The sequence below is a fragment of the Prunus avium genome, chromosome 1, assembly GCF_965620075.1.
Source record: "Prunus avium chromosome 1, drPruAviu1.hap1.1, whole genome shotgun sequence".
Taxonomy (NCBI): domain Eukaryota; kingdom Viridiplantae; phylum Streptophyta; class Magnoliopsida; order Rosales; family Rosaceae; genus Prunus; species Prunus avium.
Genome location: NC_142284.1, coordinates 60,572,752 through 60,679,935, shown reverse-complemented (window position 1 = coordinate 60,679,935; position 107,184 = coordinate 60,572,752). Strand labels below are relative to the sequence as shown.

The 107,184-nt window shown below is 38.4% G+C and overlaps 12 protein-coding genes, 1 non-coding gene and 2 pseudogenes across 17 annotated transcripts; 9 read left to right on the top strand and 6 right to left on the bottom strand.

The window, feature by feature from the left end:
• Positions 1-9,493: 9,493 nt before the first annotated feature.
• Positions 9,494-26,467, bottom strand: LOC110764838 (putative helicase MAGATAMA 3). 5 transcript variants are annotated; one of them, XM_021967875.2, is made up of 22 exons: positions 26,066-26,464; positions 24,943-25,427; positions 24,434-24,584; positions 24,173-24,344; positions 23,855-23,997; positions 23,250-23,456; positions 22,150-22,341; positions 21,837-21,872; positions 19,860-19,945; positions 19,610-19,657; positions 18,825-18,936; positions 18,646-18,751; positions 17,125-17,222; positions 16,034-16,126; positions 15,864-15,956; positions 14,288-14,341; positions 14,112-14,170; positions 13,916-14,000; positions 11,517-11,879; positions 11,011-11,133; positions 10,830-10,919; positions 9,494-9,962 (listed from the first exon to the last, which is right to left on the bottom strand). In XM_021967875.2, exons 3-22 carry the CDS (start codon positions 24,533-24,535, stop codon positions 9,750-9,752), a joined length of 2,475 nt encoding a protein of 824 aa, XP_021823567.2. In that variant the 5' UTR covers positions 24,536-24,584; positions 24,943-25,427; positions 26,066-26,464; the 3' UTR covers positions 9,494-9,749. The 5 variants fall into 5 exon arrangements, with proteins under 5 accessions (XP_021823567.2, XP_088100533.1, XP_021823565.2 ...); XM_021967873.2 differs by having other exon boundaries at positions 9,529-9,962; positions 19,610-19,660; XM_088244407.1 differs by lacking the exon at positions 11,517-11,879 and having other exon boundaries at positions 19,610-19,660; positions 26,066-26,465.
• Positions 26,468-29,210: 2,743 nt separating this feature from the next.
• LOC110764867 (Fasciclin-like arabinogalactan family protein) lies at positions 29,211-30,373 on the top strand. Its single transcript, XM_021967909.2, has one exon. It carries the CDS (start codon positions 29,288-29,290, stop codon positions 30,251-30,253), a length of 966 nt encoding a protein of 321 aa, XP_021823601.2. The 5' UTR covers positions 29,211-29,287; the 3' UTR covers positions 30,254-30,373.
• A 2,268-nt stretch (positions 30,374-32,641) lies between these two features.
• LOC110764825 (sm-like protein LSM8) lies at positions 32,642-34,452 on the top strand. Its single transcript, XM_021967859.2, has 6 exons — positions 32,642-32,823; positions 33,037-33,140; positions 33,370-33,410; positions 33,506-33,580; positions 33,919-33,971; positions 34,138-34,452. The coding sequence occupies exons 2-6, from the start codon at positions 33,104-33,106 to the stop codon at positions 34,226-34,228; spliced, it is 297 nt and encodes a 98-aa protein (XP_021823551.1). The 5' UTR covers positions 32,642-32,823; positions 33,037-33,103; the 3' UTR covers positions 34,229-34,452.
• Positions 34,453-34,561: 109 nt separating this feature from the next.
• On the top strand, positions 34,562-37,299 carry LOC110764871 (putative pectate lyase 4). The gene is made up of 4 exons (XM_021967914.2): positions 34,562-36,057; positions 36,243-36,598; positions 36,696-36,834; positions 36,922-37,299. The coding sequence occupies exons 1-4, from the start codon at positions 35,587-35,589 to the stop codon at positions 37,141-37,143; spliced, it is 1,188 nt and encodes a 395-aa protein (XP_021823606.2). The 5' UTR covers positions 34,562-35,586; the 3' UTR covers positions 37,144-37,299.
• Positions 37,300-42,192: 4,893 nt separating this feature from the next.
• Positions 42,193-48,903, bottom strand: LOC110764846 (putative exonuclease C637.09; annotated as a pseudogene).
• Positions 48,904-50,539: 1,636 nt separating this feature from the next.
• LOC110764877 (putative pectate lyase 2) lies at positions 50,540-52,371 on the top strand. Its single transcript, XM_021967921.2, has 4 exons — positions 50,540-50,845; positions 51,472-51,827; positions 51,925-52,063; positions 52,150-52,371. The coding sequence occupies exons 1-4, from the start codon at positions 50,597-50,599 to the stop codon at positions 52,369-52,371; spliced, it is 966 nt and encodes a 321-aa protein (XP_021823613.2). The 5' UTR covers positions 50,540-50,596.
• A 1,085-nt stretch (positions 52,372-53,456) lies between these two features.
• LOC110764824 (COP9 signalosome complex subunit 8) lies at positions 53,457-56,411 on the top strand. Its single transcript, XM_021967858.2, has 5 exons — positions 53,457-53,642; positions 53,739-53,818; positions 54,137-54,318; positions 55,028-55,135; positions 56,003-56,411. Exons 1-5 carry the CDS (start codon positions 53,559-53,561, stop codon positions 56,140-56,142), a joined length of 594 nt encoding a protein of 197 aa, XP_021823550.1. The 5' UTR covers positions 53,457-53,558; the 3' UTR covers positions 56,143-56,411.
• An 8,592-nt stretch (positions 56,412-65,003) lies between these two features.
• LOC110764881 (Late embryogenesis abundant (LEA) hydroxyproline-rich glycoprotein family) lies at positions 65,004-68,857 on the bottom strand. The gene is made up of 2 exons (XM_021967924.2): positions 67,965-68,857; positions 65,004-65,462 (listed from the first exon to the last, which is right to left on the bottom strand). Exons 1-2 carry the CDS (start codon positions 68,661-68,663, stop codon positions 65,376-65,378), a joined length of 786 nt encoding a protein of 261 aa, XP_021823616.2. The 5' UTR covers positions 68,664-68,857; the 3' UTR covers positions 65,004-65,375.
• Positions 66,799-66,870, top strand: TRNAQ-UUG (transfer RNA glutamine (anticodon UUG)). Its single transcript has one exon. It is a non-coding gene; the product is annotated as a tRNA-Gln (tRNA).
• A 1,960-nt stretch (positions 68,858-70,817) lies between the features above and the next one.
• Positions 70,818-76,551, bottom strand: LOC110764843 (protein-protein interaction regulator family protein). Its single transcript, XM_021967885.2, has 10 exons — positions 76,333-76,551; positions 76,122-76,232; positions 75,860-75,922; positions 75,531-75,692; positions 75,326-75,439; positions 73,721-73,792; positions 72,421-72,504; positions 72,211-72,311; positions 71,762-71,846; positions 70,818-71,499 (listed from the first exon to the last, which is right to left on the bottom strand). The coding sequence occupies exons 1-10, from the start codon at positions 76,408-76,410 to the stop codon at positions 71,110-71,112; spliced, it is 1,260 nt and encodes a 419-aa protein (XP_021823577.1). The 5' UTR covers positions 76,411-76,551; the 3' UTR covers positions 70,818-71,109.
• A 2,345-nt stretch (positions 76,552-78,896) lies between these two features.
• LOC110764860 (WRKY transcription factor 72A-like) lies at positions 78,897-81,377 on the bottom strand. Its single transcript, XM_021967899.2, has 5 exons — positions 81,028-81,377; positions 80,768-80,905; positions 80,268-80,633; positions 80,051-80,164; positions 78,897-79,794 (listed from the first exon to the last, which is right to left on the bottom strand). Exons 1-5 carry the CDS (start codon positions 81,325-81,327, stop codon positions 79,036-79,038), a joined length of 1,677 nt encoding a protein of 558 aa, XP_021823591.1. The 5' UTR covers positions 81,328-81,377; the 3' UTR covers positions 78,897-79,035.
• Positions 81,378-84,480: 3,103 nt separating this feature from the next.
• On the top strand, positions 84,481-85,231 carry LOC148298127 (uncharacterized). Its single transcript, XM_088249828.1, has one exon. It carries the CDS (start codon positions 84,500-84,502, stop codon positions 85,229-85,231), a length of 732 nt encoding a protein of 243 aa, XP_088105954.1. The 5' UTR covers positions 84,481-84,499.
• A 6,887-nt stretch (positions 85,232-92,118) lies between these two features.
• LOC110764847 (agamous-like MADS-box protein AGL80 pseudogene) lies at positions 92,119-92,825 on the top strand (annotated as a pseudogene).
• A 1,216-nt stretch (positions 92,826-94,041) lies between these two features.
• LOC110764842 (mitogen-activated protein kinase kinase kinase 1-like) lies at positions 94,042-100,456 on the top strand. Its single transcript, XM_021967884.2, has 7 exons — positions 94,042-95,150; positions 95,480-95,564; positions 96,195-96,257; positions 96,627-96,857; positions 97,000-97,059; positions 98,117-98,227; positions 99,001-100,456. Exons 1-7 carry the CDS (start codon positions 94,258-94,260, stop codon positions 99,238-99,240), a joined length of 1,683 nt encoding a protein of 560 aa, XP_021823576.2. The 5' UTR covers positions 94,042-94,257; the 3' UTR covers positions 99,241-100,456.
• Positions 100,457-100,815: 359 nt separating this feature from the next.
• On the bottom strand, positions 100,816-105,150 carry LOC110764874 (kinetochore protein). The gene is made up of 4 exons (XM_021967918.2): positions 103,839-105,150; positions 103,099-103,345; positions 101,475-101,621; positions 100,816-101,370 (listed from the first exon to the last, which is right to left on the bottom strand). Exons 1-4 carry the CDS (start codon positions 105,035-105,037, stop codon positions 101,137-101,139), a joined length of 1,827 nt encoding a protein of 608 aa, XP_021823610.2. The 5' UTR covers positions 105,038-105,150; the 3' UTR covers positions 100,816-101,136.
• Positions 105,151-107,184: the final 2,034 nt, after the last annotated feature.

The following is a 107,184-nucleotide window of genomic DNA, read 5'->3' as shown; positions in this document are numbered from 1 at the left end:
GTTGCTCAGGGAGCGACAGTCGTATGATATATGGGGTGAGTGAACGAACAACAGGGATGGTGCTCCGGCGCCTTGAAAATCAAGGGTCGTATGATATATTGATGAATGAATTTTCCTTACAGTCTAACACTACTCCTAGGAAAGCAAGTAAAGATATTGAAAGTGCATTACAAGAAAAAATAAGTTGCTCCGTGGGAGGCTTTGGTTTGGTGTTTGAACCCTTTGAATGTAGCTTGAGCCTTGTATTTATAGGAAGAGTTCCTGGAGGAGTAATCGAGGCTGAAAATCTGCATGGTGGAGCCTGATTAGAGCAAGTGGGTAGTCCAATCGACATTTGGGATCGTGAAGTATGGTGGTGTGACCCCATAAATCCTGGTGAATCTCGGCCGCCGCCCCGATCATGGACTCTGCGCTTCCGGCCGTGGAGACGCATTTATGGCCTTGATAGCTGGTGACCTAATATCTCAAGCTGTCAGAATTCTTGTGAGAATGTCTACGTCTAATCACTCTAATCCTCATCACCAAATCTTGACTTCAATCACTTCCCACCTTCTCTCGTGCATTAAATGCTTATTCGTGGTCAGTGGGTTTGCTGCAATAAACAGAGGCACTACTTCATTAAATGAAGCCTGGGACCCTGTTGTCACGTGATGATCCGCCTTTAATGCATTTGGCCGTGATTTTGCTCGGCCTCGGCCTCGGCCTGCACTCAAGGCTGAGATGATCATGCCTTAGCATTTTTCTTTTGTCTTCAGGAAGGGGCTCCTTCGGCCAGCTCATGGCCGTGATTTATTAGGCACAAACAATTAGCTGCTTTTCAATCCCTCATGCTTGACGAACTCCGCACCATCCATCCCCACACCTCTAACGTCCCAAACACCCAACCTACATCACCCTCCATTCCTTCGTCGTTCTCCCTTCCGGCAGCCCAACCTCCTCACTATGCCTCTACTTCCCATACACCTCGACCTTCCCCTTCATTCCGCTCTCTCTTTTTCCCAGCCACAACCACATACAGTGGTCTTGGCCTCTCCCACCCACCCTCCCCACTCCCCCCTTCAGTATACCCGGCTCTCAACCGTTCTATCGGTCAGCCCGCTCCTCGTATCCGTCCCACTTCTCATTTCACCCAACACTCACCGCCTATTTATACCACTCCTTCTTCTTCCTCCCTTCCCCACCTCCTTTCTCCTACATACTATCCCTACCTTCCACCTACCCCTCCTTTCCATACTACCCCTACCTCTCTTCCTGCTCTGGATCCTCTGCTCTACCATTCCCTTCCTTCTGTCAAAACCATCAAAATCGACCTGCCCCGCTTTACTGGCGAAGATGCTTATGGTTGGCTCACCATGGCAGAGCGTTACCTGGACATTTACTCGGTCCCCGCTTTCCAACGGGTCATGGTAGTAGCTTGTAATTTTGGGTCTAACACGTCCATCTAGATGCGCTGGTTTGAATAGCGATATCCCAAAGATGACTGGAATCTCTTTGCTGAACACATTCTCCACCGCTTTGGCAGCAATGACAAAGCCCATATCGAATCTCAGCTCTCTCATATCCAACAACTGGGAAGCGTTGAGGACTACATTGCAGTGTTTACGAAATTGTCATGCCATGCCTTGACTGGTCCGACAGCCAACTTAAACACGTCTACATCATAGACCTCCGGGATGACTTGAAACATGATGTTCTGGCTCTCGAACCCGACTCTCTCCACCAAGCCCAAAAGCTCTCCAAAAAATTTCAGACGAAAAATCAGTCTAAATGCACCTTCCAGCAGCCCTCCTACCCAAAATATTCATCCACCCTCATTCCCACCCCCCTCTTCCCCCTCAGCCACCTCAACCCTCTCTCCAGCCTTTTCCATCTGCCCCCTTCCGTCACCTCTCCCTAGTCGAGGCCCAAGACAGGCGGGCCAAAGGGCTCTGTTTCCATTGCGATGAGCTTTGTCAACCTGGTCATCGCTGCAAGAAACCTATCCTTGCCTTGCTTGACATTGAATCTCCTGTGGATGACCCAGCCGAGTTTCATGATTGCCTCATATTGATGACTCTGAGCCTGAAGCCCTACTACACATGATTGAGCTCTTCTCTCTTCCCGGTCTCTCTTTCGTCTGGCCGATGCATCTGCGGCTCCATCAACAACACACCCATCATTGTCTTTATCGACTCCGGCGCCACTGCCAATCTCCTTAACCCCTCCCTCGCCATAAAACTGGGTTTACCCTTGGCACCCACCACCCCCACTACATTTACCTCTGCTTTTGCCCAGCAACTCACCTCCACCACTATGGTCTCCAATGTCCAAGTGCAAATTCAATCCTACACCATGACCGGTTCCTTTCGGCTACTTGAAGTCCAAGGTTGTGATTTGGTCTTGGGTGCTGAATGGTTGAACTCTTTGGGGTTCATTGGCTGGCACTTTTGCCACAAAACTATGATCTTTACGGTGGATGGTCACACCCACAAATTACAAGGCCTTATTCCTTTCACAGTCCCTTCCGTTTCCTTACTCCCACACCACCCCTTTCTGACACCCTTATTCCTCTCACCTCACCTGCCCCTGAACTCCATTTCCCATCCACCCATCCTTCAATCCTCCACCTTCTCCATGGTTATCAGGATCTCTTCCTTTCACCCCATGGCCTTCCCATTTCCCGCTCCATTGATCACCGCATTCCCTTGCTTCCTAACACCACCCCCGTCAATGTCCGCCCCTATCGTTACCTATACTCCCAAAAATCAGAACTTGAAAAACAAGTTTAGGAGCTCTTGGACTCCGGCGTTATCTGCCACAACAGCATCTCATTCTCCTCCCCTGTCCTTCTCGTCAAAAAGAAGGATGAGACATGGCGGTTATGTATTGGCTACCGCTCCCTCAATGCTTACACCGTTAAGGATTGTTTTCCCATCCCCGTGGTAGACGAACTCCTTGATGAACTCCAAGGTGCCACTATCTTTTCCAAATTGGATCTTTGATCCGACTACCACCAAATCCGAATGCATGAGACAGACATTGAGAAAACCGCGTTCCGCATACATGATGGTCACTACGAATACTTGGTCATGCCGTTCGGGTAATCGAACGCACCTTCCACCTTTCAATCACTTATAAACTCTATTTTTTGCCCTCATTTACGAAAATATGTTTTGGTTTTTTTTGATGATATCCTTGTCTACAGTCCTTAATTGGACTCTCACCTCTTGCATCTAGCCTCTATTCTTGACATTCTCAGGGAGAATCACCTCAAGGTCAAGCTATCAAAATGTTCCTTTGGCCAGCCACAGGTGGATTACTTGGGTCATACCATTTCAACCAAGGGGGTCTCTGTTGACTCTAGCGAAATTCAGTCCATTGCCACTTGGCCGCTTCCAAAAACTCTTCGCGGCCTCCGTGAATTTGGGTCTTGCCGGATATTACCGAAAATTTGTTTGCAATTTCGGCCTGCTCTGACGACCCCTCACTGATATGCTCAAACAGGGCCATTTCACTTGGTCCCCTGAGTCTACCTCGGTTTCCTTCACCCTAAGAACGCGCTCGCCTCCACTTCGGTGCTCGCACTCCCGAATTTTGAAAAGCCTTTTGTGGTTGAAACAGACACTTCCGGCGATGGCATTAGGGCCATTCTCAGTCAAGATAAACACCTCATTACCTTTGTCAGCAAGGCTCTTTCGGGCCGTCATCTTGCCCTCTCCACATACGATAAAGAAATGATGGCCATCGTTTTTGCAGTCCAACATTGGCGACCATACTTGCTGGGCCAACACTTTACCATACTCACTGATCACCGCGCCATAAAATACTTTCTTGAGCAATGTATCTCTACTCCACAGTAGCAAAGTGGTTAGTCAAGCTCTTAGGGTACAATTATATAGTGGCTTACCGAGCCGGCCATTTGAACGTCATTCTCGTTGCTTTGTCCTGCAAACATGAATTATTACCCATCATAGGTCTTTCAACCCCGATATTCAATTGCATTCCCGCCATCCAGCAATCATATCACGCTGATACTGCGACATCCACTTTTCTCTCTCAGCTCAAAGCCTCTCCCCAGACTGCTCCCAAAGGATTTGACCTTCGGAATGACACAATCTACTACAAATATGGTTTATACATTCCCCTAACTTCTCCCTAGCGCCCTCGGATCCTCGCTGAATTTCATGTCTCGCATGATGGGGGCCACTCCGTCTTTCTTCCCACCTACAAACGCATCACTCGTAGCTTCCACTGGCCAGGCCTCCGTAAAGCTGTCAAGTCATTCGTTGCCACCGGCCATGAGTGTCAACGCCAAAATTACGCCACCCAGCACCCCCCAGGCTTACTCCAACCTCTCCCGATTCCTACCACCATTTGGCAGGACATTGCCCTTGATTTCATAGAGGGTTTGCCCAAATCCAGCGGGAAGGATGTCATCCTTATTGTGGTTGATCGCTTGACAAAATATGGACATTTTATTGCCCTTGCCCACCCTTATTCTGCTGCCACAGTAGCGGACCTATTTATTAAGGAAGTTTATCGCCTTCATGGCATGCCCAAAACGAAAATCTCCGATCGTGATCCTACCTTCCTCAGCAATTTCTGGTCTACCTTCTTCAAAGCCCAAGGAACCAAGCTCTGCCACAGCACCGCCTATCACCCCCAAACCGATGGCCAAACCAAGGTGCTCAATCGCACCCTCGAACACTATCTCCGTTGCTTCTCTGTTGATTAACCAAAGGCCTGGTCCACCCTCCTTCCTTGGGCTGAATGGTGGTATAACACTAGTTTTCACTCCGCCATTCGCGTGCCTCCCTTCCAAGCCCTCTACGGAATTCCCCCACCATAAATCCACTCTTACATTATGGGTACTACCGCAGTTCAAGCAGTTGACACCGCCCTTCGCAATCTTGACGTCACCCTTCGTCCTCTCCGTGATAACCTGCTCCTTACACATAACAGAATGAAGCAAACCATGATCGAAAACGCACGAAATGAACTTTTGCTAGTGGCGACTGGGTTTATCTTAAACTTCATCCATATCGCTAGCATTCCGTTGCCCCCCACCATAGCCACAAGCTTTCCCCCCGATACTCCTGAAGCTATTCTCGACAAGGGCATTTTTAAGTTCAAAAATGCAGCGGCCACTGTTGTGTAGATACAGCTGCACCAAAATGGATTCAGTTGCATCCTCAACTTGTGATACTCGCAAGTGCACGAGCCGTTGGTAGTTTAGCATATGTAAGTGCGAGGTCGATCCCACGAGGATTGGTGATTGAATGATCCAATTCATTTTCCCTACACAAAACAGAAATGAAAAAGAAATGAAATAAATAAAACAAGGAAGAAAGAAATAACTAACTCAAGCAGATAAGTTCCCAAGTTCAATTAGATTAATGGATTGATTCTAGCTAAAGTATGATTAAGCCATGGTGTGTGGTCATAACCTTGTGTTCCTAATTCCCTAATTTGATCATTTGTTGTCTAACCTAAAATTAAGCATTAGGAACCCATTAAGCATAGAAGAACAATTTAAACAACCAAGCATGTATCTAATCCCTGTTGTCGAATGTCCATACATACTCTTCCTATTCATAGTTCAATTCGAATTAAAGCATGGTGTCTACTCTTAATTCAAACCAAGATAGCTAACATGCAAGCCTAAATGGTGATCAATCATTCAAACTAGCATATTAACTTATAAGCATAATGAATAAGAACAAAAACCATAATTGAAACTTGGAAACTAATCAAACTTGAAACTAAAGAAAATAATTTACATAATGAAAAGTAAAGTGGAACTAAGAAAAACTTAAGGAAAATTTCAACACAAAAGATTTCATTACAACAATTGAAAACTAGAAAGAGAAACTAAGAGAATTTGAGGGAGAGAAGGGAAGGGAGCTCTAGAGAAGTGTTTGAGAGCTCCCCCCCTTGGGGTGTGTTTACAAGCTTGGGAAACCTCACTATATATAGGCCTAAGGAAGCTGAAAATCTGAATTAAGTATGGCTAATGCATACAACACTTGTTTTATAAAATCTGAAATGGTTGATGCACTTCACTAATGCATACAACACTTGCATTATAAAATCTGAATTGGTTGATGCACTTCACTAATAAATCCCACCAGCAGCCCTAGCTCATCTTCATGTCACCATGACCAAGCTTCCAACCAGAAATAATAGCTCATCCTGAGGTCAGCATGACCAGCAACTTCAAGGGCTTACGAATTGGGCTTCCCTTAAGCAAATTAAGACTTTAAGCACTCAAACTTGAAGTTCAGAATGTCTTCTTTCCAGCCATATATCATTTGGGCCAATCCAAGGTCGGAGGAGGAAGTTAAGGGCAAAACAAATTGCTAACTCATTTTGCGCGCTGATAAAATCCATCCTGAGCATGGCTCTGTGTTTGCTAGGTAACAGACTCCACAATTATCCAATGGGGCTGAATTTCGGATATGTTATAGTATACAACCATTGGAACAACTTTCATGAAGAATGTGGCCTCATCCGAGCTATGTAGGTTGCTGAAACAAAGCTTGCAATATGACCTACGAAACTGGGCTGGCAGGGGACTGTAGCCAAAATTGAGTTTGTCTTTAAGCTCTTCATCCATTCATCCAAATTAGGCCCTAACATGCATGGATTGCATCATTTACTATCCAAAGCCATCATTATTACCTAAAGCTCAATGAACTGAAAGATAAACACAAAAAGGATTAAAAGCACAAGTTTAACTCAAAAACATAACCAAATCATAAGCTAGAAGGGTACAAAATGATATACAATTATGAACCGATCAGCCACCAAATGGTTGATTAAATGGCAGGGCCTTCCTGTTGCAAATGCCACTTGGGAGGCTGCTACAGATATCATTACCCGTTTTCCTCACTTCCAGGCCCGAGGTAAGGCCTTTCTTAAGAAGGGGAGAATTGTTACAACCTCCCTTCTCAGACCCGCAAGCCCAGTATCACGAAGGCCCACTTGGTTATGGGACCAGTGTTCTTTGTTTTTCCTTAGCACTAAGAGAATAATACTGAGTAACATATCTACCTTGGGATTGTCGCCACTTGTCCCCAATCATCTAGGGTTCCCTTGTCTGTAACTATAAAGATGTAATGTGTCGTTTGTTTAGGCAGCTGAAATGACAATTGCAACTTTCTTTCCTTTCCTTACTCTTTCTTCAACGTCTTCCTTTACTATTTCTGCTCTTTCCATCTTTTTGTATGCCAGACCCTATCATACAAATATACGAACAAGCAAAAGGAGAAAGTAAAATGCTACATAAAGAGGAAAAGAAGCATCCCAAATGAAAACAAGTTGTACAAATCACATATCTGAATCGAAATTCAGAGATTCAAACCACAAACAAAGAGATCTACTAGGAGTCAGTGAGAGAGCCCATGTTCGCGTCTGGACAACATAATGGAAGACACACAGAGAGAGAGAGAGAGAGAGAGAGAGAGAGAGAGAGAGAGAGATGGGAGTCTGGTTTTACCTTGTGATATTCCTTGGAGGCCAACATGGAGGGAAGAAATCGGTGGGGGTGGGGGGTAGAGAAGAAATCTGGGGGGTGGGGAAGAAGAAGTCATGGGGGGAAGAAGAAATATGGGTGGGGGAAGAAATCACATGGGGAGGGAGAAGAAATCCCGGGGGAGGGAGGTTGGGGTTCTGGGCTGTGGTTCCGCCTCCGTCAAATCTCTCAGTTAGTTGCCTACGTGGCACTGTGGGTTATACATCACATTTTTTAATTTTAAATTGATTAAAATATGAATAAAATATTAAAAATTATCTCTCTCTCTCTCTGGGTTCTCCTGATCAAGCTCCAACACCCAACCCTCAAACCCATACCCATAGCCACCCTCCACCGTAGCGCAACCACCCAACAACCCCCCACCCCATAGAGCCCTCCCCCTCCTCCCACATTGTGTTTTTCACCAACAAACCCTCAAACCCACCCACAGATACAAACAATGTTTGAATTATTTTATTTTATTTTATTTTTCCAATTTGTTAGTTTTTGAATTTGCATAGAAAGAGAAAGAGAGAGAGAGAGAGAGAGAGAGAGAGAGAGAGAGAGAGAGAGAGATAAAGACTGGCAAATCTCGCCGGAAAGCACCGACTAATGACTGTAACAAGGTCTGTAGGATGGAGAGATAGTGGTCGGCGAGCTGGGTTCTGGGTTCGTTGTAGGCTGGGGTTCTAGGTTCTTTGTTCTTTTAGGTTGTGTTTCTCTTTTAAATGTTGGGATTGGACCTTGTTCTTTTGTACATATATGAAAAATTCCTCTAAGTCGATTAGATATGTGTTTGTCGAAGAAAATCACGATTTTCTTTTGGGGTTCTGGCTTCATTTGGAGGAAGGGGGCGATGGGGTGGAGGGTGGCTGCTATTGGCTATCCAATAGAAAAACCATGTTTGTGAAAACGTCTGGGATCGAACCTTGTAAATCATTTCCATCTAATTCAATACATACAAGGTTGCTGTTATTGGCTATCCAATAAAACACGAAAGAATTTAAAGGATTATCAAAAAGTTGAAGGACTTGAAGATTGGTAGAAGCTCTATGAGAGAGAGAGAGAGAGAGAGAGAATTTTAATATTTTATTGATATTTTAATCAATTTAAAATTTAAAAATGTGGAACCCACAATGTCACGTAGGCAACTAACAGAGAGATCTAACAGAAACTCTTAATAGCGGATCCACATTGTAAAAAATTTAAAAGACCGAGGTATGTAATTGTTAAAATTGAGAAATTATGGACTAACATGTCTTAAAGGTGTAACCATAGGGTACTAAATTGTAATTAACCCTTGTAACAAATTTAAAAGACCAAGATATGTTATTGTAAAAATTGAAAAGGTAGGGACTAACATGTTTTAAGACTGTAACTACATAGTACTAAACTGTAATTAATCCAATATGTAATCCAATAAAAAGGAAAAGACATATGAAGGGTTAATTACAGTTTAGTACCTTGTAGTTACACCCTTAATATATGTTAGTCCTGATTAATTTTTACAATAACTTAGCCCCAGTCTTTTAAATTTGTTACAATGTGATTCCACCATTAAGTTTCCGTCATATCTCTCTGTTAATTGCCTACGTGACTATGGATCCCACATTTATCTTTTTTAATTTTAAATTGATTAAAATATAAATAAAATATTAAAAAATAAATATATGCATATATACAGAAAGCTTCCATTGAGAGATCTCTCAAATAAGCTTATTTAAGGGACACCCTTGTAGGACACATTCCGTATTGTATTTCACTAATTCGAACCTCTATTTTGTATATACTCATTCAAAAATCATCTCTACAAAAAATCACTTGAATCCGATATCAGTTAACCATTCAATTAAATTATTGAAATTGTAATACTTTCTTGAAACACCGTATTCATTGATTTTGTAAAACACAATTGGATATTGAAACGGTTTCCGATTTGTCTAATTTTTTGCAAGAAATCATCCCTGCAAAAATTCATGCAAATTGAAAATTATTAAGGCATCTAAATGCGACCAACAAATCAATTAACACGGTGCTTTAAAAAAGTACTTAAATTTCAATAATTTAATTGAGTAGTCAAATGATATCGGATTCATGTATTAAATTAAATAGACCGACTCTAAATGTTGATAGTTTCTATTGATATACAAGAATTGTGAGTGGGGGTCTATGCATCTTAACAGCTGATGGTAGTGAAAACTACACAACAAGCTTCCCAAAATCATCGACGCCCCACTCTCCATAGTCATATTACAATTCAGTCATCGCCGCCATCACCCATGTCTGCCTCTCCGTCTCCATCTCCATAGTCATTGTCATCTCCCTGTGCTTGGTCAGCATCCCCAAAATTGTAGGAACCTGGATCGTTATCCAGCTCATCATTCTGAACTTCCTCCATGGAGGATTCTTTCTTGATTGCCATGGATTCCAGATTCTCATCTCTGAAAAATGAAGCATACGGCTTCGAAACCTGCATTAAAGATATACAAGTCACCACAAGACGTCATATGATTGAATCACAAATTTATGAATAACATTAAAAGATAAGTATTGGCTGGAAAGCAATTGTCCTAAAAGACGCCTTTGACATAACAAGATAAAAACAAAGTTGAAACAAGAAATTTTGTGCAGTAGACAAATTGGGAGAGAGATGTAGACTTGCGGTTAAATTCTTGACAGACCCATGTTGTAGTCGATAGTATACGATTATAGCCCCAATTTACTTCTCTTGCTTGGTTAAGAGTATAAAAGAAATCTGAAGATTGTAATAACAATGACTCAAGCTTAATATAAGTTGCCAACTCAAAAGAATTAGCAATAGGTCAAGGGAAACTAAAAAGAAAGTGGGGAGACCCAAAAGCTCATAAAAAATTGCATGGTTTAGAATTCTTGACCAACGATGAACCCTCCTATGCGGTTGGCCTAAATCAAACATATCGTCCCTTTGAATTCCATATTCGAAGTTGCGATTGGATCTATTCATTAAAAAGAATTGATTCAATACATTGGTGGAACAATGGCAGATTTCGGAACTGAGAGTAACTTAATAGAATGAATGCCGATTTTAGGAGCAGAGCCTACCCAAAGGTTCAGGCCGGATTGTAGGAAGCGGGCAATACGTTTTGGTATTAAAATGTGCACGAATTGTGTCTCTTGAAATCAAGTTAAAGTTCTCATGTTGAAGCATTGTTTTGTACTTTTCTTCTTTTATCATGTTAAGAGTATCCGACTCAAAACTGTCATTAATAATATTGAAGATGCCCAGGATTTTTCATATTGAGATGCGAAATTTAGAATGTTTGATGTGGGATTTTATACTCTTAAAAAGAATATTCACCTTAAATACAGAGTCTCTCTTTTCAGCACTTTCCACTAGGTTATTCCAATGCTCGTCACCCTTCCTTAATGTTGATGCAGATCCCACTACCTGATACAAAAAAAGCCAATGCGTAAAATGCATATTAGATGAAGTCAGTCAGTATATAAAACTTCATTCTTAACTTGAAATTATGACGAACCAAGATAGAAGATTTTGCTCTAGTGATCCCAACATTCATTCGCCGGAAATCAGCCAAAAACCCAATGGCTCCTTTCTCGCTTGCCCTGACACAAGAAAATATTGCAACATCCTTTTCACGTCCCTGAAAGAAACATTAAATATCTTCATATGCAAACTGCCAGAAGCTCAATAGTAGAGAGAGTTGTCAAAATGCTAAAATTCTTTATGTTTCACACCAGATCCCACTGATGGTTTTTACTCCCAAGGAGAAAAACTTCATATCACTAGTTTAATATAATGATGAGAATCATGAAATATCCTGCATGTCAACAACTCTATACAACAAACACCAAATGAGATATTCTATATTCCATTAAAGAAACGGATCTTGAAAACTTTGGAATCATAAAAAACCCTTGACAAGAAAAAGTTAAATCACCTTATAAACAGAAAACAAATGTCTAGTATTTCAACAATTAGAAGGCTGTATCCCAAAAAAACTATGAGAAGAAAAAGCCATCCTACCTGGCAACCATCAACAGTAGTAATATCCACTACTTTCTCAGACTGCACTCCAAAAGTACTTTTGAAACGTTCTTTCAAGAGGTTTACTTGTGCAGCATAGGGTGATATAATCGCGAACTGATGACTTGATTTAAGCTCTGGATATTTACTGACCAACTTATTGTACAAGAGCATGACAAATTCTACCTCGGCATCATTAGATTTACTTCCTGAGTCCTCCGATTCTTTTGCCTCATGTAAGTCAAAAAAGCAAAAGGGTCCAAAGCAGCGATAGTCATGCCAGGAACGCTTTGTCTGCTCTTTGACATTAGGACCATCCTCCAATGACTCTGAATAAAACTCTCGAGAAGGAAAGCTCCTAATCTGCTCAGGATTTTTTTTTTCCATACGTTAGGTTTTGAAATCTCAGTAGCAGAACCATATTTTAGTTTTAAAATGTGATAAAACAGAGATAGAAAGAGTCCAAACTCAAACAATACTACAGATAATATAATTAATATGGTTATTGCTTAGGGCCCAGGGGAAGCTCACTTACATATTTCTGTCGTATTTATTCAAGACTAGATTATTACTTACTGTCACATTCAGTTTCATATGTTGTAAGAAGTTTAACATCAATTCGGATATGACTGATGACTGCAACCATACGAGACTAAAGAGTAATTTATCTTTCTGCCTATATCGTGAGGTTGTACCATTTAATGAAATAAGGCATTAGGTATAATGTTTTCTTCTTGGTCAGAGCATAGGAGAAAAAATGATATGCTCTTCTCAAGGAGTCTTTTGACTCAAACTGTTCACCTTCTTACCCACACCAAACCCCGTTCAACCAAAACGGCACACAGAGTATAGTCTGATAAAAGAAACAGGCATGTCATCCCACTCCTGCCAACTAAGAACTCACTGTCACCCAAAACCTCCGATCCAGTTAAAGTTTTGTCTACATCAACATTTGGGGTGACTTTGGAAGCATTGATAGATACTTCCAAGTTACAGATGTTCTGAACTAATTAATGAAGTCAATTTTCCAAAGACATCATCAGAAAAAGTGTAGTTTTGTGAAACAACAGTGTGACCCAGATCGGGGTTGCAACTCTGGTTGAGATTTAGGGATTTTCTTTTCCTCCCTCTTTCTTCAGACAAATTTTCTCCTTTCGCTTTTTGTTTTTGAGTTATTTCTACGATTTATCTGGGAATCAGCAATAACAAGCCGTTATTCGCTGATATCGGCAATACAGTGGCAGGGGGAAAAAGCATTCCTCCTTTCCGATATGTCCACCGATGAATTGCCGATATCGGCGACATTTTCCTCCATGAATGTACCATGGCTTCTTCTCTCTATAGTTCCCCAAATAATCAATTTTTCTCATTACCTGCTGCATCACCTGGCCCAATATCTTTGGCATATTTGGTAATGTTTATTGAGAGATGTTTGTGCTTATACTATGGAAATCAGCCCAAGGGCATTTTCTGATGTATACTTGTGAAAATTAAAGCCAGGAAGAGAAACCAGATCAGGGTGCTTTTCAAAAGAAGCAGCAGCTGCAGTATCTATTTTAGACACTAAGCACAACTTATACAAATACTTTAGCACAAATTCAACAAAATAATATCAAGTAATTTTCAAGCTACAGATTGGCCACTTATGAACAGTAACTACGGAAATAGCAACAGAATCACCCAAACTGGTTCTTTGTTTGGGACTGGTTTTCCTAATTACTTGTACATATGTCAGTACCAGATAGTAGTTAGATATTTTTGTAATCTTCTAATTCTAAACATTCCAACATCAGTGAAAAAATAAAATGAACTTTAATTATTTACAGTTGCTTTGGCAATAACAAAAATCCCAAACTGTACCATTGTTCAAGACTTGTTTTCCTAATTTTACATGTGTCAATAACAGAGAGTTGTTAAATAATTTTCAGCCTTCTCCCAAAACATTTCAATATGAGTGAAAAATAAAATGAATCTTAATTCTAGTTTGTAAATCTAGTTATATATCAAATTTAGAAGTATATTATTCCATATCCGCTTCCTCGTAGTAACCATATCCTACTTCTTAGGATTGGCTTGCTTGTTCAAGCAGTGTCATGTTGTTGTTTGACAGGATATTGTTCCACATTCCAAAGTACCATTAACTTAATTTATATTTCTCGATTTTGTTGGTTTAAAACCATTTTTAAAAGCTTAAGAAATTAAGACATGGGCCCAACAACTATTTTATATGACAGTGATATTATTATGAACTGATCAATTTGTTCTAGTACCATAATGAATTCTATTGGTGTACCACAGACCAAAACCTTAAGTTATAAGAGAATATGGGGCATCAATTATTTTGTATTCTAACAATTTTCAGAAAAAGAAAAAAAACCAACAGAAGTTTCTGATCTAACCTCTGGATGCATTCGGTACTGCATCTTCAGCATGGTCACTGGATAACCAGCCCTTTGAAATCTCTCAAACAAACTCATTCCATACCTTCAACCAGAAAACACACAGAGAGAGAGAGAGAGAGAGAGAGAGAGAGTCAGATATTTAACCTACAAATCAATCAAATGACAGAAAAAAATCATAATCATCGTGGTTTACCCAAATTCAGCAGCAATGGGAGAAATTACAGTAGCTGGCAGTTGAACCGGGTCACCAATCTAAATGTTAAAAGATTCAAAATTAATCATGACTTGAAGCATAAATATTTTTAAAGTGCAAGACCTGGTGCACAGTAGAAATAGCGGTAACACAAACTACTTGCATCAGAAATTTACCAGAAATACTTGTTTGCACCCATTTGTCAATGGAACAAGAATAGCTGGTTCCACCTATATAAAGAATACATAACTAGAAGTCAACAAATTTTCATTCCAAATTACGAAACTCAACTACCTTCTATGCAAAACCAAACATGGATACGTGGAGAAATTAATTTCTAGTTTATATTTAGTATTGGAAAGGCACTTCATGGAGAAAAGAAAAACAAATAAGAAAACCAGCCATTCAACTATGGTAGTTAAATTTTTATTTTATGAGATACCAGAGTAGTTATATAATCGGTTAAAGTGAAAGATAGACATAAAATTTACGCACGAAATATTTCACTCACCATCCAAACAGTTTAAAGAAACACTTGCTGATTGAACTCTAAGATTGTCAACCTATTCTCCCATCAAGCACAGGTAACCTAATTCTGAACTAGAACGCCATCCAGCACAGCAACCTAACTTTCAACTACGGATGACCTCTATATTTTAATGGCGCAATTAGAACCTCATCCCCAATACAAATACATATATAAGTCCTGTTCTATTGAGAGATCCTCAAAGAACACAAATTTGGGGACACCTTCTGGGCCCACTCGTCATTGCATATGATCCGAAACCATCTATTTTTCATTTCTTCATTCATTCATAATCCTAAAAAATATTAGACAAATCGTAAACCATAAAGACAATTAATTGTGGTAAAACAAATAGATGAATACGGGTTCCCAGAAAACAAAAAAGGCTGAAATGAATTCATTTGATTAGATAGTTTATGGTTTGAGCTTTGAGCGAAGACCTAAAAACTTGACAGTTCGGATCATTACACTACAATACAGAGTGAGTCCTACAAAGGTGTCCCTCAAATAAGGTTATTTGAGGGATCTCTCAATTGAAGCTCCCTAGAAATATGGGGTCCTCCAAATTTAAGACTTGAGAATTCCAATGTCAAATCAATTAAAAATTAAACAGACAGCTAATTACTAAAATGCCACTCCGCTAGACTTTCAGAACAAAAAAGAAAAAGGAGGCTAGCTCTATGGTCACCATCACTAGCCACCATGGAGCAGCCATCCATAGGGTCTCCAATCCATGGGGAAGCAACTTCTTTTTCTTTTTCTTTTTTAACAATTGCCAGCTCCATTACTTTGAAAAAACAGCTCACCTTCATTTTTCTTCTTTATTTTATCTTTTAATTTGAAAGTTTTTTATTTGTCGGCACGACCATGTAAACACATTATAAATAAGAAATTTAAATACTTTCAAGTTCTAAGGTATGCTTCAGTATATACAATTTTTTTTCTTGGGTCAACAATATATACAAAGTTAGGAATTAAAGATTCCTAAAATACATTATTAAAAAAAAACCATAATCCAGACACCAACATATTTACAAATGGACGCATTGCTGCTAATGAGTCTTAATAATAAAAAATCCCTAAAATTCTAATACTCTCCATTATTGTTAACATGCTCTACATGGTCATCGACAGAAAGTCTAAATATAAGTAAGGAAATTGTTACAAACTAAAATTGTGAAAAAGCAAAAAAAACAAAAAAACAAATAAAGGATTGCACAACTTACAGCTTGTGCAGCTTCATCTATTATAACTACATCAAAACCGCGATTGTATTTACTGAAAAGAGGTGAACCACTAAAGCTAAGGGTAGAGAAGACCTGCCAATCATACATCCATTAAAAATTAAACTTAATGTGTAATCCTTCAGTTAAAACAAAATGCAAATGCAACATACAATAACTGCCTCCTCCAAAATTTCTGCTCGAAACCTATCAGCACCTCCATCTCTGTCTTTACTACCCCCCATGCTTCCTTTCTTTCGTTCTACCTGCAACAGGTTCCTTTTGATTAACTTCAAGTAACACATTTAAAAAAAACTGTCTGGTCATGTTCAAGTAACACAGATTTTACCACTAGGTGCATCATTTTTATAATCAGGCATCCATAACAGATAAGAGATAGAGATTCATCATTATTACCATATAGTAGATATCTAATAACTATCAAAACAGTATGATTTTCTACATGAAAAGTGAACATTCAGATGCAACAAACATTAAAGCTGTTCTCTGACTTTTAAATACGACAGAAAAGGCTTTATTCAGACCTTCCAGTCTGAATATTTTCCTCAGACTGAATCTTCAAGCACCCTTCTCTTTTGCATGTGTACACGTTAATTTTTGGCAGTGCTATTAGAAGAGCTAAAAGGGCTTCCAGATAACAAAAATTGCTTCTGGAAGCACTTAGTAGAAAAAAGGTAAAAGTGTTTTTGGGTTATAAAAGAACTTTTTAAGGAATCACCCAACAGGGACTTGATTCTACACTTTCAACAAATGGAAACCGTTATGGCACTTGATCTCATTCATATGGGTTTTGATTCTTTCAAGGTCATGTAGAGAATAATGTCAAATCCATAAAAACAGCAGTGACAAGAATCCATAAATTAGTCCATTGAAACCACCAATTAGGAAGAATAGGGGAAAAAAATATTGGAAAAGATAGCAGTGACAAGAATTGAGCAGTTTATTGGTCTTGACAGATCAGTCATCACCAATTGCATTTCGAAGAGGCAAAGAGTCTCTTGAGATTTCAGCACTAGTTAGAGAGAGAGGTCTCTTATCGAGTAGATTCTAGAATTATCTTCTAACAAAATTCAGTGGATAAACATTTGCAAGGCCTGTTGATGATCTAACTAACATTTTATCAACTTTTGATTTCGTTTAATTTGTACACATTCTATGGCACATTTATGTGTACTCTCAGTTAAAGGGTAACAATAATTATAAAGCGAAATTCAATGTTGTGTCATTTATGCCAGATACACACCATCTCATCCATGGACACTGCTTGGACTGAATGATGAGCCTTAAGACCAATCCGCACAATTTTGGGATTATATGAACGGTCACTTTCATCACGCACACCTGAGAACAGATTTAGAAAGAAAAAGAACTATTATATTTGGATGGAATCAATAGAACTATGTCCAAAGGAAAAGATCATATACAAATATGAGAAGAATCAAACACCAAGTACCTATAATCAGACATTCAAGTTCTCGAATTTGCAGGCCATGCTTCAAAAAATATCTGCTATGGTTTATGCGTCATGCCCTTAATATTTCCCATAATATTTTAACGGGTTGGGTCAGCCTCCATTTTGCACATTAGTGACAGTAACTAAAATCTTAAACAGCCTAAATTTTTTTATCTATAAATCTTTTTCTTATGACAATAAATCAATATGTTTATTATGTTTTGTTTGGTATATATATATACAGAAATTCTCCTAAGCGGACGTCCGGAAGTTATTATTGTTCGGCCGCCATGTATTTTCTATTGCCCCTCCCTACTTTCCTCACTATTTACAATGGCATCCACACGATAATAACATGCAAACATCCGGATGAGAGAATAACTGTATGTGTATGTACAGTCCCGATCTCTTGGACCACAGGAGTCCAAGAGATTGTGGTCACCCACCGTTGGATATTAATCCAATTGTTCAAAAAAGTTTCTTAAATGGAGTGCAAGAGTGAGTGAACCGTTGAATTTACATCCAACGGTGAGTGACCACAAATCTCTTGGACCCCTGTAGTCCAAGAGATCGGGATATTGTGTATGTATGTATGTGTATATATATATATATATATATATATATATATATATATATATATATATATATATATATATATATATATATCAGAAAGCTTCCATTGAGGGATCCCTCAAATAAGCTTATTTGATGGACACCTTTGTAGGGCCCACTCCGTATTGTATTTTACTAATCCAAACCGTCTATTTTGTAGATACTCATTTAAAGATCATCTCTACAAAAAATCACTTGAATCCAATATCATTTGACCACTCAATTGAATTATTGAAATTTTAGTACTTTCTTGAAGCACCGTGTTCATTGATTTTGTAGGACACAATTGGATATCGAAACGGTTTCCGATTTGTCTAATTTTTGGCAAGGATGATCTATGAATTTAGACTTAAAGGGTGTCCCTCTTATTTGAGGGATCCCTCAATAGAAGGGGATTGATTGAATCAGTTTGGATATATGTACTTGGACACGATAAGTTAACAAGTCCTGTTTAGGTTTAGAATATTTTCACATCTAAGCACGCATACACACACACACACACACACTACTATTGGATTATACTTTGTCTGGACAGAATAAAAATTATGCAACTTGGAATCAAGCTACAAGAGAATTTTTTATCAACATAGAACGTTTTACAAAGAAACTGAAAATGTACCCAGCAGTGTACCAAAGATCAGGAGCATGAATAATTTAGTGGAAAGAGCCTGGGAAGTGTAAGAGAGAAGAGAATTGTACCACTGTTCAGAACACGCAACACAATCTCATCGAGGGCAGAGTTTGAAGGAGCACACACAAGGACACGTACGCGGTATTTACGACTAGAATTGACTACTTCTGGTTTCTGAAAATTGCATATGGTTAGCAGACAGGGCTATCTCAGATTACAATAATTTAATGCAAAGACTTGCACTTACTAACTCATTTCCAGTGGTCGGAAAAAAACCATCATCACCATTAACAGGCATTATTTCCTCTCTAGGATTGCAACCACTAAGCCAGGGAGATGCTAATCGCCAATGATGGAATCTGAAAAAGTACAAAAGATTACTATAACCCATGGAACATTACATATTAATATAAGGGCTGCGCCTGCTATGATGTTGAATCAAAGTCCAAACACCTCAACATTTCTTCAGGAAAGATTGCAAGCACCTATGATTTGGATGTACGATTGTTACATAGGATATTTAAATCTCAAATAATGAGGACTAGCCTTCCCATTTTCTATGCCTCTGCTTACTATTTCAAAGTCAGTGAAGGTAACACCTCTATATGCAGCATGTAAGTTTGTTATTTGGAGGCAATGAACAATATTTCGAGATTATCCATTTCTTCTGAGTAATTCACAATTCTAAGGTTTGCGGCCTTATTTTTTTCAATAAGGAGCGATTCTTGTTCCTACCACAATGATTCTAGAAATCTAATTCATCAATATTTTCCTTTATCTTCGACCATTTCAGTTGTTTCAGTATCTGTATTGACTGCTTTCACTTACACATATCCCTCTTAATCCTCCCCTTACTGCTCTATATCATTGTACTTTTCTCTCAATCTCAATAAATTATTAATCTAACTTTTCTCACCAAAAAAGCAGCACGAAAAATATATATAAAGATAGTCATTCAAGATAATATATTATAAACGGACAACTCCAAATATCATCATCAAATATGCAAAGAAGAATTCAGTAAATACATACTTCTCCTGAACAGTTAACTTTTGCTGACGCTTTATGGTTTGTGACCCGCTGCTGCAAAAGAAGGAAGCTACATATAAGCTAAAGAGAATTGAGATTTAAAAAGTACAGATGGGTAATACCCAATTCTTCATGTCTCACAACCACAAAAAGAGTCTATTCCTAGGCATAATTTCTTTTCTCCAAGTTCCTAGGATTTTCTTAATGGTTGACAAGAATTATTACAAGCGTTGTAAAGAGGGATAGTTTTAACCTGGAGTGCACTCTTGCTGGTGTTGCATGCAAAATGGCACTAAGAAGCCCAAGGATAGTTTGTGTCTTCCCTGTCCCTGGAGGACCCTAAATGGAAGCTTGAAATCAGCATCCACATACTATAAGTACATGAGAACACAATCTTACACTTATTGAAAGAAAATGTAGATAGCTTATCCTCATAATAGCTCTATTCCTTATTCCTTTAGATACAATTAAATAATAAACAAAAGCATCAAGGAAGCCATGAAATTATGTAGATAAGCAACAAGCAAGCTAATTTAAGAGGAAAAAAAGGTTAAAAAAACAGACTAGTATGAATTAAAGAAACATTTTTGTCATCAACGTATATATCCAGCACAAGAAATTAACTTTAACTCAATAACAACATGCATAAAACCTTTAGAGGACAGGCTATACACTACATCCACAGACACAATGAAATACACAGAGGGGATACTTGGCCATACTACCCCATATTTCCTTCTTACAAACTGACCACGCTATTTTTAGGACAGAACGGCAATTTGAATTTCATAATAACCATAAACTTCAGATAATTAAATATGACTAACAGGACTATAACAGACAAATTCATACAATTTCTACAATTTCAGTCCTATGAACAGGAGGGAATTTAGACTTCGTTTGTTTAATTTTTCAGAATGATTTACTTTTATTGTTTGAACTGTAATTGGAGACTTTTTATTATTTTTGGACTTGCTACATAAATATGCCTTCCTTTTTTTTAAAAACGAAAAAATTGCCTTATTGTGGTTGGACATTAGTTTTGGCAGGTATATTGAGATTATAGGAATAAAATTGACCCTACTTTTCCCCCTCCCTTCCTCCCCATCCTTTTGCTTCACCCTTCTTCCACTTCTTCTACATCTTTTTCTTTACCTCTCAAAATTCTTCTACACTCTACATCAATGCACTTGCAGATCTAACTACAAGAAGACACGTGTAGTGTCCACAATATGTTTTGCTAGTTTTTACCTCTATTTTCTGTTGCAGGATTTGACAAGAGTTGTCAACTAAATCTTTATTTTAATTGATGCCTTCTTTGACTCTTTTTCTTTCTTTATCCAGGCAACAACGCAAATAGACAGATATAGAAGCTATAATTGTACACCATGATCTAATCTATGGAAGCATTGGTTTATACATTCCATTTAGTGTCAACTCTCACAATAAAAATTACGCTATATTTTATTGAGTACCACTTAAAATTTCAACTCAATCATGCCCTTAGGCCCTAGGCAATACACATGCTACAATGGTTGGGAAAGGGTCATGAGCCCACAGGGGATGAGCTAACTCCAAAAACCCATCCTCAGTTCAGATTGTAAGCTGCAATTTGCCTTTATGAAGCCCAAATTGCTAGCAATCTTCTGTCAGCCATACAGAAAATTAGTCCTCAGACCTTGGCAAAGGAGGGAAAGACTAAATAAAGCAATCTCACTAATATAGCTATCACACTAATGTAGTAGATAGTGCAAACTTCTCTTGAGTTGTTTTAGGACATTTGGGAATACTAGAACAAAATGCATAGGAAAACCATAAGTACTAATTTCGCCAACTAATGTATGTTACTCAAAAAGTCACATACTCAAGGAAACCGCACCATATAGTCAAGTTGCTATTAATAGGTTCCCTCAGGCTTTGCTCTTACCTTGCCATTAGCTTCAATTACAATCTTTATTAATTCCTTGGTTTGGGCAGAAGAGCAATGTCACTCGATCATTATCAAACTCACAGCATTATTCACTAAACTAGCAAACTGATACTCTATTTAATCTAAACAAGATTTCAAAATAGCCGTAAAATAATCGACCACAACTATGCCTAGGACGATGTTAGAGATATTGAATTGGAAAGCTGGAATCTTCATCAAGAAACAGTGAGATAGAAAGAAGTAACAAGCTTGTATTATTATATACATCTAAAATAATTGCCAAAAAGACATAAAGAGAACCTGTATCAGGATAAATGGTTTACGCGATAGACCGGCCTGCAGCAAACATTAATGCTCTTTCATTAATATAAGAAGCAAAATCCTTTTACAGAAATTCAACAGAGATAAAGCTCCAAACACAAACACACACGCAGAGTTGAAACATCTCGAGGGTTTTTACAAGACTACTATACACAAGCAACATCTTTAACAAGGTCAAAATAACCAAATTCCATACACAATGCCCAAAACATGCCAGGATCATATATGAGAAGTTTGCAAAAAAGAAAACTGCAAAACAACAAATACATGGAAAACTTTAGTAGCAACTCACTTGTATGGCGTTTTGTTGTGATTCATTAAGATTGTCTTTTATAAATTCCTCCAGAGGCCTAGAAATTTTCCAGGCTTGGCCTTCTGAATCGATATTTTTCTCAGCAGCTCCAAGAATTATATCCTTAAAGGGCAGAGAGCCAATTGACCATAGAGCTACATATTCACGAGCAATAGTTGATAAACTGCAAATCTGAAATATATATTACATTCACCAAAACCATGTGAGGACTAAACAAGAGAAATTTATGTCTTTAAATAAAAGAGAACATCAATGCCTGAAACAAATACACAGAACAAGAAAACAGACAGTTTCAATAGTTCCAAATAAAGTCTGTCTGTTTACCACTATTCCCAGGAACTTAAGCTGCTCGGATATGGACCAACAATTATTTGATGCTGTAACACTACCCCTTACATGTCGGTTTCTCTCCACTAGAGCTTGACATGTAAAATTCAACTTATAATGGAAGATTGCAATTGCATAGATTCAGTTGCAGGATTTATTAACTCTTATTGATAGAGCTTGACCTAATTTAAAATTATTCATCGACAAAATAGTGCAAGAATCGCAAATCAAATGACCAAAGAAATGAAGGCTACTTTGTTTAATAAGGAAAATGTGAATGTAGGAAAACTAAAAGGCATGAAATTTTCTGAACTTGTAAGATTCTTATTTAAATCCAATAGCTTAACTACTTACAAAAATAAGGATCTCCTAAAAGAACATTCAGGCACAGGATCACCTATATATATATATATTCAAGTGATTTTTTGCAGATATGATCTTTGAGGGAATAGCTAAAAATTAAAAGGTTCGGATCATTGAAAAACAATGTGTGGTGGGCCCTACAAGGGTGTCCCTCAATAGAAGCTCACTATATATATAGTGAGTTTCTATTGAGCTGTCATCCATACATACATACATATATATATATATATATATATATATATATATATCAATTTAAAAAACCATGTCATCCACATTACAAGAGCTGTACTCATATATTTTTCAATCTGTATAAGCAGAAAGAGATCTGTACAAAAAGAAAAAAAACATCATGCAGCAAAAGAAAAGTACATAGTTACTAAAAGCATTACCTTTCGAGTGACCAAAAACCTCTCTCCTTCAATACTAGAAGTAACTAATGACTTTACGTTTAACAACCTTGGACAAGTTTCAACTGCATCTGTCTTCAAGTTTTTGACTTCTCCGGCCAAATACATTCTAATCCTAAAAGAACTCGCCTGACGACTTTCTACCAATGCAAAAGCATAGACTGTTGGGAGTTCTTCCTTGTCTTGATGCTGTAATAACAAATTCCATGAAAAGAGTAAGGAACCCTAATATAAATTTATTAATTGTCTTACATGAAGAGTCTTTTTTCTGCTAAATGGAACCTACAGTGCAAAACTGAAACCTATCATTCCCACCATAAACCATGTCTTGTTATATAACCAAGCCTAACCACTCAATATTCCACCAACAATAAAAACAGTGTCCCAAGATTCATTTTCCAGAAATCAAATTTGAAAAACCGTACATAATCAAAATTATTCCAAATTTGTTATGCTAATAGATTACTGAGCCCATAACTATTTTCCTAATAATGGAACAAAAGAGTATGGTACAGCTTGGGGAACACTATGTGACAAATGCAAGAGAGACAACAGATAATTAAACACAATCAGTTGAATTTGATTACATTTGGTTTCAAAAGAAGCAAAAGATCATTCTGTGATATTGCTTCCTTGTCATCCATGTCGATCTTCTCATAGGTAAGAGTTGCTAAGTGAAACCCATCAACTTCAGTGCACGCCACAACCAAATTTCTCTTGGGGTTTAGTACTGCAGTGTTCCATACAGAAACAAATTAAGAGTGAGAGTAAATTCACAAAAATATACCTAATCCCAGGATAAATGTTTAAGACTGTTGAAACTCAAAACCAGCATAAATTGAGTGATGAACAGAATTCTCTCAGAAACCACACAGAAAAGGGAAAGACGAAAAGAAAATGAATACATTGATTCTCGTCTTTGCTCTGAATAATCTGAGCTTTGACTTCTTCAAAAAGAAGGGGTTCATAAGTAGAGATATAGTCATCCACATCTTTGTAGGTGTCTTTCACTTTTCCCATTCCTAAACCGTCATCTATCTGTCCCTTATTCTTCTTCTTATTCTTCTTCTCATTCTTCTTCTCGTTCCCAAAAAAAATTTCAAAAGCATCAATTTAATATAAAAAATCAATAATATATATATGACAGAGAGAGAAAGAGAATTTACAGTTAACTCTGTGAGGAGGCCGTAATAGTCCCAACCGAGAACAATCTTGTGGAAACGAGCAATGGGAGCGGCTTCCTGAAGCTTGTCTTTGTCCACCGCCATTGACAGAGAGAGAGGTCTTAGTAAAGGTGACGGCGAGAGAGCTGAGAGGCTGAGAGCAGATAGATCATAATTATTATCTCAATATCAGTATATAAATTTTAAGTACTAATACGAAACTTAAAAAGAAAGAACAGAGCATAAAATAACAGAGTCATGAGCCAGCTGCCACAGAAAATAGACTGGTATTGCAGCAAAACTAGGAGAAACACCAGATCACCCTACGAAACCCATCACTCTCTCCCTCTATCTCTCACTCACTCTCTCTTTCCCTTTCTCTACTCAACCTAAAAGCCGCAAGGAACACAAAGCCCCAATCTCATAGAACGACAGAGAAAAACCCTAATTTCAGAAAATTAGAGTACTTGGAAACCCGAAAATCAGAAATGCAATGAAACTAGTTAACTTACTGATGAGTGGCCGATACGTATACGGATACTATACGGCTCGATACGTGCCAATCAGTGGCGGAGCCACAGTGGGGTCAGTGGGGTCGCACGACCTCTTGGAAGCTATGGAAATAAGCTTAGAGGTCCCTTGGAGCTGCACACCAAGTGCTCGACTAAATGACTGAAGAAGAAAGAAGGGTGCTGTGCGACCTGAAAAAGAAGGCTGTGCGTGCAGGTCCTTTTTATTTATTTAAATGACCTAGCGACCTGAAGAAGAAGGCTGTGCACGCGGGTCCTTTTTATTTATTTAAATGACCTGGACCTCGTTTTGGGCCAGGTCTGAATTTTTTTTTTTCAAATTGAAAATGCCCAGCGTATCCTTCATTTCCAGCACCGATAAACTAACACACTCAAACATAAACATTGTTTCTCTAATTCTAACAGATGCAATTCTAATAGTGCTTAACACCCTGCAATTCAACCACCAGATTTGAACCATTCATCATCTGCAAAAGGGCAGTAATCAATTATTTCCACCTCTCCCAGGTGACCAATAACAGATAAGAAGAACCCATTTACTTTACTACTCTATCAAATGAAACCAAATAGAAATATTCCAACCACCCAAATAAAGAACTGTAAATGAGGTCAATTTACAGAATGATAATTGACAATTAAGAAGTGGTTTAAAAATCAAGTTTGTTGTATACAGTTTCCCAATTACAATTAATAATACATATCATTATAACAATGCTCCAAAAGAATATAGGAAACCAAATATATTACTGTGTTTCCAATCCTTCAAAATTCAGCAGTTGGTTATCTCAATAATTTACCAAACAAAATGAAAGGTGGGTTTTCGATTTCTGAAAGGCAAATAAAAAGTGATATTCAATGGATTCAATTTGATTCTCATTCCCACTTGTTTCTTCAGCAACCAAACAGATATGAGACTAGCATGTAAGAAAATACTCGAATCTGTTCGCCGCAAGAAGAGCAATTCCCGGAAAACAAATCCAAGAACTGACGGAGAATGCTTCAAGATCCAATCAAGTTGAATTATTTGATAATCCAAACCCATCAAAACATGCATGCATTATGGAATGGACATTAATTAATTGGATTTCAAGAACAGAGAACTAACCTCAAAGGAGTCTCCAAAGGCCAAGCTTGAGATACAAAATCAATTGAAAGAAAGAACCAAGCTCACTACTGAGAGTGTATTCTTATAAAATCTTTGTTGGGTACCATGAGGCGGTGGTGGGCCACTCAGTACTCAACCGAGCAAGCCGGTAAAGGCTTCCTTTGAAACGGTGGAGAAGAGAAGAGGGGAAGAGAGAACAGAGAAGCGAGAGAAGAGAGAGGAGAGAAGAGAGAGGAGAGAACAGAGAAGAAAGAGAAGAAAGAGAAGACGAGAAGAGCAGAGGGGAAGAGAGAGAGAAGAAGAAGAGAGATAGCTGGAGGCGTGCTCTCTGGCTTCGAAACTCATGTCTGGGGTTGGGTTTCTAAGCCCTAATTATTTGGGACTTGGATCCAATGCCCATATCCAGTCCTAGACACACTTTAAGCTCACCAAAAAATGACTAGGACTCATGTCCATTTTAATTGAAAATATCCAGTCCAGTCCAGCGTGAATATAATATAAACTGCCAATCTTTCATAATGCACAGAACGCCTTATTTGTCCTTAAAGAATAATAAAAGCCATGTAAGGTCTGCCTCATACAGTGTGTATTTATGCATGTTTTGTATGTGCGTTTATGAGACTAAATTCTAGTGTATAAAGATCTCAGTTGCTGGTACATTAGTGTGTAATTAAAGAGCTGAATAACTGGTGTCCTCTTGGCCAAAATTTTTATTGGGACTTTTACACTAAGACCCCTTGTGGTAAGATTCCTGGCTCCGTCACTGCTTATCGGGCTACAATCTTGTAAAAAAAATTCTTATTGGACTGAACGCTCCAAAATATTAGGACCCTAGGTCTTAGGGCCAGTTTGAAATTGCTGTTATTTTTAAAAAAAAAATTGTTTCTGTTGTACTTTGAAAATAATTAGCTATAAAGTAAAGCAGCTCCATATTTGGTAAACAATATTTTTAAAGTGTTGTTAGTACAAAAAGTAGTGTCAAAACTGTTTGGTAAATTTTAATATAAAATTGTTATAACTATGAATAATAACTAAAATAGACATGATGTTGAAAGTGTTATGCGTTAATCATGTGGTGGTAGTGGTGGTGATGGTTGAAGTGGTGGTGAAAGAGATGGAGGTGAAGGTGGTGATGGTGATAAAGGAGGAGGTGGTGGTTGTGGTAGTGATTGTGGTGGAGATGGCGATTGTGGAGGTGGGGGTGGAGGGGCAGTGGTGGTGATGGTGATGGTAGAGGTGGTGGAGGTTGAGGAGGAGGTGGGGGTGGCAATTACGGTGCGGTGGTAGTGGTGGTGGAGGATGTTGTAGTGGTGGGGGTGATGGTGGTGGTGGAGGTGGTGTCATTTTAAAAAATTAATGATGGTATTTTGGGAATTAAAAAAATTAATTAAAAGCTCATCTCTACTTCTTTTGAAAGCAACTTTGAAAAGCAACCCAGAGCAAACCCATCCACACACACCTTTCTCCTCTCATGCAAATACCCTTGGAAGAAACAAACCCATCCTACCCCCATCTCAGCCTCCCCAGCCATCGTCCCTTCTTATCCCTTGACCAGCCACACCCAACCTATCTCACAAACCCATCCCTATCCTCCGCATATCAACCCTACCCACCTAGCCTCATCTGCCTCCCCACCCACACAGCCCCACCTCGATCTCCCTAACATGCACACCTCCTCAACCCTCAAACCCAGTAGCCCCAACCCACCCTAGAGCACCTCTTTAATTGGGGTGTTGCGAAGAAATTGACAGTGGGAAATGGATTTGAAAGGGAGATAGGAGGAGGAAATGGAAATGAGTTTTAGGCCTCGTATGCGGTGTTTGACACATGAGGATTAGATGTTATGGTTAGCTGATAACTTAATAGGTTCTTATGGGATCTGATTATATGGCTATGAGGTTGGATTGTATACTATTTTGCGCATGTAATTGAATGTTGAATTTCAAAATTGTCTATCTGGATCTATTAATTTGCAAGAGATATATTAACAGATTGTGGATGGCTTTGAGGGTTGGGGAGGTGCTGAAAGAGGGTGGAGCTATTGAAATTTATACATAAAAATGTCAAGTTATGAGTGTGTGCTGTAGGTTGGGTGATTGGGTGGGGGGTTTGGATTGGATTTGTTGCAAGAGGTTGTGGCTAGACATATGCCGTATACGGGACTAGTTGGCGGATGTTTGGTGTTTTTGTTTTTGAGAAGATGGTCGGAGGATGAGGCGCGTCTAAAGACAGAGAGAGGGGGGGAAAGAGGAAGAGAATGAGAGAGTATGGATTTTTTTCTCTATATTTTAAAATTTTAAATTTTAAATTTTGTTTAAAGAATTGTTTAATATAGTTTATTATGTTTTTATTTTTAATTATTAAAATATTTAATTATATGTCACCAATTTAATTAGTGGATAATGATTAATGTGTACAAAATTACAAAAATAACTCTGTCATGTCATCAAAGTTAACAGACTTTTGGACAAAATTGGTGACAAAGGGCAAAGTGGGTCACCAAACCACGTTCAAACGGGGTAAGTAGGCCACTTTAAGTTTGAGGGGGCAATGGTGTAAATAAGCGTTTGAAATAATCAAGATATTTACTTTTACCAAACGGGGCCTTATTCAGCTCATCAAATCGCTTGTACTAGGGTTTAGGATTGGGCATTTCAACTCAAAAATTGGCCAAAACCGATCTGCTTGATTTGGTCCGGTGTTTTATTTTTATTTTTTGAAATTCGGTGGATAACCAAACCAAACCGGTCTATTCGGTTAGGTTTGCGGTTTGCAAATAACCAAACCACCGGTTTCTCTGAACCACGGTGTAAAAATGTTAATAATCGAGAATGGTGTAAAAATGTTAATAATTGAGAAATGTTGAAGGTAAGGATTTTCGAACACCCTCTACCTCCCACTTGCAGCGCCAGCTCCAAACCAATGCACCAAGCAACACGGTTGTGAAAGATGGCAAACCGTAACCAACCTAACGGCTCCGCTCTCCAGTGTGCGAGAAATATTAAAATGACATTTCTATCCTTCTAGTAAAAGTTGAACGGGCAATCAAGTGAGGGCTATGATCGTCATTGAAGAAGATGGCAAATTCGTAATATAAATATCTACCAGCAGGTACCACCAAGTTGTTACAACAAGAAATCAAAAGCCCGCCAAAACCATTTCGTCTTCATCATTCTCTGTTTCTTGAAAAACAGCAGCTCTCAGTTTCTTGATTTTGCTTCAATGGCGCTCAAATTCCGTACACTCTCACTCACCATCCTCCTCCTTGTGCTCATCGCCTTGATCATGCTCCCCGACGGCGTTGTCTCCCTCACACCCCGAGAGTACGATTCGATGCAGCGAGTGCTCCGAGGCCACGGCTACAACCTGATGTGCAACGCCATGGCGACGTCAGATCTCCAGTGGCTGCTCCTCACGCTCCCGGCGAACTCGTCCTTCACGATCTTCGCTCCCACCGACGCCTCCCTCTTCGCGCTCGACATGATCCAAACGGCGTCGTCCTACACCGACACCCTCCGCCTCCACGTCGTCCCTCTCCGCCTCTCGCTCTCCAACCTCCGCTCGCTCGCCGCTGGCTCCTTCCTCCCCACGCTCCTCCCCTCCAGCGCTCTCCGCCTCGTCTCCGCCCGCCCCCTCTCCGTCTCCGGAGTCGACGTCGTTTTGCCCGGCCTCTTCTACTCCCGCCACCTGGCTGTTCACGGCCTCGGCGGCATTCTCAGCCTCGCCTCTCTTGTTCCCTACGGTTCCTCCCACTCGCCGGTTCAAAAGGTCGAGCCCATGTCCACGTCTGACTTCAACGGTACAGATCTCTCTCCAGTGATCGCACCATCTTCGGTGAATACTGGATCTCCGTCTATCTCGCCGGCGTTTGTCTCGGAGGACGAAATTTCGCCGGCGCCGGCGGCACCTTCGCCTATGTGGGCAAATTCGGTGGCGGAGAGAGCTAGGGTTTTGTTGATGGAGATTAATGCAGATACAGATCATGAGAAATCGAAGTCGATCTCCGACGCCGGTGAGATCTTTGGCGGCGAATCTCCACCGTTGATGATGGAAGCGCGACCTGAGGAAGTTAACAAGCTGGAGAAATGTGGAGCGTTGGATGGGATGGCCATCGACTGCTTTGTGCCAGAAGGAGCTGCCGGATTGGACCACATCAGCGCTCATCATGTGGTTCGTGTTTCGACCTGATCGGCACGTGGTCAAATCTTGACGGTCCCTGGTCATGTTGTGCAGACTTTACGTACGTAAGGTTCGGAATTGTAATAAATGTTTTTGTGTCGATTATTGCTTTTGGAGAAAATGGATCAATTGTTTGCTATGCATTTGCGTTTTAATTGATCAATATTGTTGAATATGTTTTGATTCATCAAGGTATTAATTCTTTACAATAATTAGAGAAATTGCAATGGTAGTTAAAGTTTAATTAGCATTTTTTATAAAAATTACAAATAAATAAATAAAATTAATTAGAATGGCCATGGATAGAGTACAAATAGAGCACAGAAGTAATGCAATGGGAATATTGGACAAATGGTTTCTCTGCAAGAATGCAAATATTGATGGTTAATTTGATAATTTAGTTTTATTAATTGTAATGCTTGCTCTTTTTTTTTGGTCATTCACTATTATCAATAGGAAAAAGGAGAGGGGAGTATTACATTATATTGCCTCAACATTCCCGTTTTGCCATGTCTCCAAAATGAGCCTGCCATCTCGTGCTCATGTTGGGTCTTAAGTGAATTATCTTCATGTCCCCTTTTAATTTTCTTTTGTTTTTTTAAATATTTTTAATTAATAAAAGACATGTTATACTATTATTTTCCTAATAACCAGTAGTTTTACTTTATTTAGGATTTTATTGCACATTGCTTCTTCTTCAAATTGGTTAAAACAATTCATCTTAAGGTTAATATAGTAACAAGATAGTAACTAGAGGTTAATATAGTAACGAGATAGTAACTCGAAAAGTTTTGTCATAAATGAATTATCTTTTTGAAGAACTGAAATGAAAGTACAACTTTTTTGGGGGTCGTCAATGAATAATTACTTTATTGAAAATTGCAACTATTAAGCACCTCATCATTATGAACTTCCTCCATCGACGAGGGTTCTTTCTTGACAGCCATGGCTTCCAGATTCTCATCACTGAAAAATGAATCATAAGGCTTTGAAACCACCAGAATATGTCAATATATGATGAAATCATAAGGCTTTGAAATAAATAATTGCAACATCCATTACACGTCCCTGAAAGATACATTAAAGATCTTCAATTTATTCACAAATTCAAACTGTCTCTATGTGTTAATATATTTTATGTTTCCATGGGACTGGATTAGCAAAACAAATGACCATCACATCAGCTCCACCCGCTGCTTTTTCCTTCTCATTCTCAGTTTCCATGGGACTGGTTTAATGAATCATGAGATATCCTTGATCTCGAAAAAACTATCCAACAAATGACATATTCTTGATCTGGACAACTATCGACGGTAGTAATATCCACTACTCTCTGAGACTCCACTCCGAAAGTACTTTTAAAACGTTCTAATTATTTAGTATATTATGTTTTAATTATTATTTAGTATTAAAAAAAAGATCACAAAATAATTTAAAATAATTAATTACTATTTATTAAGTAATTCATAAAATCAATAAAATATTTAAATATTCAATAAAGATGACTAAGATATTACTTAATTAGATATATTAAATTGAAGAAGTTGGCCAAAAAATTAAAATAAAGAAACTAATTATATATATATATATATATATATATATATATTTTATTGAAAATAAATATAAACTTAGTATCTTTAGGTCAATAAATTTATAAAAAAAAATTACTTTTTAATAATTAAATAATATCTTAGCTTTATTTAATCACTTTCATTATTAATTATCTTTTAATTATTATTTCTATAGTTAATAATTAGTATTAAATATTTTAATTAACTTCATAAATTATCTTACTTAACAAAAAACATTTAATTTTTTTTATATATTTTTCTTTGATAAATATTTAAATACTAATTATGCACTAAGTAAATAATAATTAAAACATAACTACTAATTAAACTAATTAAAAAAGAGAAATAGAGATTACGCTATTTTATGGAGTCTAGCCGATTGGCTATACTTTTAAAATATTCTATTTATGGGGTATAGCCGCCCGGCTATACTATTACATATACTATTTATAGAGTATAGCCGTGCGGATAATCATTTAAAATATTTTACTATGGCGTATGGCCGCGCGGCTATACTACCTATTATACTATTTATGGAGAATAGCCGGTCGGCTATACTATCAAATTTACTATTTATACAGTAATTAAACTATTGGCTTAAAGATACTAAATTTGTATTATTTCAACAGTATAGCCGCTCGGCTATACCCTGTGAATAGAATATTTCAAAAGTATAGCCGCGCGGCTATACCCTACAAATAGAAAATATACAGCGCTGGGTCATTTTGAAAATATCCAGGAATATTTGTGGTCTTTTTGCAAATGGTATAAAAAGTGAGGTAAAAATCGTAAATATAAACCTTCAACCTGTAACATCCCTCTACTTCTCTCGAGAGCTAGGTTTTTACATTTGGGTTTCGGCGGCAGAAGTAAAAGAAAGAGAAAGAGAAAAAGAAGAAAGAAGAAGAACTCAACCTAACCTTCTCGACTGTATCTGCTCCAAGGAACATCGCGCGCAGCAACAGGTCCAGGTCCAGCGTTTCTTCTTCTTCTCTGCTGCTGCACGAGGTATTTTTATTTTTATTTTATTTTATTTAAAATTTGATCTGACTTGGTTGCTCCACGAGGTATATTGGATATAAATTCAATACTTTAGAAATATCCTAATAGAAGAAGAATTATTTTAGTGTTGTCATGTATTTTGTTTCCTTTTAGACTCTGAATCTCTCTCTCTCTCTCTCTCTCTCTCTCTCTCTCTGTCTCTCCCACTCTGTGTTGCAGAAAAGAGAAAAGTTTGTTGATTAACAGTATTGCTTGCAGAGAAGAGAAGATTGTTCAGAATTGAAATATGTCCAGTGGCCCTGGTCTTGAGTCACTTGTTGATCGTATGGAAATTCTACCCGACTATCCATTATTATTACTTGCTTGTATCAAATATCAATGTTGTTGTTGATTACTGTACTGTGCATGAATATAGTTTTTATATCTATCCTATGCCCAAATTTTATACCCCATTTAAGGCAGGGCATGAGCCAGCCTAGGCATTATATATGCTGTGAGCATTTCAAATCTCTCTCTCTCTAACTGTTTAAAGCATTTCTATGTTATGTGCAGAAACAATTTCAGTTATCACAAATGATGGACGGAATATTGTGGTATATTATACACTAACACTCTAATGCACCTTTTACTTGTTATTAACCGAATTAGTTTAGTTTTGTTAACAATTTTTTGTTTCCAATTAATTCAGGGAGTCTTGAAAGGCTTCGACCAGGCTACTAATATCATTCTCGATGAATCTCATGAACGTGTTTTCTCTACAAAGGTTTGCGTCATCTTCCCTGTAACAAGCATCATTGCACCTTTGTTTGTTTACTCTTTATGGCTTAAGTAATTGGACAAATAGAAAAGGATTTAGCTAGGAAACTATCTTATGGAAGTTAAGTCGATATTATTCTCAGTTTTCCAATTTTGGCTAATCCAAAGCAATGCTAAATGGCCGCGGCAGGCATTTGTTATTTTCCTCAGGACATTACCCTGCTCATGGGGGTTTATAATACATATGGTTGCCAAAGTAGTATATACAAAACATATACATATATACATATATACACATATGGCGCTAGCTGTGGTAACTTCTTGTTATTTCTGGCTGACTGGCAGGAGGGTGTTCAGCAACTCGTGTTGGGGTTGTATATAATCAGAGGTGACAACATGTAAGTGTCAACAACACTTTATTCTATTTACATTAGTTTAGTTTCCCATTGGAACCGTTGTGGGAAGAAGTGAATTGGACTGATATAATTAGACTTTTTACAAATTTCTTTCTACTTCCTATATATAAAGCTCTCTGTATGTATCCTCCAATTCCATTTGTTGCAGAAGCATCGTTGGGGAATTAGATGCCGATCTTGATTCTACTGTTGACTGGTCGAATATGAGAGCTTATCCCCTCAAGCCTGTCATCCACTGATTCAGCATGAAAGCAATGCCATAGAGCGGTTGGTTGTGGACTCGAGGGCATATAAGTGAGATTCAATGAAGCAAATAGGTATAGAATCTATGGAAATTCGAGTTTGCTTGCTATATTTATGCATAATAGGTGCTTTCAAAAGTGTTTCCTAATATCATTTTCTTAAACACTGATTCAATGAAGCAGAATTATCAGCACCAATCTAGTTATTTGCAACTTTTGAATTCCTTTGATAGCCAATATATATTTACAAGTAAATGATGTTTTTCCATTTTCTTATCAAGGAGCATATAAGTGAATGGGTTTAGAAAGTGAATGAATGAATAACTTACAATATTCATTTATTTTTCCGACAAAATCACTTTTTTTCTATTTAAAAATGAATGGATGAATATTTTTGTACTAAAGTCTTGATTATCTCTTGAAAGTTGACCGGGTTCGAATGGTATGTAGTAAAAATTTTCTTTCATTGTTCACCAAAAAAAAATCTTCATTCATTCATTGTTTTGGGCTTTTCATATATAGGTCCATTATAATGACATTTTATATATACAAAAAAATAAAACCCTTCAAGTCCAATACTTTCAAAAAACTCCATGCTGTATTTCAAGTGAATTATTTTTAGCACATTATGAATCAATTAGAAAATGATAAGTGGCTAGTTGAGGGTTTTTTTTCTTCAAATAGGCTCTCTGGAGATTTTCGTATAAATTATATAGTTATGTTGTCTTTTCTAATTTCTTTATTTTTTCTTGAAGAAACCGTATACGTTCATTATCAACTCTGAAATTTAAATCTAAAATTTAACTGGACAGGACTGAACTCGGTCCATGCTAAGCCAATGCACAAGTTAATGGACTTGCAAAACAGAAGCAAAAGGCCATAATATTTAGGAGAATTTCCACCATATATAATTATTTGACTATATAGGATGTATTATATATATGCGAGGGTCTAAATGTAGAGACTCGGGATCCCTAGGAAGGACATGTACGCATGCACATAGTTGTTGGAAATTATAGGACTCCATTGCCCCACAACTAAACACAGTTAAACAAAGCTAGCTAACAAAAAAAAGCATAAAGATAACGAACGAGCTAAACTTGAGGATGAGAAGTGAAACTGCAGAACCTTCATATTTTCCGTTCCGTCCATAGCGATTTCGTGACAGCTAGCTAACCATTACGACTGATCCCCAACAACGTTCTAAACAAACTTAGGAGCATTACGAATGTTAAATCTGGCTATAAATATCTCTCTCCATTCTCGTTCTTTCATATCTGTAAAGAGTTGAAGAGACAAACCTTGCTGTAGCTATTTCTGTGCATGAGCGAGTTGAAAAGTACATATAATATATAATGGCGTGTCATCAATGCCCCAATGGTAATGCCAATATCTGGTGCTTTGTTCTGGGCCTTTTGATCGCCATTGCCAGCTTCGCTCCAAACCCGAGTTTCGCCAAGAAAACAAAAGTTGATGGCTTGAAATTGAACGTGATCGATGGTTGCTGGAGATGGAACTCGGATTGGAGAAGTAACCGGCAGGAACTTGCATTATGTTCAGTGGGATTTTCAGGGAAGATGAGCAACAACGTAGGAAGAGATGTCATATACTATCAAGTCACGGACCCAAGTGACAATGCGTTGGACCCCAAACCGGGAACTTTGAGATATGGGGTTACCATGATCAAAGGGAAAAAGTGGATCACCTTCCAGAGGGACATGCGCATTAGGCTTGACAAACCACTTCTCATTAGTAGCTTCACTGCCATTGATGGAAGAGGTGCTAGTGTTCACATTGCTGGTAATGCATGCTTGCTGGTCTTTCAGGTACGTATACTAATTACATTTATATACACACATACATACATATTTAATTGGTATGGTCACACCGCCACGTGCTATTACTAATCTACTGTTATAACATGGGTGAACGACATGTTATAATAAAGATATCTTTTATGTACATTTTCATGCATGTAAACTAATTATATGATTATTTTAAACGTGATCAGGCAAGCAATATAATCATCCATGGCCTTCGAATCCATCATTGCCGACCCCAACCACCAAGCTCAGTTATGGGTCCAGAAGGAAAGATAATACCAATAGGGCAGGTTGATGGAGATGCAATCAGGTTGGTAACTGCATCAAAGGTTTGGATAGACCACAATACACTCTACGAGTGCCAGGACGGTCTTCTCGATGTTACTCGCGGATCTACCCATATCACCATCTCCAACAATTGGTTCAGAGACCAGGACAAGGTTATGCTTCTCGGCCATGATGATGGCTACTTTCGGGACAAGAACATGAGGGTGACCGTTGTGTACAACCATTTTGGACCCAACTGCAACCAAAGAATGCCAAGGTAAAGGCCTCTAGCTATTACTATTAGCAACGTATGTACGTAATATATGTACAGGAAGTTGAGGTTCCATCTCAAAACTACTGTTGCATGCATGCAGGATTCGCTATGGTTATGCACATGTTGTGAACAACCTTTACAGAGAATGGTCGCAGTATGCCATTGGGGGAAGCATGAACCCTAGTGTTAAGAGTGAAGCCAACCTCTTCATTGCACCAAAATCGGGAAACAAGAAAGAGGTAACTCAAATGTATATATATGTATATATTCAAGTTCAAATGCAATGCCCTTAATGAATGAATTAATGATTTTCCATGTACGCACAGATCACTTGGAGGAAGGACAGCATTGGAGATAAAGAATCCTGGAAGTTTTACTCTGTAGGAGATATCTTCGAAAATGGGGCTTCTTTCATCGAAACAGGTGCCGGCAGAGCAAAGCCAAACTACAACGGAGAACAAACTTTCCCAGTTGTTAATGCCAAATCTGTCCGCTCATTGACAAGGTCATCTGGTGCTTTGATATGCATCAAAAGATCCAGATGCTAATTAATTAAGGCTTTGGCTCATGCGATGCGATGTGGAGATATGATATAATTGCATGTCATATATATATATATATATATACATGCATAGGAAAATCAATTGTACGTCATTTAAAAATTTCCAGAACAATTGTATAGTGGATATAGATGCCATATTAAAGCTGGTCCTTTATGCAAAATTTCATCATGACTAAGGCCATAATCTTGACTGGCCTGAATGAAAAGAAGTACAGCCATAAATGCAAATGTCCAAGAAACAGTGACACCATCTATCTTACAAAAATATACAAAGCAGCCCAAACACTATGGCCTATATAATAAGAAGGGAGTGAAGAGAAGAATAAGAGTGCGTATGAGAAACCCCACCTTGAATCCAACCCTCAGATCTGTGAAAGCCTTTTCATTTTGTGGCTTCTTTTGTGAGCCCTCTGTGGCCTCGAGTGGACCCTTGTGGTCGGGGTGGTATCTGTGACTGGCCAGGTCTGGCTCACTCTGTGTTGGGCATACGGAATGCATGCCAAGTGTTCGACCATATGCCCCTTGAAGGTTTCACTTCCGCAAGCTCGGTACACAGAGGAGTTATGAAAACAAAAGGAACACTTGCAGGTGATTTCGACCTGACGGAATGCTCTGAACCTGAGATCTCCTTGGTACTGCCTCGGAAATGATTCACCTATCATGGAACTGTCAAGGTTTGGGGAATCCCTTGACAGTTCTATATCTCAAGGAACTCATTCGTTCAAAAAATCCCTCGGTGGTATTTCTAATGGAAACAAAGCAGAACTGCCACAGAAACAAAGTGCTGAGAAAGCAATGCGGTTTTCATAAGGGGCTAACGGTGGATCCTATTGGTACTGCCGGTGGCTTAAGCATTTGGTGGAAATCGAATGTGGACATCGTTTTTTTGGAAACTACTAAAAATTGGATTGATGCAGTGGTTACTATGCCTTCTGAATCTTTTTATGGCAGATGCACATGGCTTTATGGCACCCCTTATAGTCATGAGAAAAATGAGTTTTGGGAAGAGATGCTTAGTTGGGATCGCAGAGATGGCGAGCCATGGATGGTTATCGGGGACTTCAATGAAGTTTGCTGGCAGCACGAAAAGGATGGTGGTAACGGTTGGAACATCGCAAGGCGGAGATATCTTATTGAATTCATGCAGACTTGTAACCTAGTGGACCTGGGCTTTAAAGGACAAGGATTCACTTGGGAAAGGTTTTGTGGAGACGAATTGATCATAAGGGAACGACTTGACCGTGCTATTGTTAACCCGGACTGGCTGGAGAATTGGCAGAACACCTGTGTTATTCACTGTGCCAGGGTGGGATCTGATCATTGCCCAATCTTGCTTGATAGCAACCCAATCTGCCAAATCAAAAAAGGAAAGTTATTCCGCTTTGAATCACGATGGCTCAAAGAGGAGGAGTGTGGAAATATCGTGAAGCGCTCATGGAGGCCCAAAGAGAACAACACACATGTTAATCAATGGACTCAAAACCTGCATCTTAGCAAGACTGAACTTTTGAAGTGGAATAAGGTACATTTCCCGAACTGCAAAATCAGAATCAATGAGGTGATGGAGGAACTTGGTCTTCTGCAAAATGCTAACGCATCTGATGTTTCCATACCCAAGCAAAGATCTCTCAAAGCTGAATTGGATAAAATGTGGCGGTGGGAGGAGCAATTTTGGAGGCAAAGGTCAAGAGTTAATTGGTTGCAGTCTGGGGATTCAAATACAAAGTTCTTCCATCTAACCACCATTCAAAGGAGACAACGAAATCGTGTTCTCAAAATTCGAAATAATTCTGGAGATTGGTTGGTCGGTGAGCATGCAATTAGAAACGAATTCTTCGGTTTCTTTAGCAACCTGTTCAAAACTGCTGGCCCTCGCGATTGGTCAAGCACGTTAAACAATGTGGATAGGATTGTTACCCCCGAAATGAACTCTCTCCTGCTTGCGCCTTTCAATGAGGATGAAATTAAAACTGCTGCCCAACAACTTGGAGCTGACAAAGCCCCAGGCCCTGACGGTTTCCCTGGGATGTTCTACAACCAGTTTTGGAATATCGTGAAATCATCAATCGTTGGAGCCACGTGTGATTTTCAGAGGGGTTGGTGTCAATTAGAGGAGCTAAACAAGACCTTCATTGCTCTCATCCCAAAAATTCCTGATCCTGAGAACACTGACCAGTTTAGGCCTATTGGACTTTGTAATAACTCTTACAAGATTTTAGCAAAGGTGATGGCCAACAGGTTGAAAATGATTCTTCCGGATATTATCTCAGATAACCAAAATGCCTTCGTCCCGGGAAGGCAAATCCAAGATAATATCCTCGTAGCGCACGAGGCCTTTCATTATTTAAAGAGGAAAAAAACTGGTGGTGTTTTTGAAGCTGGCATAAAAGTTGACATGAACAAGGCTTATGATCGTATTGAGTGGGACTTCTTGTTTGTTCTTATGGAAAAAATGGGCTTTGCTAGTGACTGGATTCGCCTCGTCAAAGCTTGCCTCACTACGGTGTCTTTTTCTGTCATTGTTAACGGCAGACCCGGCCGTTCCTTTAAGCCCTCCCGGGGCTTGAGACAAGGGGACCCACTCTCACCATACCTTTTCTTACTGGTCAGTGAAGCCCTCTCTATGAACCTCACAAAGGCCGCCAGCAAGGGCGAGATCACTGGAATTAGGATTGCCCGGCGATGCCCCATTCTCTCGCATTTGTTCTTTGCTGATGACTCCCTTTTCTTTGTGAAGGCTGATGTGCTTAATTGCAGGAACCTAAAAGGTGTTCTGGATAGCTATTGTTTGGCGTCTGGACAATGCATAAATTATCAGAAATCCTGCTTCTACTTCTCTTTGAACACACCTGAGGAAACTAGAAGAAGCTTATGCTCCTTACTGAGTATTAATGGTGTGGACAACCCGGGGATTTATCTGGGGCTGCCAACTATTTGGGGAAGGTCCAAAATGGCTTCCCTGAATTATATTCTTGAGAGGATTCGTAGGAAAATTGAGGGATGGAAGCAAAACTCGTTATCACTGGCGGGTAAGGAAATACTAATAAAATCTGTTGCTACTGCGGTCCCTGCCTACCCGATGACTTGCTTTCGCTTTCCAGAAGGAACTTGCAAGAAAATAACTAGTGCACTAGCGAATTTCTGGTGGGGTAAATCTGAAAAGGGATCTGGCCTCCATTGGAGGTCCTGGTCGAGGCTTGGATTAGCAAAAGGTGATGGTGGGATGGGGTTTCGTGACCTCTCCAGCTTCAATCTTGCCTTGTTAGCTAAACAGTGCTGGAGAATACTACAAAACCCGAATGCTACGTGGGTTAAGATCTTAAAAGCTCGCTACTTTCCCAACTGTGATTTCGTAAAGGCTAAAAAAGGATCTCGTTCCTCTTGGGCTTGGGCAAGTCTATTGGATGGGAGAGATGCATTACTCAAGGATGCTAGGTATCAAGTGTTCAGTGGCGCCACTACATGTATTTGGACTGACAGGTGGGTCTCATCTACGCATTTTGGTGTCATTCAACCTATCAGACCCGTTCCCCCATCTGCCCCTCAACTTGTTAAAGATATAATGGACAAGCATAATCATACTTGGATTCTTGATGGCATCTCCACCCTGTTAAGCAGGGAAACTTTGGATCGTATTAGATGTACTCCGATTGGCCGTACAAATCGAGCAGATAAACTTGTATGGCCTTGGAATACTGTGGGCACATATACTGTGAAATCGGGTTATCACCGTTTTCATGCAAGGCTCCACACAATCATACCAACCCACAACTTTTCCTCCCACTCTATTCCAGAAACTGTCTGGAAGTCCATTTGGAAAATCAAAACACTCCCCAAAATCAAACACTTTCTCTGGAGAGCTATTTCTTGCTCCCTATCCACAAGACTGTCCTTGTTCAGAAGGAAAATTGTTAGTAATCCTCTTTGCCCAATTTGCGAGTGTTATGAGGAATCCATTGAGCACATCCTTTTTCTCTGCCCTTGGACCCTACTGGTATGGTTTGGCTCTGAGCTGTCTTACAGGATTGACCATCAGAGAATCACGTCCTTTGACAGGTGGCTTGAAGGAATTCTTTTGATTCCAGGCATTACCAAGGCGGAGCTTAATCACTGTTTGTCTCTTATTAGCTTCATTTGTTGGGAAATCTGGAAGTCCAGGTGTCGCTTTGTCTTTGATGGTACCACCCCGGACCCGCGCCGGGTTATTATAAGTGCTAGGGAGGCTTGCAATGAATTTGTGGGTGCCACTGCTGTTGGTGGAGTGATAATGATGGCTACACAAGCTTCGCCTCCCAGCTCTATCTCTCGAGGATCTCGGTGGTCTCCCCCGACTAGCAATATTTTGAAAGTTAATTTTGACGGTGCCTGGTGCCCTGGTTCCTGTGCTGGTGGTATTGGAGTGGTCATTCGGGATTTAAATGGAGTTTGGTGTGGGGGCCTCTCCTCCCCGGTCATCTGCGATTCAGCCCTTGTTGCAGAAGCTGCCGCTGGCCTTTGTGCAATTACCTTTGCAAAAGAAAGGGGAATGGGGAAGATTATTTTAGAATCTGATTGCAAGGTGGTAATTGATGCTTTGCGTGGAAGGTTTGGCAACAACTCTTGGGTCATCGCGCCAATGATTGATGAAATTCGTAATCTATCTTTGTGTTTGGATGATGTGGCCTGGAATTGGGTGCCTAGATGTGCAAATCGAGCAGCTCATGCAGCAGCTTCGATTGGTTTGAGAGCTATGGAACTGAAAAGTTGGGTCACCAGACCACCATTGTCTCTTGTTGGAGTTTTAAATTCTGATGGTCTGCCATGCCCACCACAGGATGGCAATACTAGTAGTTAATTTCAGTTTTTTATTTGGTGGGGGTTAAGACTATAATACTAGGCTCCGATGGAGCATTAGACTTGTCTGACTTCTCTGTTGTTGGTTTCCTCTCCTATCTGGCTTTTGCCTGCTTTTGTATCTTTTTACCCTTTTGGGTTTGAATACAACAAGCATTATGACCAAAAAAAAAAAAAAAAAACCAAAGCATACATGACATGATTAGCCAATCAGATCTAGAAAAACTATAGAAACACTGTGCTCATGATTCACATATCTCAAGAAGAGGATTACAGAAGAAAAAAAAAGAAAGAAACTCATATACCTAAGCAGGTAATCAGGATAGTTTATTCTCAAGCAATCCAAATCATCCTCTAAACTATGCCCCACATGGGCCTCTGATCATGATGCCCCATACAAAATTTGCAAAACTTTATCTTGCACATTTTGGACTGGCATGCCATCTCTGAGATGCTCTTCTGTTAACCCAGTAACTTCATATCTGGAATGGAAACATTGTCAACATGTGGGAATGATCAGAGGCCTATTCACAAAATTCTTGAAAGAAATCAAAGATGAGAAACATCACACACTAGTACCTGTAATTAATGACAGGATCTTGGGGCTGCATATAAGTGTGGAAGAGGATAGTCTCATCTTCATCAATCAGGCACACCCTTGCACACAGGTCCAGTGATCCATCACTTCCACCAGCAACCATTTCACAATCCAGAGCAATTGCTTCCGTACCATTTCCAACGTGATATTCGTTGCTGGAGTTTATATCATATTTAAATTCTTCACATGGCTCCATCGTTCTTCCCTGCAACCCTTCGACTTAAAATATAAGTAATGTCTGTGCATATCTATATAATATTGCAGCTAAGAGTATCTTTAATGGGTAAAAAGGGTAAGAGATTCAGAATACTGGAAGATGACAAGTTTCTCAATTCCATACAGGATGCTTGATGTTCAACTAATCAACTTACAGGAGGAACAGGTGCAGATAGGCGACACATATATTTATGCGAGCTCAGAGAAGGAGGGCTATCAAAAAGCTTCAAACATGGATCACAACCTTGTTCAGAGAAAGCCCTCTTGCAATTTTCTTTTGCCAGTGGCCCTAAATCATAGCAACCAGGGAAAGGAAATGAAACAACAAGCAATCTTATAGATGAATCAAAATGACTATGCAATGATCGAATCAATTACAATGCAAGACGGAATTACATCTCACCAGTGATATGCTCCCTCTGTGATTCAAAAGATTTGTTGACACCGTAACTGACCAAGCAACAAGAAGCAAAGCAAAGCAAGAGGAGTCCCACATCGGAAAACTGCAAGAAGTGGAGACTCCCCTTCACCTATAAAAGGAGACTTCTCTCCTCTTAGAAGGGGGATCCGAAACTGAGCTGGGCTCCCTCTTCAGGACTCTCCTGTTAGTCTGGCCTTCGAGTCCTGGGTCTCCAGACCCGGGGACTTGACTCCTGGGCTCCAGACTCCAAACTTTGTACCTTAGGCCCTAGGCCTTCTTCCATTTATCTTTGGGTCTAATCCCCTTGTACAAATGTAAACAATATCATAATGAGAACATCTTCTCTGTGGACGTAGCCCATTCATTAAGGGTGAACCACATATATCTTGTCTTTTGTATATTCATAAACTGGCTAAGTCCTCACATACACGCTGAAGGTCCAAACCTTCACCCATCATCCATCACACCTCATCACTAAGTTGGACTCAATCTTGGCCCAACCATTTTGAGCATCAACAGTTTGGCGCCATCTGTGGGAATTGACACAAAAGGCTTCTGTCGTTCTCCCCTTCTCCAGTGCTCTTCGGCACCCATACAATCAACATCACCTAGGCTGCCGTTAGGCAATGCCTTACTGGAGCCACCTTGAATGCCAGGTCAACAAATTGCAGAAGATGATATTTTAAGAAAAAGCCAATCAGTGTGGCTATACTTTGCATGGCTTGCAGGGCCAACCCAACATCTCAGTTCAAAGTACCGACCGACACTTCTTTGAAGAGTAAAAATATGGGGACTTGAGCTTGTCCCACAAGCTCCATCATTCGGCGTGCGCTGCCTTCGGCACCCCACCATACCCTTGCCATGGTCACGACACCCTTGCTTGGCTGACCCAGGTTCCTTACAACAGTACAAGAGACCCCAGCCTTAGCTCCGAAGGTCTATCAGTCGGAGCTTGCCGAACGAACTTGAGTCTTCTCCTTGCAAAAACCCTTGCAGCCATCTATCTATCTTTCAAAAGCTCTTGCCAAAGACACCCCAGCTCTGGCAAAAGCATTTGAAACCTCACGGCACCAATTGAAGCCAAGAGAAATCGCGAACGCCTTGAAGGACCAGCTAAAAACTTTGCCCACACTTCAGAAGGATCGAAAGGCTCCAATCACTTCCTTGCCGTCAGTCAAGGACCCAGACCCTAGACGGTCCTAGATTGGATGAACCCCCCTCCACGAACAAATGATGAACGACACCACGGACCCAGCTCCAACTCGATGCGAAAACTAGGCACTTAGACCCACTCCTCGCCGAAGACAGATCAGCCCCTCACCAAAATACCTTCGAATATCTCTTGCCGATCGGCACCTCCTCCGAGCTGAACTACGGACCCAGCTCCGAATATATTTTGGAGCCTAGCTTCCCTGCCGAACGGCAGGGAGCATGCAGAAGGTGAAGGAGTGACTTACCAATTTTTGGCTGACCCAGCCCCTCAAGCTAAAAGGTGACGACATGTCTTAAGCTAATAGGGGACTTGCACCTCCTCTCCCCAAACCCTGGCCCTTATCTCCAATCTTTGGACTCCCTTACCGAAGGTATAAAAACCCTAGCTATAAAAGCACAAGGGCCCAGCTACAAAAGGCCCCAGCTACGTTTCAAAAACGGAAGGACCCAGCCTCTAAAAATCCGAATCTACCCTCAAAACCCTAGCCACCACCTGGGTCAAGGAGGCTTGCCGAAGCCCAGCTTTGGAACCCGGCCCCAAGGCCATTGCTCAAGCCCAACATCGCATAAAACTCCATTGCTGAAGTTTCAAACACACCTTCGCGCCACCTTGGCCTTTCTACTAAACGAACACTTGGACCCCCATGGACCCAGCTCGTAAAGTGCTCCCCAAGACACCCTTGCCAAATCTGGAAGCCCCCAGCCCCCGCTGAAGCCAAGCTCCACAGAGCACAAACCCCAGGCCTTTGCCAAAGCCCAGCTCATGAGGCCCACCTACCAAGAACTTGGAAACTCGCGGGATCAAGCCCCTCATTCTTCCTGCCGAAGGACAAGCCCTTGCCGAAGCTTTGAAGGCCCAGCTCCAAGGACATGCCACAAGCTCAAATATCCACAAGGTACCCAAATTTCTTAAAATAATAATAAAATTTGCACATATGCATTCCTTCTCTTCGGCACCCACGTGCCTAGCCACATTGCCTTGCGACACGCAAGCTTTGTGCCATCTTCGGTACCCTCGTGCCCAGGCCACATTGCCTTGCGACACGCAAGCTTTGTGCCATCTTCGGTACCCTCGTGCCCAGGCCACATTGCCTTGCGACACGCAAGCTTTGTGCCACCTCCGGCACCCACGTGCCCAGGCCACATTGCCTTGCGACACGCAAGCTTTGTGCCACCTTCGGCACCCTCGTGCCCAGGCCACATTGCCTTGCGACACGCAAGCTTTGTGCCACCTTCGGCACCCACGTGCCCAGGCACATTTCCTTGCGACATACAAGCTTATGTATTTGGCAAACCCCTCTGCCTTCGGCACCCTTGTGCCCTTAGCATCCCTTTTCCCTTCGGCATCTCCCCCTTGCCGACCGACACCTTGCCTAGCTTAGCCTAGCACTCTAGGCTCAACCCAAGCCCACATGGCCCCTTGTTGAACAGCACGACACGTGCCTAGCCACTTCCTCTTGCGACATGCAAGCTTGGCACCTTCGGCACCCCATGCCCTCCGGCATTATTGCGACAAGCAAGTCTTATGCCTTCGGCACCCTCGTGCCTAGCCACTTCCTCTTGCGACATGCAAGCTTGGCACCTTCGGCACCCCATGCCCTCCGGCATTTTATATTGCGACAAGCAAGTCTCATGCCTTCGGCACCCTCGTGCCTAGCCACTTCCTCTTGCGACATGCAAGCTTGGCACCTTCGGCACCCCGTGCCCTTCGGCATTTTATATTGCGACAAGCAAGTCTCATGCCTTCGGCACCCTCGTGCCTAGCCACTTCCTCTTGCGACATGCAAGCTTGGCACCTTCGGCACCCCGTGCCCTTCGGCATTTTATATTGCGACATGCAAGTCTTGTGCCTTCGGCACCCTCGTACCTAGCTCTTCCCCTTGCCACATGCAAGCTTGTTTCGCCTTCGGCACCCCCGTGCCTAGGCCCACCTTTGGCACCTCCATGCTTTGCAACATCCAAGCTTTGGCATCCCTTTGCCTAAGGTCACCTTCGGCACCCCTTTGCCTAAGCCCACCTTTGGCACCCCTGTGCCTAAGCTCACCCTCGGCGCCCCCATGCCTAAGCTCACCTTCGGCACCCCCGTGCCTAGGCACATTGCCTTGCCACATGCAAGCTTTGTGTCACCTTTGGCATCTCATTTGCCTTCGGCACCCTCGTGCCTAGCTTCACCTTCGGCACCCCTTTGCCTAAGCCCACCTTTGGCACCCCCGTGCCTAAGCTCACCTTCGGCGCCCCCATGCCTAAGCTCACCTTCGGCACCCCCGTGCCTAGGCACAATGCCTTGTGACATGCGAGCTTGTGCGTTTGGCAAACCACTCTGCCTTCGGCACCCTTGTGCCTTTAGCATCCCCTTTGCCTAGGCACAATAACTAGACTCCTTGCCGAAGCCCTTGCGGCCCAGCCCTTGCTAAATGCCCAGGCTAAACCCACATGACCTGGCCCTTCCTAAAATGCCCAGCTCTCTTGTCGAAACATTAAAAGGCCAGCTCTTGATGATGGCTCCAATTCCATGTCGAAGCCTCAAAAGCCAACCCCGTGTAGGACTCTATTTTTCTCTCCACGCTCCCTACCGTTCGGCAAGGAAGCTAAACCCTCAAGCTTTGCTCCCTTACCGAAGCAAATGGCTGACCCAGCCACCAAAAAAAAAAAAAAAAAAAAAAAAAAAAAAATTTGCACCTGCCGAACGGTAGGCAACATGCAGAAGGAATTTGGGAAGTGAAAGTGCCCAATTGGCTAGCTACTTGGCTGACCTAGCCACCAAAAAAAAAAAAAAAAAAAAAAAAAAAAAAAAAATTTGCACCTGCCGAACGGTAGGCAACATGCAGAAGGAATTTGGGAAGTGAAAGTGCCCAATTGGCTAGCTACTTGGCTAACCTAGCCACCAAAAAAAAAAAAAAAAAAAAAAAAAAAAAATTTGCACCTGCCGAACGGTAGGCAACATGCAGAAGGAATTTGGGAAGTGAAAGTGCCCAATTGGCTAGCTACTTGGCTGACCTAGCCACCAAAAAAAAAAAAAAAAAAAAAAAAAAAAAAATTTGCACCTGCCGAACGGTAGGTGATATGCAGAAGGAAATTTGGGGGAGTTGCCAATTTTTGGCTGACCTAGCTCACAAAAAAAAAAAAAAAAAAAAAAAAAAAAAACCTTCTCTCCCTCCAAACCACTTTGGTTTTTGTTGCAACTTCTCTCCCTCCAAAGTTCTTCTTACCCGGGGACTTGGGGGACTGGGGATAGTGCACTATACGACTTGGAAGACAAACTACGGTGTTGCTCGGCCAGTGCACTTAAGATTACAAATCCCCAAGCAAGAAGTTCTTCTTACTCGCGAACTTGGGGGACTACTGTTGACACCGTAACTGACCAAGCAACAAGAAGCAAAGCAAAGCAAGAGGAGTCCCACATCGGAAAACTGCAAGAAGTGGAGACTCCCCTTCACCTATAAAAGGAGACTTCTCTCCTCTTAGAAGGGGGATCCGAAACTGAGCTGGGCTCCCTCTTCAGGACTCTCCTGTTAGTCTGGCCTTCGAGTCCTGGGTCTCCAGACCCGGGGACTTGACTCCTGGGCTCCAGACTCCAAACTTTGTACCTTAGGCCCTAGGCCTTCCTCCATTTATCTTTGGGTCTAATCCCCTTGTACAAATGTAAACAATATCATAATGAGAACATCTTCTCTGTGGACGTAGCCCATTCATTAAGGGTGAACCACATATATCTTGTCTTTTGTATATTCATAAACTGGCTAAGTCCTCACATACACGCTGAAGGTCCAAACCTTCACCCATCATCCATCACACCTCATCACTAAGTTGGACTCAATCTTGGCCCAACCATTTTGAGCATCAACAAGATTTGAAGTGCTTTTTACACACTCCACATCTAGGCTGATGAACTGAATGGAAAGAGACATTAATGTGCTCGACAAGATGTTCCTTTTTCTAATACTGCTTGTAGCATGCAGCACATTTGTACCTGCAAGCCCACAGGTCAAGAATCTTTTCAAAACATTTATAAAAAAACACATCACTTATCACATTGGAATTTGGGTATATACCTAATAGTACAGTTTGGCAACTAGTTTTGCATTTGTTCTTAAATATTCAAGTTCAGATACATTACTATAGCAGGAAAATTGGGATTAATTAATTAAATTGATCGCCAAGGAAAATTTATTTCCAAAATCAAAGGAAATTTATTTCCAAATCTAGAAACATACTTCAATAAAAATAGAATCAAACAATGCGTAATAAACCATGTCAAATTTTGCAAGGCACCTAATTAACTTAGCAGAAAAGTTCATAAATAAGCCACCCAAACAAAATCTTTATTCAATTTCTCAGCAAGTATGCAAGTCCTTGTGGAAATGTGGAAATAAAAGCCATAAACCTCACAAATTGCAGAAGATGTGAGAGACACAGAGAGGGATAGTTGTGTTTGTGGTTTTTGGAAATTCTGGTTCTAAGTCCATGGAGCCCAGAGCTGCTCTCAGCAACGCCGTTGACGAGGCTTCAAAATTGGCGGGAAAACAGCAGTACGAGAAACGTGCACAAAATGTAGGTGAGCCCAAATGGGTAGGGGTGGGCATCAATCCGGCCGAACCGATGAAATCGGCCGAACCAAACCGTAATTACCGGTTTGGTTTGGTTTTGACCAAGAAAAAGTCAAACGGTTTAAAAACCAAACTGGACCGTATATGGTTTGGTTTGGTTTGATTTTGAGCTTTTGTAAACCGGCTTAAACCAAACCGGACCGTTTATGTGTATATTTATTTATTTATATTTTATTTGATATGTGTAATACTCTAATTAGTTAATAACTATATATGAATATTTGAATTGAGCTATATTAGTTAGTGAAATATGAAATTTTATGACCTTTTGAGCTTTAGGTTGGTTTCGTACTCTAGAAAATGATTTATGTAAGAAGTAAGTTGTGAATTTGTTGGTTATAATTGAGCTAATAATGTTGAAAAAATGCAAAAAGAAAGAGAATTGGGCTTAGGCCCAAACCGGCCGAACCAAACCGAACCAAACCGTCTTAAATTGGTTTGGATTGGTTTGGTTTCCCTTATAACTTTTATCCAAACCGAACTAAACCAAACCGTTATATTTTAATTGGTTCGGCCGTGGTTTGGACGTGAAACCGATCTAATCCGGACCGTGCCCACCCCCTACAAATGGGGGATACTTTTTTTTCTCACAGAGACGGAGGGTTTATTAGGGGTTTTTAAGTTTTTTTTTTTCTTCAAGTAATTGTAACATTAATTTCTCTATACGACCGTCACACACACGCTAACATATTTTCCATGTCACTCATTACATGTTTGGCATGTCGCTTGTTACGTTTTATAATTTGGATGGATTAACATGGTGTTACGAATGACACATAAAATTTGTCATAATACAACTCTTTCTATTTTAATGATGATAAGTTACAACAACAGTCACCTCACAATTATATACCGTGTTCGATTTTACTTTCGCCCAATGTCGTTTGTAAAAAGAAAAACGGCACGAAGATATATGGTCTTCGAGACCACTTACCTTCAATATCAACTATATAAATATAAAGTACATGTAAATGAAGCACTCGGTTATAGGACTCCATTGCTCCACCAGTAAAGACGGTTAAACAAAGCTAGCCAACAAAAAAAGGCACAAAGATAGCGAACGAGCTAAACTTGAGGAGGAGAAGCGAAACTGCAGAAGCTTCATATTTTCCCTTCCGTCCGTCCATAGCGATTTCGTGATAGCTAGCTAACCATTACGACTGATCCCCAACAACGTTCTAAACAAACTTAGGAGCATTACGAATATTAGATTCGGCTATAAATATCTCTCTCCATTCTCGTTCTTTCATATCTGTAAACAGTTGAAGAGAAAAACCTTGCTGTAGCTATTTCTGTGCATGAGCGAGTTGAAAAGTACATAAAATATATAATGGCTTGTCATGGATGCCCCAATGGTAATGCCAATATCTGGTGCTTTGTTCTGGGCCTTTTGATCGCCATTGCCAGCTTCGCTCCAAACCCGAGTTCCGCTAAGAAAACAAAAGTTGATGGCTTGAAATTGAACGTGATCGATGGTTGCTGGAGATGGAACTCGGATTGGAGAAGTAACCGGCAGGAACTTGCATTATGCTCAGTGGGATTTTCAGGGAAGATGAGCAACAACATAGGAAGAGATGTCATATACTATCAAGTCACGGACCCAAGTGACAATGCGTTGGACCCCAAACCGGGAACTTTGAGATATGGGGTTACCATGATCAAAGGGAAAAAGTGGATCACCTTCCAGAAGGACATGCGCATTAGGCTTGACAAACCACTTATCATTAGTAGCTTCACTGCCATTGATGGAAGAGGTGCTAGTGTTCACATTGCTGGTAATGCATGCTTGCTGGTCTTTCAGGTACTTATACTAATTACATTTATATACACACACATACATATTTAATTGGCTATAGTGTTTGGACCTGAGATCACTGGTTTGTAAGTCAAGATTCGTTTTCATTAGGCTTGATCCTGTTGACATTCATAAGTATATTTAAGAAAATGTAGTAAGTACCAAATTTATATACTTATAATATATTCATAAGTATATTCAAATTTCAATCTACCACTCGCGAGTTTATTGAAAAAGTAATCTCTTGTTCTCCTTGTTTAAGGCTGAAAATCTAACTAGCCTATATTGTAATCAAAGAAGAATCTAATTAGCATGTATGGGTTAGTTAGATAACCTAAACCCTTGATTTTCTTATTCTAAGTGAGGGATCATATAGTCGAGACAGTTTTAGTGGTATAATCACACTACCACGTGCTATTATTAATCTACTGTTATAATATAGGTGAACGACATGTATTATATATATCTCATGGAACTAGTTAGGGAATAGTTTTAATAAATACATACATACATTATAAGTAAATTTGTAACAACACTCGCTAAGATTTTTTGGCAATTGAATATAATAAAGATATCTTGTGTACATTTTCATGCATGTAAACTAATTATATTATTATTTTAAACGTGATCAGGCAAGCAATATAATCATCCATGGCCTTCGAATCCATCATTGCCGACCCCAACCACCAAGCACAGTTATGGGTCCAGAAGGAAAGATAATACCAATAGGGCAGGTTGATGGAGATGCAATCAGGTTGGTAACTGCATCAAAGGTTTGGATAGACCATAATACACTCTACGAGTGCCAGGATGGTCTTCTTGATGTTACTCGCGGATCTACCCATATCACCATCTCCAACAATTGGTTCAGAGACCAGGACAAGGTTATGCTTCTCGGCCATGATGATGGCTACTTTCGGGACAAGAACATGAGGGTGACCGTTGTGTACAACCATTTTGGACCCAACTGCAACCAAAGAATGCCAAGGTAAAGGCCTCTAGCTATTACTATTAGCAAAGTATGTACGTAATATATGTACAGGAAGTTGAGGTTCCATCTCAAAATTACTGTTGCATGCATGCAGGATTCGCTACGGATATGCACATGTTGTGAACAACTTTTACAGAGAATGGTCGCAGTATGCCATTGGGGGAAGCATGAACCCTAGTGTTAAGAGTGAAGCCAACCTCTTCATTGCACCAAAATCGGGTAACAAGAAAGAGGTAATTATTAACTCAAATGTATATATATTCAAGTTCAAATGCAATGCCCTTAATGAATTAATTAATGATTTTCCATGTACGCACAGATCACTTGGAGGAAGGACAGCATTGGAGACAAAGAATCCTGGAAGTTTTACTCTGTAGGAGATATCTTCGAAAATGGGGCTTCCTTCGTTGAAACAGGTGCCGGCAGAGCAAAACCAAACTATAACGGAGAACAAACTTTCCCAGTTGTTAATGCCAAATCTGTCCGCTCATTGACAAGGTCATCTGGTGCTTTGATATGCATCAAAAGATCCAGATGCTAATTAATTAAGGCTTAAGCTCATGCGATCTGATGTGGAGATATGATATAATTGCATGTCATATATATACATTCATAGGAAAATCAATTGTATGTGAGCTGAAAAAATAAGAACAATTGTATAGTGGATACATAAATCTCATCTCCCTCCTTTGGCGTTGGTGTCTTCATAATTTAAGGATGGTTCCTTTGAGGCTATATTGTATGATTGGAATTCTGCTGTCAACTACTAGTTTTGTTTGTCTGGTGCCATGTATCTTTGTCGAGCTGTTTAGCTAGACCAATGGACAACTTGCCCCTTGTATTGTTATGTTCTGTTCTCTTCTTAATGAAATTACGTTTCTTATTAAAAAAAAAAAAAAAGACAATGAAATGACTGAGAGAGAAGTAGGAGCAATGCGGATGGATTATATTCAGAATCATTAGTCTTAGAATTTATTTAATTTAGAATGTTTTAATTTAATATATATTAGTTAAGACTTGAAGACGAATTGAACTTGTAGATCATATATTAATGGTATTAAAATGTGGATGTTAAAATATTATGTTTATGACCAGTTTGACATTGCTATGCTGTGAAAATAATCACTGTCAGATTTGCTGTGAGAGAAATCAACTGTAAGAAAAAGCAGTTTGACGTTTGGTAAACTTTTTGTTAAAAGTGTTATTGGTACTGATTTCAGCATAATGAGAAAATTATTCCCATATAATCATTAAACCCAATGACTCTTCGAAACTAATTCCTGCATAATCAGAAAATGAAAGCATCTCATTAGCTACTTTCCCTTATAGCTTTCTCTCACAGCAATTTTTAACAAGTAATTTTCTCATAGTTTACCAAACGGGATGGGCTTCCAAAAAATTTTAAAAAATCACTTATCACCCAAGTAAGCAATGCCAAATAGGCACTTAATATAATTTTGATAATATATATCAAAATATTTTAATTACAAAAAATCAAGGAAAAAAAAATATTTTCAAGAATTCAGCCAAACATTTAAAAATGGTTTTCACGTTGCACACCAAACAACTTTTTAAGTCTTAAAAAATGAATTAGACAACCCCTTGTTTTTAAGAAAAATCTTTGAGTTCCTACTTGAATAGGATACAAACAGAAACAGCCCTTAACATTTGATCCCAAAAAAAAAGACACTCTAACAAAATACAGAGAGCAAAGAAAAGAGAGCAGCCATGGATTTCTCTCTCCTGTCAGAGGCTTTGACCTCCAAATCGTATGAAAAGGTCGCCGATATCTGTGACGAACAGATGCTTCAGGTTTGATTTGGGTTTCAATCCATAAAAAGTTCAAAATTTTCTGTTTGTATTCTGATTCGCTGCTCTCTCTCTCTCTCTCTCTCTGTGATCGTACAGGTCGCAGCCAAGGGCGTTGCTTTTCAGGACGACTGGCCTTACGCCATTCATCTTCTCGGTCACATTTACGCTGGTGATATGTATGTTTTTTTTTGTTTAATTTTAAATATTAGGATTTACTCTTTTTTGGTTCTTCTTGCTCCCAAACCCTATACCTCTATTTTAGCTTAATCTGCTTTTCTTTTTTCTTTTTTTTTCTTTTTTTTCTGATGATGGTTTGAAGAGTAAAATATTGCTTTGCCATTCTGGGTTTTGATTGCGTGTTGTATTGCAATTTTGCATTTTATTGTTAATGTTGTTTGGCTATTTGGGGTATCCTGTGTTAAACTTAAATCTTATTTTGTTATTTTTGTTCTACATTTATTTAGAATTTGATTTGTCGGGTGGTGAATATGCAGTAATAGTATGCGGTTTCTTTGGAAATCAATGCCTGCCACAGTCAAAGAGGGCAATCCAGAAGTCATTGCTGCTTGGAAAATTGGCCAGAAGTTGTGGGTGCGAGACTATGGGGGTGTGTATGAAGCTATTCGTGGATATGACTGGAGTCAGGAAGCTCAAGGTCTTGTTGCAGCCTTTTCAGGCAAGTTTTTCTAGATCACAAAACAGTATTGTCTATGTTTTGTACATTTATGATAATATGGTTTTTAGATTTATGAAAAATTATATCCACTCAAGTCAAAAGAGTGATATTGTTCAACTCGCTAACATTATTTAGTTCCTTTTATCCATTATCTAACACTTCGTTAATTGAATTGTCATATGCCAAGCCTTTCATGTCATCAATGTTACTAGAATTAGTTAGTTGATATCATTGTTGCCTGTTCTAGTTCCTTCTGTAAGGTTCTTTCCAAAGCACAACATTGTTGATGCTTAATATAATGCTGTCTTCCAAGACGAAGACCTTCATGCTCTCTTCAGTATTTTTAATTATGTCTTTGGGATGATGATTTAGCTGTTCTAGCCATCTGAGCGACGATATTTACTCTTGTTTCAGTGGAGAAAGATGTCTAAGTACTTTCCAATCTGGCACAATTGTCCAGTTCAATATATCATGTTGTGCTTATAAGTTCTATGCGGATGACTTGCATAACATAATCTACACTTGAATATTTAGCTGAATTGAAAATATAAACATCTCTATAGTTTTGTGATAATTGTTGATGAGGGGATCAACACTCAAATAACTCTGTTTCATTATTTTTCTGGTGATTAAGGGAGCTTGTAGAGTACTAATTCTTATGTTTTATGCAATTCATGCCATAATTAATTGTCTTCTGAACTTCTTGCAGATCTTTACACAAAGAATATGTTTCAGCTCCTGCAGTCTGCCTATTCTACAATAAGCATTCAAGACACAGCTCTCTTCCTTGGAATGAGCGAGGATGATGCCACAACTTGTAAGCTTCTGTTTTCACAAATGTATATGTTCCAAATTGCTCCCGGGGTTAAGTTTATTTTCTGAAAAAATGAAAAACAAACATCTTAATGCTTTGTCTAGATAGTAACCCTATTTCGTTGCTGCACATTAAGAACATACGGAATTGCCAAAAAAATCAAAAACCAAAATCGTTTTTGTCTATGAGAAAAGATAGTAGATATGTCATTGGGAAATTAACCATGTAACAGTTGGAGGTATGACCTTTTTGAAGTATATTCGTCCTGAATAAGTAGATTCTCTGTAAAAAGGTTCCGCTGCTTTAGGAGGGGTTATTTTTGAGATTTACAAACATAGGAATATATATATCAAGAATGATAAACCAGTTGAAAAGTCACTAAGAAGCCTCATGGATGATTGGAAAAAGATTAAACGCAGTGGCAGAGTTGGCTTTGGTGTAATTGTGTTCATACCTAATCATATTGTCTTGAATGAGCCTGAGCTGTCATATTAGAGTGGCAAGTAAATGTCTATGTTATGGGGGATTTGGGTGTTCTGTACATACTGTTGATCAAATTAAAATATAAGAAGAAAGGCGTACCTGCCTACATTTTGGAGCATTTTGGATGTGAAATCTGGGTGAAGAACTTTAGGAACCTTGATTAACTACAGTTTTTCATTGCTTTTTCTTATATTCCCTTTAAAAACAGTTCTTTTTGCTTTAAAGCTTGCCAAGTCCTCGATGACACTGCTTATCATAAATAATGACTTATTTCCTTAATATAAAAGAGAATAATATTTTATGATTTTTCCATTAATTGCATACATATGCTTTTAGGCATGTTATCATTTATGTTGCAAATTCTTGAGATTTGGTTGTCATATGCAGTTGTACAACAGCAAGGTTGGGCTGTGGACCCTGCTTCTCAAATGCTTACTGTGAAGAAGCAGCCCATTGTTACAGAGCAGAAACTGGATGCCAGAAAATTGCAGAACTTGACAGAATATGTATTCCATCTAGAGCATTGAAGGAGCCTTCAAGAACCTGAAGCTGTGAATTGTCTTTTTAATCAGCTGCATACTTAGATCATGATTTAGAAGAGTAAACAGGATCTCAGATTTTGTATTTACGCAAGACACCTCGGTTCCTGAAAAAGTAAATTGTACAAACAATTTGAGAACATCGTCGTGTTATCTTTGTGTAGCCAAACCCTGATTGCATCATCTCTTACAAGTTCAAGTCTTATTGTCTAGAGGGGAGGAAACCTGTGTTAGCAAGTAAAGATATGTTCTTCTAATTGCCTTGTTTTCGTGTAGTATGCTTTCACCTGCCCTCAAATTTACTTCTTTTTAGACATGTTATCTTTGATTTTGCACGATGGAGACTGAGTTCACCAATTACTCGGATACCTGGGATTGGTACCGAATGGCTAACTTGCACGGTGTTATGCCATAAAAGAAGTTGTTGGAACTCTTTGAGGAGGAAATTGCGATGTGAGCATTACCATTATTATGTAAAATTTAACAAAATTGCAGCAATTGGCAGAATTCACAGCTTGGTAATAAAATGGATTGGTTCATCTTCTACGCTATTATAATGCCTTTTGATTCAACACGCCTGCCTGCTTGCTTGGGGAGATTTACAATTCTTTCTAAACACGGTTTGGTAATTACGAGCTTGCCACATGGCATGTTTTAACTGGATAAAATATCACTCAGGATGCCACGGGGCATGTTTTAACTGGATAACATATCACTAGAGCTTTAACTTAACAGCTGAGGTTAATTACAATAATAATTAATTAGTCTAACAACAACAGGAAGTTAAATTGATCAAATGCTCCTCTTCCTCTTTCTCTTATTTTCCTTTGCTGCAACAATAACAAGATTAACAGGCTCTGTCAACTTATACAGTTCTGAAATTGACCGAAACCCTTTCTTCCTCGGTCCGAAACTCACTTCATCTTCGTCTTCGTCTTCAGCGAATAATGTAGGAGAAGCTGCTCTGCTTTTGACATCGCTTTCTTCTTCAGTGCTGCAGCACGATGATCCGCTGAGTTGTACGAGAAGCTCTATTGCTTTCACTTCCAACTCTGAGAAGAAATTAATTGAATTTGGGATCATCAATGGCTTCTCTCTGCTCTTGCTGCGGCAGCTTGCGCATGCTCCTGCTGCTTCTGTTGCCATTTTTAACAATCAATACCCGATATTAATATTTGTTTTTATAATTTGTCTTCTTAATAATAATAATAAATTAGTTGATAATCAACGATCGATGAGCGATGAGAAGAAGTTTTGCAGGTGCCGTTTGCTTTATATAGACGCATGCACACACGTAGAGCCAGAGTCGGTTCGCGTTTATTTGTACCGTTTGAATCAGGATTTCCTACTTGCACAAGGAAAAATGTGAAATGACCATGTTGGCCCTGGGCTATTTCGGTCCACAACACTTATCGGAGGGATCATAATTTGGCCCATGGCCTAAGTGGGTAGTCCAAGGCTTGATGGGCCAAAGTCCGGCCTGATCCGATGGTTAGGCCCGCTCGACTCAGCCCGTTCTAAGGTTGGGTAGGACTTGAGCTTAGGATTTGAAACTTTCAGTCTGGTCCGGCACGCCCATTGCCTTATATTGCCTTATTTCCATTCCAAATATTTAAGTAAATGTCTTATCTTTTTACTTTAATTTATTTTTATATTTCTCCATTTACTTAAGTTTACAATGTAAATATGGCAATACCCCAATACGGATTCAATTAAAATATTAGAAATCAAATTCCGAACAAATCAAAATATGAAAATCTAGTTTTGGTATATGATACAATTTATACCAATATTGATACCTCAATAAGTCAATGTATACTTTATACTTAAATCTCATAACATCGTGTTTAATTATTCAAGATGTAAGAAATATAAACGCCAAAAATATCATTGAAAACATTAGTATTTCAAAAGTTCATTTTTCATACTTAGTTAAATTTTGAAACCTTTGAAACTTCGGCCCGACCGGGCACAAAAAATAAAAGAATTCATGAGGCCCAGCCCAAACCCAAACATTTTGGGCCGGCCGGATGACGATCCCTATATCAGACCAATAATGCCTTGTTCAATCAAAGGTGGTGGTTTGTCTCGAGGCCAAGTCCGTCAGTTAAGAGACGAGAAAATGTTTTTGAGGTAATGTTGGGTCAATCCTTACCAGCTGATGCGGGACAACAAAATGTTTTGTTTTTTGATAGACAACATAATGGGGAAATTTTCGAAAGTACCCGATTTAATGTTAAAAGAGTGTTTGTCCAATTTTTCAGATTTTTAACAACTTGAGGGGACTTCAAACCTTTTTTTTAAGACTTCGAGCAATCAAAAGCCCTCGAGAAGGTTCAAGGAAGCCTGCCTTGAATAACTATATTTCTAAATCTTGAAAAAAGTTGGTTAAAGGTCTTGAAGGTGTTATAGAGAAAAGGTTAGTTCTCCAAATTTCTCAACATATAAGAGAAACAAGAGAGAACTTTTTCCTTTTAGTCGCTGACTCGCCAAGAAACAAGAGAGAATCAAAAAAGCAAGACGACCGTAAAGGAGGGGGAATGAGGAGTGTTGAAGGAGTTATGGTGGTAGCCATGTATCAATAAAGAGCAACTCTACGTAACATATGTAAAGGGAATAGTGTTATCTAATATATTTATCAATTTAAAATAAATATCACTTATCGCGAAGACGGAAATAACAATACAATCTCTCTTTTATTGCCAATAATTAATTTTTAAAATTCAATGATCTCCGCATCCGTACCTGATTTTCCCTTGAAACCTCCTCGTTAGGGTTCGAGACCTGATAAGATTTTTACGATCCCTAATAGAATTCAAATCTATTGGCACACAACAACCTAGAGCTTAATGGAAATATAACGCGTTTTGTTTTTCTGGTAGTTCGTTGGAATCGTGGTGACCTCTATTAGGGCATTTTCAGTAAATATTGTTTAAAAAAAAGGTTTAATTGCTCCCCAAGAAAGGAAGTTGCCTGCTAAAATAGTGACCGTTGAGAGATGTTTGATATAAATAATAATAATAATAATAAATAGATATCATTCACTTAAGAGCTGAGGTTAATTAAATAATTAGTCTAATTACAAAAACAAAAACCAGTTGGAAGTTGAATTAGTTTGACATGATCTTCCTCCTCTTTCTTTTTGTTTCCTACGCAACAATAACAAGATTAAGAGGCTCTGTCAACTTGTTTGTACAGATCCGAAATTGACCGAAACTTTTTCTTCCTCTGTCCGAAACTCAATTCATCTTCCTCTTCGTCTCCATCTACAGATAATGTTTCGTATTTAAAGGACGACGACGAAGGCCGAGGCCGAGGAGGAGGAGGTGCTCTGCTTTTGCCATCGCTTTCTTCTTCAGTGCTGCCGCCGTTGTAGCGCGATGATCTGCTGAGTTGCACGAGAAGCTCTATTGCATTTACTTCCAACTCTGAGAAGAAATTAATTGAATTCGGGATCATCAATGGCTTCTCTCTGCTGAGTTGCACGAGAAGCTCTATTGCATTTACTTCCAACTCTGAGAAGAAATTAATTGAATTCGGGATCATCAATGGCTTCTCTCTGTTCTTGCTGCTGCAGCTTGCTCCTCCTGCTTCTCCTCTTGTTTTTGATTTCGTCATTTTTAACGATCAATGACAAATATTTGTGTTTTTATAATTTGTCATGTTGTTCGTGATAGTAACGAGCGACGAGCGATGAGAAGAAGTTGCAGCAGGTGCCCTTTGTTTTATAGAGACAGAGAAATACACAGTCGGTTTGAATTTGTTTTCCTGCTTGCTTGGATTAGGATTTATAGTTCTTTCCTTTTCTTTTCATTACTTTTCTTACTTGCGCAAAATGCTGGAAGGTGGACCCGGCTGGTCCTCAATGAGTAATGACCATGTTGACCCTTAGTTATTTCGGCAAGTTTTTGGAAAGTAGCCAAATTGTAACCTCTTGGAACCGTTCGCTCTTTCTTCTCCTCCTCCATTTCTCTGCAACGTCTGCCCCCAAAACTTCTTGCACCATCAATCCAAAAACTCTCTCATTGGTGGCAACGTTGTTTTGAATAATCTTGATGAGTAGTACATTCTTTATCTTTTATGTTTTCTATTGTAACTTTATTTTATTTCTGTGGGTTTGTGGCTTTGGATTGGACTCAATCTTTCTCTCTTATTGTCGCCCCCTCCCCCACTCTCTCTCTCACACGACTCCGGCCACCACACATGGCTAAGGCCACCCAACTCTCCCCATGAGAGAAAACCCCATCCATTATTGTCATATCTTTATCAAGATCCAATTGAACTAACTTAAGTATCGGAGGGCATTTGGCCAACACCCTCCAAGTGTGGTCTATTTACTCATATTTATTTCGTATGGATCGAGGAAGAGAGAGAAGGAAGATCGAAGGTTGAGGAATCAACCCACGAATATTCCCATGCGGAATTTTGCTTAAACAGGAATCTATAGTTGCAACACATTTAGGAAGAGAAGAGATCATGGAAAGAGGAGATATCACGAAGTGGGAAGATAGATGTTGTAGAGGGTTTGGGGGGAAGGAAAACGTTCAAAGATGTTAAAGGGGAGAAGAGCTTAACGCCATTAAGTTTCACGTTAGGTTAAGAGTACTGTTAAACGAACCCTAAAATTAACTGAATACACCATATTACTAAAGTATTTATTGTTTGGTGTCAACGACGAACAACGCAGTGAGTACTGGCGGAGGTACAAGGAAAGGCATCTCAATGCCCTCTGTTACTTCCTTGTCAAAATGCTCGAAAATGAATCTTGAAACCACGGTAAGATGATATGATATTTATCGGGTTTCTACAAAATCGCTCTCATCAGTCCTCTCCTCTCCTCTCCAGACCCAGAAAGGTTCATTTTAAAACTCTTTTAGAAGAGCTAGACAGATTTCGAATGTCGGGTTCTCATTAGAAGAAGAGAATCCATATATTGCATATATGCATCTTGTGTTGTCAATGTAACAACCAATCCTTTGGTGTTGCTCTTTGTATTATTTTCTTTTAGAACCTTTATTTTCTTAAGGCTTCTATTGTTTTCCAAGTTTCAAGAGGTTTCTATTTGTATTTTGTATTTTTGGTTGAATCCGGTTTTGAGTTTTCAATGTGTAAACTTTGGGATGGTTTCAAAAAAGAACAAAGCAAACCAAGTAGTTTCACTTATCTCTCGAATCCAGAAACCAGACCAACATTACCATATCCGGAGCTTAACGCGTTTTGTGTTTTTTTAGGAGATGTATGAAATAAATAAAATAATTAGTCTAATTACAAAAACAACCACTTGGAAGTGGAATTAATTTGACATGATCTTCCTCCTCTTCCCTTGTGTTTCCTTTGCAACAATAAAAAGATTAAGAGGCTCTGTCAACTCGTAAAGTTCCGAAATCGACCGAAATCTTTTCGTCCTCGGTTCGAAGCTCTCTTCATCTTCATCTTCTTCAGACACTAATGTTTCGTATTTGGAGAACGACGACGACACCTGATCATCATGATGATGAGGAGTAGCTGCTCTGGTTTTGCTTTTGCTTTCGCTTTCTTCTTCAGTGCTGCCGCCGTTGCAGCACGATGATCCGCTGAGTTGTACGAGAAGCTCTATTGCATTTACTTCCAACTCCGAGAAGAAATTAACTGAATTTGGGATCGTCATCAATGGCTTCTCTCTGCTCATGCTGCTGCAGCTTGCTCCTGCTGTTGTTTTTGATTTCGCCATTTTTAACAATCAATGACAAATGTTCGTGTTTTTATAATTTGTTATGGTGTTGGTAATAATAACTTAGTTGATACTCAACGAGCGACGAGCGATGAGAAGAAGTCGCAGGTCCGTTTGCTTTATATAGACGCTGGCAGGAAATAGGCAGAGTCGGTTTCTGATATTTATTATTTATTTATTTATGTGTTTGAATATGTTTTCCTGCTTGGATTAGGAGTTCTATACTTTTCAACGTTTTCATTACCTTTCCTACTTGCACAAGGAAATATGCTGGAAGGTGGGACCCGGCTGGTCCTCAGTGCGTAAGAGCTTACGGCCCATAAGAGCTTACTGGACCAATGCCTTGTTCTGTGGCCCACTTACCATCCCAATAACAAAATCTTAATATATATATATATATATATATATATATAGAACAAGTATAATTTCTTTAATATAGGGGCAAATATAAGAATGTACAAGAAGAATACACCTCAAATGGAGGTTCTTGCATACAATAAATATGGAAAACTAAATCCAGCAAGCTAGTGAGGGATAAATAGTACAAAATAAAGCCCAACTCACTCAACGGTAACACATAAGAGGATCAAGAAGAGTCCTTGCAGAACCAGTGAATTAGAGAGATCATGAGAAAACATATTTTGCGTGAATAGGGACCCAAAAGCATCAAAAGTAAAAGGGCCTTACTGCTCAACATTCAGCTGGCTAAAGAAGGCCACGGCACCTCCAGCATCCTACATGATCTCACGGCACCCAGTAATTAAAGATTTATTTAGATCTAGCAACTCCACCTCCACAACATAAAGGATCATGAAAAAACCAATTCAAAAGAATTGAGGAGAAACAAAACTCAGCATAAAACCAGGTTTATTAGCCGTAGGGGTTGGTTCCAAGGGTTGAGGGGTTGCAAGGACGGAAAACCAAGAAGGGAGAAATTTTGGCAAGCTAAAGACTTTCAACCCAATTTTTTGGATTTTTAGAATTTTAACCACTCAAGGGGAGCACAACTTCGGGGACTTGTAAAGGGCTTTAAGGGAGCCTTGAATGACTATGTTCTTAAATCTTGAAAAAAGTTGATTTAAAGTCCCAAAAAGTGCTAGAAAAAAAAAGTTAGCCCGTAAATATATTACATACTTGTAAGAAAAGATCATGCGTCGAACATTAAACTCTAAAGAGGAGCTCATTCATGGTTTTGATGAACGTTCTTCTCAAAACATAATTGAAGGAAACTTTAAACTTCTAATCGATTCACTCGTTGAGGTTAATTCAAGCAACTACTTGGTTTGATTTTTTATGTTTCTTCTGCACACTCCTGCTCGTCTTCCTCCTCCTCTTCCTTTTTGTTTCATTTGCTACAATAAGAGGCTCGGTCGACTCGTAGAGATCCGAAATTGACCGAAATCTTTTCTTCCTCCGCCACAAACGCATTCTACCTTCTTCATCTTCATCTTCGGACGGAGGAGGAGAAGCTGCTCTGCTTTTTCCATGGTTTTCTTCAGTGCTGTTGCTGCCGTTGCTTTCTCCATCGCTTAGTTGGACGAGAAGCTCCGTTGCGTTTATTTTATGATCCAACTCTGAGAAGAAACAAATTGAATTCGGGATATTCATCAACGGCTTCTCTCTGCTGCTGCCTGCTGCTGCTCTTCTTGTTTTTAATTTCTCCATTTAATTATAACCACAATCAATAACAAATATAAGTCTTTTGATAATCGACGACGAGCCACGAGAAGAGGTTGCAGGTGCCCTTTGCTTTATATAGACACACGGATATAAATTTTTTATTTCCTGTTTTAATTTGTTTTCCTGTTTGCAGTTGGATTAGGATTTGGTACTTACTCAGCAGGCAGGCAGCAGCAAAGAAACCCTACGCTTGCTGCACAAACAAGACAAAGAAACCCTACTTTCGAACGAAAACAAAAAGAGAAGAAAAGAAAAAAGGAAACCATGCTGGTCCTCAATCTGAAATTACTATTTTAACCCTCACCTATCTGGGCCCATAAGATCTTATTGGACCAATGCCTTTGTCAATGGCCGTTGTTCTGAGGGCCGAGTCCATGCATACTTGAAAGTATTTTTGGGGCTCATGTTATGTCAATTTGACAACAAAAATGTTTGTTGGAAAAGGTGTGCCGATGGGGTCTAACTCAGTGAACAAAGAGTCGAAGATTTTGACTGGCAGACTAAATGTTTTATGTTTGAATCCCCACGATATCATAGTTGTATCTATGTATGTGTCAATTTCCCCTTCCTATTACTTGTATTTCTAAAAAAAGATTCTGAAGGTGTGGGTCTAATTTTTTCGATTATGCTATGGTGGATTTGGGTCATTGTGACTGTTGATTTCAGATTTGGAACTGTCCGTTTTTCGTGCAGTATGATTTCTGCTTTTAACTTTGATGAGTTTAAAGGGGGATTCAAGGGCTTAATCAAGATTTGTCTCTCTCATGCCATCCATGGAGAGGAGTTTGTATTACGAATTTGTGCTATCATTCGGAATAGGTGACTAGCTCTCAAATTCACCATGTGATTGGTGAAACTGTGACAAATTTGCGTCATGTTGAACATTCCTCATGAATATGGAGTTACTTTTTTTTAATATTTATATTTTCGATGTACAACCTCCATTTTTTAAGTTTAGAATATAGGTGTTTGGAAGTTCTTTTATAAGCAGCGCTTCTTCTCATAATCGCTTTCAGAAAAAAAAAGAAAAAAAAAAGAAAAAAAAAAGAAGGCTTTATTATAAGCTCATTTTTCATTAATGATTGTACTTCTAGAAAGGACATTTGGAAGTGCAATATGCTTCTAGTATATTGCATATTGCACAATATTGCTAGGTCTAATTTTGATTATATCAAGGTGCAGGCATCCCATGCAAGCAAAGTAGTATAGCAAGAATGAGCCACACTTTTCCTTCCCAATTTTTCTTTATTTATTTAAAATTTAAGGAAGTTTCTATTTCTATAAGACAAACAATTTATGAAACCGCAACCACGGCCACGACCATGACCACCAAGAAGAGATTAGCCAAACCCTAGACTCAAATATTATTTGCATAAACCGAACAATAAAAAAGAAAAGAGAAAATAAAAAGTCAAGAAGAAGAATAAAAGCAAAGGAAACACTACGTGGGAAGAGAGGATTATAGCCAAATGGGGCGTGAAAATGCATTATAGAAAGAAAGCGGCAGTTTTTACACTTTACACGCAGTTAGCAGCTTTGCCCTCTCCAAGTCTCCTCCAAGTGAAGAAACCAAAACCAACATCATCATCTAAAACTTGTGCAAAATCTTGGAACCCAAAATTTATAAACTTTTCCTTCCCTCTTTGCTATTCAACTCTACTACTGCATTCACTTGGGGGCTTTTGTTTACCCCTCCTTTTTTTTTTTATAACCTTTTTACCTTTTCATTTTTCTCCCAATTTGAAGAGTGAAAATTACAAGAAGAATGAAAAAAACTGTAAAACTTGGGAGAGTGGGAATTTGTTACTGTTAAGTGAAGTGAGAGGGAGGGCTAGACACTCAATCCATCAAATCCACACTGCTTGTAAGTAAGAGACTGCTTCCTTGGACTTATAACAATTGCACAATCCACGGACACCTGCACATCAACTCAAAAACTTTTAGATCCACCGAAAATTTTATTAGCCCCAAAAACAAAACACAAGAAAAAAGATAAAGAAAAGGACAAGAAAACAAGCATAAAGAAAAAGGCTGTCTGCACAAGCAAATAATGCCAGCATTGTGACTGGACCAACATGCACCACCAAATCACATATAATGTAACCCAGCTTAAAAACATCCTTAAACATTCATGTTGTTTAGTTAAATATAAACCTTCTTTTCCTACACATTTATTCTATTTTATGATTTAAAACAAGAGTCCGTCACACAAAGTCGCACCGTGTGTTCTCGATCGTGTTCATTTCACCATAACCCCAATGCTTAATCACATACATAGGATCAACGTAAACGCACAATGCACAATGAACGCTTGTTATCGCGTTAAACTCACAATGCATAATGAACGCTTCACATCCCCAAACATGACTCCGACATCATTTGATTGAAATTTCACCAAACATGACTTTATACGAAATATAAAAAACCTAAATATCAACTCAGATTGGAGAAGCAGCATGTTAAGATTTCTTCTTGCTTAAGTTTGCTTAATGCATGCCACTGCCAAGCACAAATGGTGATATGTAAAGGCTCAATTCTACCTCAGGCTGAGCTGAGACCCCAAAAAAGACAAGGCTGGATCCTATCTGACCTGACCTGTCACGCAGCTAAAATTTCAAATGAAATTAAAAAGCCTAAAGACCACCACCGAACGAAAACCCGAAAAAGTTTAAAGATAATTCTAGATATCTAGATCAGCTTCCAATTGTCCTATTGTGCATCCATTATTATCCACACCGTTGAAAATGAGTTCACCATGTGGGCCCACCCATGAGGCTCCCACACAAGCAAAAGTCACATGGCGGGGCCGCAAAGCTTTCTTGCTCCCCAGAAAGGCCAATTAATCTTTGCCTTTTTCTTTGGGTCTGCAAAATTAACCATTTTCTTTCTTCTTTTCTGTTCCCCGTTTGGATTTTACTATTTGAAAGTTCCAATGTTCACACACAGTCAAGACAGAATAACAGAGTAAATGTAAAACAATTATGTAAAAATTCCTGCAAGCATATTTATATGTTCTGAATATTTGTCCCTAGTCAATTATGCACATATGCTGATAATAATAAACTATATCATACAGAAATTAAATATACAAGTCACTGAAATAAATACCCAGACATGGAACATGAAATAAATACCAAAAAACATACAAAAATGTCATGGAAAATGAGGGGTAAGAAAAAATTACTTTTGAAGCACAAAGATGACCATAAAAACACAAAACAAAAAGCTCAAAGCAAGGCTACAGAACAACAAAGGGTTCCATGGTGTAGTGGTTAGCACTCTGGACTTTGAATCCAGCGACCTGGGTTCGACTCCCGGTGGGACCTATTTTTTTAAAACTACAATTTATTCCTTTTTACTCTTAAAACATCTCTTTCTTCCCTATAAAAATCACAAATAAAATTCCCATAAAAAAAAATCGGAAATTAAATAAAAAGAAACCCACCAGAAAACAATGAAAACAAACTAATATAAAAAGGGCACCGACCCAAATATCCAGGAACATGCTTCACTCAAACCTAAACCAAATGGCACGCCTTAACCACGCCTTAAAGTCTTAATCACTTGGACACATTGCCAATTCTCACAAAATTTATACTAATTACTTATAATAATATAGGCAATGATATCCCCGGTATAGGTAAGTTTTTCCCGTGTTGATCCAAAGATGCATGTGACCATTCATAACTCTCAAACAAAACTTATGGTCAAATAAATCTACAAGAAGAAAAGGCTCATGGCATCATGTACTTCTCATATAATTGGCGCGTCCCAAAAAAACGGTGCTTAAAAATAACGCAATTACCACGGCCGTTATTATAGAAAGCCAAGCTTTCTTTCATGCCCATTTCTCTCCCTAGGCCCCCTTCTCAATATGCTTTTCCAAAAACAACCCACATCACGGAGTTACTATATTTTGCAGAAGAAGAAAGAAGAAAAAGACAGAAATTCTGGAAACTTCACGCGAAAACACAGAAACCCATCTAAGAAAATTACCAAAACTACAAAGCCAACAAAAATGACAGTGATGATTTGGAACAAAAAGAACAAAGCAGGTAGGAAGGAAACAGTTAAAAATACAGACAAGTGAAAGGGCATTGATGCAAAAAGGGAAAGAATATCCGCTTCACAAACAATATCAAATTGCATTTGCACGTTAGCCAAAACAAAAATTTAATAAAACCAACCCAATTTAGGGGGAAAAAAAAGGAAAAAGAAAAAGCAGAGTGAATGGGACAGGAGATAGTGGGCTTCTCAGTGATTTTTTTACTTACAGAGAGAGGAGTAAAAAACCCAAAGCCCCATATTTTCTTTCCAGCCAAACAGAATTTAGAGCGAAAATTGGGGCATTATGTATTAATCTAAGCACCGTAATTAGAAATTTCGGAGACGACAGATGGTGAGAGAGGGAGATACTGACCTGAACGCCAGGGGAATCGAAGTTCAAGACGCGGATCTTGGCGCCAACGTCACCCAAGACCCTGAGCTCGACGCGGTCGTTGAGCGAAGCGTCTCGGATCAAATCGGCGGCGTCGGCCTGAAGCAAATTGACTCGATCGACGGAGATGGTGGCGACGACTTGCCGTACAGTGTGCGCGTCCTGGAAGAACCCGGGCACGGTGGCCTTGCCCAATGGGATCCCGCGGTACATGACGGTGAACCTGGACTCGCCGTACCTAATCCCGACCTTGTTAGGGTTCACGGCGGAGAAGAGCATGCGGATGCTGAGGGAGAGGGAGGCGGAGGTAGGGTTTTGGTTGGGGTCGGCGGTTGCGGCGGCGGCGGGTGTGGGATTGGGTGAGTTGATGCCCATGTACTGGACACCGACTTGCTGGAGATCGAACTGCGGCTTCTTGGGCTTGACGGCGAGGATAATGACAAGTACGATGGCGAGGACCAGGAGGGCCAGGAATGAGAAGAGTAGGAAGAGGCAGCAACAGCAGCCTTTGAAGGAGGCTGAGGAGGAGGAGGAAGATGACGTCGTTGGGTAGTACGGGTGGTGGTTACTGTTATGGGGGTTTGACGACGACGGCGGTGGTCGTGGAGGTGGGCCCCGCGGTCTGTGCTCGCCGTTTGCGGTTCCATTCGGGGTCGGGTTCGGGTTGGCTCTTGATGTCATTTTGTTTGGTGGGTTTTTGGAGGGTTTTTTGCTTACTCGGTCACTCACTCACTCACTCTCCCCCCCTCCCACTCTGTGTGTGGCCTCTGTTTCTTCTTCTCTTCTTGTACAGTGTTTGTTTGCTTGATATTGAAGAGAGAGAGGAGTGAGAAGAGAGAGAGGGGCGCTTTTGGTGACTTTGCTTGAGAGAGAAATAAAAAGGCGGACATAATTTACTTTGTTGATGGGGATTACTGTTGCAGGAGGTACTGCACTTTTTGTTTTTTATTTTATTCTATTTATTTATTTTTGCATTGTTTGTCCGAAAAAATATTTGCAAAGAAAATCCTTTCCAGATTTAACTCTAAAAAAGAATATATTATTAAAAAAAACAAAAAAATAATTTACAATTCAGGGACGTCTCCAATTAAAAACCCGTGTTTTTATAATTAATATAAAATTTCAAAATTATAACTTTTGTTTTTGCCACATATAGTCCTGCACTAATGATAAGAAAAAGACTGAATTATAATTTTGGTAGTCAATGATTAAGTATGCATGTAACAACCAAGTACTTCATTAAATATTGTGGCTTAGTTGTTTCTCAGCTCACATTTAAGGATATTAAACTTCTGGAGGTTAGGAGTTATATAATTATTCAAAATTTGGGGAGATGTTTACAGTATGTTTGGGGCTCTTATGCAATTTGAAAAAGTATTTAACGATGAAATTGCAATATTAGACTTTAGTTGCAGCAACTTGAGCAGAAAAACTCTCTTGTAACGGGAATAGCAATAATGCAATTACGATTTAAAAAGTTATTCCGTGTGTCATTGCGCTTGGCCGGAATAGCAAAAGGTATTATTCCTGTTGTATGAAAGTCTCTCTCCAACTTGACACCTCGTGCTTGACTAGATTAGCACTTAATAAGTCGACACTTCATGCTTTTGTAGACTAAGTCTTTGTGCTTTTAATTAACACCTCATGCTGGAGTGAATTGCTTATCTCAACCTTCATAAATCAATTTGGATTTGATGTTTACTATTTGTGTGCCACCTCAGTGTCTGAATAAGAACAAGATGAGTTGTGCAACCTCCAAGTCATGCTTCTCTAAGCAAACTATATAACTTGGAGAAACCATAACTTTAAGCTTATTTTGAGAAAGAAAAACACAGTCAAAATTGTGGTTAATTTATGACCGTCTGAATTACGGTGTCTGTGCCTTCATACATTGAAGTAGTTAGGACCTAACTGGCAATAAGGCCCATGCGACCACCATGGCAGTAAAGCATCATTAGAAACTCTGGTGAGGATTATAAAAGCTATTGTGTTGTTGTTGCATAACTATTAATGGTAATTTGTTCTTCTATGATTTGTGTACTCTCTACGGTTTTTTTCAAATATTGTACAGTTGTGATCCTCGCTCTCACCTCTGACCATAAATAGTTGTTTGCTAAGCCTTGTAGCTCACCCTTTTCCATTTCATTTCATATTAGATCGGACTAGAAGTTGACTCACTTTTGACGTTTTGGTTGTGAAATAGAAAATATGGCTGCCATTAGAAGACCTAAAATGTGGTACTTTAGGAAACATTATGTGCAAACCAACTTCTGTAACGATGCACTAGACTAGGAACTATTATAGTTTTAACTTTTGGTGTAAATTAGAAGTAATGGAAAAGGAAGTGTTTTTATGCAGGCATGACCTTACCCTACCCAACCCTCCTCCCGGTTCAGCCTCCACCTCTTCTTGCACTGTCCAAAATGCCACCATTGTGGTGTCGGGGGGCGGCAAACTATAGTATGAAAAAAGTTTATTTCTTTACAAATTAGAGATAAAACGATAACTAATTACTCTGTTGTACAGATTGGTATGGAGAGCAAGTTTATTTTTTTTTAGGTGAGACCCAAGGGTATCCACCGCCGACAGCAGTGACTAATCCCTTTCGCCGCGGGAGCTCTCTCAATGGAGGTAAACGGCTGGCCACGAAATGCGCTCCATTCCCATGGGCGGGGATCGAACTCCCAACCTCATGGTTAAGGAATGAGGTGAGCTACCACCACACCACATCTCATGGTTGGAGAGCAAGTTTTTGAGTTCAAATAGAATGTTGAAAGAAGAAGAAAAAAAAAACTAATGTCAGATGTATAAACATTATACGAATTGAGCTTTAAATTGTGGCAAAATTCCTTGTGCACTTCATTCCCATGCAAAATATGCACTAACAAAACAAATAATCCATCCCCAGTCGCAAGCAACAACTATACTAAAATCTATAAGACCAAATTTTTCCCTTCCGAAATACACATGCATGCGAAAGGGAAGAATGGAATATAAGTTAACTCTAAAGCACAATACATAAAGACACACCAATAGAGAAACTGCCTGACAGGAGGCAAGTAAATGAACTACAGAAATAAAATAGTCCTACGAGAGTCGACTTACAAAAAGAGGTTCGATGGTTGGTCTACTCAACAGCATCCGCATTTGGACTGGTATTACCTGCATCTGGTTTAACTATTTCATCAATCCTCCGGCTGTTATCATCAACATCTAGCACATCATCAATCATGTAGTCCTCTGCTACATTGATATCTTCCACATCATCCTCATCTTCGTCGTTGTTGCTTCCATCAGGGATCTTTCTTTTCTTGGGGCCATGCTCAAGCCTATGTGTGTCCAATTCTTTGTCCATTGTTTCCTGTAAGTTCATCACATCATTGTTTGCTTTCCTTGGTTTCCTTGCATTTTGCCACCTCTCCAACTCCTTTTCAGCATTGGCAATACACTGCTCCCCAATCTGCTTCTGGTACTCAGTCAGTTCCTCCCTTCGTGCAGCTTTCCATTCCAGAAACTCCTGATATGCAGTTTTGAATGAGAATAATCAAGCGAAAACTCTAGCAAAACCATTTGTGCAGCTTTCCATTCTAGAAAGTCCCTATCAATGTAGAAAAAAATTCTGGCCAAAAATTTCCATTGTTATCTTATTGGACTGTAAATCAGGATCGCACTAGGGCCACCCTTCATGAACTTCTCATAACTCAAGCACAAAATTGAATTCACGTGCCCTAAAAATAGTAAAGAATGACCCGACATTATCTATGTCACAAGAAACTCACCTTTTCTTTTCGCTGCTCAGCTAACGTAGGATCCTCATCCAATGGTTTCTTGGGCAGATAATATATTGGAGGCTCTGCCTTAGTCCTGAAAAAGAACACATACCAATCAAAATTGAGTAACAAATTATTATAGAGGAAAGTTCTAATTAATTCTACCTAACAACCCACAACAATGGCAGGAAACACCACTCATCAGGTTGCTTCAACACTACTATTCACATGAATAGAAACTTATCTTTGTCCCAATAAAATGTGAATATGGACACTTTTTGGACCAAAATTAAAAATAACCTGCAAAAGAAAAGAAAATTGTGAGAGAATTACATTAGAATTTATATTCTTCTTTTTTATAAGAACATGAAACTCTCAATTGTCAAAGATGGTAAGCAAAGATATGACACATCAAGGAAAACAACAGCAATATAAATTGATATTGGAAACCATTTTACCTTATAAAATTGCAAAGTTTTTTATTATGCTCACTCCACTGAAGAAAAAGCAGTTCCAATCTCTTTTCTTCCGTCTTGGCATTAACACGTGCCCGCAGAGTCTAGCCAAAAATAAACACAGGCATTAGAGAATAAGGTTCGTTCTTCAAACAGAAGTTCATTTTCAGGTTTGACTAGTAGAGATCAAAGTATCAGAAATTGTAAACAAACCAGATCTCTCCTCCGCTTTTCCGCAATTTGTTCACGCTCCTGTTGCCTTAGTTTTTCACTCTCTTCACGAGCTCTTTGCTCAGCCTGCATAAAGTAAGACAAATATTACAAGTTTCATCATTAAACTGAAAGTACTTGCTAAATAAAAGGAAAAAGGAAAATGAAGAAAAATAGCTTGAAACGAAATGCACCAACGACAGGTCTAGATATACAAGCACATCTATATAAAATGGATAATGTGTACCATAAAATCCATATAATATGCAATTAAACTATAGCAAATTTTCATTTTAAAGTCAGTTATTCACAAAAGAAAGAGAAAAACAAAAGGCAAAACAAAACTATAGGTTAAGTTCCAAAGAGATCAGAAAATCAGGTGTGTCCTGTACAATTAAGACTGTTCTGAAACTCCAATATGGAATCAAAAGAAATGGTCCCTGTGAGCTGACAGGGTGCATAAAATGGAATGCCTAAGTACCCCAACTGGGACCACCATAGTTCTTTTTTCGTTTGGATATGAAACAAAATAAGTTTACAGAGAAAGAAGAAGTACCCCAAAAAAAAAAGGACAAGAACAGAATCCCACGCAGCAATTTCTTAACACCCAGCTAACTCTACAACCCTTGCTAGGCCAGAAAGTACACACTATTTCTGATTTCAAAATATCCATTCATGTTTATCAAATTCCCACGTGTACAAGCACCTTTCTTTAACTATATTCAGACAGGTTTATCGACTTGGTAACTCCCCAAAAATCTGAGAGACAAGAATCAAGCTAGATACAGACGGCCTTCATAAATTGCTACTCACAAGTGTACACATTGTTTAAGTTTTAAGAGTGGGCAGGAGTGTATGTGCACATTCAGACTTGCATAGCATAATAGATATCCAGACAAGAGAAACCTGAATGCATAATAACAAAAATGCACAATAGCTCATGGTCCTTTTAAGAAAAAAAAATTGAAACAATGGAGGTTAACACTTTTTTTTCTTTTTCATATTACCCCATAGCTCTCACAGCTTTAGTTGAGCATCTTTCTCTCCAAGGCCTTGTCTTCAACACACACGAGATTAAAAAAAATATATAGAGAGGAAAAGGCTGTCCCAACATAATCTTGGCCACCATTACTAATTTGCGAATATAAAATGGGAGGATCGTAAGGAAGTTATTTTTACAGATCATGGATATATACTTGCTACAAACCATTTTCATACTCACAATTTGAAAACAATTTGATGTTTTAAAACCAAAACACAGTCAAATAAAACAAAGTATAATAGAAGTTAATTATATACTCACTCTTTGTAATGAATTTGATCTCCGCATGAACGCCTCTGTTCCTGAAAGTTGCATGTCCTCTTTCCTGAATTTCTGCAACAGTTTCACACACAGGGAGAATATATAAGTATATGCAATTTCAATAAAAACCAAACAAAATTGACGTTTGATAACTGGTTATGGAAAAAAAAAATCAGTCGGAAAATGATGGTTTTTAAATAACAGACAAATTGGTGGCTTCCTTGCTTCATCTGTTCAATATATGGTGACTGTAAAGGGTTGAAGAACATCCCTTATGCATACTGTGAAGTCTAAAGGAAGACCTAAACATGTGAACGCCTAAATCCGTAATTGGTGTACATTATTTCATTGGACACCACATCATTGCAAACGATGCCCTGCATCTACCATACATGGAATGCCTATATAATAATAAACATATAAAAGCAGGTAATGGAAACATATGTCATCAGTGAAAACTGATGGTTTGTAAACTAAAAAGACCAACTAGTGGCTTCCTCGCCAATCTCCCCTTTCTCATTTACGTTGGTAGCCAAGGAGGTGTCGGGAGGGAATAAATTCACAAGTAAATTGGAAGAGTGGTAGCTAACGTAAATATTATTTAGGTATTCCAATAGGCAGTAAATCCACATGTGGTTAAAGTATAGACTGAAGAATCTAGTTGTGAAAGATCTTGAACTGGTATATTGTCTCCCTTGCCAACATGTTTATAATTCCTTTCCATTGAGTTGGAATTTTGATCTCTGTAGAAATATGAATGGTTTGTGAGAAAGTGTAACTTTAAATTCATATAGACCGAACAGTTGGAATTTTGAGTTCTTAGGTTTATTTTTGTGCAAGTCTTCTGTTAGAAGGTTCATTGAAGAGCCATTTATTTCCTTTTCCAGTCCCTCTTCTATCACTTGAAAGGCTAAAGTACTGTGCAAAGGCATGAATTCTTGCAGGAATTATAGCTCATGAGAGCAATACCTTTTTTTTATAAATCTATTTAACGGATGAGACATAGAAGGATCTTTGAAAATTAAGGTCTGGAATGGATTTTTGCAGACCAAAGTTTGATTACCTCTTTATGGGCTTTGGTTTCTCCTGTATTTTACCTCTTTAGGGGATTGGTGGGTTGATGTCACTCAAGGTTAGCTTAGACACGATGTAATTTTTATTTTTTTTGGTACTCAGCTGGACATGTGTTAGATTCAATACCTCTTTATGGGATTGGAGGGCTGATGTCACTAAAGATATTGTATAGCTTAGATATGATGTAATGCAATTTTTTTGTTTTCTTAGCTGGACATGGGTTAGATTTGACAGAACTAAACCTATGGGACTTAAGGAATGGACAAGAGGAATAAAATAACAACTAAATGAAAACAGACAGAGCGAGAGAGAGAGAGAGAGAGAGTAATTGTTTTATGCGTCAAATAGACTCCCAACTATACGGAAACCATCGAAAATATTGGTAAGAACCTGATAACAATTTTTAAGAACAAAAAGCCTAAATGAAGATGTTCTTACTAATAATCCATATTAAAAGTTTGCATCATAACTAAACAAATTAGTTCAACCACTGGGTGCTGATCAAAACCAATAAAACTACTACACACATACCTCTAGAGTCCCCAAAAGTTGTCCTAGCATTCTTTTGTTCCTGTTAACCAAGCTGGGATCCTGTTCTTTCGGCAATACTCTTGGAACATGATCTGCTGCTGGAATTTCAAAATCCTAACCAAAAAAATAAAACAATGAAAGTAAATAAAGATTTATGGTCCCAGAGCAACACTCCTCAGGGAGACGAAAAAGACTTCAAAGTTACCTTCTTTGCTGCTCCGTGATTTCCATCCCTCCTTGACCAGCCACTTTGTTGGGAATTGGGCAACTTCCTATCACTCTGATCAGCTTTTGCTTCCTCATTTGTATCATTCTTCTTCACATCCTTGGCCTCTTCAGCATTTTCAGTGATTTCTCCATCCTCCACCTTATTTCCAAATCAGGATTTTTAAAGAATGTTAGGAAGACGAACGAACAAACCCTTTATTTCATATAACCATGATTTTTTCTAATTTCTCAAAATTCTAACAACTACCAAAAGAAAAGAAGTAAAAAAGAACATAACTAGATTAACCACCATGCAAGGGGCCTTACCTTGACAACAGCTGATGAAAGCCGGCGTTTTGCAGGAGGTTGATCCTCATCAGGCCTATCTGCCTGAAAAGTCAATTTAAATAAATTAAGAGACAAAACACAAAGCCCAATTAACAACTCTAGATTTAAAAAAATGATTATAAACGTTATATGAACCTAACTTTATTGAGACAAAATGCAAAATTTCACAGTAACTAGTTCCCATGGAAACAGATAGAGAACAAACGAAATTGAAATTGAAATAAGCAAGTAGGTAAATTACGGGTCGAGTAAAGCCTCGCGGACGAGCACCATTAGCGGCAAAATTGCGAGGACCAGCAGCCGCCAAGCCTCCCTTGCGAAGTCCCCTAGGGTCTCGAAGCCGTTCCGTAATCTGAAGATTTTGAAACAAGCATATAGCCATCAAAGTGAAAACAGTAATATTTTTTTTTTTACATATAGAGAGAGAGAATTGTAGAGAGAGAAAAACAGACCTCGCGCTGTTGGCGTTGGAGTTCATCGATCTCCTTACGGAGCTCCTCCTCTGTTTTCTGAACTGTGGCGCTTCCCATGAGTCGAAGAAGAAGAGTTTGTGTTGCGTTTACAGCAAAACCCTTGAGGCGCGTCCAGTTTGGGTTGCCCCAAATTTTGTCACTCGACTGAGAATTATGTATTTCTGAAGCTGCTAGGTTCTGTTTGGATTTTGGGTGGTTTCAGTTGTGCCCTTCCTATCCCTACCTACTAATTTTTGGGAAATTACCGCCTCTAGTAAATACAGTTACAAGAAATTTTTTAAAAAAAATCATTTTGATTTGTATACTCATCATATCCATTCCCTCTGATTGGATGAGAAAAAATAATTAGGAATTTAGCAACCTTCCGTTTGGATGAGGGAAAATAACTCGGAATTTAGCTAAAAGTCGGGAATTTAAGAGGAGAAACTGACAATTCATTTGTTTGGAAAGTTAAGCGCATAATTTATTAAATGACGCACGGAAAAAATCGTGGAAATTGGAGCATCAAATTCCCAAGTTTAATTTCCATCAAAATAGGCGTCATTTCACAATTTCCATACATTTACAAAATTTTGTCATTTACAAAATTCAACATATATAAATCCAAATACTAAAATCTTCAATTGCCGGAAATTGAAATGATAGAAATCTAAATTCTGTCATTTTAGAATTCTATGTAATTTTCAATTCTTTCATCCAAACGAAGGGGTTGGAATTTTTTTGGGAAATTGACTAACATAATCATTAAACATTAACCTTAAAAAAAGTACTCACTTTTTTGTTTAATACAAGCGATATTGAGAAAGGGGGGAATCGAAATTAGGGCCTCGGGTGCAAAGTAAATACTCTTAGAGTCTTAACCAATTGAGGTACATCTTCCCCTTATCTTGGCGATCCTTAAAAAACCCTAGGCCCCATTTCCCAAAACAACACCCTTAATGTCATTTTCACTTTGAGGAGGGAGGAAGCCACTATTCTTCCTCCCCTCTCCCCTTATTGCTTCCTCCCTTCTACCCTCTTCCCTCATTTTTACAAACAGAAAGTTTCTCTATTTGTCTTCATTTTATTATGATTTTCCTCCACCCATACTGTGGCTGCGTCTAAGCATCAGATCTCCACCACCATCCTTTTTTGCAATTTCTTTATGTTTGGAATAAGTCACATAGACTCTTTAGGTCTTCTGTTTAGTTTTCAACTCTCCTTTTTGTGAGAATTTTCCACCTCTCTTTTGTGAGAGTTTTATTTGTATTCAGGCTTGGTTTTTTCAAGCTTTATCCCTATTTGATTGTTATGATCAGTTTGCAAACTTAGTTGGGATACCTATGCCAGAGTTTCTTCGATCATGCATGATTGTTAGTGAAGGCACACCAGATTGTCTTAATTTTGATATTAGATCGTTTTATTATTGTAATGGCCCTTTGTGTCTAGTGGCTTCTTTTGCTGAATTATGAATGCAATCCCAGAATTACTAAATTACCCATTGTTGGTAAGTAAACATGCATGAAATCTATGGAAGCCACCAGAAAAAGCTTCTATTAGTTTTGAGAAGGAAAACACTAGTAGAAAGAAGCATAAAAAATAATGTTTTAGTATGTGCAACGTTGTCATAGCTATGGATTTGACTTTTTTTTTTTGTGAAATCTGGTAGTATGATATGATTGGGATTATGATTGGAGTTTTTTTTTTTTTTTTTTAAAGATATGGAGTTTCTTTTTGTGACACTATTGTTCAGATATGAATTTTATTTTGTCACGATGTTATACCACAATGTATAAGGAAATATTTTTGCTCACCACTTTAACCCAAGTTGTATCCTCACTACCCTTCTCAACACTTGACACATGTTCATGGGCCTAACCAAAGTTTGCTTTGTATTTGTGCAACCATGGTTATGCTCATGAATACGTGTCAAGTATTGAAAAGAGTAATGATGATACACTTTGGGTTAAAATGGTGAGCAAAAATGCTCTCTAATGTATAATGTTTGCCCCCATTTTCCCAATATTATATATAAATTTAATTGGATGATCGTGTGTGTTAATGTTGAATGTCAGGGCTACAGGAAGTTTGTGCAAGAGCTTGGCATTTGCAAGGCTTTTAGCTAAATATTTTTCTCAATTAACAAATTGAAATTTCGTGTAAAACTCAATAACCAAAACAGCATTTAACCCAGTGACTAAAGGCTCTGCACGTGAGTCACTTAATGACAAAAATTCGGTATAAATCTATAAATTGTAAACCTTGTGTTATACAGTGGTCAATTTGGCTACAATTTTTTTCAATGACCAAATTGAAAATTTATATAAAATCCAATTTCCAAAAAAGTATTTAACCCTTATCTCTTTTAAGTACAATCCTTGAATTTACACCTCAAAATGAACTCTTTGGATATTAATGAATCGCTTTAAGAGATGTACCCAGATGTGATAATTTACTTTTCTTTTCCCCCTTCTGTATATTACAGATTTATGCTTATGCATGGGAAGAATGTGATAATATTTTATTACATGAAAAAGTCCATCACATATAGTATTAATTTTAATTATTACGTAGAACAGAACCAAAATCTAGAAAGAAAATGGCACATATATAGTTCTTGTATATATACCCATAAATTTCTCTTTGCACAAAGGTATTTATTAAGATTACATAAAAACGAAATGATGATAGTATTAAGATTTATTATTCTAAGCTGTTTTTGCGAATGGGCTTACCATTGGCTGATAGGGACTGGTGATCAAGGGCCCAATTGTTGCTAGCAGAACTACCATTCTCTCCTCCATCCCTTGGACCAAAAAGATGATTAGCTGTATGGTTCTCCTTATTAATGAGGGATGTGATAGCAGCTGCAACAGCAACCCTAAATTTAGGATCTGAAGCAATGGCAGTCACATTCTCAGCCAATGACATATTATTTTCTTCCCCTCTCCAACTTCTCTGATCTTCCACTCCAACTCCTGATGATCTGGAAATAGTGCTGTTAGCCAAAAGATGGCTGGTTATAGAATTAGGGTTTTGATAACTACTTGCAGATCTGCTTGTGCTCATCATCCAGTTACTAAAACCTGGCGGCGCTGATGAGTGTGACGAGGAGCTTCCCATGGGAATGTTTTGTGGTGTATTGTTGTGATCATAAAAGTTGTTTGTGAGGTCAAGAACAATTCCTTTGGAAGGGTCATGAGGATTGATGGTTCTAAATGAGGAATGAGATGAAGGGTTCATCCTGTGATCAAAGCCATTATAGTAATTAGGGAGGGATGCTTGGGTGTAATTAGAGGCTGTTCCATCTAAAAGATGATGGTTACTTGAATCTAATAACATGAATGAAGCTGCTGCAGAAGCTGTTGAAGCCATGGCTGTTGCACCCACAGGAAGTGGATGGTTATGTGTTCCTTCATATGTTGTTATGAGTATGGACATGTCCTCTAGGCATCTTTGGACCTATAGTATACCAAACAAAACATCCAAAAAGAGATTAAAACTTTTTTATTTATCTATGTTATTTAAGATAATCTACTGCTATTTATAGTCTAAAGTGCATATTATTTTGCACAGTTATACTCACTCGTAGAATGAGTGCAAAATGATAAACTCGGAGTGTGAACAACATTTCTTAGAAGAAGTATCGACAAAAAGAAATCGATATTCAATGCCATTAATCTTACTAATTAAATACTTAATTTATATGCAAATTTACCTGTTTCCTAACTGGGCATCCAGGAGCTACTGTGCAACGATAATAAGCTCGTGGGCATGGGTTTCCTTTTGCAATTTTCTGTCCGTATTTCCTCCATTGACACCCATCATTCATCTGAAATATTTATTATCTTAATTACTACAATAATTATATGCATGAAGATGAAGCTATATATACTCAACGTATATGTATAGAAGAAGTAACTAATTATACTCACTGTGGCGGATTCACATCTTGCTCTAACCGAAACCCTAGCTTTTCTGTTGGGTTGGGAAGCAACGTGACTCGAAATTCCGGCCAATTCGGTTCGCTGAAGCTTGTTCTGCAGTAGTGATGATGCAAGACTTGAACTTGTCAATTCTTCCTTCTTGTTGGTCTCTTCTTTATCATCATCTTCTTCTTCTCTTCCATGTAATTGAATATTGGTACTAGGGCTGGTTTGTAGCCTCAGTGACAACCCTAGTTGACTCTCTTTCATCATATCTTCACGTGTTGGTGATAATGGAGATCTCTTTGGAATCGTCTTGGGTCCTTGAACAGCATCGGGATCATTACCATCAAGTGATAGAAAGGTTTGAGGATCCTAAATCAATGAAATTCAATTTTATATTAAATAATAAATAAAACAAGGCCAGGCCTGATATATAATTCATCTCTAAAGGGCGGAAAAACAAAAACAAAATTAATAACAGCATAATTAAAATGGGATTAACGTACCTTATTTTGGTTTCTTTGGTGAAGAGCCGTAAATTTCATTTGGAGATCATAATAATCTTTCATGGTTTGGTCCACGACCTTCCTCAAAACTTTGTTTTCTTCTTTCATGCGGCTCATCTCCATTTGTAAAACGCATAGCTAGTTATAAATTAATTATATACATAATAGTAGTTAGTTAATTTCGCCAATTATATATTAAAAATAATAATTATAATTTACAAGGTTGCTATGTTTATACATAAAATTCAATTTATACGTACCTCTTGATCCGTCTTCATGTTATTCTCCTCCAAAGATGTTTCTACTACTGAGGCATCATCTTCAACTTCCCCAGCAGCGGCTTCTGCTGCTTTTTGGTTGTTATTCTGTGCTCTTGGTTCTTGCTCATCCTCCTTCTCTTGTTGTGCTCCTTGTTCAATATCATTGTCGTCGTTGTGATCTTCCTCTTCCTCTTCCTCTTCGCCTTCGCCTTGGTCTCCGGCTTCTCCTTGTTTTTCTTGTTTAGAATCAATCTTGAGTGAGAGATCAATATCCAAGCCCATCTCCTTCTCTCTCCCCATTGAAGTAAGACAAAGTTGCAGAATCTCTCTCTCTCTCTCTCTCTCTCTCTCTCTCTCCCTCTCTTTCTCTTTTAATGCTGCTTTTGAGGCACCGAAGTCAATTCTCCCGTCTCAAAGACTTATTATTAGACACACAAGGACGCATCTAAGCTTTGACTTTAATTGGGCCCTTAATTTCACTTCCATTAATTAAAGAGTACAAGAATCCCCATTCCATTTTAATATAACACCACTGACTTGGACACTTCGATACATATTAAAATAGGCGCTCATCAAGGCGCAAAGTCGATTCAACCCCGCCCACCCAAGTCCAAACTATACTCTTTGTTTTTATGAATATAAAATGATCATTTGCTCCCCTCAAAAACAAAGAAAAAAGGGTCACATTTGCTCTCATTAAATAAATTTAAAAAAGAAAGCAAATTAACTATGTTATGATTTCAGACAGATAGATATGTGACCCACTATTATATCACCGAAATTATCATAAACTTAACCGATTCTATAGTCCGGTAGGTGTGGGGAAATGAATACATTAGATAATATTTTGTCAAGTTTCCAACGTGAGACTTTACATTCTTCAACAAATTAAGAATTCATTAGTTTTTTTTGTAAAACCTTTATTATTAGGAAAATACTTGACTCTTTACATTTAAGAAGTCATTCCTCCTTACAAACAAATCACAATCTCACATGTGTGTAGAAGAAGCTTTTCTTTTCATAATTTTAATGAGTTATTTTTACATATATATCATACTGTGATTGGTTTGTAAAGAAAAATAACTCTTTAATTTCAAAGCGAAGCCATGAGTGGTAGTCTACTAGTAGATGTAAGTAAATAAACTGCCAAACAAGGACATAACCATGAATTTTTTAATTGGTAGGTTAGCTAAAGTTATTAGCTTCAAAATCTAATAATCAATTTATTTTTTTTTTGTACTTACAATTTGTAGTCTTTCTATAAATAAAAGTATACATTAAATCATATCAACCACGCTATAGTTCATAATTCTATTGACTAATTATCAATAAGGTTTTTTTTTATACAATCGATATTGGGGAGGGGGAATCGAACCTAGAACCTCAAGTACAGGGCTAAATACTATTTTTTAATAAGCTTTAGCATAAAACAAATATATATTAAATGCAACCAAATAAACACATATTATCAAAATGAAAATATGTTCAACAATATAATTGAAAGTGTGCATATTTTAATGTGTATTTTTATTGATCTCTTGCACCTAAATTCATAAAGAATTAGAATTTTTTTTACTTTAATAAGTTACTACATACTTGACTTGAGTATATTTAAAACAAGTTAAATATATAGGTTTGATTTTTTACTACAGCCTACTGTAGCCGTTAACCTAGCTGTGCACTTTCAACAGGAATGATAAAAATGTGCATGTATTGCCTATGGACCTGGAAACCCTTTTAACCTACTTTAGGCAGCCGCCTAACATCTAGTTCATAATAATTAACGCCGTTCTGGCCATGCCTTGCACATCACATTATTATTAATTCATGCAAAGCATTTTCATTAATTATGTTTATTATACGTATTTATACATGTACCAAAATACGTATGATTAATACTATATATATGTACATAAATACACGAATGAATGTACATGCAATGTATATGAAAGTGATGATGACCATCTTCTTATAAATTATTTGCATAACATTGGTCGTCCTTTTTATTTTCATACATCTCTCAGAATTTTTTTAATATTCCTCTAGAATTAATCAGAGACTTATTGTTTTATTTTTTTTATTTGGTAGATCAATAAACTGTTCATTTGTTAGATATCATACTTTTAAAATCAAATAAATCAGAAACCATTTAGTAATATATCTAACTATATATGACCATATATACGTATGAGTTTTTCTACATCAAAGATGACCTTCTGAAAGAAAAAAAAACACACATCCTAGCGCTACTCAACAATATACTTCAACGATTGGACCCGTCTACATTTTAGGTCATTTTTTATTCCTGAAAAAAATCATTTAGATCAGACTTGTATGATCATCTAAAATGTACCCAAAAAGCGCAGTTTGTTAGATAAAATTCAAACAAAAATGTGGATAATCAAATTGCAAAACAATTTTCGGCTTAGCTAACTTTTTGCATGAATAATGAAAGAGAACCTAAGAGTTGAACGATACAACAAATGTTGATACTATAGGAAGCGGGCGGACCTAAGCTTATACTGGAGTGGGCTCCAGCCTAGGGGAAGATTTATAAAGTATTGAACATGGTTTAAATGTTATAAGCTTTATTTCTACTCTAATAAATATTAGCCCACTCCTAAAGCATATAGGAAATAATAACATCAATCCAAACCTATATAAATTCACCGGAAAAATCATTGTAAGTGCTTCAAATTGCCCATTTGCTGAACTGGTGTGCAGATTACCTTATTTCCATTTTCAACATTTAAGTAAATGTCTTTGTCCTTTTACTTTCATTTATTTTTATATTACTCCATTTACTTAAGTTTACAATGTAAATAAGGAAGTACCCCCCATTTGGATTCAAATAAAAATACTAGAAAATCAAATTCTCACCAAATCCAAATATGAAAAATCGGTTTTAGTGCAAAATACGATTTAGGCTAAAAATGATGGCTCATTAAGTCAATATATACTTCATATTAAAATCGGGTTATTCGCAGCAATGGTCCCTCAACTATACCCGTAGTTACACTTTGGTCCATCAATTCAATTATTAGTTGCGGGAGTCACTCAACTAGGTGCTATGTTGCACCAGTAGTCCCTCCGTCAAACTCTGTTAAATTTTCTGTCAAAAATGAGGGTAAATTCGGAAATTCATCCACAACCCTCCATTGTCGCAACCCAATCCTTGCTTCTCCTCTCTTGTACCAAAATTTGGGCAGAAAAAAGAAAAGAGAAAGACAACTCAATTGCTTCTCCTCCCTTGTACCAAACTCGCCACCCAATCCTTCCTCCCACCCCAACCCAGCACTCACTGTAAACCATCAACCATAAACATCCATCAATTTCTCTGGTTTTATATTTTGATTTTTCTATTCGATTTTAGGAAGGTGTAAGCATCTATAAAGCCATCCACGGCAAATACTTGCACCACAAACGCAAACGAAAATTGTTCTCAATTTCTTTAGCTGCCACGACGCCATTGATGGAAGCAGACGAAGTAATGGAGCTATATGATTCTTACTGGTTTCAGCTCGGAATCTTCGAAAAGCAACCAAATTCATCAAACCCATCAAGGATTGAAGCAGACCCGGTTCTTGAAATTGAAGAAGAACCATCAAAACCAGAGCTTTTACGCATCCCGACCCTCCTCCGTACCAGGTCCATGAGCGACGAATTGAGCTCCAAAACAAGCTTCAACTTCAGCTCCACTCCCTCACCAGACTCAGTCCTCCACAGACCAAAGCTCTTCACCATTCTCTCTGGCAAGGAAGCCACAGAAGTTGAAACCCCAATACAGAGACATGTCGAAGAGTCGCCAAAGAAGATTACGAGACGGAGGAGGAAGAAGAAGAAGGGTGAGAGCAAGAGCTTGACAGACCTTGAATTTGAAGAGCTAAATGGGTTTATGGATCTTGGTTTTGTTTTCTTAGAGGAAGACAAAGAAGATTCAAACTTGGCTTCGATCATTCCTGGGCTGCAAAGATTGGGGAAGAAGGACGGCCAAGATGAGGTCTTTGACGAGTCTACAATTCCAAGGTCTTACCTTTCTGAAGCTTTGAAGGTGAGGGATCAAAGAAAGAGAGAGAAGCCATTGATGAATTGGAGGTTTCCTGCGTTGGGGAATGAAATTGACATGAAAGACAATCTCAGATGGTGGGCTCACACAGTTGCTTCCACAGCTGCTAATCGTGAATTTAGCCCGCCTAGCCGCTAGGCGTGCATAGGGTTTCTTTTGTTCTACACCAATGGGGTTGCAAATTTTAAGTTCGCTCAGAGAGAGAAAGAGAGAGAGAAAGGGATTGTTGTGGAGGAGAGGGAGGGGTTGTGGATGAATTTCCAAACTTACCCTCACTTTTGACAGAAAATTTAACAGAGTTTGACGGAGGGACTACTGGTGTAACATAGCACCTAGTTGAGTGACCCCCGCAACTAATAATTGAATTGATGGACCAAAGTGTAACTACGGGTATAGTTGAGGGACCATTGCTACGAATAACCCTATTAAAATCCCATAAAATCAAGTTTTCTTATTTGATGTGTAAGGAATAAAAGCCGCCAAAAATTATCTTGAGAAAATGAGTATTCCAAAAAACTATTTTTCATGCTTAGTCAATATTGCACCTCCGCTAAAAAATTTATGGGTCCGCTAGTGGCTACACCCACAGAGAGCAAACATAAACAAATTTCTTCTAGCCATCCAAAATGCCATATTTGAATCTTGAGAGCAAAGAGGAAATACCTCTCCTCCTCTAAAAAATTTACCAACCTATCTTCAGTAGGTTCTTCAATCTTGGTAAGTTTTTTTATTTTATATATATTCAATTTCCAATTTTAATTGTTGTTAAGTTTTTATGATTTAGGGTTAGTGTGAAAACTTTTGGAGACTATTGATATATATTTTATTTTTGCAACTTGAATTATTAATTAGCATATATGATTTTTTTTAAGTTGGACAATGTATTTGATTTAGTATTTATTTATATTTTGTACTTCTTTATGTTATATTTGCTTGTAATGTGGCCATGTTTGATTTATAAAATTTTATTTACATTTTTGTTTCAAGAGAAAAAAAAAGGCTTATAATAATATATCTCCTTTATAAAAAAAAAATATATATATATTTAGCCTACCCCTATAAAAATTCATGAATCCGCCATTGCCTCTATATATTATACATCACTATAAAATGCTCATATTATTTATATTGAGAAGAGACTGATAGAGATCCATTTTGGGAAGAAAAAAGAGAGAGAGAGAGAGAGAAATTTTTATTCTTATTTTTTTGTCAAAAAGAGAGAGATCCTTTTTGGTAAGAACCAAACAGGACCGCATGTGAATTAATAACATCAGAGCCTGTTATGCACAACAAACAAAGCATCCCTAATAGCTATAATTTTATGGGTAAATATATTGAAACAATTGCTTTGGAGTGATAGGAGATTCTTAATGTGATTTCAACTGCTAGCTATCACGTAATAAGTTGACATAACGCAAACCATTCGCTTGAGCACTCTATAATGTAATCATCATGACATGAACCGTTTATTTTAATGTACTGAATCAAGGATTATCGTTGCAAAAAGTTCCCTTCAAGGGATTTAGCCAATTCATTATTATCGTGAATATTGTTTATCAAAAATACTTCGTCTATTTATTGTTTAGCGAATTTTGCAAAGTTGATCTTTGAATGAGAACTTTAAAATAAATGTTTTGGATCATGAAGTACACTGTAGAGTATGCGCCGAAACGAGTGGTTAACACCATATCAACTTACTAATTAATTAGCACTTAATCACCGTTGTATACGACTTGCATTTAGACTTTTGCTAATTAGCTGGATCATCAAAAGTCATTTCACATTGAGAACTAACTACTAATGAATCGATCGACAAAAGATATAGATATATTAGGGCATCACACTATATATAATTATATATTATACGATGCATTTAAACCTAGATCCAATTTGGTCTATTTTTATTTTAGAAAACCAAATAAAATAACAATTTTCTGACATGATCTTCCCCGGTGGAATATGAGCCTTGTACGAAATCCTATAACAAGAGAAACCTTGGGATCAGATCTTGAATTTGTCAACTAGAAGACCTCCCACTTCTCCCGATAGACTTGTATGTATGTTTATAATAATAAACTTGTGTTATTTATTTATTTCGTTTTAATTATCCTATATCCACCTCCTCCCACGTTAACTATGAAGACTTAAATAGATGACACAATTCATGGTGTGTGCCATTTTATTTGCCTCTTTCTCTGCTATTCACAAACGTGTCTTTACTGACAGTCTTGAGTCTTATACTTGGCTAACTGGTTTATTAAGGTTTATTAAGGTGGGTGAAGTTGAAATTTCATAATTGGCTAACTGGTTTATTAAGGTGGTAATTCCTAGCATTTGTTGTTCTACACTTTTCAGGTCTATGAACGACCAATTAGTTTGCTTCGTCTTGGAGGTAGGGATAACAATGGGGCTAATCAGAGATGGGTGGCCATTCACATCCCCAATTTCATTAAGTTTCTTCCCCATTCTCGTCTTCATAACCTTAATATTCAAATCGATGAGATTAGATTATATTAGAACAGGTTCCTGCTCCACCCCAATATAAAAACACGAATAAAAATAATATTTTGAACAAGAAAAACATAAGTGAGATTATATTATACTAGGTTAACAGACAATACAAAAGGAGAGGGTTCGGGTTAAGGATTAAAATATCATCTCCGCCACGCCCCGGATATTATACCCAAAAATTTCCTTAAACCCCGTCCCATACCCAATTTGTATCATTTATAACGCATTAGGATCGAAACCCCGCAAAGACCCTAATCCAGAGAGAATTGTCAATCTCTAGTTGGACCTTGCCCAGAACTCGACTAACAAATTTAATGAAAAACTGAAGTACAGGTTGGAAAGTTTTCCCAAACTTGTTTCCTAAGCGCCTTGTACATTTGAACTATATAAACTGTCACGTTCCTTCATATCTGGGTCTGCATTATTTTTTAGTGACCTTATAACATTTACTTGCATTTTAAAAGTCAAGTGTGTATAAGAAAAGACTTGGATTTTTGGACCTGCAGCTGTCGAAAGGAGATGATCATGAGAGACCACTGTCAGTGGAGACTGAAGACTCGTGCAATGGCAACAAAAGGTCTAGCCCTCATGATAATTTATTATATTTTATTTTGGTTTTTGGTAAACTCTAAAAAATTATATTTTATTTATATGGAATTTATGAATTGCTGCGTTTGTTCCAGTGCACATGTCATATCATGAATATGAATGGGATGGCTATAGAATAAAAGAAATGCTGTGTTTTGAAGAATAAATATTATATATTTTTGTTTAGTTGCTTTGTACCCCTTCAAAGAGTCAATAGCTTTGTTTGGACATGGGGATTAGTAATCTAGTCTTGATATAAAAGGTCTGGCTTTTGATGCGGAAATCATTCTCCCTTTGGCCACGTGAAATTAATTAATTTCATCTCAATTGAGATTATATTTTTGGCCTGAATTAATCCATTAATTTAAGAAAGTTGGAGTTTTGCTTGCAACCTTATTCAAGAAATATTCTATTTAATTTAGAGTGTTGCTATTTTCACTCACCTGTCTTATTTCCCGACCCACCTTATCTTCAAAATTTAAAAACAAATTCATCCATTTGTAAAATGACTTTTAAGGACTTAAAGATAATAAAAAAAGACCTATTCTTCTTCATCTTTGTCAAACCCCAACCCCTCCCTTCTCTCCCTCATCCCGACCAAACCCAAATCAAAATTCCAATAAAGCTTCAAAATTTCCAACTGAGTCTAATCCAATTCCTTCATATTTCTCCTCAGTTTCTAAACCCAAGGGCACAAGCTCTATGTTCCATTTACTCAGTTTGCTCTTCGTCTTCTTTCTAATTCTGGCATTTCTCTCCGTTATTGTTTTCGTTCGGTGGAGAGAAGATGAACATTGAGAGCGATTTTTTTATTTTTTATTTTAATTTTTAATAATACTTTACAGAGGATCCCACATTTTGATTGACGGGGGTTGAAGGTTTCAAGCATGCTTTGAATGGAAGTAAGGAGAATTTGCTTGAATTAATAATTAAAGGGTATTTTAGGAATAATGTTGGGTGTAAAAATAGGATTGTGTTTTTTTCAAAGTTATATGGTGGGTGGGAAGATAAGGTGGGTGAGGAAATAAGACTGGGGGGTGAAAATAGTAGCACTCATGTTAAATTATGCTGTGCAAAAACAAAAAAAATAAATTACTTATTTTCGTGGGGGTGTCTTAATTAATTTTCTCCAAACCCCATGAGCCGCAAGGCCCAAGGCCCGATTCTTTCATTAATATAATTATTATTAATCATCGCCAAATCCAAAGCCAAGCCTATAGCCAGTCCCATTGGCCCAACTTTACAATGTTAACCACACTTACCAAACTATCATAGTGCTTTGTTCATAAAGACCTTTATACGAGTGTGGATTTTCAATGCCGCGCAGCTATACCCTATAAGTAGCATAATATGTATTTCTTTTTTTCAATTACTTTGATTAGTAGTTATGTTTTAGTTATTATTTACTTAGTGAATATTAAAGGAAAAAAATATTAGAACATTTTAATTACTATTTATTAAGTATTATAATTCATGAAGTTAATTAAAATGTTTAGTACTATTTCTTCACTAAAGAAATAATAATTAAAATATAATTACTAATTAAACTAATTAAATCAGGCAAATATATTATTTAATTACTAAAAACAAAATTTTAAAAAATTATTTAACCTAAACACCCTAAGTTTATATTTATTTATTTTAAAAAAGATCTCCTGACGAAATTTTGTCAGCACAGGTCTATCCCGGCAGAATTTGCTGTATTAGACTTCTCCCGACGAAGTTTCGTCAATAGAGGTAGCTTTCGTTGGCAGAAGTTTCGTCAAAATTTGCCGTATTATTGTTGTATTTTTTTCAATGTGAGTGTTTGGGACCATTTAAAACCAAATAAGTAAATGCGTGGAATTGGGACAGATTAGTGGGCATTTTGACTCAGCTTTCAATAGTAAACAGGCAAGCCAAGAGCAGATTTGTGAGAATAGGCAAGAATTCAGCTTTAGATAGATGAAATAGACCATAATTTAATAGTTCAGGTAAAGCATGAGAATGGGTCGCTCTCTCGTTCACGCGAGGAAAGCCTTGACGGCTAGGGTTAGTGTTTCTCTAGTTTTCTTTACTTATTCTCTTCGCTGTCTTTCTCAGTCTGATCTAATTGTCTCTTTGGGTTCTTCTTGGTAAATTGGGTACGACATTTTTTTTGCTCTTTTGTTCTCCGTGGGGTGGCTGCAGTGGCTTCCTTTCTGGGTTCCCAAGAAGCCAGTCGCTGGTGAGGGGTCACCATCTTAACGCTATGGAGATGGCCACCGCCTCTTCTGCTCAAAGGGATGACAAGTATGCGGCACCAAGCGGGAATCAGAAGCATGCGAAAACTGGTGTTGGGCATTTGATTGTTAGTGGCATGGATTTTTCTGGTAAGTATAGTGTTTGTATCAAGGATTTTGTTGACAATGCTGAGGAGACCAGCGTTGAGGGGTCTCCAAGATCTCCCTAATAATTCTCCTATGGAATGTTCATGGGTTTGGCAACTGATAAACGTTCCTACTATGAATATCTTTCTTCGGAATTTTCTTCAGGCTAAGAGGCCAATTTTGGTCTCCCTTGCTTGTCAGCTGGGGTTCTTGATCAAGAAAATTGGAGGTGGCGATTGGTGTTTGGCTGGATCTGTTACGATGCTCACAATACGTTTTTGACTCTGTACGAAGAATTATGATGCTTTCTTTAAATCATAGGAGGCTTTCTTTAACAGTATATAAGTAGTGATGGGATGGTTTTGCGGTTGGGTGATTGGCTAGATCTATTTTGATACTCATAGTACGTTTTTGACTATGTATGAAGAACTATGATGCTTTTTCTAGATCATAGGAGGACTTCTTTGACAGTACCTACGTAGTGATGGGATGTTGTTTTAAGGGTTTTGTGGTCGGGTTTTAGGTTGGTTTGTTTCGTATGAGTTGTTTAACTCTTCTGTTTAGTTAATAGCATGGGTGGTACTCTTTCCTACCCTGGGATTTCGTTTCTCTGGAAAGGTTTTAACTAGGCCATCGTTAACATGTTAGTTTACCAGGTAATGTTCCTTTCAGTTTAATAAAATACCATCTTTTCTATAAATAAAAAAAGGTAAAGCATGAGAATTTTGTTTTGCATCTATATGACAGGATAGATGAGAGTGAACAACATGTAAAGATTCGCCTGAAGGAACATATTGATTTGGCTAAGGTAACATGTTAGGATCTCCTATGATGAGTGTTTTACTTCTTTTTTTTTTTTTTTTTATAAAAAAAATTAGGACCTTTCCTATTGAGAGGGGCGATAGTATACTAAACTCACGTACACTACATGAATGCTAGGACTCGAACCCAGGACCTTGCCCGAGGGAATAAATACTCCAAACCACTACATTAATGGGTCCTTTGCTGCTTAACCCTTATCTAACATATTGTTGGGATTAAAAGAAGATGATGCCATGAAATAAAACAAAATAGATTTGGCCCAAATCCAAAACCAATATGCAGACCCAAACGACTGAATTTGGATTTAAGGACTGAATTCCAAATCCACACCCTAAATCATCCCTTATCCAAACATGCCCAAAATTAATCAATTCAATAGCGGATGCATCTGTACATTTATAAGTTCATTTATCTTTAGAAAAGGAATGTAATGGGTCAAATCAGAGGTGTGTATGCCATTCTCATCCTCATTCCCGTTTAGTTTTTTTCCCCATTCCCGTTATGATTAAATACCAAATCTCCTACATTTGGAGTGGAATGTTCATTCCCCCTCTCGTAATATTTGCTTGTATAAAAAAAAGTAAAAAGAAAAACATATCCTCGCATTTAATTCTCATTCAAAATGTAATCTCCAAGAATTCTTTAGGTTGCCCTATTGCTACTCTATATATAGCATAGGCTCTCCTCTTAATAAAACGCGCAAATGCATCATCTTTTTACCAGTTTGCATTTTTCATTTCATTTTCTCTGAGAGCCATGTCTAGAAAGAAGGTGAAACTAACCTACATTAGTAATTACTCGACCAGAGAAACAACATTCAAGAAAATGAAGTAGGATCTGATGAAGAAAGTGAGTAAACTCAACAACCTCTGTGATGTTCCAGCATGTGCCATAATTTATAGCCTATATGATACTCAACATGAGATTTGGCCATCCTCTCTCCAAGTGCAATGCGTTCTTAAAAAATTTAAGACCATGCCGGAGATGGAACAGAACAGAAAGATGGTGAACAGGGAGGAGAACAATTGAAGAAACAAAGGAAAGAGAACAGGGAAAAGGAGATGACAATGGTGCTATTCCAGAGTTTGACTGGTAAGTCCCTCCACAGTTTGAACATGGTTTATTTGAATGATTTGGGTTGGCAGATTGACCAAAGCTTGAAGGAGATTCGCGTCAAAATTAAGATTCTGAATGAGGAGGAGGAGAACAAACAATTCCAAGTAGAACCAACAGGACTGCTAGTGCCTGCAACAACAGATCATTGAATGGAGAGGCAGGCTTTCGAAACTAATAGTATAGAGACGATGCAGAGGCATCCATGGTTCATGGGCTTGAAGAACCCACAAGATCAGCATATGAGGGTAGGGGTTGGTGGTGGAGATGAGATGATTATGCCATTTTGGGGTCAAAATCACATTAATGCTATTTGGTCTAATAATGCATTTTTCCCTGAAAGTATTTAGTATTTGTTTCTAGGCAGTCTCTCTGTACTGGCCAAAAGTGTAAAGTGATTTCCTTGATAATTTTGAATTCATAATTCGGGCCGAAAGGTCGTGAGTCACAAGAATCAATATAAATGCAAATAATTATATAAGGTTAATACAAACATGGAAGCACAGTAACCATAAGAGATTAATCCAAATATAGAGGAGTTCACCAGCAATAACAAGCCCACAAGATATACGTCAAGTGGTGAAACATTGAAAAACCTAAAAAATAAATTTGATTGATTAAAATTTTAAAAGGTCCCAGTGGAAAATTGCATTGGCTTGTAGACCAAAGGTCTATGTTTGAACCCCCTTGGTACCTACCTTCCAAACCTTGGCACCACTATTTAATATTATGAGGCTAAAAGGGTATGAAACTTAGTATTAAATAAATAAAAACATTAAACGAAACCCACATTCTAAAGTTGGGTAGTTACCCTCCAAAGGAAGTTGCCCCACACGTGTGAAGAACTTTCAAGCTTGAGACATTGGAGTACGTGTGGTTGTTGGGTCCAACACGTGAATATATGCTCTAATACTATGAAGAAAGTTGAGGTTCCATCCCAAAATTAATTACAAATAGGGAAAGTAGCTAAATTCCTTAGAATCTCATGCTAGGTCTTTTAACAATTCAATGTTGGAAAATACTTTCAACATCCTTACCCCTTCACCCATTTTCCCCTTTTTTTAATATACTTTTTCAATTCTGTTAATAAATCTAAAACCAAAAACACATAACATATGACAAATTATCCTCCACTTCATTAGGGAATGTCCTAAGTATGTAGTACTACTTATAATTTTATTTCATGTTCCAATTCATTTTTCTGAAAACCCACTTTCATTTAAGGTAATGGTCGAACCCATAAGTTGAAGGTAACAATTGCCGTGTATTGTGTACAAAAGTCTCTTCCTCCATTCTCTTCGATCTTCTTCGCCATAATTTCTTCCCATGCCAACAAAGGAACGCACGCCAACGAACTATCATTATCTTTAACTGATTGGTTTAATTTGCATCCCTACCCTTATCTTGCTGCAAAGCTCCCATTGTTGTCACCTCATACTCAACTCTCGTGCAAAATTCTCAAAGGTTTCACATTCCCCCTCCCTATATCCCTTGTAGTTAAAAAACAAGTTAAAATAAAAGATAGGCCTCCAAGGTGTCGCCAAGTGTCAACGTTTCAGCTCATTGTCCGTTTCAACCTGTTCCAACTCTATTTCTCTGTCTCTATATTGGATGGAAGTGGAACCGCGTACAGCGCTGATGCTATGAATCTGTATATCAGTCTCCACTTGACAGAAGCTAGAAGACAAAGCAACTGTCAAAAGCCACCCTCCTGACTCACCACCAAGCTCCCCTCATTTGAAACTTCAAGCTCGAAACTAAGTAGCCAAACAGAGCAGCACCATGGACGCCAAGCAATCGAAACGCCCGAAACCGAAGCTCGATCGCCGAAACGCCATGAGGAACATAGACTACGACGCCTCAACCTCCTCCTCTTTTTCTCCTTCTTCTTCTTCACGCGACCATGGCTCCCCCTCTATTAGAACTCGCTCTCTGGACCTCTCGCCTCTCTCTGACCGCCAACCCAGCTTCCGGGTCAGAGGCATTGAAGGCGAATTCGACCTCATCTGCCGCAGTCTTGGGCTTTCCGGCCCCGAAGACTTCTCTATCCCAATCGCAGCCTGGGAGGCCCAGCGAGCTCGCTCTTCTTCCTCCCACTTCACGCCTCCCTCTCGCCTCCGCCATGAAAGCCCTCATGAATTGCGAGACCAAGGGGAAAGCGGCGCCGTTTTGGAGAAATCCGAAGTTAGGGTTAGGCTCGTCAATGAAATTAGCGCTTCGAATTCGGCGGTGTTTGGGGGAAATGCTAGAAAGAGTGGTGGTGGTGGAGGAATTAAAGGTCTGCGCCCGCCTCCGGTTGTATTGAAATATTTTTCTCCTCAAGACCATATTGGTGTAGTAAATTCGCCCATTCGTGTTGGTGATGTGAGGTATTCGGATGAAGAAGAGGACCTTGTAAATGAAGCAAATGGTGAGAGGGAAGTGATAGATGAAACGAGTTTTGGAAAGGGCAATGATTTGTCTTATGATTCTTTGTCATCTGGCTTATCTCCATCCAATAATCAAAATGAAATTGAAAGTGTTGGTTTTGATGCTACTTCTAGAGCAAAGCTGGAGCCAATCCATAGTACTTTTTCGCCAAATGGGAAATTCAGACGCAGTGTTTCGTCATCGTGGCAAAAGGGTCACCGTTTGGGAAGTGGTTCGTATGGAACTGTGTACGAAGGCTTTACTGAGTAAGTGATAGTTTGGTAGGGGGACTTAATGAATAGAAACGTGGGGCATTATCACTATAACCTTTTTTTTTTCTTTTTTGGTGCTAGGGAGATAATGACTACCACTTTCCTGAAAAATGGGACAACCATTCATGGCTATATGATTTTCATTTATAATTATATAGTTTCTCACATTACTGCTCATCCGTTTATACATTTGCTGTTAATTAATCATTCATGCACTTCCCTGAAAATATTTTTCCATAAAATTAACATGTTGGTCTTAAATAACTTTTTAAGGTCTCACTCTCTCTGTTTCTCTCATGCTGCGTTTATATATTATCTTGCAGTGATGGATTCTTTTTTGCTGTAAAGGAGGTTTCTTTACTGGATCAAGGAAGCCATGGCAAGCAGAGCCTTATCCAACTTGAGCAGGTGTAAAGAAAGAGTCTTATTCTGATTTGTCCTAGTTTAATTACTAAATACTATCTTGTATTCTTTACATTATTTTATTTATTCTATCTTGGCAATCTTGGATTCGATATCTGCTGGGACCTCATCTTGGGATGGGCATGGGGCGTTTCACAGTTGGGTTACATTTCTGCAACTCCCCTCTCCCTGCTTCAGAGCAAGCACCCAGTCTCTCGTGCAATCTCACCCCATGTATTTACCCCCTGCTACGCTGTACCCTTTCCTGCTCTTTCCTTTTGAATCTTGGACCATATGTCTTAATCTTAAAATCTATTGAATATTAACCCAAATACCCAATGAAATGTTTTACACACACACACACACACACACATGTATGTACAAAACCGTTCAGGTGTGAACAGACCATTTCAACAGCAGTTATTGGCCCCTGCTTTCCCTATCCCATGTCTGTTTCTGAATTTTAAGTTTTTAACCTGTTCCATCCTTCATAAATGGGTCCAAACCAAAGGCACATGTTAACGCTAAATGATTAAAGCTCTGCGTACATTTGTTTTCTCTTTTGTAGATGCTATTGTGGGCATTTTCTTGGATGCCTTAAAATTCTTTCTTCTAATACCCTGATTCTTGGTACAGGAGATTTATCTTTTGAGTCAGTTTGAACATGACAACATAGTTCAATATCTTGGCACAGACAAGGTATGCTACTTCCTTTCTTGGTTTTCATTTCTATTTAGATCTTTATTTAGTTGGAAGCATAACTTTTTACTCATTATGCTTTTTCTTGACTCTTTTATGTCCTTTTGGGAATGAGGACGAGTTTTCATTTAATTTTTTTTTTATACTGTAGTTAGTCCATAGGCATTTATATGTGCATATGTGCACATATATTTGTAGAACCATAAAACAAACAATTAAAGAAATGCTAGACCAATGCGACTACCCAAGCTGCAATCATGTGACAAAATAGCTTTTAGACTAGCTCGCTGTATTTCAAGGTTAATTTAACATTCATTTATTGGACTCTCTTGTTTTGTACACTAATTGGTCAAATTAATATTATTTCAGGATGAAACTAAGCTCTATATCTTCCTTGAGCTTGTAACAAAAGGCTCACTTGCAAATCTCTATGAAAAGTATCTGTTGAGGGATTCTCAAGTCTCTGTGTTCACAAGGCAGATTTTGAGTGGGTTGACATATCTTCATGATCGTAATGTGATTCACAGGGATATCAAATGTGCTAATATATTGGTGGATGCGAGTGGATCTGTGAAACTTGCAGACTTTGGGTTAGCCAAGGTAGAATCTCTAATGCTCTCTCTCTCTCTCTCTCTCTCTCTCTCTCTCTCGCTCTCTCATAGAATTTGTATTTTATTTTAATAAAAAAATTCATATATTTTCTAATGCTAAACCATTCTACTCTGGCCTTTTGTTTTCCTAGGCAACCAAATTCAATGACGTGAAATCCTGCAAAGGGACTGCTTATTGGATGGCCCCCGAGGTTTGCCTCCTCTCTTTACAGTAAATTTGTGTTTTGTACACATCAGATTGATTGTTCAATAGCCACCTTTGCATAGTCGAACTAGTATGAAGTAGACAAATGCATGTCAATCAGTAGTGATTATCCATGCCAGTTAGTGCCTATAACTTCTAGGACCTTTAAGGTACATCCAGTCTGGTCGTCCTTCTAGTATCATACTGTATATTTGTTTTATTTTGGATCTTATAGAAACAGATACATTTCTCACTTAAGCTGAATAAAATGTTGATAAATCTGACCATTGCTATGTGTCCTGCCAAATACATTAAGTAGAAAAACAAATATGTATTGCCCCTTGTGCAGACTGTTTTCTCCTCATTTGCTACTTCTTATATTTATAATATGCATATATGTAATCTTTTTCAACTTTTTTATCCTTAGTTTCTTGGACCTTTTTTTTATTTATTAATGTTTTTGATGATTCTACAATCTCTCTACTACTTTTTTTTTTCTTTCTAAATAGAAGTTTTATTTCATAAAAAACCATACAAGGTGGACAAGTAATCCACCAATAACAGGAAGAAATAGTAAAACGAGTACAATCTCTCTACTGCTTGTGGTTTTTGTTTCGTTGGAAAAAAAAACTAGTGTTTTCTACAACTTTTACTTTCATCTTTTTATCTGGACAAGCAAAAAAGAAATTTTCGGTTTAACTATCTTTTGGTGTCTGCGATATGGCAACTTAGAAACAAGCAAAGGTAAAATTGGTATAAGATGCATTATGGATAAGAACATGAAGTAGGACAAATTTGTCTTTTACATTATTTTATGATTAGGCTCTTTTGAATTAAAATTAGGATTTATCTGTAATTGTTGCATTACTCTTTTACCTTAATCCACATCATTTGCCTGGTAAAAGAAACTTAATTCACATCTATTAATTTTTTTTTTTTTTGTGTTCTCTGATAAAGTTAATTTTCAGTTGCAATCCTATAATTGGGCATAGGTTAGTCCAAGCATGCTTGTCTGTATCATTGGTTTTGGGTTAACCCATTAACCAGTAAGCTGTAAATTGTAGGTTGTTAATCAAAAGAATCGTGGCTATGGGCTTGCAGCTGACATATGGAGCCTTGGATGTGCTGTTTTAGAGATGTTAACCCGTCAGCCTCCATACTCTCACCTGGAAGGCGTATGTTCAACACTTCTGTATATAAAATGCTAAACTTCTACCTTTTCTTAGGATACAAAACGCATACTTGTATTAAATAGAAAGAAAGAAAAGTTAGAAGAAAGATGAACAAGATGCCCACATTACATTTTGACAAAGTTCCCACATCCCCCACCTTATTTTCGGACATAGAATCCAACCCTGCATACCACCCATCACCCACCATGTGATTTTTCGCAGATCATCTTCACTTGCATTCAACCTCAGCACTGGATTTTTCACTCTTCCATGCAACTAGATTACCATCAATGAAATCCTACCTCTGAAAGCTGCTACTTTCACCAACTACTATAATCAGATCACTAAGAAGGGCCAATTTCCTTTTTTTTTTCCCATGCCTAGAAAATTCCTTAATCGTGACCCATTTTTCACCCCTTTTAAAACCTGAATCCAGAGGTTTCTTCTCAGCCATCAGTTAGTCTTTAGAAATCCTTATAAAATTGATGACATAATGTTCTAATGCTAGTTGTAGGAAAGAGAGAAGAGAGAGGAAAAGTTACAAGGGGAAAATTAGGGTGAATATTCTTAATCAATTTGAAACATTAGAGAAGTCCAAGACATATGATGAAATTGTAAAATAACAGCCAAAAATGTCGTACTGATTTGTTAAAATGGTATAGTTTAAAAGAAAAAACAGAGTCAGTCATATGAAAGACATGATAGATCCCGAGATTATCCCTTGTAGTCTTTTTAGAAATCTGAGAAAAATCATATTCTTGTCTGTTGATTGGCAGATGCAAGCATTATTTCAGATTGGCAGGGGTGAACCTCCTCCGGTTCCTGATTCGCTATCAACGGATGCACGAGATTTCATTTTCAAATGTTTACAAGTTAACCCTAATAAACGACCTACTGCAGCTCAGCTATTGAACCATCCCTTTGTTAAAAGGCCGCCCCAAACTTCCTCTGTCCCTGCTTCTCCTCGTGCAACAGCTTATGTTCGTGAATACTTTGGCCAACCTTCAGTGCTATGATAAGGTAATATAGAAACTAATCTGGCAAGTTTACTACCCTTCTTACGTGCTGACAGCGGTATCCATACATGTCAAGCCATATTAGAACATTAGATTACCCAAAAGTATTTTCGGGAGGGGATATGCTTCCTATATGCTCACAAAGATGTGAGAATGGCCATTGATTTACAAATCAAAGGAAAGCATCTCGCGGTCCTGTTGTGTATCTCTGCATTGTAGCAACTTGCTTGGCCAGAAAAGGGGGGAAAAAAAAAAGAAAAAAACTCATCTAAGGATCCGATGCCTGCATTAGTATTGATTGAACTGGTTGGTCCACATCTACTGCTGTTGATTTTCTTCTTATGCCAGCATCTGTGATAATGAGACGGTTACTGAATAACATAATGCTTTAATTGGATGACAATGTTGGGCAAACAAAATTGATCCTGAATGTTTGAATGGGATTTATGCGGGGCAGTGAATTTTGCAGGCATATCAATGTTACTTGCAGAATATTTGGTCTGTGAATTTGTGAAAAATCAAAGTTGTGCTACAAGATTGTTACCTTGTTTGTGGAGGCGTTGAACGGCATCAAAACGAAACATGGTCAAGCACATTTTCCTGTACATTATTGACTTGCTGTAAATTGATTTTTTTTTATTTTACCAAGCAATAAAATTGTAGGTCCCATGTTAAGGAAAAGCATTGGGAAAAAAAGTCAGAAAGGAAATAGAGGTGTGTGATGAGTAGGACAGTGGGTGGTGAAGTTCATTCCTTAACCCTGGGAAGAAAGGCCTAGCCGAAGGAGATGCTTTTATGGCAGAGGAGGCGATCAAAGATGAGCATTTACAGCCAGGAGGGCCCCATAACCTGCTTCAATAGGTCACTGAAAAATGATATAGAATTTCCCTGTTAAGGAGTTGGTAGAGAATGAGCAAGTCAAGCAATATTTGCACGGAGTTTCTATGTTATTGTTGAGGGATTATGATGAGTGTTATATCCAACAGTACAATAATAACTCTATACTTGATTGGACAGCCATTAAAGACCCCTAATTATAACCCTCAATATTATCCCTCATTGTAGCCTCCCCGATATTTGAATTTTTGGGCCCAAGGGCTTAATCCCATGATTTGATTCTGGCCCATTTTAAAAAGGCTAACACTTGTTATGGGCAGGATTTGAAGTATGGAACATGCTCTTGGATTATGAGACTTTAATTTCGCCTCTTCGTTATTACACTGTATTTAACAGTTATGACCGCCAAGCTGCTCAAAATTTTAGGGTTAAATTGATTTAATCGCACGGCTAGTGGTGACAGCCCTAGCGTAGTTCTCTAATTTCCTTCTTTTTTATCCTATTGTTTTTTAACTTTTCCCAATTGTCCTTGGACATAATTTCATTTCCTGGCCCAAAATAAAATTTTATTTAATATCTAAGCTAGGTAGGTATATAAACATTATCTTTCAAGTGTCAATAAAAGCTATCAATCTTGTTTCCCTTGTAATCAGAAAAGTGCTGTAAATCTTCTATGAGACTTGACTGGTATATTGATACTCCTATTCAATGACTAGGAATGACTTTTGTGCTGGACAATTTATAAAAATTCAGCTCCAATATATGTTGACATGGTAAAGCTTTGTAAGATCCACAAATACGGCTACCATACAAACTCAGAATACCACAATCTCCTATTCAGTTGACAGCCTAAATCCGAATTGTAAATTGTGAACTACTTCCCCATCTGATTAGTTCCACTGATGAAAATAAGTTACAAAGATCACTAAATTAATTAAGATCACAGTTTTTACCAATCAGATGATATCGCGGCGGTACTTTTACGAGCATATAAAATACCAGATAAGCAGCAAGCAAGACAGTGGCTTGAGACAGAGAAACAAATTGGAGCGTTGTTCCCTATTGCTGGTTTGCATGAGACAGAAAGCCAAATTGGGATTGCAAGGAACCTTTGTGAGCATCAGATACCGCAACTGCAGTTTCTGAGACATCTCTCCTCATTTCTAAAATCTTAGACTGCACATATTCTTTGTGCTTTGAGACCGAGTCAATAACAGTCATGAGTTCATAAGCGCACTTCTTCGCTTCTTCTTCAGTTTGTTTGATTGTCTCCTGCAATTTCAATTTGGAGGTCTACGAGAAAAATAAAATTGATTAGGAGTTAAAGCTTGACAAATTTCCATTAACAAGTCAATTGAAACCTTAAATTTAATTGTCCAAGAAATAGGTAGCAATACCTTCAGAATCTCTTCTGCGTCTCTTTCCAAAATATCCAAGTTATGAGCCTCCATTTGAACATCGTCCATCATCTGTCTGGCTTCAATTGCACATCTATAAGTGTAGTCATGCGTCTCTTTCTTCAACAAATTAAGTTGAGCTTCCACCTGATGGATAAATTATTCATGAGTAAAATATGAAATCAAAACAAAACCCTTGCAAATACTATCTCTTTCCTCCAAACCACAGTGCAGCAATAACCAATTAGATTAACTGAGGTTATTTATCACAAGTTTCAAACGTCTAGCCATAATAAATAAAAAACCACAAGATGCTTCAAAAGTAAGGGTGGTTTCCAAAAGTTGCCAAAGGATCAATATTTGGAAATGGTCCTCCCCTTCCTCTATAAGAGAAATACCAACTTCCAAAAACCATTCTATTCAAGCCAATATCAACAAACTTAAGGCATTGCTTTTAAATAATATATAACCAGAAATTTCTGATAGTTGCCAATAGATGCATAAAAGCCAGTGGCATCAGATTGGCCATAAGTACAAGAAATGTGGCTTATTCTCCTAAATAATTTGTTTTTAATGCTAGTTTATGTCACAAATGCAAATAATCATGACAGTTACAGTGATTTTTTACTTGGTTAGACATACAACAGTAATTAATCGAACTTCATCATGCTCAACTTGGTAGCAATAGCTCAGAGCACAGCAATGCACTGGGGAGTAATATCAGTTTATAAAACTAACGTGTAACATCATAGCTGGACATAATAAGATGGAGAGATAACTTGTTCAACAAAAACAACAGGATCCATTAGCAGAAACCCAGGGGCTAAAAAATTATCAAAAGAAAACCAGCGGACCAGGGTCAATTCCAACCACTCAACCATTTGATCATCTTTAAATTTCATAGAACAGCCTATGTTCTAAATGTTCATCAATATATACCTAATACTTGACAGGATGAAGTCTTATACATTACTAGAAGACACACAATAAATTTGCTAAGGTTCAGAATTTGGTGCATAGAAACTTATGTAGATAAGGGCCAAAACAATAAAACCAGAAAGAAGCATCAAGACCAGTATGCAAAACCGAACTAAAACATAATGGTAAGGCTTGACCGCAGCGGTGCCACCACGGTCATATTTACGTCATGCTGGGTTTAATTGAACTGAAACCAAACACACTGTTGAAACTTCTGAAACCAGATTGGTTCTGTCAGGTTCATGCTTATTGTAAACTCTTGAATCTATCTAGCCAATATGTGTCTGTGTGTACATATGTGCACACTCATACCCCTGTGAAACTGACATGTGGAAATTATTTCTGGATTAGTTTCTTTGAGCAGTGGAGGATTTCTTCATGGAAAGAAATAAAGAAAAGGTTCATCATCAGACAGTATGATGTTACTACGTGGTTTTATGACAAGAACAACCAGGCCATGAAAGGTTACTTCTACATACTTTTGGTATAGTATGCACTCTTGCAGTAATTGACTAAGTTTTGTACCCATGAGCACTTTTCAAATAACCTAACAAGAAAACGATAATACCCTACACTAATAAAGAACTCAGTCCCTTCCTATGCAGAAAAAATTAATCTGTCCAAGGATTAGTGTTGATCCACTTACTTCGTCAATATGAGATTGAAGAGTCGCTATAAAATTTCTTTTTCCCTCAATCGTAGCAGAAAGCTCACTTGACTGTTGCTGAAGGGAAATCAACTCTTCCAGTTTTTCCACAGAGCTTTTCTTTATATCATCAGAGTAAGAGTTAAGTGCTGGCTTTAATGTTAATTTGTAGTCAATCCCCATCACATCAGCTGGTGTTGATCCCTTAGCATTCAATACATACTGAAAGCCATTACCAAGTTTCAACCTGCTACCACCAAAAAGAGAACGATTGCATACAAAGATGAGTAAAATCGTCGAAATGGCACTGTCAACTGTCATTAGCCAGCAAGCAATTAAAACAAATAATCAAACAAACTTAGACTGCGTCTTTTTTGGTTTATTCATAGTCCCAATATAATTAAAACTTCAAGAAATAAGACCTGACATAAACAAAATTAAACAAGGAAAAGAACAATAATTACTTATCCCAACTTAAAGCACTTAAAAAGCGGCTAAAACATGTGGCAATTCATGAAAACTATCTTGGATGTTTTAGTCAACCTAAAGAATATTTGTAAGGCATAGATGACCCACGAAAAGAGTAAGCAAACACCTTCAAACAAATCAATGCCCAAGGTAAAGTGCTTAATGGGTCCATGAACAATCTAGATCAACTTATCATTTTCATGCATTGTACAACAAAATTTCATACATAAATCAATTGGCAACACTAAAATCACATGATAAGGAGGACAAACCTCCTCATAGCCTGGTTGCATTCCATAGCCAAAGTCTCAAGCTCCTTAAACTTATGGCTGAGCATAGTATCAAGATCCCAAGCCTTCTCCTCCCACGCATTCCTCGCCAGCTCGGCTTCACTTATATCCCTCTCCACAGCCTGCAATTCCCTCTTCATTCTATCCACATCCCTGGCATTGAAGGTCTGCAATTCCACCCTCTTCTTCAACTCCTCATTCTCCTCGCAAATCCTCCGAGTGTCCGCCACTTTGGCCTCCAACTCCTTCTCTTTTGCCTCCAGAACGGCCTCCAATTTCGCGACACTCTTCGCTAGACTCCCAATCATTTCATTGAACTTGTTCACATCCTGCTCCAACACACCCCTCTCCTTCTCCAGCGCCTCCCTCTTGGAAGGCCCCGACCTCATCTCCTCCATCTTCCCCTCCAGCTCCGCCGCGGTCGCCTCCAAAACCCTAATACTCTCCTCCGCATTCTCCCTCTCCGTCTCCAACTTCTCCAAGAACTGCCGATCCAACGCCTCCACGGAATCGTCATCCCCGCTAATATAATACGAATAGCTCTCCAGCGCGTACGCAGACATGGCGTTGTTCTCGACGAAGGCGCCGGAATTGGAAGCGAGATGATCGTTGTAGAGCACAATCTGGAAGAGCCAGTGGATGACGGCGAGCAAAGTGGGCCACTGGTGGTGGTTGACGGTAGGGTTTCGGAGCATGGACTTGTTGGGCTTGAAGGGGCATTTGAGGAATTTGAGTATGACGGGGAGGTCGTCTTCGAGCTTGGGGTTAGGGTAGTCGAGGCGGGCGACGAGGAATTTTAAGGTTTCGGTGATTTCCTTGGCGGAGGGGATTGGGAATTTGAGGAAGATTTGCATAGAGTGGGAGGCCAAGTAGGAATTGATGGAGGAGAGCGTGGCCTGCTGGAAGGAGCGGTCTTTGTAGAGGTCGAGGGCGTTGGAGGTGGGGCCCATCCCCACGGAGGAAGGGCGGCTACTTGCGAAGCTGGCATCGGAGTCTCGGTGGCGGAAGTGGTCCAGCGGCGTTGCTGGTGGTGGCCGTGGGTTGAAGGACTCCTTTGGTCGCCGACCCCTTAGTGAAGCTCTTCTCATTTTTCTCCTTTCTTTTGAATTGGAGCGTTTCTTTCTCTTCGTGCTTTCAATTTTGAAGTGCTTTTCCCGCTTGTGGGTAACTTGGTAATGCATTCGAACCAACACATCTTTTCTAAATTGACAAAAGGAATGAAATTGCAAAATTGGGCGGGGCTGAAATCAATAATAAACCTAAGCTAAGAATTTTTAAATTGACATACGCTAAACTCAGAATTTTTAATGTTGAATGTTGATTTTTCTGCTAGAAACCTAGGAAAATAAAAACTTGTTGGTGAAGTGATTTGTTTATTGCAGTCTCTCCAATTGATAATGACTGAAGGATTTTGTTTGGAAGTGGGCAAACAAAGATGAAGGGGACAAATATTTAGGTGTTGTTTTTGTGATGAAAAATGCATTGGGAGTATTACTAGGCTCCAAGATCACTTAGCTCACACTCACAATAATATAAAGCCTTGTTCAAAGGTTCCACCGAATGTCAAAAAAGAATGTGAGGAGTACTTGAAAAAATTCAAGATGACAAAGAAGAAGCAAAATGAATTACTTCATGAACAAGGCTAATTTGGGAGTGAAACATCTAATGAAGATTTGAAATCTATGGATTATGAAGTTGGTAGTGGAAGTGGGAGTGTTCCAACTCTAAGTGGTGAGAGTTTTTTTAGCTCCTAGGCCTAGAAGACCAATTGGCAAGTATGTGTGTCCTCACAAGCTCAACAAAGTACATTTAATTCCAAAGTTAAAAAAAAAAAGGAGGAAATAAAGGATGTCTACTAAAGATCGGGCGTTGGTTATTCATTTGTGGAATTTCATTCAATGCAACAAATAGTTTGTTTTACTTCTCCACGATAGAAGCAATTTCCAATTATATGATCAGGGTTTAAACCGCCTACCAAGCATGAGTTGAGCACTTGGATCCTTAAGGAAGAAGTTAAAGATATGGGTGCATCATCATGTCGGATGGTTGGACAGGTGGAAAGAGTTGGTGCCTTATTAACTTCCTAGTGAATAGTTCTCAAGGAACTTGGTTCTTGAAATCAATTGATGTCTCTAATACCATGAAAAATAAAGACTTGATGTTCTAATACTTGGATGATGTCATAGAAGAAATTAGGGAAGCGAATATGGTTCAAGTCATTACAGATAATGCTTCAAATTATAAGTGTTGATGCTCAAAAATGGATGATCATGATTAAGCCAACTTAGAAGTGATTGCGCCTTTGGTATTGTGGTCCCCTCAATAGAGGAGAGGAATATCTGCAAAGAGAAGGGAAAAAGCAAGAGTGAAACCTACGGTACCAATGTGGTACTGGTTGAAGGCTCTCCGATGCTTAAGTAAGCCGAAGGAGAAAGGGAGAGAGTAATTGGACAGAGTAAGGATACTTGTGCCAAGTTACTATTACCTGGTATCTTGGGCAACAACCCTTTTTATAGACTCTTTGGATGGAGCAACTTGTGTTATATTTCGATGTGGGACTTTATGCACATGGCCCAAAGGGCCGCCACATGTCCATGCAAAGAATAACTGAGCCATGGTGAGAGGGTCCGGTCAGATATGGTATAAACAATAAGAATTCATAGAAGAAACTTATGGGAAAAGGAAGAAATTGTGGTCGACCCCATTTGCCACCCATTGAATTGATTTGATATTAGTGAAGTTTGTTTATGAGCATACATGAGTGCTTACTTTGATGAGGCATTACACCGACAATAAGGAGATCATACGTCTTGCGGTGACACGGTTTGCCACAAGTTTTCTCACACTTCAAAGCATTTTTAAGGTTAAGCAATGTCTTATTTCTATATTTACCTCCTAAGAATAGACAAATGAAGTGGGTTTTCTTTTTTATGATAGTTTTTGTGTTTTGTGAATTTTGAATTGTGAATTGTGAATGATCTTTGTACAAGACAATCATTGTGTTGGAATTCTATTTGAATTTAATAATCTTGTAGGCTATCTTTTTTTTTTTTTTTTTTTAAGTTTACTTATTGTTATTGAATGATAATTAGACATTTTGAATGGCCAAATTGATTGCCTATATTATGTATTATTTTTTATAGCTTTAATATTTATATTCCCAAATAGCTTACGTGACAACACATTGATGCTTACACGATGTGATAACTTATATAATTTGCAACACGATACACAATCATGATTTAAAACATTGGTGCTTAGGATACTTTCACTGGTCTTGTTGGAGATACTTTTGAAATAGTCTTTATGGGAATATGTTTTACTTATG

Excerpts from the sequence above, each read along its gene's own strand:
- LOC110764838 (XM_021967873.2), bottom strand. The coding sequence starts at position 24,535 with ATGGCGGTGGACAAAGACAAGCTTCAGGAAGCCGCTCCCATTGCTCGT. Across the intron at positions 18,937-19,609 it reads AAGTTAACTGTTCAGGAGAA|ATTCCATCATTGGCGATTAG; the intron begins GTATGTATTTAC and ends GTACTTTTTCAG. Across the intron at positions 15,957-16,033 it reads TTTTGGAGGAGGCAGTTATT|GTCTTCTCTACCCTTAGCTT; the intron begins GTATGTTGCATT and ends TATGATTGGCAG.
- LOC110764867 (XM_021967909.2), top strand. The coding sequence starts at position 29,288 with ATGGCGCTCAAATTCCGTACACTCTCACTCACCATCCTCCTCCTTGTG.
- LOC110764825 (XM_021967859.2), top strand. The coding sequence starts at position 33,104 with ATGTCCAGTGGCCCTGGTCTTGAGTCACTTGTTGATC. Across the intron at positions 33,411-33,505 it reads ATGATGGACGGAATATTGTG|GGAGTCTTGAAAGGCTTCGA; the intron begins GTATATTATACA and ends CAATTAATTCAG. Across the intron at positions 33,581-33,918 it reads AACGTGTTTTCTCTACAAAG|GAGGGTGTTCAGCAACTCGT; the intron begins GTTTGCGTCATC and ends GCTGACTGGCAG.
- LOC110764871 (XM_021967914.2), top strand. The coding sequence starts at position 35,587 with ATGGCGTGTCATCAATGCCCCAATGGTAATGCCAATATCTGGTGCTTT. Across the intron at positions 36,058-36,242 it reads CATGCTTGCTGGTCTTTCAG|GCAAGCAATATAATCATCCA; the intron begins GTACGTATACTA and ends AAACGTGATCAG. Across the intron at positions 36,835-36,921 it reads AATCGGGAAACAAGAAAGAG|ATCACTTGGAGGAAGGACAG; the intron begins GTAACTCAAATG and ends ATGTACGCACAG.
- LOC110764877 (XM_021967921.2), top strand. The coding sequence starts at position 50,597 with ATGAGCAACAACATAGGAAGAGATGTCATATACTATCAAGTCACGGAC. Across the intron at positions 51,828-51,924 it reads TGCAACCAAAGAATGCCAAG|GATTCGCTACGGATATGCAC; the intron begins GTAAAGGCCTCT and ends GCATGCATGCAG. Across the intron at positions 52,064-52,149 it reads AATCGGGTAACAAGAAAGAG|ATCACTTGGAGGAAGGACAG; the intron begins GTAATTATTAAC and ends ATGTACGCACAG.
- LOC110764824 (XM_021967858.2), top strand. The coding sequence starts at position 53,559 with ATGGATTTCTCTCTCCTGTCAGAGGCTTTGACCTCCAAATCGTATGAA. Across the intron at positions 54,319-55,027 it reads TCTTGTTGCAGCCTTTTCAG|ATCTTTACACAAAGAATATG; the intron begins GCAAGTTTTTCT and ends AACTTCTTGCAG. Across the intron at positions 55,136-56,002 it reads CGAGGATGATGCCACAACTT|TTGTACAACAGCAAGGTTGG; the intron begins GTAAGCTTCTGT and ends TGTCATATGCAG.
- LOC110764881 (XM_021967924.2), bottom strand. The coding sequence starts at position 68,663 with ATGACATCAAGAGCCAACCCGAACCCGACCCCGAATGGAACCGCAAAC. Across the intron at positions 65,463-67,964 it reads TCGATTCCCCTGGCGTTCAG|GTGTCCGTGGATTGTGCAAT; the intron begins GTCAGTATCTCC and ends GTTGATGTGCAG.
- LOC110764843 (XM_021967885.2), bottom strand. The coding sequence starts at position 76,410 with ATGGGAAGCGCCACAGTTCAGAAAACAGAGGAGGAGCTCCGTAAGGAG. Across the intron at positions 73,793-75,325 it reads AACTTTTGGGGACTCTAGAG|AAATTCAGGAAAGAGGACAT; the intron begins GTATGTGTGTAG and ends AAACTGTTGCAG. Across the intron at positions 71,500-71,761 it reads CTGAGCAGCGAAAAGAAAAG|GAGTTTCTGGAATGGAAAGC; the intron begins GTGAGTTTCTTG and ends ACTGCATATCAG.
- LOC110764860 (XM_021967899.2), bottom strand. The coding sequence starts at position 81,327 with ATGGGGAGAGAGAAGGAGATGGGCTTGGATATTGATCTCTCACTCAAG. Across the intron at positions 80,634-80,767 it reads ACCAAAGAAACCAAAATAAG|GATCCTCAAACCTTTCTATC; the intron begins GTACGTTAATCC and ends TCATTGATTTAG. Across the intron at positions 80,165-80,267 it reads CAAGATGTGAATCCGCCACA|ATGAATGATGGGTGTCAATG; the intron begins GTGAGTATAATT and ends TAAATATTTCAG.
- LOC148298127 (XM_088249828.1), top strand. The coding sequence starts at position 84,500 with ATGGAAGCAGACGAAGTAATGGAGCTATATGATTCTTACTGGTTTCAG.
- LOC110764842 (XM_021967884.2), top strand. The coding sequence starts at position 94,258 with ATGGACGCCAAGCAATCGAAACGCCCGAAACCGAAGCTCGATCGCCGA. Across the intron at positions 95,565-96,194 it reads GCCTTATCCAACTTGAGCAG|GAGATTTATCTTTTGAGTCA; the intron begins GTGTAAAGAAAG and ends TTCTTGGTACAG. Across the intron at positions 96,858-96,999 it reads CAGACTTTGGGTTAGCCAAG|GCAACCAAATTCAATGACGT; the intron begins GTAGAATCTCTA and ends TTGTTTTCCTAG.
- LOC110764874 (XM_021967918.2), bottom strand. The coding sequence starts at position 105,037 with ATGCATTACCAAGTTACCCACAAGCGGGAAAAGCACTTCAAAATTGAA. Across the intron at positions 101,622-103,098 it reads TTCAATCTCATATTGACGAA|GTGGAAGCTCAACTTAATTT; the intron begins GTAAGTGGATCA and ends TTTATCCATCAG. Across the intron at positions 101,371-101,474 it reads ACGCAGAAGAGATTCTGAAG|ACCTCCAAATTGAAATTGCA; the intron begins GTATTGCTACCT and ends TTTTTCTCGTAG.